General features: G+C 39.9%; 9 protein-coding genes across 10 annotated transcripts; 6 read left to right on the forward strand and 3 right to left on the reverse strand.

Annotated features, from left to right (window-relative positions):
- Nucleotides 1-10,207: 10,207 nt before the first annotated feature.
- On the reverse strand, nt 10,208-16,626 carry LOC310934492 (poly(rC)-binding protein 3; the record flags this gene model as incomplete). The annotated part of the gene is made up of 12 exons (XM_083898226.1): nt 10,208-10,562; nt 10,884-11,053; nt 11,924-11,976; nt 12,837-12,912; nt 13,330-13,371; nt 14,013-14,102; nt 15,179-15,307; nt 15,718-15,849; nt 16,003-16,119; nt 16,223-16,255; nt 16,355-16,378; nt 16,549-16,626. 12 exons carry the CDS (start codon nt 16,624-16,626, stop codon nt 10,208-10,210), a joined length of 1,299 nt encoding a protein of 432 aa, XP_083754352.1.
- Nucleotides 16,627-23,868: 7,242 nt separating this feature from the next.
- mocos (molybdenum cofactor sulfurase) lies at nt 23,869-31,686 on the forward strand (the record flags this gene model as incomplete). The annotated part of the gene is made up of 15 exons (XM_083898150.1): nt 23,869-23,980; nt 26,116-26,205; nt 26,311-26,377; nt 26,485-27,129; nt 27,240-27,316; nt 27,418-27,617; nt 27,718-27,834; nt 27,920-28,300; nt 28,378-28,540; nt 28,664-28,751; nt 29,128-29,252; nt 30,924-31,024; nt 31,158-31,295; nt 31,391-31,495; nt 31,585-31,686. 15 exons carry the CDS (start codon nt 23,869-23,871, stop codon nt 31,684-31,686), a joined length of 2,511 nt encoding a protein of 836 aa, XP_083754276.1.
- A 3,135-nt stretch (nt 31,687-34,821) lies between these two features.
- On the forward strand, nt 34,822-41,651 carry LOC310934267 (lysophosphatidylserine lipase ABHD12-like). 2 transcript variants are annotated; one of them, XM_083897960.1, is made up of 13 exons: nt 34,822-34,996; nt 37,634-37,749; nt 37,845-37,950; nt 38,065-38,184; nt 38,334-38,364; nt 38,468-38,513; nt 38,816-38,945; nt 39,311-39,348; nt 39,441-39,520; nt 39,634-39,716; nt 39,811-39,889; nt 39,990-40,111; nt 40,841-41,651. In XM_083897960.1, exons 1-13 carry the CDS (start codon nt 34,902-34,904, stop codon nt 40,878-40,880), a joined length of 1,086 nt encoding a protein of 361 aa, XP_083754086.1. In that variant the 5' UTR covers nt 34,822-34,901; the 3' UTR covers nt 40,881-41,651. The 2 variants fall into 2 exon arrangements, with proteins under 2 accessions (XP_083754086.1, XP_083754087.1); XM_083897961.1 differs by lacking the exon at nt 40,841-41,651 and having other exon boundaries at nt 39,811-39,910; nt 39,990-40,101.
- Nucleotides 41,652-43,125: 1,474 nt separating this feature from the next.
- Nucleotides 43,126-54,075, forward strand: tm9sf3 (transmembrane 9 superfamily member 3; the record flags this gene model as incomplete). Its single annotated transcript, XM_083897511.1, has 15 exons — nt 43,126-43,218; nt 44,367-44,562; nt 44,721-44,843; nt 46,017-46,177; nt 46,376-46,453; nt 46,795-46,926; nt 47,070-47,236; nt 47,375-47,469; nt 47,593-47,723; nt 48,335-48,474; nt 49,145-49,213; nt 49,303-49,449; nt 50,677-50,760; nt 51,491-51,567; nt 52,527-54,075. The coding sequence occupies 15 exons, from the start codon at nt 43,126-43,128 to the stop codon at nt 52,592-52,594; spliced, it is 1,761 nt and encodes a 586-aa protein (XP_083753637.1). The 3' UTR covers nt 52,595-54,075.
- Nucleotides 54,076-64,054: 9,979 nt separating this feature from the next.
- Nucleotides 64,055-68,503, reverse strand: prdx3 (peroxiredoxin 3). Its single transcript, XM_083898207.1, has 7 exons — nt 68,467-68,503; nt 66,635-66,728; nt 66,256-66,397; nt 65,999-66,134; nt 65,725-65,828; nt 64,691-64,856; nt 64,055-64,225 (listed from the first exon to the last, which is right to left on the reverse strand). Exons 1-7 carry the CDS (start codon nt 68,500-68,502, stop codon nt 64,175-64,177), a joined length of 729 nt encoding a protein of 242 aa, XP_083754333.1. The 5' UTR covers nt 68,503; the 3' UTR covers nt 64,055-64,174.
- Nucleotides 68,504-69,758: 1,255 nt separating this feature from the next.
- Nucleotides 69,759-72,714, forward strand: sfxn4 (sideroflexin 4). The gene is made up of 14 exons (XM_083897669.1): nt 69,759-69,893; nt 69,982-70,047; nt 70,137-70,190; nt 70,276-70,302; nt 70,636-70,690; nt 70,940-70,965; nt 71,061-71,114; nt 71,201-71,266; nt 71,373-71,441; nt 71,558-71,648; nt 71,729-71,844; nt 71,924-72,009; nt 72,096-72,210; nt 72,292-72,714. The coding sequence occupies exons 1-14, from the start codon at nt 69,855-69,857 to the stop codon at nt 72,367-72,369; spliced, it is 942 nt and encodes a 313-aa protein (XP_083753795.1). The 5' UTR covers nt 69,759-69,854; the 3' UTR covers nt 72,370-72,714.
- A 373-nt stretch (nt 72,715-73,087) lies between these two features.
- On the reverse strand, nt 73,088-77,129 carry dennd10 (DENN domain containing 10). Its single transcript, XM_083897262.1, has 10 exons — nt 76,993-77,129; nt 76,850-76,904; nt 75,378-75,574; nt 75,121-75,200; nt 74,878-75,026; nt 74,333-74,444; nt 74,143-74,243; nt 73,806-73,913; nt 73,624-73,718; nt 73,088-73,544 (listed from the first exon to the last, which is right to left on the reverse strand). The coding sequence occupies exons 2-10, from the start codon at nt 76,893-76,895 to the stop codon at nt 73,377-73,379; spliced, it is 1,056 nt and encodes a 351-aa protein (XP_083753388.1). The 5' UTR covers nt 76,896-76,904; nt 76,993-77,129; the 3' UTR covers nt 73,088-73,376.
- Nucleotides 77,130-79,309: 2,180 nt separating this feature from the next.
- eif3s10 (eukaryotic translation initiation factor 3, subunit 10 (theta)) lies at nt 79,310-87,676 on the forward strand. Its single transcript, XM_083898183.1, has 21 exons — nt 79,310-79,453; nt 79,876-80,066; nt 80,160-80,296; nt 80,652-80,815; nt 80,999-81,198; nt 81,356-81,564; nt 81,638-81,809; nt 81,972-82,076; nt 82,178-82,276; nt 82,368-82,484; nt 82,598-82,783; nt 83,127-83,474; nt 83,569-83,673; nt 83,762-83,875; nt 83,966-84,088; nt 84,266-84,419; nt 84,609-84,769; nt 85,031-85,146; nt 85,222-85,805; nt 86,245-86,583; nt 86,880-87,676. Exons 1-21 carry the CDS (start codon nt 79,405-79,407, stop codon nt 87,050-87,052), a joined length of 3,846 nt encoding a protein of 1,281 aa, XP_083754309.1. The 5' UTR covers nt 79,310-79,404; the 3' UTR covers nt 87,053-87,676.
- A 2,665-nt stretch (nt 87,677-90,341) lies between these two features.
- emx2 (empty spiracles homeobox 2) lies at nt 90,342-93,596 on the forward strand (the record flags this gene model as incomplete). The annotated part of the gene is made up of 3 exons (XM_083898225.1): nt 90,342-90,723; nt 91,851-92,035; nt 93,429-93,596. The coding sequence occupies 3 exons, from the start codon at nt 90,342-90,344 to the stop codon at nt 93,594-93,596; spliced, it is 735 nt and encodes a 244-aa protein (XP_083754351.1).
- Between the last annotated feature and the right edge of the window lie 50,583 nt (nt 93,597-144,179).

Below are 144,179 nucleotides of genomic sequence, written 5' to 3' on the forward strand. Positions count from 1 at the left end.
TTCGGTCGTTAAGTGAGGCACATAGGAGGAGACGAGAGGGGGAAGAAATCGATCCGAAAGGAAACACCCTCGCATGTTTTGACAGGCAAACTGAATTTCTAATCTGGACTTGAGTCAACAAAAACAAGAAATTTGCAGCTTTTCTACTTAAATTTAAAATCCTCCTTTCATGTTATAATTCTGGCTCTGTTTGGTCATCATGAACAGAAACATCCATCCACTACCGCTTTATCCTCAACATGAAGGTTGCGGGGGTGCTGTGGCAATCTCAGTTGACACCCTGGACAGTTCATGTCCAATTGACATATTGCATGTTTTTGCACTGTGGGAAGAAACTGGAGAACCCAGAGAAAACCCACACATTGGGAGAACATGCAAACTCCATGCAGAAACTGGGTCGTGAACCCCTCTGTCAAAGCTAAAACTATCAGACCAGACAGAGGGAGCGTTTGTTTGTATACAGCAGCAGTCAGGGGAGGACGGGGTCAACAAGAGGCATTTAATTCATCAAACTTCTGAACAAAGAGGATTTGATTTAACCTCCGAACCTTTCATGGATGTTTCTTCATGGTTTCAGTAGTGCTGGACATGTTAAAGGTGTTACCAGTGTTAACGTTAACAAATGCCGCTAATGCATTTTCATGGTGACTGACCAGAAAAAAGACATGCCTGAAGTCATGTTAACATGACTCCCGATTGTTAAAATGAGTCTCTAAAGTAACGCAGTTATTCATGCCGCGGCACTGGAGTCCAGGCACCGTTTACTAGTTAGCTCCGTTAGCTCCGTTAGCTCCTTTACCGCATCTACAGTCGAACTGGAGCGGTCTGTTTATTAAACAAAAGAGCAGCGCTACAAATAACCAGTGTACCTGTGTACTGCGTATGTGTGCCTCTGTTTTTAAAGTTTAGGGTTACTTTAGAGACTCATTTTAACAATCAGGAGTCACGTAAACATGGCGTCACACGCATCGTTTTCCGGTCAGTCGTCATGGAAACACGTTGTGCGTTAACGTTGCCGCGTTTAACGCCACTAGTTTTCAGATATACAGATATACAGTCTATACATAGAAATAACCACTTTCGAGCTGCAACGTACGATTATTTTCGTAATCGTTTAATCTGTCGATTATTTTCTCGATTCATTGATTAACCGTTTGGGCCATAAAATGTAAGAAAATATTAGAAAAAGCGTTGATCAGTGTTTGTCAAATCTAGTTATGTGTGTTATGTGGAGCAAAGACACAAGGAAAATATTCACATTTAAGAAACTAAAACAATCAGAAATCTTGTTTTAATAATCTTCTCAAGCTTTAAACCGATTAATCGATTCTCAAAGTAGTTGACGATTCATTTAGTAACCGATTAATAATCGATTCATTGTTTCGGCTCTAAACCATTTACTGTGTGCAGTAGTGTGTGGGGTTGAAAGGCTTTAATCAGCATCGTGTGAACTCACTACACTCCAAAAGTGTTCCTCTACAAGGGCTGAGGTTCTACCTGGAACCATTTGCTTGCATTCCCGAAGAAAGAGTTTTTCAAGGGTTCTTGGTAACACTAATGGTTCCACTAAGAACCATTTGATCCAGAGAACCCATTAAAACCCTTTTCCTGGATAAAGGGTTTTGAAAGGGTTCTCCTATTAGCACAAGCCGAAGAACCTTATATGGTTCTACTTAGCACTTTTATTTCTAAGAGTGTATGGTTTGAATGAAACATGTCTCTTTTTTTAATGTTTTAAAGTTACGCACTACAGCTTTAAATCATTCTGTTATGTGGAACGGATTGATTTTTTTGACTGGGAGGGCTGCATCAGGAGGGGCAGTGGGCATAAAAAAAAATCTCTGCAAAATCATACACGGATCACTGAAAGAGCAGGTGATCTGCTGCTGTGACCCCTAGAGAGAGGGAGAGGGGTGGGGAAGTGTTTATTTTTATTACAGTGATTTTTTATTTATTTTTTTACAACCCGCCCAGTTCAATTTGAAAACTGACCACACATTGTTACAGTATTAATGCATGTGAGTCAGACACACACATATATGTATATATGTATATAAATACACATTCTACTAATTGACAATTGGAATTTAATTGATCCTGTAAATGAACACAATGATCCTGCACCTAAAGAAAAAACCTGATTTAAAAGCCACAGCTATGAATTCTCAATGTGAATTTATTTAATGCTGTACACAGCATTATGTGCTGGACTGTCTCTTCTGTTAGTTGGGACTGACTGTTGCATCCTGAAGTCTTTGTGCAGCCACTAAAATCCCTCTGGTGCTTCCTGGAACACGTCCAATCCAAGGTAACAGAAGCAAAATAAAAACAGCTCGACACATACTGTGACTACCATGTAGCCTCTACAGGTTTCCCTGCAGGTTTCAACTCTCAATCATGAGTTTCCAACACATAAATATATCTCAGTGTTGTGGATGTGTTGAGATTTTTTTCAGCAGAAGGTTTGATGCCTGCACTGAAACCCCGAGTGAGTTTCATCTTCTCAAATCCAGAACAAGGAAGCATCGGCAGCTTTTACACAAAGTTGATGTGAAAACCAATATTTCAAACAATGCAATCAGGCAATTATGGATGTCTACGCGCGCGCACACACAGCAACAACAGTGATATGATAATAATAATAATAATAATAATAATTCACCTGTGATCGTGGGTCTGTGCGTATCCGTCGGTGCGCAGGATGAAACACAGCCTCGGGACTGTTGGAGAGCACAGGCAGCAACAAATGATCAGTGGCGAGGAGATGGGAACTGGCGCTCGTTGAGTCCGTCAAAAGCACAGTGTCCCCCGCAGGATGCTCGCTGCTCCTCCGTGCGTCGCGCTCAACTTGTGAATTGTGCGGGCGCCCCGCGTCCGACCGGCGTATACCCACGCTCGTGTGCCAGTGCCGCGCTGCTGCTGCTGCTACTGATGTCCCTGCTGCACACTGACACTTTGTTTCTCACGGTGCCAGAGAAGAAAATACTTTAATAAATGATGGAGCAAGAGGAGGAGAGATGGGGAGAGGCGTTCAGCCGAGCGGCCACTAGGTGGAGCAGTTCCAAACTGAGACTGAGGAATAGGGGACGTTTCACAGGTCTCCCTCTCTCCCTCTCTTTCTATCTCTCTCTCTCTCGCACACACACACACACACATGCTGGTATTGCATCATGTGTGTGGACACTCATAGACATAATGTATCCCCTAGCCCAGGGGTCTCAAACTTGAATGATCTGGGGGCCACTGAGCGTCTAGTTTGGTCAGTAAGTGGCCGGTGAAGTCAAAAAAGAGCCAACTGTTTGAGAAAAAGACATAGAAATGATAGTATTTATGATGATTTTTCACATAATATTATTTTTGACATGGACTGAAAAAAAAGTTGACAATATAAACATATTTATGATTTAACATGGTAATAAAAAAACACAGAAATAACTGATATAGAGCTGCAACTAATGATCATTTTCGTAATCGGTTAATCTGTCGATTATTTTCTCGATCAATCGATGAATCGTTTGGTTGGTTTGGTGTTTGTCAAACCTGGAAATGACGATGTTCTCGAATGTCTTGTTTTGTCCATAAACCAAAATGATTCAGTTTTAATGATTTCTTTGTTAAATGGAGCAAAGAAACAAAGAAAATGTTCACATTTAAGAAGCTAAAACAATCAGAAATCTTGTTTTAATCATGAAAAAAGTTTCAAACTGATTAATACATTATCAAAATAGTTGGCGATTAATTTAGTAATCGATTAATTGTTTCAGCCCTAAACTCATTATAAGCTGATATTAAGTGGTGAGTCACATGCAATTTATTTGGGGGCCATGGGCCACAAGTTTGAGACCACTGCCCTAGCCCCTTATCCTAACCTTAACCATCACAACTAAATGCTTAATCCTAACCCTTATCCTCACTCGAACCAAACCTAATTCTAAACTGAACCCTAAAACCAAGTCTTAACAAGCCCATTAAAGTTGATGGATGGATACACACACACAGGTTCATACAGCTATCCTTTTCAGAACACGCACTTTAACCATCCTAACCATAACCAGTGAATGACGAAACATAACCTAAACCTAACCACAATTTAAATCTTAGCCCTAAACTGAACCAGCTCCTCCGAATCAGAATTGATGTTCTGCCTCATTAGGACAAGGTTCTGGTCTCCGAGGACCACTGGACCTGACAAGTAGTTCAGTGTTTATGCCAGAAAATGTCCGGAAAAGGGTAACAAATACAAGTACACACATACACACACTTTCTCTGTATTTGTGAAAACGTCCATAAACTTTATGCATTCCCTATCCCTTTCCCTTACTCTAAGAACTACTTTTAAATCTCATAACGTTGTGAGGACCGGCTAAAATGACACACTCACCCTAATTCTAACACTAAGCCAATTCTTAAACCTGCAAAAAGAAGTTATTTGAAGTAATCGAGACCTGCTAAAATGTCCTCACAGTAATGTTTTAAAGGTGCATTATGTAATAAATCTAAAGCAACTGGCCATAAAATCCTCCTAATATGTCATGGAGTCTCAGGAATAATGTTCATATAACAAACTGAACTCACCTACAACAACAGTACAGCTAAAATATTTGCATTAAAAAAATCTTTTGCAGACTGCAAATCATGTTTATGTTTTGAAATCATGTTTTGGCATGTGGCGCCACCTACCGCCGTCTACCAATCATTTCAGTCAGTAGAGTCTCAACCATGGGTTGCCAGTTACGTCAAAAAACTAAACCTAAAAGACCACTGTATTTTGAATTTGAATGTAGTAACCATTTTTGGCCACATTCTTACATATGGCACATTTAAAGGGACACTGTGTAGTATTTATGGGTTTATATGACCCAAAATCCACGTTTTTATGCATATTATGTGCTCCTAGTTTTTGTTTCATTTTCGTAGTGTTTCAAAAAGTCATGTAAAATAACATGGTCGCGGGCCGCGGTTGCATAGCCACTGTTAGCAGCGAGACGCCATGTTTTTACCGGAGCCTGTAAGGACAAACGCGAGAGAACAAAACAAGCGTCTCTTTACTTGTAGCGGAAGTCCCGCCTCCTCTCTCTCCGCTTCGTCTGCTACGGCCGCGGTAGCTCGCCCTCTCCCTCACCTCACGAACCTCATCTGCTGACACGGAGAAAGACGACGAGGACGACATTTGACCGGCTGAGGATACCGTAGCGCTCAGGGAAGGGAGGGGGTGAGCAAAGCAGCAGTTCTTTGTTGTAAATTTCAGTCTCTCCTCTAGATGGCACTATAAACTACTTACTTCACCTTTAAGCAACTAAGTAAGTTTGTCCTCACAAGTAAACACACATGCACAAACACAAGACACTGCATTTAATAACCCTAACACTGACTCTAACATTAACCTTGCTACAGAAGTGAGACTTCATTAGAGCCAGAGCCTGGTCCTAATGAAGACTATTAGTCCTTAAATGGGCAGTGTTTATCCTGAAAAATGTCCTAAAGAGGTAACAAAAACACGTAAACGATCTCTCTCTCTATCTCTATCTCTTGTCGTTTAGTCAGGCTTCCTTCTTCTTCAGAACTACAAGTGATGAGATGATGATGATGCAGAATGAGACTCCGTGACACAAGACTTTTCACCAAACGAAGAGCTCTTTATTCTGTTACAAGTCAAGTGTCAATTCCGAGCGCTGCATTTCGCTCGGGAGAGCTCCAGCCAAATTCCCCAAAAGCTCTCACCCTCAGCGAGCAAGACCCCACTTCTTAAAGGTTACCTGCTCCTCCTCCTATACATCACCTTATGCCCTTATTTAGTTATTCTACCTTCAGTCTCCCCTAGTGAGCACATCACTGACCACACAAGACAAATGCTTAACCTATGCATCCACTTTATGGTCAACCGACGATCAAAGAACTCAATGCTTCAGGTAAAGCCTGCAGGCTTCCGTTGTTAACTTAATTATAGGGCATTGTGTACCTAGTGACAGTGTATGTGGACACATATTTGCTGTATTAATGTGTGTGTCTAAGATATTTCACTCTTTCACTCTATCTCTCTCACACACACATACACACACACGGTGATCAACAACTTTACTTCATTATATGGAATCAGAGAGTGGTTTCTGTGTTACAATTTTGTCTTTGCTTAATTGTCTCTGGTTAATTTGTTACAGAATGAGAAAAGACGACGGCGCATTATAACCAGGAGGTAATAGAGCATGTGGTTAACTGCTACTGTTAACAACTGGGATTAAAAAAGGTACATGGAGAATGACATAGTGAGGTTATGTTTGGGGATTCATTTCTTGGGGACGTACCATGACCGTTTTTTTTGTTTTTTTGTCATAAATTGTTCCTATTTGGAAAAGTCATCCATCCAATTACTGACATTCTGTTTTATATTTACTAAAATGAAGGTCCCATTCCAAACCTCCCAGCTGACACATCATTTTTTGTATTGTTATTTTTCTGGCATAAAGTTGTTAATAATGTTTAATGAAATAAATCAGAGTAGTATGCAGTAAAATGCACTGGTGAACGCCTTTATGGATACACAACACTTGGAGGAGTTCAATTCTTCGTAATTAAGTAATAAAATCTTCTGTTAAAGGTGCAACAGATACATTTTATGTGTCCCTGTAGGTCTTTTTTCCACATCTAGCTATCCAAAAAAAAAATGGAAAATACGAATTGCTGTTCTTTTTTCAGTTGAAAGAAACTTCATCCCTAAATGCCACTTGATCTCCACAGTCATTACACCGAATATCAATGGAATCCACTGAAGACTGAAGTGGACATACCGTCCATTGCACAACTCAAACTTTATTATGTGAGAAATTAGTTACTTTAAGTTATTAACAGTGTTGGGGGTAATGAGTTTCAAAGCTATAGAGTACAGTAACTATATTACTTTTTTGGGTAACAAAGTAAAGTAACGCATTACACTAAAAATATCGTTAACTACACTACTTTACTATAGTAACGCGTGTGCAAGCCTGGGCACTGTTGTCATGGAGATCTTATTGTGTGACATAGCTGCTGGTGGCAGTTTATGGAGACGCCGGAGAACAGGCTTTTAGCCAGCAAGGTGTCCGGGCGTCCTGGAGACTGAAAATAATAAGAAATTAGACGCCCTACTTTTAGGCAGGACGTCCTGAAGACGCCCTATGATTTCCTCCCGTTTCCCCCGGTAACCACCGAAACGATGTTGCGATGACGCATGCAAAAACTGCGGCCAGCACGCGCCTGTCTATACCTGCTTAGAGTCTGTCCAAGATCAATTTGGAACACCAATAAAACAATTCCAACAAGATGTGAGTTCACTGTGGAACAGCACCTATTAAATGCTGGAAAGTCTCTTTGCGCAAAATGCGAAACTTGGCTGCAAACAGCGCAGATTATGAACTCCCCGCGACAGAACTCTCTTCTCTCTCTCTCTTTGAGCAGTTAACAAAAGAAATTAGCTAATTTGATGCATCTGTTATTCCCTCGATTACAGCGCTAAAGCGTCTTCTACACAAAGATTGAGATCACAGAGTCAAAACAATGAAAAGAGAATCTGTCAACACGTTTTACTAAGATCTACACGGATCCCCTGCATTTCATCGCGATAGTACTCGAACCTCGTCATAAAGATCATTATGTATGTGTCATATACTGATGTGGGGATAATACTGCACATAGAGAAATGATCCAGTCTGCGTTGGATCATATGGTTTTACATGCCCTTTTGTATAGATTATACAATAAACACTATGTGGGCAGGATGAGTGATGTTTGTCCATATATCTGCACGGTAAGTAGTGAAGTTACTTTTCAAATCCTGTAACTAGTAAAGTAATCTCATTACAATTTACAGAAGTAACTAATTACTTTTTTTGAGTAACTACCCCAACACTGGTTATTAAGCTTTATAACAGTAAATAAATGCAGGCATCACAGTGTCACAGTAGTTTTGCATCTGCGACTGATTGATCTTCAGGTGGTTATGTTACAAAAAAAAAGTTTATTTGCCCCCAAATTGCCTTTCAAAACTGCATGATGGCAGCGGGCTCCAAAAAAAACGGGCCCTTCTCCCCTGCCAGTGTCAGGGGAGAGAAAAAAAGTCATTAATATAGCATTAGAAGCTGGCTGTGAACCCATAACTGCCCTGGGCACACACCAATGTACATGCAGCAGTGTTCTCTGCTGCTGCACCTTCCCCTAGGTTGAAATGTCATCCTTCACTGTCATTACATTTCTGCCCCATTAACTATTGATTATCTCCACTTCAGCATTTCCTGGCCTGCCTTGGAAATGGCCCACATGGCTCGCAAACCCACACTTCACACATTAGGTAGAACAGAAGAGCCCACGTCCTCCCGCAGTGAGGTGTGGGCGGAGTCAGATTCACAGAGGGGCAACAGGCAAAGCTGGAACACACACACACACACACAAAGAGTTTCCTAGTTGTTCTTCTGCATGTTTTTCAGGAGCTAGAAGGGAGGAAATAGTTGTTTCGGTAGGGATTTTGTAACCTCTGCTATATCAGCAAATTGCATGAAACTTGAATAATTTGTTTTCACACATCTGCACCTGTGTGCTGCAAACTGCTGACAGCCATTGATTTTGGTGTCTATTATGTTGTATATTTCAGTATCAGTGCCGTTTAATGTACTAAATGTGCAGGCAGTGGAGGAAACAAATTCTTTAGACTTTATATCAAAGTTTTATGTGGCTCAGACAAAGACTGACGATCACTCCATAGTTTCTCTCTGAGACAAAATACTGTAAATCAAAGAGCACCACTTTGGTACTGACATGGGGATTGATTGACATGAAGGTTATGGTCATTCACAAGTAAACACACATAAATCCTCAGCGTTGATGTTTAAATGAAAATTAGAACAATACAACATCTGCATTCAAAGAAAGTCGCATTTATTTCAGTCATCAGCAGGTAAACACCCACACATGCATAATACATTTATTACAGTAACTGCTCAGCATTTATTTCAGGTGCTGAAAGTTAAAGCATTCCACTCGTTTACAGCGGAGAATAAACAAGACATTCGCTAGAATATAGAAACCAAAAAATGAGTGGAGTTAGACCAGTCCCCCTCTACAGGATTACCGTGTAGAGTAAAATCCACTGGAATCCAATGTGGCTTTAAGGATAATCCCATCAGAATTGCAACAGAGCAGCGCTACTACAGAACACCCAAGTTTGTTTGCACTGATGTGAGCCTATAGTGAAGGAAAGGGGAAGGAACATGACACAAAAGTGGAGCAATCCTTATTATAAAAAATAATAACAATAAACACACTAATTTCTATTGTATACACGACAAATGTCTTAACAGCCTGCTGCCAACAAAGCACCACGTCTTATGGTATTTGAATGCATTTTCTAACAAAAACTGTTTGTAAACTACTTACACAGATAGAAAACTAAGTCAGTATTTGCATCATGGAAAACATCTCCTGGTTTAAGTCCTTATATAAAGCTCTGTTACATAAATCCATTTGACCAACAACAACAAAATCCTATGAATCTAATATAAGCCTGAGTTATCCAAAGTAATTCTTACGCATGTCCGTGACATAATACTGAGTTTATAATGCAGTTCCATTCTTCTATCTTTTCAGTGTCTGTTAATTACCCTCCTGATTTATGGAAAACAAGCGCTACAACCTGTATTCTCTGGAATGGCCATCAAGGGGTGACCACTGATCCCAAAAGAAGTCCCTTTTTATTAACGTCTATGAAAATAGGTCCAGAATTCTCTGATTTACAATGTTTTATAACATTTTCCTGAGGAGTTCGTGGTCTCGATGCTTTTCTTCAATACAACACGATGGACAGTTTTTAAATTAGGGTCCAATTTAGAGTAAAAGAATAAAGGTGGGTATGCCTTAGGGCATGGCTATGGTGGGATTGACAGTGGATATCATGCATGGTAACCTGTCAGTCTTCAGGCTCTCAGTGAGAGCTACTCTTCACGTCTCTCCCAGCTCCTGCAGAGTTTCATCCAAATGTGATCTTAAGATGGCTTTGGCCAAACTGCCAATCTCAAGGCTTTTAAACAGCAGTTCACAAACCAATGAGTGGTTTCGTACAACCACACTGCTGTAAGGTATTTTTACACCGGTTGTATGTTGTTGATGTTAAATAATTTGTCATCCCGTATTTTGATCATGTCTTACTCGTCCGCCACATTGATGAGACTTTGAAAAGCAGAGATCAATAAGGTGCAAACTTCTGGCGGTCAGATTTTTTGACGCCAGTCATTTTTGTGGTGAAAGGAGATAAACCCTGTGTTAGGCTGGAAGCAGCGGCTGGATGCACAGCCAGGACAGGGAGAGTTTTCATGCCAAGAAGGCTGGAAATGGGTACGGCATAGTGTGGGTTTTGGATGGTTGGTAAGGTGGAAGGAGAGTGGACGTTAAGGGTGGTTGGGGCTGGGGTTGCGGCCGCCAGCATAGCCATAGAGGTAGCAGCGGTGGAGGCAGCAGGAAGAGACTGAGCGAAGCTCATGTTGAGGTCAGCTTGGGTCGTTGAGGAAGCGGCCTGCATGGTGTATTTAGCCATCTCTAGGCTGCGAGTTGTGACAATCGGAGGAGAGGTGGGGTGGGATGAAACGGTGAGGGTTAGAAGAAGAGAGTGAAACATGAATGGGTGAGACAAAGGAGAAGGGAGGTGAGAGAAAGGAGAAAACATAAGAATTGAAGAAGGAATGTGTTAAAAAGCAGAGACAATAAGGAATTTTAATGCAGTCAAGAGAACAGAGCAGTGAGCTGGAACAAATCCAGCCTCACCCTGAGCACAATAACTCTGCCCGCAAACAATAGCATGGTGTTTGGCTGTCTTATCATCAGACTGTGATGTAAAGCCCTGCTGGACCTATGTTATGTCCTACCTGGCATTGATGAGGTAGTGGGCCACGCTGATGCTGGCCAGTGAGCCTGTGATCGTGACTTGGCGCATGGCTGAGCCATCAGTGGCGCTGGCAATTTTGATGTGCGCTCCAGAGACCTGGCGAATCTCATTGATCTTGCTGCCTTGTCTTCCAATTATGCAGCCAATAAACTAGAAGGGGACAAATGTGAATAACAAAACAGCTCAAGTTTCCATGAATTTCCGGGCCTGGCTTTCAAAACAACATTTTTGAAGCAACCAACAGCAACAAAGTGTCCTGGTAGAATTACAGAGAAAATCCACATCGCGCGCTTTGTTACTCTGTCAGCACAAAACATCTCCATAATGCTTTAATACCCATTTTGCTAAAACACTGCATTATATTCTGCTATAAGATGAAAGGGACTGCAAGCTGGTGATAATGTGAATATTGTCACTGGGTCCGCGGCTTTGCTCTATTATTGTGAATGAGCTGTTATTTTGACATTATATGATGCATCACTGATGTCTATAAGCTGCCACCTGCAGCCAGTTAGCGACATTAAGCCCAAATACTAGAAAAAAAGAAGGGGAAACAGCAAGTCTGGCTTCATCCAAAAGCAACAAATCCACCTGCCTACATCATCTCTCTTTGGTTTAATCTGCTTAGTTTTGAATGAACGTAACTAACAAAACAACTTTCTGCTTCCCACCTTCACCTTTCTTGTAGCTGATCTAATAGCTTCTGGATCCACTTCCATATTTACCACCTAAATATTAGAGCTGTGTCACTTTATGACAATAGTTTTTTTTACTATAAAGCCTTAAAACAGTGATGTATACTTTCAGCAAATACTAATAATATTACCAGCCCAATAATGTCTGCTCTGAACACGTCACAACAATGCATACGTTTCTTTATAAACACAAGACGGTGAACCACGTTAGTGGCCAGATATTCCTTATTAAATGTTGTAAAAGAAAAGTGTTAGTGACGTCAGTGCATGATGATTACCATTGTGAGGATTAGAGTCAGAGGAACAGAAACAAGGTAGCACTTACATCATTGGGTATTGCCAGCTCTTGTGAACTTGTGGCGGCAGATGCATCCAACCCTGCAAAGTAGGACAAGGGACGCTAACAACAGCATGGCACTAATGGCTTCCTCTTTCAATGCACGACAACGTGCCCTACTTCCTCTAGCTCATAAATGCTACGCTGCTAAATTAGGAGCATACAAATTGCGTGTGGCACAAATAAATTCTAGTTACATGGATACATATTCAACACAAATTCTAATCACATGTTTTTTTTTACAGTTCTACAATAAGATAAGCTAAGCTTAGAATAAGCTGTATTCTAACATTACAAGTGTGTTGTTTCATAGGTTTTGGCAAAATTATGAGTACATGGGGTGGCAGAGGTCAAGGATGGTCTGGCCAAGACAGTGTTAGATTTGGAGAAGAAATGTTGTTGAGGTGAAGGATGGGGTCAAGAGATTGGGATATGTTTGTTATGTTTTTTTGTTTTATTCTGGAGAGGTTATCAGGGCAAATGGACCCATACATTTAGGGAATACGAGAGAAAATGAAAAATGAAATATTTTCTGCCATTCTTTCCATGATTGCCTCTAAGAAAATTCTTCCTTTCTATCATCATCCTTCATTTTTATTCAGTGTTTTCAGCCTCTACGTATTACACATAATTCAGTCACTAACTTTCAGGATTGTTGGAAGTAAAAAGTTGATTTAATCTGGTACAAATAGATGTAAATACCAACAGGTACATTTAAATACCTTTTGTTCTCTTAAGCCACCCTCTACAGAGGGGAAAATGTGGGAAAAGGCTGTACACTCTGAAAGAATGGCGAAGTACTTGATTCTCTGAGGTGACGGGGTCATTTTGATGGTGTGATTTGAAAAGGAGTGAAGACAGAGGGATAGATTGACTTCCCTGGGGAGCCATGGGTACGTACCAGGGAAGGTAGGGTTGCTCTGCCCAAGGGAAGGGAGGGGGATATGCTGCATAGCCAACTGGTGAAGCTTGGTCAACTGCAGGGTAGGAAGGAAGTTAGAGCTAACCAATCAAACTGGATTATTTCAGAGGAGCTGACAACTACAACACAGAGCCTATCTGAAGTTCACAAACATCACAGATGGTGTCAGTATGAAAAAAAACTCATTTCCTGCAGAAGGTACGCTGACTTATCTGAGTCGTCATCTGAAAATGCAGTCACATCTCAGGCTACAAAGGTACAACTGATCATAGACTCTGAATATCCTCAATTTCATTTTATTCAGTGCATGCTGCGACTGGGGGTTAGAGTTAGTACTGTCAACAGATCAGGGTTACTTAAGGTTTTCTTCTTTGCATAATAGGGCACACAGAGGGCGTAGTGGTGGCTTAGAAGGAGTGGGCAGGAGTAAGTCATCAGGGTAAGTGTCAGTCACTCAAATGAGCATACTTACATCTTGATGTGCAAACGCATACTGCCCTGGAATTGCAAAGGCCTGAACACAAAGAGAAGAAGAGATGTGGTTATGTGACTGAGAGATGCAGACATGTTTAAACATGTCACTTGAAATGGAAATTTGCCACAGCGTATGACGAGTCTAATGATTGCAGTGGCTGCGTTTTTGAAAATCCATCTCTGACCTCTTTCCCATAGCTGTAATGTGTATAGATTTGATGGAATTTCATCTAAATGTCATCTGTTGTGTCCCCCCCTCACCACCACCACCCCTTTGACCGTGGCCAGAAATCCAATAGCATAAACAGATGTCTGATAGGTCAGAAGAGACTGTGCCAAATTCAGGACAGCGGGCGAGTAGCTCTCGGAAAACATGTGCTTTAGTCACGACATCTTACAGATTTCACTTGGCAGGGAAATTGTCAGCGTAAACGGCTGTTATTCATATCACTGACACTTTTCATCCTGACTGAATACTCTTTAAAATAAGATCATTATCACATCTTTGTGCATGCAACAGTACAATATCAAGGGCTCATTGTTCTATAATTACACCAATGAGTCCTTCTCATGATGAAAACACGTTTAATGATCAGTGTCATACTGAGATATAAAGGGGCCCATTCATGTCTTATTCTGTGGCTAAACCCACAGCGAAATAGCACACAGAATGGTACTTACTTGTGCAGTGTGCTGCGGTGCTAATACTGCATGGGCTCCTGTAGGCATGACCTTAGGACGGTAGGGAATAGTCGCTCCCTTTGGTGGAGACTAGAAACAAAGTCATGCAAAAGAGAGAAAGATTTATACACTGCCACGGCTGAGCAAAGAATGGCATTGATGCATTTTATATCTCTTTTCATAAAATGTCAAATATCCCCCTTATATCTCTGAATCTGTGTGAATCTATTCATCCAGACACTGGTTGGACATGACTTGAATCCTTGGGCCAAAGGACCCGCTTTGAATAGAGCTGTGTTGGTGTCACTGCAACATTCATCATTCTTTTTCTATTCTATTAACAATAAAAAAAGAGCAATTTCACAGACATTTTAATGTAAATAATGATAAATAGGTGATTCTACGGAGGCCCTAAGGTGCAAAACACAAACGCAAGTCACGAAACACAAACTTAGTTAGTTTTTGTTTTCTGCTTTTGTTTGTTTTTTGATTTGCGTTTGTGTTTTTACATTTGTATTTTGTGATTTGTATTTGTGTTTTTTGTTTTGCTTTTGTGTTTAATGATTTGCATTTGTGTTTTTTGCATTTTTGTTTTGCGTTTTTTTGTTTTCCGTTTGTGTTTTGGGATTTTCGTTTGTGTTTTTTGTTTTGATTTTGTGTTAATTGTTTTGCGATTTGTGTTTTGTGAATTGCGTTTCTTCTTTGTTTTGCGTTTCTTGATTTATGTTTGTGTTTTGTTTGTGATTTGAGTTTTGTGATTTGCGTTTTTTGTTTGCGTTTGTGATTTGCATTTTTTTTATTGCGTTTTGTGATTTGTGTCTTTTGTTTTGTGATTTGCGTTTGTGTTTTGCACCTCAGGGCCGTATGATTATGTTAGTGATAAGTATTTCTTTCTTCACTCAACCAAACCCATGTTAACAAAGGGAATCGAAATTCAAATAATGCACAATGTGTTAAAGAGGAAAATATATAACCAGACAAATGTGCCTGCAAAATGATATTGAATTAAACCTATGGATAAACACATTACTTCCCCATTGCTCACCCTGAAAATGTCCTAATGTGCTCCTGAATATTCTTCACCACAGCTCAAACAAATGTGACACACTCGACACCTAAGTGGAGCTGTTGGAATTGAAGATCATCTGCTGTGTGACTGCGCTTACCTCCAGCATGACAGAGCAGATGTGTCTTACACACTGAGTGATGGCCTGCGGAGTGCCGGAGATTGTGACAGCCCTCTCTGTGGAGTCTGGCAGCATGTCTCCTGCCACCTGAACCTGAGCGCCTGTGGTCTTGATGCCGCCAGACAACAGAAGAAACAAAGTCTATTTATTGCTGAAAAGAGCACAACCATCTCCCACATTGAAATTCTGTTTCAAGCACCCGTAAATTACACCAAGCTCATTTTGACATGCAGGGAGCAGCTGCAAGCCAAATAGCAAAGTGTGCTCCAATATTTGGAGGGAGGCGTGCACAAATATTGTCCATTCAGAACGAGTATTCAACCTCCACTGATTTTTTTAGATGCATAATCAGTGGGATTTTCATGTGCAGGACCAAAAATTGCTCAAAAGTTAAGTTTTACTGGAGTGTTTGATACTTGAGGTGCCAGAGTCCTGAAGGAAGGGTGTTGAGTGGTATTAATGTTGATGGTGGAAAAACAATGTCCCGGTAGAAAGTGCAGAATGAAAATGGCGCCTACCTCTCTGATCTCTTTGATCTTTGAGCCTCCTTTGCCAATCAGTGAGCCACACTGGCTCCCTGGGAAAACCAGGCGCAGGGTCACAGGTGGTTTGCTCGTCACGGTGCTGTTAGTCATTGCTGTAGTGATGTCCTGAGGTAGAATTCAAAAGCATGCTTTATTCAACAAGTGTGTCTGAGGGATAGGAGCGTTCATGGTCTTTCAGACAGGCATCTCCCTTAATATCAGTGTGACTGTGCTGATGATATTTGCAGTGGATATTGTTGCGTAGTAATTTGGCGGCACCTCTTCAAACTTCTCTGCGATCATGGCGAAAGCTCTGAAGATGCCTTCTGTGGGTCCTGTGATGGTAACTATCCTCTCAGGAGATGACCCCTCTGATATGTTGATACGAGCACCACTCTGGAAACACACACCAACGATCATTCCACTGCCAATTAGCTCTAATTAACGTTAAGGAATTTGCATAAGTATTCACAGTATCGCTGTTGAGGTTAATTCTCACCTCCTCCCTCATTTTCTTCACTGTTTCTCCTTTCTGAAACCGAAAAAAGAGAAGTCTTGGTGAGACAACAAGAAAGAGAGAGGCAAAGCAGTAGAATCAATAAATGCTGATAGATAGTGAAAACAAATCTACCTTCCCAATTATGCTGCCAACTTCCTGTGAAGGGAAAGATAGCATTGTGTGAAGACAAGATTTTCTCTTCACACCCTTTTCACCTTTTAAAGCAGGATGTAATAACAGCAATGACGTGCTATTGACAAACCATTCGGACTTTTCTACAAAAAATACACTCAACTACTTTAACTATGACCATGTCTATCTATTACCTTTCCATGCATCAGCAGTCTCAGCGTCAGTGTCACATTCAGACTCCCATCTAAAGCCATTTCTTCCTTGTCAGACATCCTCTGTGTTGTCCACGCTTTAACGTAAACACTCTGGGGAAAGAACAAGAACGAAGACATAGACTGAGACAGTTCCAGTGAATATCAATTTCAGGGCAATATATCTATTAGGGTAAAGCTGTATAAGCTCAGCAAGATCAATGTGCTGTTTAATTAATTTTAATCAATTAACATCAGTGCTCACGCCAGTGGCAGACAATGTCGGGTGGACAGACCAGTGTGAGGCAGAAATAATGCAGAACAGTGTGAAGGCAGCGGTGCTGAGTCAATAAGAGATTGCATTGTTATCATAGTTATGTTTGAGAGCAGCGCATAGCAGTTGTTGACTGTGGAACAAAATATGTGCGAGTTGTTCTGTTATCTAGGACACCAGTGATGGTAGAGGAATCTGTGACGCTTGAGTTGTAGCTATAGAGATGGACATTAGGAAGCAGACCATCATTAAAGCTCCTGTGTTTAACATTTTGTAAGATTTATTACGTATAATTGCTTTAAGATCATAATCCTTTGGTTATAACAGACCAAGCAGTTGAAGAAGTGTTTATGCCAATTTACCATTTAAGGTACGCACCAAGAAAAAAAACAAAGGAAAAATTTTCTTTGCATTTTTTATTATTTTATTTTATTTACTTATGATAACAAAAACAACATTCATTATTTTTATTTATTTTATTTTATTTATTTTTATTAATTATACCCTACAGTATTTCAGATTCAGGCCTCTACCAAACGGTTGAGATGTCTGTTCATAATAAACCCGGTTTGCATAATTCATAAAGTACAACATTAAGAACAAGTCACACAGTAAATTCAGCTCGATGCGTTTTTCAATGAGATATAGTGACTTAAAGTGTGGTCGACCAAATGGTTGAGTAGTACCTTAAAGGGTTAAGAACAACATTCATTTTCCATCAACATTTTTTTTTACAATCGACTGTCTCACCATTAGATGTCACTAATCCTTACTGGCTCTTTATCAGACCAGATTCATTTTGATTGATTAAATAAATAATATTGGTACTATCTGAGCATAGTATGATATGTACTAGTTTAAAAAAATAAAAATAAAATGCTTTTATTTGTAATGTCAAGTAGAAGCACCACACTTCCCACACACTCCTCGTCCAGTGCAAAGTGTCAACTCAAAGTCAAGTGTGCAGCTCGCTCCAGCCAATCTCCTTGGACACATCCATGCCAGTCATAATCCATCAGCCAGCCCAGGTTTGCTAGTCAATCCACATGTGCTACATTACACAACAAGTTGTTTTGCTTGACGAATGCCCTTTAACAGCAGGACACCTCCAAAAATGACAGGAACATTATAGGCAATGACTGGAAGGCAATTTTGTTTCCATATAGTTGCCCACTGCTGCCACTAGCCTTGACCTGTCCAAATGTCTGCCATTACAAAAAAAAGGCCCATGCTTGTCCTGACAGCACCCCCTCACCCTGCTCTTGAAATGTGACATGTACTATTTCCTGTGCTTAACAAGGCTTTCTGGGCCGGAGCTACCACACACCGATATGTAAGAAGCTTTCACGAACCTGCTTTAGGTTGCATCATTGGTGTTCCCTCTGCAGATCAAAGCAAATATTTGAGGAAAAATACAATCTAAATAAGTTCAAAACAGAGAATTTAAAGTAACTCGAAGAGGCTTTGAAGTTGGAATAGAAGTTGGAATGGAAGCTTTTATGCTGCTAAGTCTGAAACGATTTTTATTTATCAGGGGACTAATGCTCTCCGAAGGGCCGTGAACCATTTGTTTGTCTCCTGATCATGTCTGTGTGAGCTGGGGAAGATAAGCCTATCAGTAAGTACAATCGTCACATGGGACCGTGTCTTTAGTTCCGGCTAAATACAAGTTGTGTGACTCCCTCTGATTAGATAAGACACAAAAGGAAGCCTCCTCTGCCGTGGAAGCCCGAGCATCAATTAAAGCATGTATCACTGTCTCTTAATATCACGTCAAGTGATATTGTGGCCGCACATGCACATTTGTTGTATTTGCCAAACAAATGTGAGATGCCTTCATGCAGTGTCCGCAGTGTGTGTGGCATGATATCACATTTATTCATTATTGACTGTTAAGTTTGTGTGAGAAAGTTGCCTCAGTGTTGGACTGACTGGTGAAGACTCGAATGGGAAACAAAAATATGTTGCGTCATGCAAACGGTTGATTAAGACCTTGGTGATGTCATGGGGGAGGAGGGGGCACGGTGGCACGCTATTGGTGAGTGTTTATGAGGTGCTAACAGTTAATCCTGAGCTTAATCCATGGTTTTATCCCTATGACATACTAAAGAAGTAGTTTATGAATATAAAATCAATGAATCTTTTTTAGACAACTGGTTTTCTTATTGTACCAAGGCTAAAAACAAACAAAGGCTAGTGCAATATTTGCTCTGTCCAATCACCAGATAGAAGACCAGACTCTTTCCCCTCATCTAACTAACAACATTTTGATCCCTTGCAAAGATCCAGGCTTAGATACTCGCACAAACCAACAAATACAGAATTCCCTGTCGCCATTATACACCTAAGAAAACAAACAAACAAAAAAATGAGTGACTCTGGTGTGATGGCTCTAATGACAACTATTGAAATGTGGCAGTGTCATCGTGATAATGGGCAAATACAGCTTTCCCTCAGAGTTTACAGAGAGATGCTGTAACCTTTTAGTGTTGATAGAACCTAATCCAGTGTAATCATGAGTAAGAGAGGGAGCACTGTTGTGTTTCCACAAACAAGAAGACTCGCACTCTGAGCATCATTATAAAGTTACAGTGACTACATCAAATAAACAGCCACGTATCTGTCTAATCCTATAGGCCGGGATTTGTTTAGTTAATGCTAAGACCCTTTTGACCCACTTCTGTCACCTCCAGCACGTCAGCGCCCACTCAAGACTTTCAAACAAAACACTGATGCACAACAGCACCCACAGCGTATACATGATAAAGCAGATCATCTGAAGGAAGCAGCACACAGAAACTCAGACAATACAAATAAAATATAAACAAACGGGCATTAATCCTTCAGGGAACTGGAGAACAACGCCTAAGTGGATTACCCGAATGAATTACATTTGAAAATAAAGCACAAAGGTTTTCTAATTTATAATAATTGTCATGAAAAAAAAATATATTATAAGATAGAGGTTTAGTCCATAAAACTAGAAACTGCAAATCTCTACCAAGGACACTCGGTTTCCCACCATGTCAATACACTCCCCTATCTCACAAGGTTAACAATCGATTTAAAAAATAATCCTGAATCTGGATCCACATTTTAAAATCTAATCATTTCTGCCTTGGGTCAGAAAATATAATCAAAATGTGTTCTTTGCTCTTTGAGTTATGCTGCTCACAAATAGAAAATCCGACAAAGACAGAAACTCCTTAGCTATATAATGCTTCGGGAACAAAGCCCTTAAAAAGTCCACGCATTTTGAAACAAAACGTATGGAATATGTTATCTTTATCGTAATGAAAGATTCCTACTATCATAACGGCGCTTATCTTAGTATCTAACACAATGTTCTTTTTTTTATGACTGCTTGTGAGCCTCCACATATTCGATTAAGAGCATGAGGCCTTTACAGCATGACATTCCTCTCTCAACATAACGGTTACAGTGCTGAAGATTCATCACATGAGTGGTTTAGTGTGATATTAATTACGGGCCCGAACCGTCTCTGAATCTAGATTTCAACAAAATGCACTTGCACAACAAAGGAGAGTGGAGGATCAGATTATCCCAGCCCTATAATAGGAGTCAGGAGTGGTGTATTAAAGCATAACCTCGTGTTTTGTAGTTGTTTTTGAAAACACTGAACCAGAAAAGAAGGTTAAACTCAAACCAAAACTTCAACTTCCTGGTTAAAGCCCAAAATGAGTGAAGTCCACAGTAAACAGAGCTACGTCCAGTCTGACCCTTCTGTCTGTGGCTGCAGGGAAAAGGCCTGTAATGCAACAACATTGATTAGCATAAAGCACTTACCTTACAGTATCCGCTCCTCGTCTGGGTTTCTTTTATGTCCAAATATGAATGTTCATTTACTTTGTAGTCCCTTTTCTGTGTTTGCCCCCAGTGCTGGTGATCCACAGAGTGCACAGATGGCTCCCTGTGCCCTCACACCGGCTGGAGCGGAGGCTGGCTTTGCTATTAGTCCCTCAGCTTAGCCCAAGATAAGCCCCTACACAGGGCAAGTGAACCCGCATCTCTTGTCTAATTCTCCCTGTCACAGACACAGAAGAGGCGTTCCTCTGCACGGAGATCCACGAGCAGAAGAGGCCTAAGGGCAGGGCAAAGAGGCTCTATGCCTGGACACTGTCCAGCATTTATAGAACAAGCTACAGTTAAAGCCACCACTATAACAAAAAAAAAAAAAAAAAAACAGGGAAGGTTTAGCCTTTTGCAGTCATCAGAAACACACACAGCAGCAGCAAAGAGAAGCTTTGTGAATCAAGGTTGCTCTGTGACTAACAACTCTGCGTGACTGCTGTGTCCTTCATTAGATTTGCAGAGAGATTCCTGCCTGCACAGGGGTAGGTTTGCCTCTAAAAAAAATAAATCTCACCGTATGAAATTGTTACTTTGTACAAGTAACACAACTAATTGAGGGCTGGAAAGGACAATGCGGCGCTTGAGTTATTTAGTGATGTTAAGCACAATGTCTTAGTGGGGTGCTTCTCCAATCCTCACTGCCTCGGCCCTCCCCCAGCACCAAGCCCCTCTGCCCCAGTAATGAGGCCATACTGGATACAATGCAGCCCTTCTGCGCAGAAAAAAAAATGTATTCAGCTGAGCTTCAAAATGTGAAGGAAATGAATCAGTGAAGCATAAGTGGCATATTTAATTACTATTCAGCGTGTTGCACAGAAACAATGGCGGCTGCTGTGAGCCTCATGGTCTTCTATCAGACATCTAAGCATGGCCATATTATATTCACTGCTCAACTAGGGTTTAATTCAAGTTATTTCTTTGATTAAAAGGGCTGAATGTCTTCATGGAAACAGAAAGATGGAGATAATGCAGTCCTTTAAACTGTGTTTGTTCAGCCATTCTTCATTTCTAAGTTGTTGTATGTGTGTGTGTGTTTTTTTTCTCCAGGGTTAAGACAAGGTTGTGTTTTATGGATCCGAGGTCATGGAACAAAAGGTCAATGAAGAGCACACACTTACACACACACATCTAGGCAGATATGTGTTTATCCAAACGGCAAGAAATATAAACGGGAGCAGAAACACAACGAAGCAATGCATACTGACAAGGAGCTGTCATCTGATGTCTGCAGTTATTCTGTTGAGCATGTGATGATCACAGATTTCATGCCTATTACTTGTGACTAATTTTGTCTCCTTGTGTGTCAACGAGATTAAAGAGTCATGGATAACATGTAATGGGATTACTTAGAGGTGATTACTGAGGAGGGTTGGTGTAATAAGTGACTGTTACAGCATGTTGGGAGCATTTTAACTTGGCAGTAGCCTCATGAAAAAAAAAAAAGAAAATGGGATATAATTGCTCCCATTTCACCTAAATTCAAAGAACGGTAGAAGGCAAAGTGAACGTGCTTGTTTCATCATGAATTGACCCTGTGGTTAAAAACTAGCTATAATGGTCTGACATAAAGTAAGGATTAAAATAAATGAATCAATATTTTTAATAGGATTTACAATACCAACTAATTTGCTTCTTTTTGCAGCCTGTGTGTTGCGGACAGCAGTTGGGGATTATATTACTGTGATGTAATCACTCAGATCTGTTGATGTAATCAGTTACAGTTTCTCTACAAATGTGTTGGACGGGACAGCTTGAAATAAATAAGGTGGAGCAGAAACAGTTGCAATTATAGTAAATAACTATCCATCCATTTTCTATACAGCTTTATCCTCCACACGAGGGTCGTGGGTCACTGGAGCCAATCCCAGCTGCCACACTGGGAGAAAGATGGGGCACACAGGTCAGCGGTGTTAAACTATAAATGATAAATATAATGTTCTCTATCTGAGCTTACTCTCAATGACATTTAAACACATTATGTTTACTTCTCCGATGCTGTACTTGAGTAAGTGTGACCCACATTTGACTTAATGAAAAATGAAAGTCTGGTTTTTGCCTGAAGTTGAAGGATGAAGATCAATAAACAATGAAAAACTGAAATGTTCTCATAAATACTTACAGCAAGTTAAAGCAGTTCATGTGTACTTTTCTTGAAATTAATATACTTAAATAATAGAGGAAGGTGTGTATATTGAATATATTATTTAAGAATGTGAACATATTGACATGGTTCTTTTCTAGTGCAATACAACTTTTCAGGTTGAAATAATAACGCATACTTTGTAGTGTATGTAAGCTTCCTGTTTACATCAGCATGAGCATGCACGGCATATCTGAATAGAGTGTTAAAATACAGATCACTTATATGAAGCAGAAATGCTTGTCTGCTCGCGGATCGTTTATCTATAAAATGTCATTTTAAAATGAAAATGTGAGGTATGCATGCAGCCTCGGTCCATGGCTGTTTCAAGTCTCCACCTGTAATCCTTGGGCAGTAAAATAGAGAGTGAAATCTCTGTAAAGATGAGTATATATATATATTTCTGTGTGTGTGTTGTGTGTGTGTGTGTGTGTGTGTGCGTGTGTGTGTGTGCGTGTGTGTAGTTTATATATATTTAATATACAGGGTTTTTTGACCGGTAGTGTGTATATATACATATATATGTGCATATGTATATGTATATATATATGTATATGTATATATGGATATATATATATGGATATATGTTTATGTATATATATATATATATATATATATATATATATTCAAAGTGAAGCACTAAGTGTGGTGACACTGAGCTTGAATTAAACCAGTTTAATGACTTTAATTGGTGCAGTTTAGTGAAGAGAAGAAGAAGACGTGTAACTGAAAGAGTTAATCATTGTAACTTGTGTGATGTCAGTCGTGTACTTGTGTAAACTGTATCGCTGTCACGTGATTGCCTGTCACGTGGTTTTTCAAAGAACCTGGAAATAACAAACTGTAACTGCTACAATCTGACCTGAGGTGCAGCCGCCCCACGGGCACGACACAGGACTGACTGTGTGTTTACGGACCGAGGATCCCGAATGGGAGGGTGTGAATGAATGCTGCTGCAGAAGAAAAGAAAGAAGAAGAAGAAGAAGAAGAAATGTGTTTTATTCTCTCTCCGTGATTCGCTGAAGCAGCACGAGCGATGGATTTCCAAGAACTTTGTACTTTTGAAAGTTTCCAGCAGACCTGGACACACTACGGTTATGAGGGGAACTTTGAGGACGTGCTCGAGCACGAGTTCACGCGCTTGAAAGGTGAGGAGGACGCGATCAGGTGAAGTGAGAGAGCGCGAGATTATGAAAAAAATAGACAAACTAATAATAATATTAATAATAAAAATGCACAATCAAATCATTAAATAAGTCAGTCCTCCATGTCCACGATTACATTAAAGTCCAATAAAAAAGTATATTGTTGCTTTACATGTGTTATAAAAGTGCGTTTAGAAGGAAAGCAGCTCAAAGTCACATGACCTGGGGGCTCCTGGTGTAGTTTACTCAGTAGGGGGCTGTGTGAAAAAAGAGATAATATTTATAATCATGATTTCATCATCGTTTCAAAACAAAAGTTTTTGTTTTGCAATGGAAACGATAAATATTTCAGGATAGAGATGTATTTCTAATGCAAAATTAATCTTAATACAGAAATAAGTGATTATAACTTGAGAGTTTGACACCGCTGCTGTAGAGTCTGTTGATCTCAATACACAGAGTTTTAAAAAATATATGAGGTTCACATCCAAAACACTCAGAGAGTGTCCACTTCAGACAATTGGCAGCACTAAGTAGACTAGCAGACTGTCTAGGGCAGGGGTCTCAAACTCAAATGACCTGGGGGCCAATGCACATCTATTGTGGTCAAGAGGGGGCCGGCCTAGAGAACAAAAAGTTAAACTGTTCACAATATTCCATCATGATATCACACGTACACTTAATAATACTATTTATGATGCAAAATTAATGTATTAATATCAAAAACAGACATTTATTTTAAATTACATAAATAATAGTGTGGACAACTGTAATTAAAATTCGTACCAGGAGCCGTTTTGGCCACTGCCATTCGTGGCTCGGGCCCTAACAAACGTGTTTATATATGTAATTGAATGTTGTATATGATACATTTAATAATTGGATAATTATGACCAAATTTCTTATTATTACTGTTATAAAAAAAAAACATTATATTCTATCACCTCGCTGGCAGCTGTGCCTCAGCTACATACTGTGTTTAAAAGACAGTGAGGTCGTGGGCCATGTTTTCATTATCACATGATATTAAGTGGGGGGGCCGCATGTAATCGATTGGGGGGCCGTATGTGGCCCCCAGGCTGCCAGTTTGGGACCCCTGTTCTAGGGCAACAAAGAAAAGGTCCACAATAATACAATAACAAAAAAAAACTAGGGCACCATCAGGCCCTGACACTCCCCCCATGCATGTTGAGGTGTGGAGCAAACACAATGGTTATTGCGTGGCCTTAGAAAGAGGTCACCAATTATTCTTATGTCAAGAGTATGTCGATCACTTCCTGAACACTTCAATAATGTTTGTTATTGAACTTGTTATTCCTGTAGCTGTCACAGAGACTGGCTTTGTTGGTTACCATCGTGATCCGATTTTATGGAATTAGGTTTTTTGTCAATATTTACAAACAACACTTTTTAAGAAGCAAAAAAAAAAATCGATTTAACACTTGTTCTTGCAGTTGTCACTCCGAAACTCCAGCCAATCAAGCAGACAGCTTCCTAAGGCCCGCCCACAAACAAAAAAAACATGTCCTAAGAAGTTCTTAGTCACAGTTCTGAGCTCCCCATTGCAGTTCAAAGTTATTTGTCTGCAAACATAAAACCGGTCATTAGCACAGTTGTCGTGGTAACCCACAGGGTCTGGGCAGAAGCCTGCTGCATCGCTATAGGGGGAACACACAATGTGAAACAATATGTGAAACTAAATTCATCAGATGCAGATTTTTTTATAGGTCCTGACATGCACATCATTTTTGGTGTGTTTCCATGTGTGGAAACTGCACACTCAAAGGTGCACTCAAATAGTAAGTGAAAGGGAAAAAAAAAGAATAATCACAGCAGTTTCTGGAAATAAACTTATTTTGCTCGAGCTATGAAAAGCATTTCGTTGTGCCACCTCTTGAAACCTGGTAAAGATGAAGAATTCTATTTCAGTAATCTTCATTATATAGCTGCAACCGTGAATTGAGAGCCTGCTTTTGATAAGACAGGAAGGCCTTTGTCTTGTCAGAGCATTAAAATACTGCCACGTTGATGTCTGGTTAAATATTAATTCCATATTGCTTTGCACGACCATGTAAATATCACACCAGACGTTGCTTAGAACAGGACAAAGCCAGAATAAACATGATTTTTGTGAACAGGAATCACTTACCTGGATCATGCAGCAACCACTCTGTACCCTGAGTCTCTGGTCAGGGATTACGTCCTGGACATTTCAAGGAACGTATACGGTGAGAGAACGTTTCACATTTAGAGAGTGTTGTTTGCATATGGTCATTTCTTTTCATTCAAACATGGTGTGTTAATGTTGTTGTTGTTGTTTTTCCCCCCAACAGGAAACCCTCACAGCCATAACCCCAGTAGCAGATTGACACATGACACCGTGGATAGGGTCAGATATAGGTGAAGCCAAATAACATCTTCAGAAATCTGTGTGACAGATGCTTGTGAGAGCTTTGAAATGCACTTTGCTGGTTTAAATCTGTTAAAAATAGAACTATTTCTTACAGGATATTGCAGCATTTTAACACCACTCCAGAGGAATACACTGTAATTTTCACTTCTGGTTGTACATCCGCGCTCAAATTAGTGGCAGAGAGCTTTCCCTGGAGGCCGCAGACGGAGAGCGAAGCAGGGAGTTGTTTCAGCTACCTGACTGACAGCCATACCTCTGTGGTTGGCATAAGAGGGGTGACTTCTGCCCGGGGGGTAGTTTCCCTGCCTGTCTCCCCACAGGAGTTGCAAAACAGGGAGAAGGGTGAGTCTGAGGGTGAAGATGCTGTTTCCACAACACCACACCTGTTCTGCTACCCAGCACAGAGCAACTTCTCTGGGAGAAAGTACCCCCTCAGTCACGTGAAAGGTATCCAGGCAAGACGCCTTTACCCGGCATGTGACCACCGAGGCCGCTGGTTTGTGCTCCTCGACGCTGCCTCTCATGTCAGCTGCTCCCCTCTAAACCTACAGGACTACCCTGCTGATTTCATTCCCATCTCCTTCTACAAGATGTTTGGCTTTCCCACAGGGCTGGGGGCCCTCCTTGTCCGTAACAACGCAGCAGGCATACTAAAAAAGACTTATTTTGGAGGAGGCACAGCAGCAGCTTACCTTTCTGGGGAAGATTATTATGTGCATTCAGCAAACATCTCTGACAGGTAAAGTACTGCACAAGCCTGCCAAATCCTAGATACTCTCTGCGCTCTCACTTGCTCTGTAGCTCCTGCTGCATCCTTATTCTAAAGTGTTTTCTTCCTCCCTCATTCAGATTTGAAGACGGGACTGTCTCTTTCTTGGACATTATTGCACTAAATCACGGTTTTGACACTCTTTACAAGATAACAGGTACAACGCCTCATTAAAAGCAAACGTATGCAATTGATTCCCAATGCCAATCTCCTTCACATCAACATTAATATGAACTCTATGCCTGTTTTTGCCTTCAGGGGGCATGCACAACATCCAGCTGCACACGTTTGGTTTGGCACGCTACACTTACATACTGCTGTCAAGTCTTTGCCATGGCAACAAGCAACCAGTGGCGAGGATATACACTCAAGGCCAGTTTGAGAGCCCAAGCACACAGGGCGCAATCCTTAACTTTAACCTTATGGATTCTCATGGAGAGATAATTGGTTATTCTCAGGTACCTAATAGAAATAGGGCTAATTTATTTGTCTCATGACCTCATATTTATGCAAAGTCACTGCGTAAGAATATTCAAACTACTCCTCTGTCGTCCTCAGGTGGACAGAATGGCGAGCTTGTACAATATTCACCTGCGCACAGGCTGCTTCTGCAACTCTGGAGCTTGTCAGTCCTTCCTCGAGATCACCAATCAGCAGATAAAGAGAAATTTGCAGGTGAGATCTGAGCACGAGGACAATGTTAAATGTTAAGGGAGTTGTTTCGTCTCATAAAATATTGACAAGCCTTTTTTTCTTCAAGGCTGGGCATGTCTGTGGAGACAGCATCGACCTGGTGGACGGCCGGCCCACCGGATCTATCCGCGTGTCCTTCGGTTTCATGTCAACATTTGAAGACTGTCAAAGGTTCCTGAAATTTGTTACCGAGTGCTTCGTAGAGAAACCGATCAAAGTGGACCAAGAGAGGCTGGAAAAGCTCAAAACAACCACTGCAGAACCTCTGGGCTCAAATGAAACTCCACCTGTCAAAATTACTAATGGGAAAAAATATGAAGAAGATGAGGAAAAGCCCACAGACGCATCACAGAAGGGATTTGAATACAGAGATTCAAAAAGCCACAGAGAGGCTTATAGTCTCACCAACATCTACATATATCCCATCAAATCGTGTGGAGCATATGAGGTTTGAGCACATCAGTTTTTCTCTGTCACTCCTATCACCCCATGTTTATATCTGACTATATTCTGCTCTTTATGAAGGTCCATGATTGGCCAGTGGGACCGCAGGGTTTACTTTATGACCGAAGCTGGATGGTGGTAAACACAAACGGTGTGTGCCTGAATCAGAAGAGGGAGACACGTTTGTGCCTAATTCACCCGAAAGTCCACTTGCCCTCCAACAAATTGCTCCTGCAGGCATCAGGTCAAACAGTTTGTCAGTTGCTCACTGAAAAGAAAAAAAAACGTCACTTAGCCAAAGGATATTTAACCTGCAGGTGAATAAGCAAATTTTCTCTTTTTGTTTTCTTTTCCATTGCCCCTGCAGGTATGGACACCAATTCTGTTCCCTTGGAAAACAATGTTCAAAGGAGCAAAAGCTATTGGATGTGTCAGAGTAAAGTTTGTGGTGACAGGTGAGCAATGTTAAAGTATCTGAAACAGCAGCTGCAGGGAATTCTGTCACATATATGATTTGTTTCATATCGCTCTCTCATATCACTGCCTCTTAAGTTTATTGTTCTTGACGGTGCCTCTCCTCTCTACAGTGGGTGACATTATATAGGCCTCCACATTCACATTCGTGTGAAATTCCTTTTTTTTGGTAATTTTTAATGTGAAAACACACAATGAGTTAACATAGCTGATAGAAACCTGCATGACAAGACACAGGATTAAAAAAAAAAAAAAAAAAAATGTGGATCTTGGATTAAGTGCAGCAAAAGTAACCAGCCTCAACTAGATTTCCCCCAGGACCTCCTGAATATAATCATCTTCCGTCTTCCCTCGCAGGGTGGAGACTGTTGACTGTGGGGATGAGGCTGCGTCGTGGCTTTCAGACTTCCTCGGACAGCCATGTCGCCTGATCAGACAAAGTCCAGATTTCACCAGAAACACGAAGAAGGGGATGAGTGGAGGTAGAGTACAAATGAGCGTTTTTTACCTGCATTGCTTGGCTCTTCTGGTTCATTCTGTTACACTTTACAAGAGCAATGCAAGGTCTTATTTCTGCCAAGTACCTGGTCGTAGCTGTGACCTTGCATTCCCTCTTGTTTGGATTGAGAAATGTCATCATTTTTCTGCTTTTGCAAGTTACTCTGTTAAAGAGCATCCGTTTATTATGTGAAAGAAAATGAATGAAATAAATTTTGTCCACACCAGTGGACCTGGTTTTACTGCACCGGGCTGCTGCAATGTACGAGAAGAAAATTGCATCAGACGATATTTGTGATAAACAGATGATTCTAAATGGTCTAGTCATATACTGTAGTTGATCGAGGTCTAGCCAACTTTTAGTGATGAAATGTAAATGCAACAGTATATATTTGACCATTTGTTCTGCTGTAACAGCTGAACACAAACCATTGTGACTAAAAGTGCATAACTGCATAATTGATATTAAGAATGCATAGACATTCAATAGTTTAAAGCTGTAGTTTGTAACTTTCAGTATTTTTTGTTCATTTCAATGTTATAATGCCTCTTTGTAGGCTTCGTGAACAGAAACAATGTAGCATTATTGTTACTTTGAAAATGGGCTCTTTTAATCAATACTATCAGACACAAACACTCCGTCAGTGCAGAGGCAGGTGGGGACAAGACAAACTGCTAAATGACGGGGAATTCACTTCTAAAACTTTTCATTGGTGCTTCTTTTGACGCTTTTCCACTACGCAGTTCCAGCATGACTTGGCTCGGCACGGCTCAATTCTACTTGTTTGTTTGTTTTTGTTGCTTTATTTTCACAATAGTACCTGGGACTTGGTACTGTTTTAGTATCTGCTCTGGCGAAGTTCCAAGCGAGCTGAGCTGATACTAAATGTGACGTCAACAGACTGCTGGCCACTGATTGGCAGAATGTCAATGCACTGGAAGTGTGTGTCACAGGAATCAAAGCCAACAATGCTGAACTGTAGATCAGTTAAAAAGACTTAAAAATCCTGAAAACATGCGTTAATCTCCAACATTTTCCAAGGACACGTCTAAAATCTAACATTTAACAGAGGAGTCTGGAGTATTTAGCGACTGCACTGCTGAAAGCCGGCGATGGCGAGCGGTGAGCCGCATTACAAACCCCCTGCTGCTGTATTTCAGTTCAGTTCTGACTGTGTCAGACGGAGTCTGTGCTCCGGTCATGCAATAAAGTACTGAACGATTCTGTGCACTAATCTATTTAATTAACTGATTCTAATGATTCAGTTACACCGAAAACAACTGCTTTACAAGTCACTAGTTTGTTTGTGTCACGTGTAAAATGACGTCACGGCAGTTTCATGCAGTCATGCTTTGATGACTCCGCCCACGTTGAGGAGGTACTATAGTAATGGAAAACGATACCAAACCGAGTAGAGTTGAGCCATGCTTAATCAGACATTTATATATGTGTATAGTTATGCACTACAATTTTAACACAAGAACTAAATAGGGCATGCAATTAAAAGAAATGTAATAACATTTCCAAACTATGCTGAACAGTGGAACCTCATTTTATCATCTCTTTAAGGATGCGCATTGTTCAAGCCAGAGATCGGAATGTTTTGCTGAAATCTAATAAATCACTGGGGTAATATAAAGTCTTTGTTTTCTAGCTACCACCTCCACATCCCTCTCCCTGGTGAATAAAGCTCAGTATCTCATGATCAACCGTGCCAGCGTGGAGCTCATTCAGAAACAAATGAGCAGCAGGTTTGTGCACAGAATGTGATATCACTGTAAAAGTCAGCAATGCAGTGAAAAACATCAATACATTTGCATGGCAGTGGATTATGTTACAAAGGGGTGGCAAAATAACATGCACTTTGCACATCCGCTTACTCAGGCAGCACTATTCTGAGGGGGATCCGCTCCTTGACACACAGAATGCCATTAGCCGCTTTCGAGCCAATTTAGTCATCGCTGGAGTAGAACCATTTGAGGAAGATAATTGGTCGCACTTGATTATTGGCAACACTCGATTCATGGTGAGCTGACACTTTGAAATGAATGCTGCAATCTTTTATGTGCATCAAAAGCAGATTTGTCTTAGCCGAATGTGCTCTGTGTGATCGACCCAAAGGTTGCAGGTCCGTGTGGAAGGTGCCAGATGGTTGGAATAGACCAGGAAACTGGGACCAAAACAAAAGAGCCACTCTTGTCACTGTCTGCTTACCGCAGTGGAAAGGTCAGTCAAAAACTATTCTTTTATGCGTACTTTTATGTGAATGGAAAATATAATCACTTTGTCTTTGCTTGTTATTTGTACATTTCTAGGTGACTTTTGGTGTGTACCTGGCCCATCACCGACCAGAGTGTTCCAATGTCAGCTTCCTCTCTGTCGGCTCCCTCATTCAGCCAGAACCACACAGTTCTTAAAGTGATCAACTTCCTTTTTTTATTCACTTTGGTGTCATCCTAGGTCCTAACCAATCATTTTTGCACTGCACGTTCAGATATCACCTGTCTGACACTGTGAGGACTTTCTATAAACTCTGTTCTTTTCTGTCTCTGGAGCCTCCGTGGCTTTTGTGTCCTGTTCTGATTTTATTCGACTGGAGTCTGTTTCGATGGGAAATGTAATGACATTTTTGGGATATTTAGGAGAAAAACGTGTGCCATAACGTCGATTGTGAAGTAGTCATCGCATGACAAAAACATAATTTGAGTTAAGTTACTGTTATGTTTTGTCAAAACATGGCAGGGCTGATGCTTCCATTTCTGTTCATGTTAACCTTCCAGCCAGTTCTCGCACTGTTTTTCCTCACGGAGGTTTATATTGCTCTTCATTCCAAACACAACACCACTGTTAGTGCTGCCAGAATCTGAATGATATTGCCCCCTTAATGAAAAAAACCTACCAGACACTCAGTGCTCAGTATTTGCTCCCAGGTGGGGTGAATTGGACGTGTAATGTAGCACTGAGGTTAGATATCATGACCAGCAGAGAATACATGCTGCGAATGACACGCTTATACATTAACTATGTATGCGCTCAAGTGATCTGTCAGTACCACAGATCTACTCTTGCTCACATGCGGCAGTTTTTGAAAACGCTGCATGATGAGGCTGCTGTTGTGTGTCACATGCAGTATGTGTTCCCATTTTTTTAAAAGGCTTCTCAAACACAAGCTGGATTTAAAAATGGACGGAGAACGAATGCAATCAAGTGCTAATGTAACATATAATAGTCATAGACGCATTACAATATCATGTAAGAGGCAATGCCTCACATTCCCTTCATAAAAGTGTGGACGAGCTTCAGTTGCACCTGCAGTAACAGACTCATGAAACCTTCTTTTGTTAAGGAGCGACACAGTAGGTCTTTCCTGCCCACTGCAATAAAACTCTGTAACTGCTCTGTCTCTGCCAAGCTGCAGCCTGCTGTCCCCATCTAAATCTGGACTTGTGGTTTGAATATTGAACAGCACATATATATATATATATATATAATCATTATTATTATTCATTCAATATCATGTAATATATTTTATTATAGTATTCGATTGGATATTATTACTGTAATTTAAGATCCTGTCATATAATTTGTTGTCACATTTTATACTATATTATTATTATAATAATATTTTAGACTATATTTTATTGTGGATGTGCCAATTCAGTGCTCCCACTAATATCACTGCTATTTAAACGTAAATATTTCAGTCCTGTCTAATGGTTTGTTTGTTTGTTTCTACCTCATGTCCAAGCTTTTATGACAACTTAATGTCTTTCTTTCTTTCTTTCTATCTATTTGTTGTGAACCAGTTTGTGTGTGCTCATTACTGCTGTGTAAAAAATTATGGATTAAATGCAGTCACTGTCACTAATTGGTGCGTGTGCAAAAAATAAAAACAAATTCATATTCTACCTGTATTTATTTGGTATTTGGTGAAGGGCAGCACTGTGCTGCATGATAAAAGCCCAAATCACAGTTTGGCTCATCTTTGACTTCATAGGCCACTGCTTATGATTCACATTATTTCCACATGCATCAGTGACCGTTTTTGCTAATTCTTCCTTCAGCTTAGGAATCAGAGCAGTCAATGGCCAAAATATGATGCAGGTTTTTTTGTGTGTCCATGTTTTTGCTTTTCTTTTTCCCTTCATCCAATAAAATAATGAATTTAACAGAAACGCATGATACATAGAATTGGTGTACATTTATTGAACAACACTTGTGTTCTTTTTAATCACTATAAAGTATTAAATACATGAAAGAGGTAATCAAAATGTTAATTTGTTTGAAATCAATTTTAATGCACTTATTTTGAGGACTGTTTTTCACAGGGAGATAAAGCTGAATCTTACTTAAAGGCACAGTATGTAAAATGTTTGTGCAAGCCACTGGTATCATCATACTTAGTGCTTCACTTTGAATACAAACATGCAAGTTAATACTAGACCGTTTGTTTGATTTTACTGCCTTCTATAGTTAAAAAAACAAGTGTTTTGTGTAACTAACACCAGGGGCGGACGGTGTATAGGGACAATTTGGGCGACGCCCGGCCAACGAGGAGGAGAAAGATCATTTTTTCCAATCCAAAATTCGAAAAATCCTTAGTACTGATATTCCTTTCAGCCGTCTGTGCCAGCAAAAGTAGTTATTATCAGTGTTCTAGACATATTATCTGTCATTGTCCAATCAGAATCCTCATATTCAAGTCATGTTTTTGGTCCCGCCTCTTTTGCGGTGATTTGATTGACGTGGAGTATCGCCCCAGCATTCTCCCACTGACTCTCATCTAAAAAAAAAAAATTCCGGAAAACATACTCTCCAATGCATTTATGGGCAGGTACAAACATACTTGCATCATACGTAAACTGAGCAAAAAGAAGAGGGGATATTATCCTCTCTTCACAGCTGAATAACACAACTATAATTAATGCAATTAAGAGTTTTACATTTCAATCAATTTAGCCAAGCACGGGCTACTCCGAGACGGTGGGAGGGGGGCCCCCCAAATCAGATTCAGCTTAGGGCCCCATAAAGGCTTGGGTCAAAACTGCTTGCCAGTACATTCGCTGACAAAGACCTAAGCATTAAACATCAGCAACATCTCTGTGCGTGTGCATGTAAAGGTGTGTGAAATGAAGACGCGAGTGAATGCTCTGACCTTCAATCTTAGCAGGCCTGAATATTAAAATGAGATAATAGCAAAATGTATTTTAATAAATGACAAAAGAACAACCACTCACTCAGTGTTTGAGATATTGACAAATGTTGTCAATTGTCTACCTCTGACCAGTTTGCTGCTACAACAAGTGAATTCTCCCACCGAGGCATCAATAAAACCAAATCTAATCTAATCAGTCAGACCTCACTAATACAATGAGGGAGGAATGGACTAAAGTGCTGTTACAGTTCCTGTTTTAAGGTGGCGTTAAATATCACATGTATTACACTCAGTAATACACTCATCTAAAGCAGTGAGACCTTAACAGATCAAAGCACCTCCCCTTCCAGACTGGACTTTACTCTGTAAACTTGTCAAACTTGTTAGCAGCTAACAAGTGACAGCTAAACTACGTGACCGTGCTCAGACGTGTTAATGTATTGATTGTTTGTTTGTTGAACTTATGTTATTAACGTGATGAAGAGGAGGGTCGTTAAACGCACAGGAGCCTCCTCTGGATCCGATGCAGCTCAGAGGAGCAGAGTCCAGCGGGAGGAGGAGGAGGCGACACCGTGAGTCAGCACTATTTACTCACCGTAGACAACAGCACAAGCTTTCGTGCAATGCAGATGTCAGTAATGTGTAACAGTAGCTGCAAGTTAACTAACATGACATGATACACTCTTAGAAATAAAAGTGCTAAGTAGAACCATATACGGTTCTTCGGCTTGTCCTCATAGGAGAACTCTTTTATTCCACCAAGAACCCTTTTAAAACCCTTTATTCAAGAAAGGGGTTTTAAAGGGTTCTCTGGGTCAAAATGGTTCTTACTGGACTCATTAGTGTTACCAAGAACCCTTGAAAAAGCCTTTCTTCGGGAAAAGGTTTTTTCAGAAGCAAATGGTTCCAGGTAGAACCTCAGCCCTTGTAGAAGTCATTCTCATTCATTTCACACATCTGAAACTTTGAACTTGGTGCCGTCACGACAATTAAATAGCTAAACTGTGTTATGCATTACAGTTCTAGAAATTAATAACTTTTAATGTGAAATGTTTGATATCTGCAACTAAATTCCAGTAGGAAATAGAAACAAATGAATGCTGCGCTCACACTGGGCGCCGCAGGATTCCATTTTGCATTTTGACCTAAAGGCAGAAGTAACGGGCATTTCTTTTCACCAACGACCATGGCTAAGCATTGTTGCACTCTCTGTTGTGGAAACATCTGCAGAGAGGAAAATATGTGATGTCATCCTGAGAATGTCAACGCTGATGAACGGGTGAACAGTTGGAGAATGGACCTCGAGTCACCTTTACAGGCTCACCTGAGGAGTGCACAAAGTCTGAGACTATTGCCCACCTCCATGTCTGAAAATGCCAAGAAGAGCCCATGAAAATGTTCCTTTAAATCCTAATAGCTCTGACTTGTGCAGACAGCTTTAGATGGTATCCACTGAGAAACTATCAGAAAAATACCTTGAGTGTCTTTGATCCGCTGCTCTGTTTGTGTGCTCCTCATTTTTTAGTTAATAAAGTATTTCTGATTCTGATTGAGATAGAAGAGATAGCAATGCTGCCAGTGTTTTAGTGACTGAATTAACATACTGTTGCCTAAAGCGTAATATATCACTATTCCAGGGTAAATAAAGATGTCTGAAACTGAAACCATGACTCGTCTGTAATGTCTACAGTGACATTCTTCCGAAACGCAATTTTTATTTCAGATATGCACAACTAATTCAATTTAGACTTTTCATAATTCCTGGGGAATTGAGAATATCTTAAACTGACAAACTCAAACTGAAAGTATGAATAGTCATTCTCTAGTTCTGAATGAAAGATATCATTAGTGACATGCCCCTGTACATCAATGGGAAAAGTGACATCATTTGTCCTTGTGAATTTCTGAAAAGACTATTGTGGATAGCAGGGATATCATTGTGGATACATTTTGAGTTAGGTAGAATTGAATTAAAGTTTGTCCGTAGTGCAGACTACAGCCTAGCTAAGTGGGATAGTAAGAGTGCAGGACATAAACTGCCAGAATCAGGTCCAGTAAGTTCAGTAAGGTCAGGAGTGATGCTGAACTGAGGGTCAGTTAAAAAGACCTTTCGAGGTCATCGGAAATCTGCTTTCATTGTGGTGAGTTTGCTGCAGTCTGTGTAGAAACTCCAGAGTAATGTTCTAATACTTTCTAAAGCCACTGAGTTTGGTCAAAGTACAGAACTCAGAGGTTGCACTGCCATCATGCCTTCAATTCAAATCTAATATGAGCTTTTGGAAGAATGTAAGTGAACATCATCACAGTGTTAACTCTGGACACGTGAGCAACCATCTGGAATAAACGCCCTCCTTTATGTCCCCCTTTTAGCAGTGTGAAGAAAATCAGTCTTGGAATTAAAGGGTTTCCTCTGGCTGATTAGAGTGTTATTAGAGGGAGTGGAGGCATTGCCCATTAATTGGCAATATTCTGAATAGCATCCTTTTCCGCTATTGCCTACAGGGAGTTGAAACCTGACTCCAGTAACTGCCTGCCCTGTTTAAGAAATTATTCAATTCCTCTCTTCCATATTCATGTTTTCACATTAATCCTGCAACCACAGACTGGTGGGGAGAGCAGCTCTGTTCACGCCTGAGTGCACATTCCAATGTATTGCACCGACTTAATAGTCCTGTCAATGGCAGTTGCGATGTAATAATCAGATGTGCACCGACAGGTGGTTCCTTTCTAAACCTCGAAAAACTCTCCCTTTTCCTTATGCCCCTCATAATGAGGAGTCATCATGAACCCTCTGCGGCTGAAATGAATGTAAAGTGGTTGAAGAGGAGAAGTGGGAATGAAACTGTCCCAACGTGGCCAAGGGTTGTGACACCCGTTCTATTTGGACAGCTGCTGATACGGGAGTTTTGAGTGCAGTAAAGAAGACATTTAAAGTCCAGCAATAATCAAAAATAACTGTTATTTAATGAACAAATAAATGGCGATGTCTTGCTGTTGTTAAACAGTCCATAGCAGTGTATTCTTGGTCCGTTTAGTTTAATTATTTAATTAGAACAGCAGACCTGAATGTGGTCTGAGTCATTGAATGTACTCACATCTGTACTTCACTGTTCACTTATGATTACTCAGAGAGTTCGGAATGAACCTCAATGACCACAGATTGTTTAAATTCCCCTTCTTTTGCTGACATGTTAAATGTCTGTGTTTAGGTCCAGATGGTGGTGGAAAAGATGCTTATTGGCCCTGGTTGGTGTCCTCATGTTGGTGCCTCACTCACTGAGTGTATTCCCAGGATTAATTCAGCATTTTGTGTACACTTACAGAGGTAAGTTTAAAAACCCTGCCAACTCTGTCCACGTACTGTAAGCCCTCAGGCTACTCGGAGAAAAGGATCCATCTCTGTTCTTTTCCTGTTTGTAGTGAGGGTGCCGTTCTTTCTTGACCTCACCCAGCCTGCTGATTTCTCCCTTAATCACACCATCAACATGTACTTTACATCAGAGGAAGGAATCTCTCTTGGGGTATGGTGAGTATTGGGTTCTTTTCCCCAGCATATAAGGCTAAGGTAAAGGAATAATACATGTTTTTTAATGATCTAATTAACTAGTCTGAGCTGGTGTGCTGTTTTCAACTCTTAAAGGCACACTGTCCCTGAAAGTCAGTGGAAGGAAGCACAAGGGAAGGACTTGGCATGGTACCAGAACACTTTAAGCAATGGCAAACCGGTTTTCATATATCTTCATGGAAACACGGGGAATAGGTATTATGAATAATGCATTTGAGTCTTTTTTTTGTTGGCTCCTGAGAAAGCACAGAGTAACATTTCCACACGACTAGACAAATGTGTTTTTTTTTCCTCCCCTGAAAAACACCATTATTTGTTTTGTTGTTTGTGAATCATTCCATCAGGGCAGCCACTCATCGGGTGGGAGTGGCAAAAGTGAGTGACCAGCAACACAAGAATATTCATTTGTGGCAGTATAATAAATATATTAAAGTTTCAGCGGCCATTATGATGACAAATAGGCCTTTTGTGTCAACAGGTATTGAGTGCACTTGGTTACCATGTGCTGGTGCCTGACTACAGAGGTTGGTGCTAATGAAGTTTTATAATTCTTGTTTTAAACAGGTTTTTCTTCTCTGTGCTTCTTTCCCTTGTTGAAGGAATACACAGCCTTCTCACATCAATTTCATATATGTCATGATCACTGTACAGCAGTGATGTGGTGCTTGATGAGTGGAGAGTTGCAAGGCAGTTACATGACAGCAGTTCAACCCTAGGTCAATAGCCCAGTGCAGCTTTCCCTCTTAGTGACTGCCACCTTGTGGCAGAAGGAAGCACCTGCGTGATATGTCAGTGAGTAGCACCTGATGATGTTAAACTCTGGCAGGGTTTGGAGATTCCTCTGGGGAGCCAACTGAGGCCGGACTGACCACTGATGCCCTCTTTGTGTACAACTGGGTCAAAAGACACTGTGGAGACAGCCTGGTTGTCATATGGGGACACTCTCTTGGCACTGGGTGAGTAAGAAACCACTTCCACTCTCCTCACTGTAGTCAATTTGTGCGCTGTATACTTCTGTTTTTGTAAAGGTCATCTCGGAGCTTTGCAGTTAATGATTGCTGCCCAGTTGATTTAATCTTTGGCAGTAAGTGTCAGCGTAGATGATTGATGAGCTGGAAAAATAGTCCCATGCAGAATCGCAAAGCCTCAGAAAACATGAATTTTACTCGACAAAAGGACACTCAATAACCACAGGTTTTAGATGGCATACTAAAACATCTACAGATAATAGTAAAATGTAATATTATGATTGTTGTAATTTATTTGTAGTTATAGACAAAATGAAGATGCTGATTCGCTTGTTCTTGACATCTCTGTGCAGTGTGTCCACTAACATTGCAGTAAAACTGCTTGAGCAAGGTAAGATTTTGCTACAAGTGAACTTTGAGTAATAGAAATTAGAAAGAAAATGACTTTCATGATCTTACAATGACAGCTGTTCTTGTTTCCAGATGTGGTTCTTGATGGTGTGATCCTTGAGGGTACATTTAACAGTGCTAGACAGGAAATTACAGAGCATTGTTTTACATGGGTAGGCTCATGGACAGTAACTACTTTTGATATTGGATTTGTTAATTTCCCAAAGCTGCTACTACATAACACACACATGTTTGAAATGTTTGTTGTTTTTCTTCCTGTTTGAAGTATTACTGGAAATTTCCAGGCACTGGGTACTTTTTCCCAGAGCCATGGGCGGAAAACAAGATTGTCTTTCCCAGTGAAGAAAAGTAAGATACTGGTTGCACCCGATTTCAAATATATATAAATAATATCAAACATTGACTTGAATATCGGGGGTTTAATGTGGTTTTTGTTTTGCAGTTTGAAGAAAATGAAAAGTCCAATACTTTTTCTTCATTCAAAGGACGATCACATGGTTCCCATTCGGGTAGTTGAGAAGGTTTGACTAATCTAACACAATGTAAACAAGTTCAAAGCTGATACGTTCTTCAGTAAAATGTTTAGTCGAGGACTGAACTTACCTTGACTTTCTCTCCCAGATGTACGAGGTAGCAGTGAAACACCAAAATGCAGAGCGAGTCAAAATGGTGTCATTTGACGGTTCACTGGGGTATCTGCACAACGGGCTGTACAGAGACCCTCATCTACCTGACATCTTACAGTAAGAAAACACATCAGTCACAAAGAAAACACAAAGTCTCAGGAAGGTCTAGAATTTAATAGTTATAAAGTGTGTTAAATTATTATATCCTAGATCATAAACAGGTAGGTCTTCATTATGTTAACATAAACTAAATGCCGTTTTCTCACACAAATCAATGTGTTTTTGTTTTTGAGGAAAATGCTTTGACAGTAATTTGTAATGTTTCCAGATCTGTCTTAATGTTTCTTCACGAGATATTACACCACTGTTTTAAAACTGCAAACAAGACCATTGTAGGACTGATTACTACTTCTGGTCCGAATTTATCGCAGTCCACTCAGCCTGTCAGTGGGAAGGAAAAATACATGTTTTATTGTATTTTTTTGTCGGTTAATTTGCGAGATAAAGTGGCATTGTGTGGGTTATTCTCTACAAGGCTACTTCACGTTGTCGTCATTTATGGCACAGAGGAAATTTAATGTGTCTGGGTTTAAAAAGATGTGTGGCTGGTTAAAACTGGTGCACGATAGTCAATAAGAAGCAGAGTGCACATTGTACAAGTATGACACTCGTGTTTCTTTCATTTTGAATTTATATAAACAGTTATTATAAGAACAACCAAAATAACAACATGTAATATACACATTATACACATGGGTTTTAATTATATTCTGACTGAGTACCTGTCTGTAAGTCGAATGGGATGCTTTATTTCTGTATCTCATCGTCACTATTTTTCCTCTGCAGGAAGTTTGTGTTGTCATTGCAACGTGGGAAAGAAGAGTGAAACAGAAAAGCCATGTTTCAGATGCACACCACTGATTTATTTTCATCATTCCAAAGCTTTATCATTACTACTGCATTTGAGTTGCATACTTTTATTTTAAAATCAAGAATGTCTATTAAAGGGGAATTCTGGTATTTTTCTGACCTGGGCCCTATGTTTATGAATGTGGGTATATGTGAATGGTACTTGTATAGTAAGTTTCATAAATGGTCCAGTAGATCGCTCATTTACTCTTGCTCTCCTGTCACAGCATCCATGCATATGTACTGTACACCTTGCCCTGACAATCAGGTTTTCTCCAAATATTGTCCTTGTGTATATGTATGCGTGAATTTTTATTATTATTATTATTATTATTTTACGAGTATCAGTGAAGCATCACAGCCGAGCAGAAACATAGCTGTGAGTCACAGAGGAGAGGGGAGAGCTGTGCTGTTACCCCCCTGGTAATGTTTCCAGACTCTTAAAATAACTATCTGAGCCACTTATTGGCGAAAACAAACACTTTTTATGGAGGTATAACTATAAATAATAGTGATTCCCCCGTAAAATTATACTGCAGCCACTACTGGACACTGCAGTCCAGTAGATCGCCTTATGAAACTTTTTGTAAGTCCTATTCACGTACACACACATTTAGAAACATAGGGCCCAGGTCGAAAACCCCTTTAATTTAATACAGCATGTTTCATTGTCAGCATTTGTTAGTTATTTAATTTTCTGCTGATTTAATTGTCTTATGTGAATCACATTGAACCACACAAACCTCTATGAAAGGTGGAATAGAAGTAAGGTTTGATCATTGAATGAATGGAAACATTGTTCACTTGCAAATGCTTGTTTTAATAAACATGTGTACACAGTTATTAACAACTATTTACATAATTATATATTTAGATTTAGATAAACGTATTAAGCGCCGATGCTTTGCGAACTTAGTTAGCAGTGACATGATATTCTATAGAGTATTCATATAGTATATTTCAGTTTCAGACTATATAGTGCATTTTATAAAAAATACATTTTTGACATTCTGTCACCAAGGTTCAACATTTACATGAAAACATAGTGACTACAGAGTAGCTACATGCACATTTAGTTCCTGTATACATATTCATATTTATCTGATAATTTAATTACTTTTAATTATATTAAAACTCACACTTCCATGCACTTTTAAAGCTCAGAACTCGGAGAGTAAAATAATATGATCACTGTCCCTTTGGAGATGTTTTCATTCCTTTTTGATATATGATCACAGGGGATTTGGTAACAGAATGACCTATTCACATACACTCAGTGATGCCTCTATGAAAATGTAATTGTTTTAAAGGTATTTACCAAGTGCTGGTAAACAGAGCAAATATGTTTTAACACAGCTTTTTCAAACATCCTAGTTTTACCTCCATTATTTGACTTTGCTCACATAAATTATTCCACACAAAAAAACCCAGAAACTGCCAGGGTCACAATTATTAGCCCCCTTAAGACCTGACATTTTGTTGAGCCTTTTGCACAAAACACTGCTGTGCTTGTGCAATTGTGTGCCTAACTTTGTAATGCTCAACACCAGGTTAAAACTGAGGATTCTCTCCAAATTTACACAGTATACAATATTCAGCAAGGGTTTGACAGTTGTCACCTGAGAAAGTTTCATGCCAAAAACAAAATCAATCAGTCTAGACTTTAGAAAAGGGATTGTTGATCGCAAAGCAGGAGAAGGGATATACAAAGACATCAAAGTGCTTCCAAGTGTCAAGAACTAAAGTGAGAAGCATCATCGAGAAATTCAAAGAGATCCTGACAATACAGAACAAGCCTGACAGAGGAAAGATTTCAAACACTCTGTTTGATAACTTTGTGTCCACTCTTAGGCCTCATCGAATAGTGAATAGAGCCATTTGTGTTGTGTGATCGGGTTTCATGCACCAGCTCTGTCAGGACTCTGAGCTGAAGCCTGTCTTAGCAGTCAGATGACGTGGCTGAAGGTTGCGGATGAAGCGTCGACAGAGTTTCTTTATTAACCGCTCAGTTAATCGCGTTCCGCGCTGGTTGGGCAGCTTGCGTCACGTGACTCGTATTAGCCAATAAGGCGTGCGCGCGGTGAGCGGACATGAAAGCGCTTACGCCATATGCGTACGAAGCGCATCCCTAAAATTCGACTCTGTCATACAACCAGGAAGAAGGTGGAATAGCCCCGCAAAGCTAACATCCCCAGTCTTTCTGCACACTTTCTCCGAAAATAATGGGATCCTGCAGGTGGAAGGTGGTAGCGGCGGCGTTCCTCGCTATACTGGGCTCTTTATTACCTGTTGACGCAGATGAACACGAACACACGGTAAGACAGCGCCGGAGAGACCGACTGGAAAAAGGGGGAGCCTTGAAAATAATGGACGTTTGTGCTCAGTACAACCAGCTAACAGTAGCCGCAGCGGCTAGCTGTACACGGGAAAATACATTAGAGACATGACACGGTGACAGCATAGACCCGTCGGACTGTTTAATGATAACTGGCGAGCTTTCAAACATGGAGATATTCATTTGGATAGATAACATGTCACCTCTTATCGGCCTTAAGTGTGCTAATGGGCAACGGTTGCCTGTTAGCTTGTTAGCACGTCTTCCACACTGGTTCTCTTAAGCATTCCTTCAAGCACCGGCGGAAAGTGCACTCAAGTTAAGCTCCATAGCCGCAGTCACGTCATAAACCAACACATGATCACAAACACAATGAGTGCCTCAACAATATAGCGGTGTGGGATTCGTGAAACACGATTGCGCTAACGTCAAGACTGCATCGTATGTTTTATTAGCTTTTGAAACACCGGTTAAACCATGTCAGGGCCTCTCGGTGTCTTTTTCTTCTCAACTCGATGCTGAAGCCTCAGTTACAACCAATTAACGTGTTTATTAACTGTGTTATACTGTGTTCTTCGCACAGCTCTACTGTTAAATTGTCTGAAAATGATATCGATGAAGAAATTTGCGACATCCGTTCACGAACCTTACAAAAACTACAAGTACTACAATAATATTGTCAATACATAATTGTGTTCAAGATAATAGGACGTGTATGAATGTTCTCATCGTCCCATGTTTACCAGTGATAACAGTATAGTTGCGCTCCATTCCATTTGGCATGCAATACTTGAATTAGAGTTACGCTGACTAAGACCTCAGATGGTTAAGTTTCCTCATGTTTGCATAGATTTTAATGGACTACCGTTTCCTCCCGGATTCAGCTTTAGAGGCAAAGTTACTCGTCACTATGACGAGTCATTAAAGTGTAGACCCACTGATCAAGTCAAATGTTGCTATGTGTGCCTTGTAAACAATGAATAAAGTGTCATAAGTGGTTAAAGTTGGCTAAAGCCAAGCCATTTTCTTGTAGAAAGTAAAGTAACCACTATGAAACCAGCACGACAAGCAGAACTGGTGTGACATTCCTGGGCTACCTATTAAGAAGAGTCTTTTGACTCTTTACAGTACAAAGATAAGGAGGAGGTTGTGCTATGGATGAACACAGTGGGGCCTTACCACAATCGTCAGGAGACGTACAAGTACTTCTCTTTGCCGTTCTGCGTGGGATCCAAGAAAACCATCAGTCATTACCATGAAACACTGGGAGAAGCTCTGCAGGGAGTGGAGCTGGAATTCAGCGGCCTAGACATCAAGTTCAAAGGTACTTTCTACTGTCACACTGACCTCCATCTGTGGAGCACCCATGAACTCTTGGCTGGGCTGTTTTTCAGCTGTCACTGAGTATCTGTATCTATACGTATTCTATTCCGCGACACTGTTTTGTCATATCTTATGATGTCCTGTTTTTGATCCACGTAGATGAAGTGATGCAGACGACATACTGTGAAATTGACCTGGATAAAGCCAAGCGGGATGCCTTTGTCTATGCTATAAAGAACCACTACTGGTACCAAATGTACATAGATGACCTGCCCATCTGGGGTAAGAGATGCTTAATTTCCATTTAAAATATTTTTAAGAAATGTGTAAATTGTAAAAGATGTTTGTGCTGTTATTTGGAGTTTTACTCGTATATACCCTGGCTTTGTCTGTATGTTGCAGTTAATCGTTTGACTGTGAAGTGCCCTCTACACTAAGAGGGATATATATATGAGTCATTGTAATTTAGCTCGTATCAAGCTGTCGGTGTTACCTCTCTCATATGGTCGTAGTTTGGACAGTAGTGCCACTCCTACCTTTGCACAAACATTACTCTGTAAGCTGGTGTTGGCTGTGGGTGGATCACTGACATTTGCTCAGATGGTAACACTCCCTTTATATATTCTATACTTGCCTATTATTGACAATAAATAAATATGGACTTTAACCTCACATCCGGGTTGTAAGCCTGGTAGCTGAACCAGTGCATGTAATGTATGAGACATGGAGCTCAGTAACAGCAGATCTGTAGTTTTTCCAATTTCTTACAGTAATCACACTATTTCAGTGTCTTAATTGTGTTTTATATCATCTGAGGTGAGTTTGATAAACTGAAAGGAACCCTTACATGCCAAGATATTTTACATTTTCTATTTGTTACAGTCCTATAGCACTATTCAACACTAGAAATTTCATCCTAATGGTAACATAGTTGAAACAAGAGCTCTCCAAAACTAATTCAGTAATAATGAAAAATTGTGACCTTCATGAATGTGGGATTTTGCACGGTTGCTGTCTTACACTGTGATAGTTCAAATGAGTTCTAGCTAATACATGGCCAACTGAGAGTATTTCACCCCAGATAATTTGTACTGGTATTTTCGTTGTGCTATAATACAGTGTTTTAGTGTTGTATTCAGTAGCAGAAGGAAAGAAGGGATTTATGCTGTACATTTTCACAAATTGTTGTTTTAATGTCGATTTGACTATTTCGTATTGAACTGATTTTCTCAGTGAGATATTGTTAATAATGGATGTCAGGAACAGTGGTGGACAACAGCTGAAACCTTAATCTGACAACAACAGACGAATACAAATGATGCTGTCTGAAAGTTAACATGCTGTGTAGCAAGTGACCTTTGTTGGCATTTTCACATCCTGATTATTTGATTGATATAATTGGAGGCTCAGTGTTTACATATGTCCAAATGAAGCCTTCTGTTCAATTTGTTTTAGGTATTGTTGGTGAGGCCGATGAAAATGGAGAAGATCATTACCTGTGGACGTACAAGAAACTGGAGATTGGTTACAATGGCAACAGAATTGTTGACGTAAATCTGACCAGTGAGGGGAAAGTCAGACTTGTGCCAAACACCAGAATTCAAATGTCCTATTCTGTAAGTACTGCACGACCTCCTTTGTGCCTTTTCTTTTATAAAGTTTTAAATTGTATTCTTGATAAAACACTGTAATTTTTCTCATTGCAGGACTAATAAAGGAACATTTTATAGTGTTATTATTTGATCTGTAACATGGTCTTTTTTTGAATAGAAGAATGAGGAAATGTCAATCTAAATACATCTTTACCATCACAGGTGAAGTGGAAGAAGTCGGATGTGAAATTTGAAGACAGATTTGACAAGTACCTCGACCCATCCTTCTTCCAGCACCGGGTGAGTTGAATATTATGGGTTTGGTTTTTCAGCTATTTGTGGTTCATCATAGCAGCCAATTTTATAATGAGCCCCAGGCATTTTGCAACAGAACACTTGTGTATGACCTTTCACGTGTTTCTTGTTGAGCCTTGTTCCACAATAGATTCGTAACAGTAACTTTTGGCTGATTGTTTAACTGTTGTTGCTAACATGGCAGGAATACAGCTGATCCGCAAAGAGGAAGATTCCCTTACTTTTAGAGTGTGAATTTTGCAGCTACAGATGGAACGAAAACGTTTTTCCTGCCCTGACTTGTACACGTAGTCATTCATATTTTATTCTCTTTATTACTGTTTCAGATTCATTGGTTCTCCATCTTTAACTCCTTCATGATGGTCATTTTCCTGGTGGGTCTGGTGTCCATGATTCTAATGAGGACACTCAGAAAGGATTATGCCAGATACAGCAAAGAGGAGGAAATGGATGACATGGTAAGTCAGTAACTTGCTCATTTGCTTGTGACTAAATGAGAAAAAGTTAATTGCTCAATGCAGATTTTTGAACTGGTGTGTTTTTTTATATGATTCACCGTCTCATTGTCTCACTGTCTCATTCTGTCACTGTGTACCAACAGGACAGAGACCTGGGAGATGAATATGGGTGGAAGCAAGTGCATGGCGATGTGTTTCGGCCATCAAGCCACCCACTGATCTTCTCTTCACTTATTGGCTCTGGCTGCCAGATCTTCTCCGTCTCCCTCATCGTCATCATTGTCGCTATGGTAGAGGATCTGTACACAGAGTGAGTAATGGGGAGCATATTGCCTGGTTCTAGTTTAATTTTACAATTATGAGGTGGGGTCAGATTTTTTGCCAAGTGAAGCTCAAATATATGGCTTAATGTGGCTAATGCTGTTTCTCTCTCTATCCCCCTCTCCAGGAGAGGATCCATGCTGAGCACAGCCATATTTGTTTACGCTGGCACCTCCCCTGTCAATGGCTACTTTGGTGGAAGCTTGTATGCAAAACAAGGAGGTAATAAAAGAAAACAGTCATACCTAAATTTTTTTCTTGAACTGCTTTCCTGTATATGTGCCGTTGCTTTGATGTAGACTTACTTCCTCACATTATGCTATGTGCTTTGTTTCAATGACACAGGCAGAAGATGGATTAAACAAATGTTCATCGGAGCCTTCATGATCCCAGCCATGGTGTGCGGGACTGCCTTCTTCATCAACTTCATTGCTATCTACTACCACGCCTCCAGAGCCATCCCATTTGGCACCATGGTGCGTTTGACACAGCAGTTCCTCCCTAAAAGAAAAAAAACACAATTATGAACAACAACTTCTGAGACGAGTCAAGTTTATATGTGTGACACTGCTGCACTGTGGCCGAAGCACTTGATTAATCAGTCATGGAGCTGATGAATAACTGAGGCAATGATAAATGGAGGGTGCTAAATCATAAATATTAAAACTCAAGTGCAAACGTGTACATATTTATGGTTCAGGAATTTGAAAACAAAAATATAAAAAGACATAAATGCATACCACTGGAATCCAGTCAGTGCACTTCTACATTTCTGAAATATAGCTACAGTACCCCCCCCCCCCCCAAACTGGCTCTAAAACAGTTAACTTTCTTAATGACAAACAGCTGTTCGAAAGTATCAAGTGTTGAAATCATACCACAAAGAAGCCCTTTTCCAACCGTATCAGCCTGAGCTGGAATACATAAGTTGTTCTGTCCAAATCTGACAATAGAATTTGTCTCTAATTTAGTGAGTATTTGTGTTTTTGGCTACAAGCAACAGAAATCTGGGTATGAAGAGATCCAGCACCACACTGAACAGTTTCAACAATTAAGGACAATTATTTTTTTGGGTATTTTCCCACAGGTTGCAGTTTGCTGTATCTGCTTCTTTGTCATCCTGCCGTTAAACCTCGTGGGAACAATTTTGGGAAGGAATCTGTCAGGCCAGCCAAACTTCCCCTGCCGAGTTAATGCTGTGCCGAGACCCATCCCAGAGAAGAAATGGTAGGTGTGGCCCAAAGCAGACGGGGTCAGTTCAGTCTCTGATTACAGTAATCTGTTAGTAATGTGTCTTGATGGCACGAGAGCAGACCTGGAAACTGAAATACTGAAATACCCTCAGCCTGCCATTACTCACAGACCATGTTAAGTAAAACTTCAATGTTTTCAATGTACAATGATAACAAACATAAAGAAAACAATCAGCGGATTGAAATGTTAACACCGTGCTTTTAAACGCTGTTTTATACTCTGTATTTATTGTTGCAGAGGGAAGTGTAATGAGTGATCAGTGGGCATTGTGGTTTTTGCTCTTAATGTATGAAGTTAATGCAAAGTGTTTTTCGGACCCTGTGTTCAAGTGTTTGATGTCAGGTCTGGTGCACAAAGTGGCTCTGCTGTCTGCACAAACTCTTTGGATAATGAAAAATAACAAAGCAATAAGCTACAAGTAGATTAACATTTACAACCTCCTGCCAAGCTCCGTGGCCAGCTGCCAGCAGGACATGGTAGATGTGACTCAGCTCTGCTCCCAGACTTTGCTTGAATTTCCAGTCTATATTTCCTTTTTTTTGTGCTCAAAGCATAATAAGTCATGTATCTCCTGCCCTGAAGGGGACAGTGGCTGTGTGACATAAAAGCTCATATTCATTTGCCGAATCTCATGTTTGCACAGGTTCATGGAGCCTGCTGTCATTGTCTGCCTGGGAGGAATCCTTCCATTCGGCTCCATATTCATTGAGATGTAAGTCTGCGCAGTGATATTGATGGATTCGTACAACATTAACTGGAGATGGCAGCCATGGTGATATGTTTACTGTCTTCATTCTTCAGGTATTTCATCTTCACATCTTTTTGGGCCTACAAAATCTACTATGTGTACGGCTTCATGATGCTGGTCCTGGTTATTCTGTGCATCGTGACAGTGTGTGTCACCATCGTGTGTACGTACTTCCTGCTCAACGCTGAGGATTACAGATGGTGAGTGTGTCTGTATTTATTTGCCCAAATATCAGCCGTGATGTTTGTGTATCATTATCACGCCAACATTTCTACACAAAAATATGTTTATTATTGTGGGGGGAAAACGGTTTTTATTCCATTGGATATTCTTTTTAAGCATAAGCATTGGCGAGGTGTGCAGTTGGTGTGACGGGATGGGCTCAAGGTGGAGGTGAGGTTACGTCAGGGATCATCTCAGAGCCCCTTCTTGTTTGCAATGGTGATGGAAGGGTTGACAGGTGAGGTCAGGCAGGAGTCTCTGTGGACCATGTTGTTTGCAGATGATATTGTAATCTGTAGTGAGAGTACGAGGCAGGTGGAAGAGTGGAGAGGTGGAGGTCTGCACTGGAGAGAAGAGGAATGAAGGTGTGTGAATGACAGTCAGACAGGTGGTGCGGTGAAGATGCAAGGAGTAGACGGTGCAAAGCAATTGATGGTGCACAAGAGAGGTAGAAGAAGAGAGTGCAGGCAGGAGACGAGTGTCAGAGGTGATGTGTGAAGAGAAGGTCTAGAAGATGTTAGATAGACCTGCTATGATGTATGGTTTGGAGATGGTGGCACTGTCTAAAAGACAGGAGGTGGAGCTGGAGATGCTGAGATTTTTGTTGGGGGTGATGTACACATTTGAAGGACAGCTCAGGTTGAATGGTTTGGAAATAAAGTAAGAGAGTCAAGGTTGCGATGGTTTGGTCACGTGCAGAGAGAGGCAGGATGTTGAAGATGGAGCTGCCAGGCAGGTGGAAAAGAGCAAGACCACAGAGAAGGTTCATGGATGTTGTGAAGGAGGACATGAGGACAGTTGGTGTAACAGATGAGGAGACAAGGGAGAGGACAAGATGAAGGCAGATTATCCGCTGTGGCGACCCCTAAAAGGAGAAGCCCGAAGAAGCGTATTTTTATCATTCCCAGTTAAATCCTGCATCATGAGTTAAGAGAATACATTTAAAATAATGTGTGAAATCATACAGCAGATGGATAGAATATATTTTCATTCAGTTTCACTGGCTCATCATGTAAAACAAAACAATAAATAAAATGTATAAATGAAGTGTGTATCTGTATAACACATAATTAGCATAGCATACTTACTGATAGTCGTCAGTGGCGCCGCTGTCGTCATTGACCACAAATGCAATAAAAGTGCATTAAGTTGCTGATTGAGCCTTGAACTGTGACTCACCTTTGTTTTATTTTTGTCTCTTTCAGGCAATGGACAAGCTTCCTCTCTGCAGCATCCACTGCTGTCTACGTTTACATGTACTCCTTTTACTACTATTTCTTCAAAACAAAGTGAGTTTCAGTCTTCTTTAAACACACACTCGCATTAACCCACATGCAACCTCGGGGTGTTTTTATGGCTTTTCATCTTTTATTTTTTGATCATTTCTCTGTGTTATGCATATGGCATGAAATGTGCCTCAGGTTTGCATTGTTGTTATATTTCTGTTCCCATTAATAATGTACTATGTAAAACAAATAATTACATTCTTTACCTTATGTTAAGCATCATCACTGCTACCCATTACAGACTCTATTTTTTTCTTCCCCCATCATTAGGGCATTAAATCATATTCACCATGTTATTATTATGCTTTCATTCTGATGTACTGGGCTCTGATTTATAACTTGTCTTCATCATTTTGACCCATTTTCTTCCACTTGGCATGGATGCTAGTTTCCTGGTAATCCAGCAGGTGGCGGTATTGTATAATAAATGTGATGTGATGATGAATGGATGGTAAACTTCTGACACTACACAAATTATATTATTAATACACATCAAAAAACACAGTGTTGTACGTAAACAATAACATTATATTATTACGTAGTACATGGAAAATATTTAATATTTTCTGTTTTGTATGTCAAAAATTATAATTGCATTTGGAAAACTTTGCATTTGCAGGGTAAAGAAAATGTTATGTTTTTGATGATCTTTTTTAACCCATTGAAAGTGGAAAAAATCAATTTCTGAAGAATCAAAACTGATTTGTCACCTGTTGTTTATGATGTATTACAGGATGTACGGCCTGTTCCAGACGTCCTTCTACTTTGGGTACATGGCCGTGTTCAGCACTGCTCTAGGAATCATGTGTGGTGAGTCCTGCGTCTGATATGAAGTGTCACTTCACCGTCTTATATTGTTGTGACAAACATTTACTTCTCATGTATGTACCCGTTTGTAGCCCAAGTCGCAGCCTAGAAAGTCAAATGTGTTAGAAAGTCATATATATATGTATGTATATATATATATGTGTATGTATATATATACGTGTATGCATGTATGTATATATATATATACATATGTGTGTATATATATATATGTGTGTATATATATATATATATATATATATGTGTGTGTATATATATGTGTATATATATATATATATGTGTATATATGTGTATATATGTATACGTGGGTGTGTATATGTGTGTATATATATTTATATGTATATGTGTATAGTCTGAACAATAATAATAATATATTTATATGTGTATATATATCACGTTCTAACACATTTGACTTTTTTTTAAATATATTTATAGATATTTGTATATAATATATACGCATATATATCTATATGTATGTCTATATCTGTATGCATTTAGACACTGTGGATGGATCTAACAAATTGCCGTGTCATCAAATGTACAGGACATTCCCCTGAATGATTTACATATATGTATGTTTGATATGTGGTTTCTATTTCACTCTCATAATCTCAAGTCTGTACATTTTGTCACACACACACACACACACAGATCTTTGCTCATTAACTCCATTCATACTGATTCTCCGTCTCCCACGTACTTGAAAGCATGTGGAGCTTTCTACTCTCTGCACTTGCTTCCACATGCAGCCAAGTGGATCTGTTTATTATCTGGCTGCTTATTCTGTAAAACTGTGCTATTCTCTGCTTAGCTTTAGTGTCTAACTAGTGTGATAACTTTAGTGATAACTCTTCTCTCCTGTGACGGATTTACCTGCAGAGTGAGAGGTCTGTGATTTCCCAGTTCCCCTGTAAAGAAACTCACTGAGCACATTTGTTTTCCAGGTGCCGTTGGATACATGGGAACAAGTGCCTTTGTGAGGAAGATCTACACAAATGTGAAAATTGACTAAGACGCAGAATGCAGAAACACAGGGATAAATAATGGATTTGCCAATGACGGCGGGCACAAGTCATACTTTATTACTTTTCTTTCTTGCAAAGAGATTGTGAGAATCTCACTTTGTACAATGTAGTTTTTCCATTTTTCTGAATGAAATTTTAACGCCGCAACTCGAAAGAGAGCAAGAGTTTAATCCGCGGCGGAGCTATCAAACACAAGGTTCTGTTTTTATCTATTGCTTTCAAACAAATGTTGGGGCGAGTGTTAAAGGCTGACATGGCTTCTCCTTAAAAACCCAATCTCACCGGAAACCAGAGAGAATAAATGTTCATTGATGGAATTGTGTAGCTCTCTTCAGTGAAGAGGCCTAAGTGTATGGAAAAGCCTTTGTTCTATTGCGTCAGAATAATGAGAGAGTTGGGTTTGTGCCCTTAGGTTTGTTCTGACTTGATTTCTATTTTGTATTTGCAACCGCGTTCAAAATACTGCATCACTGTTGGGTATTTTGGTTCAGATCCACCTTCACTGCAGAAGTAAATCACGTGAGAATCATTCCCCCATTTTGACGATTCTTAATCCCCCGTTACAGTAGCAGTCCATCCAGTTTTATTTTAGTCCTGCTGTAGTTTACTGTACAGACGAGAACAGAGGGACTGATCGATGGTTGAGGTACAGTAATTAAGACCCCAATTTTGTTTTTTGTTCTTTTTTTAAATGGATGTTTGATGTGATCCCATTTCCCTGTTAAGTCTTCTGTTTCTTAATGTTTGGGTTTGAATGAAGTCTACTTGTAAAGATAATATATGGATTGGGGGGAGTGTATATAACCTTAATGTACCTTTAGATGTAGATCCCAAATGTATTTTCGTTGTACAGATTTACTACAGGGTTTTTTTTAATGAATCATTCTTGGGTTGGTTTTTTTTCCGTTCGGTGCTTGGAGTGGGGCTGGTGGCGCTGTTACATCTTGCCTGAAATTGCATGAACTTTTCACCAAAAAAAAAAAAACATCTTGATCAAACGTCCACTGCAGTCAGTGTTGTTTTTTTTGTTTAGCGTCCTCTCGTCTCAGAATGTCACGGAGCATTTTTTGACGACCCCGTACTCGTACTTGTGGACACTCTTCATACTTTGATTTCCTGTTTTTATTTAAAGCTTGAAAAAGGCTCAACATCTTAGGTAAGCCACCCCCCCCCCCCCCCCCATGTTCATTCTGTTGCCTAACCTAAAACATCGTTTGTGAATGTCCAAAAGGGAATGAGGCGTTGGCTTTGTTTCCGCAAAACTGTACAAAGTGAAGATTATGTACAATTAAAACTAGATGTTTTCATGACCACACACACACACACACACACACACACACACAGTGCTGCGGAGTGTTTCCAATGCTTTTCCATTTTGTGTAAATACAGTACGTTCCCTACTTGTACGAGAAGTGGCAATGCCTTTTCTTTTTCTAACTTCCAGTTTTCCCCCACTGAAGTTGATTTTGGCACCTCATGTTGTGTACCAATGTCTGATTAGACATTTTGAACCTGCATATTAACTTGCTGTAAAAAGAGAAAATAAACATGTTTATGTACAGGGGTTATTAAGTGTGGTTTGGACTTTGAGGGTAAATATTAACTGATTTATTAAGAGAGGCGCTTGCATACAGTGACCTACTGTACATGTGTATCACAGTCACACAAACACACAGTAGTGCAGTTCAGTGTCTGTAATGGAGCAGCTGAGGTGATTACATTAATCAGCCATGAATAACACTCAAGTGTTTGTTACCACAAACCTGCGCATGAATCAAAACAGAGCTGTCCTTTATAAAGAATAGATTTATTAGAGTATTCAGCCGAGTGTGATTAAATACAAATTGAAGAGTAAATTTAAAGAGTTTCATTTATCTGTACATTGATCGTTTTGTCGGTTTACTTTGTTCAAAGTACTCCTTGGATCCCTGCGGTGTTGGTTTGATCTGAAAAACAGATAAAGCAACATTAAGTTCAATGAATTATCAGGTTTCCACTGCATCTGACTCCTAGAAGGAAGACGTATCTCCAAATTAAGTTTTCTGTAAACTACATCCACACTAATGCATTTTAGTTTTAAAAAAAACATGGTTTTGCATGTGTTGCTGGAGTCATGTGACCAGAAGATATAACCCTGATATAGCCTCCCATTTTTATTATATATTAATAAATGGGAGACCGCAGCATTTCCAAAGTTCTTTGGCTTTAGTGGCTTGAAGTGTAGTGTGAAAGTAGCATTAGTTCTTCCTCTTTAAACTAAACTGTGCTGTGGATGGATGTGGCCTCAAACCACTTGTAAATAAATAATGTGAAAACTGCACAGTGAAAGTGTGAAATACATAATTCAACAACAGGTGCCAATGGGAACATTGATATCTTTGAAGAAGGACACATTGAAATGCTATTAGTGTGTGGCAGACGAGTGAACTCACTGTTGGGGACTTGGGGGTCCAGCTGGCCGGACACACTTCACCGTGAGTCTCCACGAACTGGAACGCCTTCACCAGACGAAGGGTCTCTTCTACACTGCGGCCCACGGGCAGGTCATTCACACTCATGTGTCTCACCACTCCAACTGGATCAATGATGAAAAGGCCCCTAAAGGACAAGAATAACCAAAAATGAAACCATCACCTTTCATTCATTTCCAACCACTTTATCCTTAATCCTCTTGAGGACAGCAGGGAGAGCTGAAGCCATTTCCAGCTGACATAGGGTGAAAAGTCAGGACAGGGAACAGATCGTCAATCCATCAAAGGACCAAAACTCTGCAAGTTTGGTTCTAATCTAAAGTCATCTATAATCAAGCGACAAAAATGTCATGAACTTCCACTGTACACATAAATGAGCATAAAAAAGATTTTATGTTACTTATATTTATGTTAACCCCTTGAAAATATAAATAAAAGATTTAAAGATGACGAGTATTACTGTATGATTATTATACTGTGCTGTTGGTGACAAAAATCACACAGAACAAACAAATAACCTCAATGGACAAAAACATTTTTTTAAGCCACCAGCAACACTGATTAAGAGACAAAATTGAAATAATAAAAAACAAAATGTCTGATGGTCTCATGTTAGATAAACACGACCGACAGTGGCAGAGGATATTTCTCACAACTCCAAAAATGCTTCTAATAATGTTATATTACAAACAAATATACCAGTGAATTGTGATGTGAAGTTATGTTGAAATCCATGTAAAGTCCAAAATGTGACAAAAATCAATTGGTCAAATTTTGGACGACATACTATACTATGACTATTTGGTCAAAATTTGGACGAAATACTATACGATGACTTTTTGGTCACATTTTGGACGAAATACTATATTAAGACTTTTTGGTCAAATTTTGGACAACATACTATACTATGACTTTTTTGTCAAATTTTGGACAACATACTATACTATGACTTTTTGGTCAAATTTTGGACGACATACTATAGTATGTCATTTTTGTCAAATTTTGGACGACATACTATACTATGACTTTTTTGTCAAATTTTGGACGACATACTATACTATGACTTTTTGGTCAAAATTTGGACAACATACTTTAGTGTGACTTTTTGGTCAAATTTTGGACGACATACTATAGTATGTCATTTTTGTCAAATTTTGGACGACATACTATACTATGACTTTTTGGTCAAATTTTGGAGGACAAACTATACTGTGACTTTTTTGTCAAATTTTGGACGACATACTATAATATGACTTTTTTGTCAAAATTTGGACGACATACTTTAGTATGTCATTTTTGTCAAATTCTGGACGACATACTATAGTATGACTTTTTGGTCAAATTTTGGACGACATACTATAGTATGTCATTTTTGTCAAATTTTTGACGACATACTATACTATGACTTTTTGGTCAAAATTTGGACGACATACTAAAGTATGTCATTTTTGTCAAATTTTGGACGACATACTATAGTATGTAATTTTTGTCAAATTTTGGACGACATACTATACTGTGACTTTATGGTCAAAATTTGGACGACATACTATAGTATGTCATTTTTGTCAAATTTTTGACGACATACTATACTATGACTTTTTGGTCAAATTTTGGACGACATACTATAATATGACTTTTTTGTCAAATTTTGGACGACATACTATAGTGTGACTTTTTGGTCAAATTTTGGACGACATACTATACTATGACTTTTTTGTCAAAATTTGGACGACATACTTTAGTATGTCATTTTTGTCAAATTTTGGACGACATACTATACTGTGACTTTTTTGTCAAAATTTGGACGACATACTTTAGTATGTCATTTTTGTCAAATTTTGGACTACATACTATACTATGACTTTTTTGTCAAAATTTGGACGACATACTTTAGTATGTCATTTTTGTCAAATTTTGGACTACATACTATAGTATGTCATTTTTGTCAAATTTTGGACGACATACTATACTATGACTTTTTGGTCAAATTTTGGACGACATACTATAATATGACTTTTTTGTCAAAATTTGGACAACATACTTTAGTATGACTTTTTGGTCACATTTTGGACGAAATACTATATTAAGACTTTTTGGTCAAATTTTGGACAACATTCTATATCACGACTTTTTGGTCAAATTTTGGACAACATTCTATATTACGACTTTTTGGTCAAATTTTGGACGACATTCTATACTATGACTTTTTTGTCAAATTTTGGACAACATACTATACTGTGACTTTTTGGTCAAATTTTGGACGACATACTATACTATGACTTTTTGGTCAAAATTTGGACAACATACTATAGTGTGACTTTTTGGTCAAATTTTGGACGACATACTATATTAAGACTTTTTGGTCAAATTTTGGACAACATTCTATATCACGACTTTTTGGTCAAATTTTGGACAACATTCTATATTACGACTTTTTGGTCAAATTTTGGACGACATTCTATACTATGACTTTTTTGTCAAATTTTGGACAACATACTATACTGTGACTTTTTGGTCAAATTTTGGACGACATACTATACTATGACTTTTTGGTCAAAATTTGGACAACATACTATAGTGTGACTTTTTGGTCAAAATTTGGACAACATACTTTAGTGTGACTTTTTGGTCAAATTTTGGACGACATACTATAGTATGTCATTTTTGTCAAATTTTGGACGACATACTATACTATGACTTTTTGGTCAAATTTTGGAGGACAAACTATACTGTGACTTTTTCGTCAAATTTTGGACGACATACTATAATATGACTTTTTTGTCAAAATTTGGACGACATACTTTAGTATGTCATTTTTGTCAAATTCTGGACGACATACTATAGTATGACTTTTTGGTCAAATTTTGGACGACATACTATAGTATGTCATTTTTGTCAAATTTTTGACGACATACTATACTATGACTTTTTGGTCAAAATTTGGACGACATACTAAAGTATGTCATTTTTGTCAAATTTTGGACGACATACTATAGTATGTAATTTTTGTCAAATTTTGGACGACATACTATACTGTGACTTTATGGTCAAAATTTGGACGACATACTATAGTATGTCATTTTTGTCAAATTTTTGACGACATACTATACTATGACTTTTTGGTCAAATTTTGGACGACATACTATAATATGACTTTTTTGTCAAATTTTGGACGACATACTATAGTGTGACTTTTTGGTCAAATTTTGGACGACATACTATACTATGACTTTTTTGTCAAAATTTGGACGACATACTTTAGTATGTCATTTTTGTCAAATTTTGGACGACATACTATACTGTGACTTTTTTGTCAAAATTTGGACGACATACTTTAGTATGTCATTTTTGTCAAATTTTGGACTACATACTATACTATGACTTTTTTGTCAAAATTTGGACGACATACTTTAGTATGTCATTTTTGTCAAATTTTGGACTACATACTATAGTATGTCATTTTTGTCAAATTTTGGACGACATACTATACTATGACTTTTTGGTCAAATTTTGGACGACATACTATAATATGACTTTTTTGTCAAAATTTGGACAACATACTTTAGTATGACTTTTTGGTCACATTTTGGACGAAATACTATATTAAGACTTTTTGGTCAAATTTTGGACAACATTCTATATCACGACTTTTTGGTCAAATTTTGGACAACATTCTATATTACGACTTTTTGGTCAAATTTTGGACGACATTCTATACTATGACTTTTTTGTCAAATTTTGGACAACATACTATACTGTGACTTTTTGGTCAAATTTTGGACGACATACTATACTATGACTTTTTGGTCAAAATTTGGACAACATACTATAGTGTGACTTTTTGGTCAAATTTTGGACGACATACTATACTATGTCTTTTTGGTCAAATTTTGGACGACATACTATAATATGACTTTTTGGTCAAAATTTGGACAACATACTTTAGTATGACTTTTTGGTCACATTTTGGACGAAATACTATATTAAGACTTTTTGGTCAAATTTTGGACAACATTCTATATCACGACTTTTTGGTCAAATTTTGGACAACATTCTATATTACGACTTTTTGGTCAAATTTTGGACGACATTCTATACTATGACTTTTTTGTCAAATTTTGGACAACATACTATACTGTGACTTTTGGTCAAATTTTGGACGACATACTATACTATGACTTTTTGGTCAAAATTTGGACAACATACTATAGTGTGACTTTTTGGTCAAATTTTGGACGACATACTATAGTATATCATTTTTGTCAAATTTTGGACGACATACTATACTATGACTTTTTGGTCAAAATTTGGACAACATACTATAGTGTGACTTTTTGGTCAAATTTTGGACGACATACTATCCTATGACTTTTTGGTCAAATTTTGGACAACATTCTATATCACGACTTTTTGGTCAAATTTTGGACAACATTCTATATTACGACTTTTTGGTCAAATTTTGGACGACATTCTATACTATGACTTTTTTGTCAAATTTTGGACAACATACTATACTGTGACTTTTGGTCAAATTTTGGACGACATACTATACTATGTCTTTTTGGTCAAATTTTGGACGACATACTATAATATGACTTTTTGGTCAAAATTTGGACGACATACTATAGTATATCATTTTTGTCAAATTTTGGACGACATACTATACTATGACTTTTTGGTCAAATTTTGGATGACATACTATACTATGACTTTTTGGTCAAAATTTGGACAACATACTATACTGTGACTTTTTGGTCAAATTTTGGACGACATACTATCCTGACTTTTTGGTCAAATTTTGGACGACATACTATAATATGTCATTTTTGTCAAATTTTGGACTACATACTATACTATGACTTTTTTGTCAAATTTTGGACAACATACTATACTGTGACTTTTTGGTCAAAATTTGGACGACATACTATATAGTATGTCATTTTTGTCAAATTTTGGACGACATACTATACTATGACTTTTTGGTCAAATTTTGGACGACATACTATACTATGACTTTTTGGTCAAAATTTGGACAACCTACTATAGTGTGACTTTTTGGTCAAATTTTGGACGACATACTATACTATGACTTTTTGGTCAAATTTTGGACGACATACTATAATATGACTTTTTGGTCAAAATTTGGACGACATACTATAGTATGTCATTTTTGTCAAATTTTGGACGACATACTATACTATGACTTTTTGGTCAAAATTTGGACAACATACTATAGTGTGACTTTTTGGTCAAATTTTGGACGACATACTATCCTATGACTTTTTGGTCAAATTTTGGACGACATACTATAATATGTCATTTTTGTCAAATTTTGGACGACATACTATAGTATGTCATTTTTGTCAAATTTTGGACGACATACTATACTTTGACTTTTTGGTCAAATTTTGGACGACATACTTTAATATGACTTTTTGGTCAAAATTTGGACGACCTACTATAGTATGTCATTTTTGTCAAATTTTGGACAACATACTATACTATGACTTTTTGGTCAAATTTTGGACGACATACTTTAATATGACTTTTTGGTCAAAATTTGGACGACATACTATAGTATGTCATTTTTGTCAAATTTTGGACGACATACTATCCTGACTTTTTGGTCAAATTTTGGACGACATACTATAATATGTCATTTTTGTCAAATTTTGGACTACATACTATACTATGACTTTTTTGTCAAATTTTGGACAACATACTATACTGTGACTTTTTGGTCAAAATTTGGACGACATACTATATAGTATGTCATTTTTGTCAAATTTTGGACGACATACTATACTATGACTTTTTGGTCAAATTTTGGACGACATACTATACTATGACTTTTTGGTCAAAATTTGGACAACCTACTATAGTGTGACTTTTTGGTCAAATTTTGGACGACATACTATACTATGACTTTTTGGTCAAATTTTGGACGACATACTATAATATGACTTTTTGGTCAAAATTTGGACGACATACTATAGTATGTCATTTTTGTCAAATTTTGGACGACATACTATACTATGACTTTTTGGTCAAAATTTGGACAACATACTATAGTGTGACTTTTTGGTCAAATTTTGGACGACATACTATCCTATGACTTTTTGGTCAAATTTTGGACGACATACTATAATATGTCATTTTTGTCAAATTTTGGACGACATACTATAGTATGTCATTTTTGTCAAATTTTGGACGACATACTATACTATGACTTTTTGGTCAAATTTTGGACGACATACTATACTATGACTTTTTGGTCAAAATTTGGACAACATACTATAGTGTGACTTTTTGGTCAAATTTTGGACGACATACTATACTATGACTTTTTGGTCAAATTTTGGACGACATAATATACTATGACTTTTTGGTCAAAATTTGGACGACATACTATCCTATGACTTTTTGGTCAAATTTTGGACGACATACTATAATATGTCATTTTTGTCAAATTTTGGACGACATACTATAGTATGTAATTTTTGTCAAATTTTGGACGACATACTATTCTGTGACTTTTTGGTCAAAATTTGGACGACATACTATAGTATGTCATTTTTGTCAAATTTTTGACGACATACTATACTATGACTTTTTGGTCAAATTTTGGACGACATACTATACTATGACTTTTTGGTCAAATTTTGGACAACATACTATACTATGACTTTTTGGTCAAATTTTGGACGACATACTATACTATGACTATTTGGTCAAAATTTGGACGACATACTATAATATGACTTTTTTGTCAAATTTTGGACGACATACTATACTATGACTTTTTGGTCAAAATTTGGATAACATACCATAGTGTGACTTTTTGGTCAAATTTTGGACGACATACTATACTATGACTTTTTTGTCAAATTTTGGACGACATACTTTAATATGACTTTTTTGTCAAAATTTGGACGACATACTATAGTATGTCATTTTTGTCAAATTTTGGACGACATACTATACTGTGACTTTTTGGTCAAAATTTGGACGACATACTATAGTATGACTTTTTGGTCAAAATTTGGACGACATACTATAGTAAGTCATTTTTGTCAAATTTTGGACGACATACTATACTATGACTTTTTGGTCAAATTTTGGACGACATACTATACTATGACTATTTGGTCAAAATTTGGACGACATACTATAATATGACTTTTTTTGTCAAATTTTGGACGACATACTATAGTAAGTCATTTTTGTCAACTTTTGGACGACATACTATACTATGACTTTTTGGTCAAATTTTGGACGACATACTATACTATGACTTTTTGGTCAAATTTTGGACGACACTATATATACTATGACTATTTGGTCAAAATTTGGACGACATACTATAATATGACTTTTTTTGTCAAATTTTGGACGACATACTATAGTATGTCATTTTTGTCAAATTTTGGACGACATACTATACTGTGACTTTTTGGTCAAAATTTGGACGACATACTATAATATGACTTTTTTGTCAAATTTTGGACGACATACTGTACTATGACTATTTGGTCAAAATTTGGACGACATACTATAATATGACTTTTTGGTCAAATTTTGGACGACATACTATACTACGACTTTTTGGTCAAATTTTGGACAACATACTATAGTATGTCTTTTTTGTGTGATTTTGGACGACATACTATATATACGCTTAGACATTTAACATACAAATTCTTTCCTTTTATTTACATAAAAGTAATGGCTATACTTCCAGCTTAGCTAGCGGATTTCATGAATACCAATGGCACGTTTGCTTCTGGCTTTAAACCTTGGATTTGTATATAAATGGCATAACCAAAGATCGTGAATACAGTAAGCTAAAAAGTATAATGACGTAATTAAAGGTGAAAATTATCATTTTGATGGTTTATTTAATTGACCGTGGCTATTAGTTTATATGTGTTGTTACAGGAATCATGTTGTTTTCTTGGACTTTTTTGCTTGATTTTCCATTCACTGATATACTGCTAATAATCATACATGTAAAATACAACATTTTGCTGTCACAGAACTGGGACATTTTATATATTATTGTCCAAGAAAATAAGGACAACATTAAGTACTTGATTAAAAGAAATAAATTCCATTGAATATTTATAATATATATGGTCTAATTGCTTTGCTTTGTATTTAGTTTGTATAATTTTTTGTAGAGGTGGTTTACAAATCAAGCTAACTTATCATTATAATTACAATTTATGGTTAATATAATAATCATAAAATCAGACTCTAACATGATCATATTATTAGGAACAATAACAATGTGTTAAAAGTGTATTTATAACTCCAGAGGATTTCACTCAGCATGTTTATCTTATCAAATCTCAATTCACACGTTCATCACATTTATCACTAACTTTATGAACAGATAGTGACGATAAGACAAACAGCCTCCCCAGGAATCAGTGATGAAGAGAGCGCAGGTCTCCGTGCATCACACGGTCGCAGCTCCGCAGTCCAAACCATCATCAGTGTCATGATGTCAGTCTCCTCTCCTCAATGAATCCTCACAGGAGCTTGTTAATACATGGATAATAAGTTTGAAAATAAATGCTAATGAGCGATGAGTTAATAACTAAAACCTGCTTTGTCGTAATATTTAAAAAAAATTGGTATGACAATAAATGTTGTATAACTTTGTTTTGGTTCCGTTTGAGTTGCGCTGAACTACCTATATGGTTGCGGGCTTTCAGCATAATCTTTACTGACGGTATTGAGGAAACATTACGATTAATATAATATAGCGTTTAATACCTCAATTAATGTGAATAATTGTGAAATCAAGTAATCGTGACAGCCCTATAATGTGTATCACAGTCACATGAAAACACAGTAGTGCAGTTCAGTGTTTGTAATGGAGCAGTTGAGGTGATTACATTAATCAGCCATGAATAACACTCAAGTGTTTGTTACCACAAACCCTCGCATGAATCAAAACAAAGAGCTGTTCTTTATAAAGAATAGATTTATTAGAGCATTCAGCTGAGTGCGATTAAATACAACTTTCATTCAAAAAGTTTCATGTATCTGTACCAACTTCTGGTTTAGCTGAAAACATTTAACCTTTTGTCAGTTTACTTTTTCAAAGTACTCCTTGGATCCTTGCGGCGTTGGTTTGATCTGAAAAACAGATAAAACAAGATTAAGGTCAATTAATTACCAGGTTTCCGCTGCATCTAAAAATTTGAAAAACACATTCTCCAAATTTAGTTTTCTGTAAACTACATCCTCACTAATACATTTTATAAAAAAAATAAAAAAAAGGTTTTGAATGTGCTGCTAGAGTCGTCTGACGTAGCCCTGGAGTTCATATTTATATATAAATAAAATGAGAGAGCATTTTCAAAGTTCTTTGGCTTTAGTGGCTTGAAGTGTAGTGTGAAAGTAGCATTAGTTATTCCTCTTTAAACTAAACCATGCAGTGGATGGATGTGGCCTCAAACCACTTGTAAATAAATAATGTGAAAACTGCACAGTAAAAGTGTGAAATACATAATTCAACAACAGGTGCCAATGGGAACATTGATATCTTTGAAGAAGGACACATTGAAATGCTATTAGTGTGTGGCAGACGAGTGAACTCACTGTTGGGGACTTGGGGGTCCAGCTGGCCGGACACACTTCACCGTGAGTCTCCACGAACTGGAACGCCTTCACCAGACGAAGGGTCTCTTCTACACTGCGGCCCACGGGCAGGTCATTCACACTCATGTGTCTCACCACTCCAACTGGATCAATGATGAAAAGGCCCCTAAAGGACAAGAATAACCAAAACTGAAATCATCACCTTTCATTCAATTATACATTTATTCATTCATTCATTCATTCATTCATTTTCAACAACTCTACTCTTGAGGACAGCAGGGAGAGCTGAAGCCATTTCCAGCTGACATAGGGTGAAAAGGCAGGACAGGGAACAGGTCGTCAATCCATCACAGGACCAACATACAGAGACAAACACCCATTCACTCTCACATTAACACCTACAGTCGGAGAGAACAACTCCACACAGAAAGACTTCGTGAAAAACACCAACACAAGTGGTATAGGTTTGATATGATGTAGATTTCAATTTCAGTTTTTTGGTCTAACCAGGATCCAAACCAGTTTGGACCTTTTTACTGAGACAACAATGCTGGCACTGCAAACCAAATCAAGTCAACAGAACATTTTGTGAATTCTATGATGTAGTTTTAAGTAAAACAAAGTCATGAGCACTTTGGTCACCTGAGGTTGTTTTTAAATGTGCTACATAAATAAACTTTACTTGTTTGGTTCAATTAAAATGAAAGTCATCTATAATTATACTGTTGAAAAATAATGGCTTTTATGTGAACCCCTTAAAAAATACAAATAAAAGATTTAAAGATGACGTGCGAGTATTACTGTATGATTATTATACTGTGCTGTTTGTGACAAACATGTCACACAGAGCAAACAAATTACCTCCTTCATGTTGAGATTTGAACTTGAAGGCGAGTACATTTCAATAAAAGACTGGACAATGAATGGACATTTAAAAAAGCCACCAGCAACACTGATTAAAAGACTGATGGTCTCATGTTAGATAAACAAAAACGGACAGTGGCAAAGGATATTTCTCACAACTCCAAAAATACCTGAGGGCGATGCCTGGACCCTCCAGCAGAACACCATAGTCTCTAGAGACCTGCTTAGTGAGGTCTGACAGCAGGGGGATGTGGATGTTTCCCAGACCTCCAGTCTGAAGAAAAACAATTTACATTACGTTTTATTTGAAAGTTTATGTCAACAACACACACAGTGGATCAATCATTTACTAAAGGTTAATTCAAAGACTGGATGAAAACTGGGCACTGAGTTGAACCTTGCACCATTTGTCTGTTACTGGGTGATGATGCTGATCAAGTGTACCTTGCGTGGAGTGTTGATCCATGCCAGGTGGGAGAAGTGCGAGTCCACAGATACACCCAGCACCTCACAGTTGATGTCATGAAACTCGTTGGCCTTGTCACTGAATGAGATGATCTCTGTTGGGCAAACAAAGGTGCTGCAAAGTAACACAGACACTAGTTAGAAGGTGCTGCGAGTGAAATACTTCCTGGTCACAAAAAAGTAGGTTTTAGTTTCAATGGACGACTACACGTGTGAATGTCACTAATGGTACTCACAAATCCAGTGGGTAGAATAAAAGGACCAGGTATTTGCCCTTGAAATCAGCGAGGCTCATCTCCTTAAACTCCCCGTTGAAAACAGCTGTGGCCTTAAAATCAGGAGCAGGCTGAGTGACAGCAGGGGTCCATCTGCATGTGCCTGGTGCAAAAAAAAAGTCCAGTACTATTTATTTGTTATTCATTTGCTGAGTAAAACCAAGGCACAATTCTTGCAGATTTGAGTGCAGACATCAGTATGAACATACAGTATAGTATAATAACACTCCAAATCCAGTCTAATGGGTAAGGGTTATTTCTAAATAAGGTTGTATCATCTCACAGCTTTAATTCAAGGATCTGAGGCTACAACTTGACCACAAGAGGGTTTTGTACATACTGGTAGAGAGACAGGCTCTCTGAAGTGCAGGAGCAGTGAGGACTCCATGTTGACATGCTGCTGTGAGCTTCAGCCCTCCTGCTGCAACCCTCGCCTGAGAAAATGAGTAATACAGAGCGTTAACTTTTTCAAATTCAAAGTAAAACCATAGAAATAAGGATAGTTAATCCCTCATGCTTGAGCCAAGTGAGTAAATGTCTTCTTTCTTTACCAGCAACAAGTTGGAAGTTGTAATTTTAGCCAAAAATATATAGTCCAGTGAGCAAAAGTCATATACAAGGTTCATGAGGAAAGTCATTTACAAATGAAGTCACTGCAGTTGACACTGAGGCAGAAGCTGGAACAGTTTTCATATCAGGAAAGGTACAATTACAATGCTGTACAAATAATTTATTTTGACGAAGTTATAGTTGTTTCTGCACTCACTGTGATATTTGAAATGTAATAAAACTATAAAAAAGGTGGAAAAGAGCATCTTGTAGGTGACGGCCATTAAGTTTATACTCTAAATATTAGGGATGGGAATCGCCAGAGACACCACAATACCGTATTATCACTATATTTAAGTCACAATATGATATTATCATGACACAAAATATTGAGTATTTGTGAAATCATATATTGCAATATAGTCATGCAACAAGGCTAGTCAGAGTGAGCTATGGCACCATCTAGTGGACTGAAACATCAATTGATTTTTTTTTTAAAAAACGCTATTCCACAAACATGTGGAAAACAAAAAAAATCAGATGCTACAGAAATTGTTACTTGGTTGTCTCAAAAGCACCACGCAAAATATTGCGATATTTCACTGCATCAACATCATGCATAAGATTATAAGTGTTATACACATATAATAAGAAATACCAGTTGTGTATCCTGCATTTTAGGGTTTGGTCTAAAATATGTCATAAAAATGCGTATTTCCAAGTCCTTGAAATAATGTTTTTTTTTTAAGATTTCGTTGTTCTACACTCTTAGAGATAAAAGTGCCAAGTATCATATAAGGTTCTTCGGCTTGTCCTCATAAGAGAACACTTTTAGGCTCCAGGTAAAACCCTTTATTCTGAAAGGGGTTTTAAAGGGTTCTCTGGATCAAAATGGTTCTTACTGGAACCATTAGTGTTACCAAGAACCCTTGAAAAACCTTTGTTTTTCAGAAGCAAATGGTTCCAGGTAGAACCTCAGCCCTTGTAGAACGACCCTTTTGGAACCCTTATTTCTAAGAGTGTATGGAGCAAAGAAATCAGAGAATATGTCATTATAGTTATGTCATTATGCAATGCCATTCTTTCTAATAAAAACTACAGTTACAGATATCTACAATTCTGGATTTACAAGTCAAAATGACATCAGTTTCATCATAATTTAAGCTGAAGATATCTTTTATTATCCTGGGTTGAAGACATCTACATCGTCCCTTTTAGATATCTTGAAGTAAGTTTCAGATAGTCACCAGACGTCTACAATTACTAGTTACTGACATCTGCAACTGAATTCTAGAGATCTAAAATAAAGCACTATACACTTGTGGGGCCAAAGTGACGTCATTTTTTACTAGTAATGGTAATTCCATACAGGCAAACTTGGTGAATAATATTAAAAAGACTTTTGGACCACCATTGGACCACAGGCCACATATTGGGAAACCCTGTTCAAATGTGCGTCACATTCAAAATGACAGAGCCTCCGCGATGACACGTGACTATTATTAATCAATAACTGCCACGGACACTCGTCGCTTATTGATTCGTAGTTTAGCACCGATTATAAACAGTCAGGAGTTAACATTTGACTGTGGTGAAAGAGTTTGTGACATCGTTTGTACTCACAGAGGTCCGGAGGAGTCGTGCCATGGTGGCGGCCATCTTGAATGTGTCAGCGGAAGACGTTAATGCGTCATATACGACGTTTCAGCGACGCGAACTAAACTAAAATAAGGGGTGTGACAAAAAACAAAAGGACAATATACAGTGCACCTAACATGACGCGACGGCATTGTATTGTTTCAAAAAGTAAAATAAAGTGCAGTAGCCTACATGGAAGAGAGTTAAACCATGTGAACTACTGCTCACAGACACTTTCATCTTGGCAGAGATGGCCTCAGTGCCACAATTTCCATCTTGAAGTGAAAGTGGTTGTCAAAGAAACACTGCAAGAGATGTCTTTTCAGTGTTTAATGAAATATACTGTTTAGTTTTAGAATTATTTTCTTGATTAATCGAATATTTTTTTGTCCATAAAATACAGTTAAAATGTTGATCAGTGTTTATCAAACCTGTAACCTAGTTTTAATGATTTTATTGTCAAATGGAGCAAAGAAACCAGACAATATTCACTTTTAAGAAGCTAAAAAAAATCACAAAGCTTGTATTAATTGTTAAAAAAATAATAAAATATCTAAAATCGATTCATTCATCATTGCAGCCCTACTGATTACCTAAATGTTTCACGAATATTACATGATTTAAAATATATAGTTCTGGGCACTCAAAGTAAATGTATAATGTATTTAATTATAAATGTATTAATCCTGTTGGCAAATTTCCATATCACAAATGCAAATTCAATGGTTAAAAAACCCAAAAACTATTTGTGTCCCTGTTATCCATGAAGTTGTGCACTATATATTACTTTGATTTCTGGCCCCAATAACAAAAAGGCAATTAAGACTGTAAATATATTGTCCTCCTTTTCTTTTTCTCTTTAATAACATATGAGCTTCCCCTGGCAAAGTCTTATTTCCCCTGTTTGTATTGTATATGTTCACTAATGCAATATGTTTCTCTTAATTACATCTGTACTGTAAACCCCCTTTAGTAATAAAGATGCTCCACGGTGTCTTTTATTCTGGAAATCACTGTTTTTTTAAACATAAAGGAACAGGTACTTTTATTTTGAAATTTCCCCCATATATACCGACTGAAAAAAAGCACATACCAAGTCTTCCAGGCCGGCGAGAAATGTTTAAAAAATATTATGATTAAAACGTTTTTATTCTTGTTAGATGTTTTTTCTTATCGTCGACCTTTCTGTACAAAATAAATACTCGAAAGTGCGCCTACGTGCTCAATTGAGAGAGAACTACGTCATCAACATGCGCAGTCTTTCACTCAAGCAGCACTCTGCCTCAAAGGCATGACAGTGAACTGTAACAGTGCTCTATAGACTGTAGTAAAACAAGTGAGATAGTGATATTTACATGTAAGTTGTTGCTCAAATGGATCCTAATCTGTTGTACTGGAGAAGTCACGGTCAGGTAACTAACTGCTGTGTTTGTATATGCAGAGCATTATTATCATCAGTGATGAACAACTGTGTTTACATCTGAACACCTTCTCTTTCAGTCTTTCCTCAGCCGAGTACAAATCTGGTTTAATGTCCTCGATCCAACCGTCTTAATCGCCTCTAATGTAAGCAGCAGCCACTGCAGTAATCTGTCACTGTGAAATAAGTCATTAGTACATGTATAAAAGACAACTAATGATGCTGTTCTCTTTAGTCTGAAATAGAGAAAGCTCACTCTCTGCTTGGAAGTGAAGAGAAAAGTGAAAAGGTCAGGTTGATTTTCTTGCTTGATGGAGATTCGTCTGTCATGTGACCACGTATTGATTTAAACCTCTTTGCTCTTCTTTCTACAGGATGCAACTGCTCTGACTCTTGCTCTTGTGAGTAGAAGAAACACAAAGACAAACAGTGGTTTTAATATTTGCTAAATTGAAAATAATTTACTGAAATGTACAGTTGTTTACCGTATTTAAAATAGCACTGTGCTATAATATCATCAAATACTTGAACAAACAGAACTAAAATTATTAGGGTCCAACGACCTATTGGAATTCCTGGATTATTCTTTTTAGCCACTAAATGTCGGTGAAAATCAGAACTGGCACATTTTTCATGAAATAAGGGAATATACGTAAAAATGGTGACCATTTATTTTTTAATCGAAGGGTGTATGTGTTTAAAAACGTCTACGTGTTTATGCTCTGTGTTTGCAGTCATCTGTCCATGCTGATTCTGGAGCTGTTCTTCCTCTAGTTTTCCGCCCTGCAGGTACATAATCACCATAATCATTCTGTGGGCAAGAGTAACATTTAAAACAATCAAACTTTATATCAAGGGGTGTTTGTAGTGCTCTTACAGGAACCGTATTGGTATTACATGATAGCATGGTTAGCAAGAGACTAAAATGTCTTAACATCAAATATGATGAGACAATGATCACCTGTTATTAGCTGAGTTCAGAACTTGTGCATACTGGTCATTCACATCTTGCCCTCATTTATTTTATTTTCCTTTCAGCATTATTTCCACTATCAGCCCCTTTGGTACGTGTGTGTGATCCAACAAATATTTAATGACGGTTTATCCATAATACTGTAATATATTAAAATATTATCTTTTCGTGTTTTATTCATTTCAGGTTGTTGCCACATTTTTTCCTCACGCCACTGTCAAACCAGCTCTGTTTTGGCAGGTAAAGAAGCCCATTTGTCATTTAACACTATGTACGTAAAAAAATAAAATATATATATATATATATTAATACAACTATTCTCTTAGTTTATGCTGCAGAGCTACATGGTTGGGTTCAACTATGCAAATAGAAATTCTTCATCAGAGCAGCAGGTAAATGTCCTGATTTCTTGAGATCTCCAAGTGTGTTCACCTAACAGAACCACCCAAACAAAGACTTCCTTTGTTAATCTTCACTCTCTTTATCTCTCTCCACCAGGGGAAGGCGACGCATTTGAAGCACCTCATTTTGACCGTTGCAACAGTGTCCTATGCCACATGTGCAGGGGTGTGTATGTCTGTGTGTGAGCCGATAGTGTTGCTGGCTGTTCTTCAGTGTTAACTAGTACGTTTTTCATTTAAGTGAACGTTTAAGAAAAAAAAAGTTCCCATCTTCTGTTTCAGGCCCTTCCTCAAATTATCATTAACCGACTCCGTATAAAAAGTCCACCAGTCCAGACTTTCTTCAGGTCACTGTTACCGGTGCCACTCTCCGGTAAGGCATACATGATTGTATGTCATATATATTCTGTCATGACAGATAAGACCTTTTACACTGTTATTTAAACTCTCCAGCTGCTCTGGCCCTATTCAGCGTCTTCACTATCAGGAGTGAGGAGTCAGAAACAGGGATCCAAGTGTTTGATTCCATTGGAAATCCAGTTGGCGTCTCTAAAGCAGCAGGAGAGAAGGTTTTGTTGTTTTAAAAAGGGAGCTTAAACTGCCTCCTTAAAATCTTGCAGTATTAAATATGTTTTTCTTTTGTTTCAGGCTGTGAGGGAAACAGCGTTGTCCAGAGCAGCACTGTTTGGTACAACTGGTGCTGTTCCTAGTCTAATGTTTTTCCTTTTGCGAAAGTGAGTTACGTTTGAATTGAAATTTTGGTCAAAGGTGTGTGGACAAAGGTACCACAGCTAAGCACTAAATGACTTTTCTTTAACAGGACAAGACTTCAGAGGAAGTCTCTGCTGGCCGCTCCTCTACATAACATGAGCATTGCGTTTGTTCTGGGCCTGATGATCCCTATATCGTTTAGTCTCTTTCCACAACTAGGAACGGTGAGATTCACGAGTCCTTCACTCGACTGTCGTTGTTTGCCTGTGACGACCTCAGCTGACACACTGACCTTTTTCTTACAGATAAAGAGGGAAACGTTAGAGGAGGAGCTACAAGCTGCAGCAGTGGACGGACAGTTATTCTATCACAGAGGAGTCTGAGTCAAACACAGTAACAGCTGAATATTAAATCCATGCACATTCTGATCAGGAATGTATTTACTTTTAATATTATCTGTTTTCACAGATAGGAAATGTTATCATCAATTCATGAAAATACATCAAGCACTTGTGTGTGTATTGCACTCTAAGTCTTAGTTGGCACAAAACCATCGTCTTGGCAATGTGGCTGAAAATTTCCTCGACAATATTGCATTCATTAAAAAAAGAAAAGAGAGAGAGAAACTGGACAGAAGACACATGTTATGTTATTTAAATCAAGGTGACATGGAATCATCATGACGCGATTAGCTGTAGATTCACAAAAAATGATGATTAGATCATTTGTAAAATACAAAATATGACATTGTGTCTGTGAGTTTGGGAAGCATCTGAAATGTTCTATCTGATGTACCGGCTTAAAAAAAAACAAAAAACATTTGTTATTTAGTTTATGTAGTCCACAATTACTAATAGATTTATCCAGTCATCAACAAATACCATAAAAAGTCCAAAATCAACAGTCTGTCTTTTACCTACAAGATTCCCTCTGGAAAAAATAATTACAAATAGTTTTTTTTGTTTCCTTAAACATCTGGGTACTGTAGTTTTAAGAAAAGCTTCTCAAAAGCATCCACCAGTAACTTTGCCCTCATTAAAATATAGTAAAACCAATAATACCTAATCAGATATTGATGACACAGTCATTTGGTTTTGGTCTTATCATGGGATTTGTTGGCTGAAAGAAATATATAAAACACTGTCAAACATAAACGTTATTTTGATGGTAGTCTCGTATAAGTCTCGTCTCATATTAGCATAAAAGTGCGAGCTAAAATGTAATACTGGTGACACTTTCCTACTCGACACAAAATGTTACTGTGAGAGTCTGCACATGCCTTTTAGAAAAGTAGTAAATAGCCAGACATTTACAAAAGAGCAGAGCCAGAATCCGATCAGAGCCAGGATGGCGGTGTCGTCATCCTCAGCAGGAGCATCTGAAAACAGGTCTATATCCTTAAGAGTTGCTCAGCAGCTGCAAGATGAAACAGGAAGTTCTCTGTCGCAGCAGGGAAATTATGCTGCTTCAAACCTTCCAGTGTGATTTTAGAGTCTTCACACTTGTCAGCCAGGGCGAGCAGGTTGGTGAGGATTTCTTTGGTCTTAACAGAGATGTCCTGTGAATTAAAGAGTGGTCGTCATGCTAGTTTTTCCTGGAAAAACGTGAGTGTGGCTTGTAAACAGAAGTGTCCTCACCTTAATCACCTGACTGTCTGACCTCTCTGGGTCCTCGGCCGACTGGACGATGAGGTGACCGACCTCCTTGTGCAACTTCCCCATGGCCATGGCCTCTGTGGTGGGATAAGAGCGTGTAACTCTGAGGTTAATGTTGTCCTACACTCAGGAATCAACATGCTTTCTCCTTCATTATACTGTACCTTTAGCACTCTGGGACACTGTGATGAAACTGTCAGGGAGGTTCACATACACATCAAACAAGTCCGATCTGTTACTCACTTCTGGATCTACAAATCCTGCTATATAACCTGTGAAGTACAAACATGTGGGTGGATAAAAGAAGAACACACTTGTGCACCATACAGTTAACAAAGATGTCATCTCTGTTGTAAGGTTCCCATTTAGAGGAAAATAGACGATACAGTATTGTAGTCCAGTGTGATTGACAGCTAGTGTTATCCAATAGGTGGCTGGTTGCAGATGGCGTGTGAAGTGTCAGACAAATCACAAATCAAATAAACCAGGAAGCAGCCTCACCTGGACAATTTTGTAAATCCTCCAGTTCAGTATCACTGAGGTGCACGTACGGGTGCAGGATGGACCAGTCTTTCCTGTGCCAAGTCAGTGCCGGCAGAACTCTTGAAGGGAAACAGGAGAGTGATCTCTAACACCAAGATTACACTTAACATTTGAACCCACGTGTGAACGTCAGAAGTCGCAAGTTTACCTCGTAAACTCTAACAGCGCTTCAATTCGAGGGTGATGAACAACGATCCTCTTCTTCAGCATTAGCGCAGTGTACAAGATGATGGTCTCCATACCGAACTGAGACACCACATCTGAGGAAGAGCGAGTAAACTGGATGAATCGCTTGAGGAAGAAGAAAGAACAATTTTCTTTCTTAGAGGAAATCCGGGTTGTTTTCCGAGTTAAACTTCTTGATTGCCTTTTGTATTTAGTATTACAAAATAAAATGTCAAATCAATTAAATCAGTCTGAGTAGAATAATGATAATAACAAAAATATCTGTTAGTTTAACACACACCTAAACTTACATGACGTGCTCCTTTACATTGGACGCAACTAACAAATATTCTGTAGTTCATCAGCTAATTATTTGTTGATTGGTCAACTAATAATTAAATCTATGAATTATGAAATTCATCAGCCAACTTCTGATTCTCTATTTAATCTAAACCCCAGTACAAATCCCAAAGAAAAATGTTTGCATTTAAGAAACATTTGAAAATGATCAAGTTGTCTCAGACTTGCCTTTAATTGAACCGGCCAAGTACGCTTTCCGAACATCATAGTCCTTAATGAGAAACGATCCGTTTTCATCACTCTGACAAATCCCCTTAATGAGAACAGTGAGGTAAGCCTCCATCATCTTCACTGGTGTGCCGTGTTTGATGTACATCCTGAAAATCAATGAACATTTAAACACACCGCACTAGTGTTGGCAGCGTGACCCAGGAAATAACCTAGAGCTTATGTTTTTACAAACACATTTACCTGCAGAGTAACCTGCTGAGGGCAGCATACTTCTCTGGGTTGAAGTCTTTTGCTGTGACGACTGTTGAAAAATGAGTGACCTTGAAGAACGAAAAAAAATAAAAAGACAACAAAACATACATTTGTAATACAGTTCTTATTTTATTTATTAAAGAAGAAACAGCTGTTTGTTTTAGCTTCTTTAACATGGGAGTCTTAATGAGTGTTTTGTTCGTCATTCAAGGTAAATTACTGGCAGTACATTGTTGACGCTGTACCTTTTTTAGTGCTGTAGGCTCCTGCACCTCCACTGTGGTGATGTAGTACCAGGTTCGACAGAACTGACCAAACACAAACGTGTGGAAGTCCCGGCCCTGCTGCGTCAGACAACACTTACCGAGCAGGACTTGTCTCAGGCGTGAGTCCACAGAGGGATAGCACCACACCCACAGTGTGTCTCCATTCACATCTTTCTCTGGGAACAGCAACAAGGAAACACAGAGAGTGAACATCATATATTTACTTTACGGTGCTAAAAGATGGACAGAGAATCGTGGACAGATGCTCAGGAGGATCCTACGATCAAACTCATGAGTTGTGCATTTAACCAAGAAACTCTTTCAGTGGCAATGCTCAGCTGACAAACATGGTGAAAACAACTGTTAGCATAAAAAAGATTAGCTCCCCATTAAGACACAAAAGTCTAAATATTAAAATAATGCTATATAATAATACTGAATATAAACATGTGTCAACTTTGGAACAAGGTCCTTTCTGCAAGGAGTTTGCATGTTCTCCCTGTGTGTGCGATATGGGGATTAGGTGAATTGGTGAGTGTAAGAGTGTGAGTGAGTGAATGGTTGTTTGTCTCTATATGTGGCCCTGTGATGGACTGGCGAGCTGTCCAGGGTGTACCCCACCTATTGCCCAATGTCAGCTGAGATAGGCCCAGCACCCCCCGTGACCCTCCGGTGAAGGATAAAGTGGTAGATAATGGATAGATGGATGGATAAACATGTGTCAACATATGTTCACTGAATATGATCTGGCAAATGTTACAGACGAGTGTAAAACAACTTCTCATTCATCCCAATGTCGGTTCCACTACTCAGCAAGATTCTGACATTTGATTCTATGTTTAAGTCTGGAGATTTACTCTCACCTGCTACTTTATTAGGTACAAAGACCTCTTGCTTAAGTGGCAGGAGTGACACCTGGTTAGCTCCTCCGCATTGTAACCCATCTGCTTCAGTGTGTTGTATTTTCACAGACAGTTTTCTGCACACCTTGATTTTGTTTATTTGAGTTACTGTTGTCTTTCTATCATCGTGAACCAGTCAGACCATGCCACATTTAACATCACTTTAATTTCCTTTCATTCTGATGATCAGTTTGAACCTGTGCAGGTCGTTTTGAACAGGTGTGCCTAATAAAGTGGCCGAGGAGTGTATTATTTTTCACTTTGAGTTGCACATTTTTAATACATTGTTTTACAGATATACGTGCTTTAATGTCATAGCTGCAGATAACTCCAAGTGAAGGCAGCTAGTTTGGAACTTTTTCACCGAGGAAAAAAAAAGGCCTTGTGGGGAACAATACCTCATTGCACACATGACATGTATGAGCAGAGGGTGATGGGACACTTTTGGGTCACACTGGGATCATGTGACTCTCCTGCCGGGTAAAGTCCCTGCGACACCAGCTTCGCTTCTTCCAAGAAGCGATAAATTACCCGTGAATGTAAACTTACCGATTAAACCGACGCTTGACATAAGCTGCGTTTCAGTTGTTGCCATATTCCATATCTGAAAGAGTTCATAATAACCACGAGTTAACAGGAGAGAAACCCCTCAACCACGTTCCTTTGTGGACACAAGTGTAGCTGTGAAGTACCTTGGTGGTTCTCGCTGCGTCGAAATATCAAAATGTAATCCAGAACAAATTAACAGAGACAAAAACCAATGTTTAAACTCTGTCGATTATCCCGCTGCTGTCAACAGACTCCCCTCTCTATACTTCCTTCTTCCGGGATTAGAGGTTTGAGCGTGAGGAGGACACAACCAATCACATCTCGCGATCTACAGGAGTGATGGTGCATTCATGGACTAAGGTATGTCAGAATTATTGAAAAACAGACTCAAAATATGTTAAATGCTAATAAATCCGGGTATTTATTTTTGTTTTAAGACCACTAAACACACGAAACACATTTCAATTATGTGTTTTTAGTTTGTTGTTTTAGAGAGAATGCTTAAATTATTATCGCTAATCTGCAGTTAAGCATGAGATCAGCGCCGAATAGACATTTTACGGGGGTTACGTGAACGCACCGCCGGAGACAGCATACGGGAACTTTATACAGCCGGAGCTGCCAGGTTTGTTGAAAATCCGATTTTGTGTAAAGGTTTTGAGGAGCTATTGTCAGAACTTCATTCATTTAATACAGTTTATACTCTCTACATGATCACATATGAATACGTTTATTCTCCAGGACACATTAATATTAATTGGTCTAATTCAACAAGCACATAAACTCAGTGGCCACTTTATTAGGTAAGAACATAGAGCAAGTCATTATTTTGTAGTAGTGGCATGTGATGTGGTCCTTTTTTTTTTGTTCTTTCCGAGTTGCTGTTCACAGTTACTGTTGCCTTTCTATCATCTCTAACCAGTCTCACATTTGCCTCTGACCTTTGGCAATCAACCTGGTAATTCTGCCCTGAGGAACTGCTGCTCAAAATAGATATTTTCATATTCAAACTATTAAGTGTATATATATAAGTGTAATCCCTTGAGATTAAAGAAAGAAATTCCAGTAGATTACCAGTTTCTGAGATACTCAAACCAGCCTATCTGGCACTAACACTCCTGCCACAATCTAAGTCACCCTTCTATCCCATTTCAATGCTCAGTTTAAACTTCAGCAGCTCTTCTTGATCATGTATATATGCCTAAATGTATTGAGTTGTTGCCATGACACTGGAAAAGCAGTTGAACTGGTCGTTGAGGAGTGTACATTGAGAGACAAATTCAGGCTTCTCCTGAATACAGTTGTTAACAGTTATCACTGGCTGTCATTTGTATCTCAAGCTAATACCTAAAACAAACGATTGTTCTCCTGTTCTTAATTTTATTTATTTTTTTATGTCAACCTTTCTGGTGGCCAAGTGTTTTTAGACTCCCTTCATGCAAAATATAACATCACAGATGAAAGGAGAGTAATGTCACCCATCTATTAATTCAAGGAATGGTTATCTGTCTGTCCATCTGTTAATTGCTCTACTTGACAGGCTTCAAACTTGGTAGGTCACTTACTACAGGCTCCAGAGTGTGTAGTACAGTAGAAATACGACAGCTATAGCTGTAAGCTATAAGACAGTCAAGCCAGAAGAGAGAGGATATGCAAGGCAATGCGAGTCACTTAGTTTAGTAGTAGTAGAAGCAGTTAATTTTGAACATGCAAACAATATAATATATAAATGAGATCACCACCAACAACAACAAAATTACAATACAAAAGTGGATAATCAAAGACAACAACACAATGATTTCATGTACATATCTTGTTTCTATATGTTGAACTGTGCTTTCAAACATTATAAATAAATAAATGAATGAAAAAGAGAAAATCATCGACAATAGTGAACAGCTGGTGATAGTCAAAAAAACCTTATCTTGTGAAAATATATGTTTTTATACGTGTTTTTGAATTGTTTTATGTTAGAACATTCCTTGTGCTCCTCCGTCAGACTGTTCCACAGTTCCACTTTTCCGTGTAGTGCACACCCTCAGAAATGTGAAATGTAATCTTTTATGTAAAAACTGGATACATAAGACAGAGGACGTTGAAAGAATATGACAGTGTTTGGAGACTATGCTGTGAATTTAAGTATTTTGCCATCAAATAATACTAAGCAATGTTATAACATTTAAACCTTTAAAAGCTGTTTGCTGAGGCTATTCAAACATACTGGGCATCAAAAAGACAATTAATCATCCAAACCTCGAACGACTCCTAATAAGATGAAAACTTTGTTGGTTTTATTGTTTTTTCTTCTTACTGTCTTATTAAAATACACAATAACTAGGAAGACGAAGAAGGTGGACCTACATCTGCTTGGTATGTAGATAGGAGGATACTGCGGCGTGACGGATTTGGCAACCCTACCGTGGCTGTTCACGAGGTTCTTCCTTTCTCAGCCAGCACCGCGTCGGCGAGTGAGTGCGTGGCTTTGATGGACTGGTGAAATCGGTGAAAATTCACTCTAGTCAGCCAAGTTTGAGTTTCACTAGAACACCGCCAACATGCCGGCGTATTTTCAACGTCCAGAAAATGCTCTTAAACGAGCAAACGGTGAGTAGAGACACGACGTCGCCCTTTTTCACGTACCTTTCACACATGCTAACTAGCCGAGCCACCGCTAGCTCGCTCCACCATTGAAAAATACCTCGTTGCTTCAATGCCGATGCTTCGCTAAGCCAAGCTAACGGCTAATGCTAGCTACAATGGCGGGTCACCCCATCTGGTTCTAGCCAAGTGCTAGCGTTCATCCAGCTGGCAGTAGTGCCGAGTTAACCGGTTAGGTGATATATATGGTACTGACCATATTACCAAGTTTTACTTGAATTACAAAGTTATGTGTTATTTTAAATATTTGTTGGTTAGTGTAGCGTGTGGGCCTAACTGCATCATGTATATTAAGCTAACATGGTTCTCGATGGTATACTTGGGATTTTGTACTGTCAGCGGTTCTTTAATTAAGTCATTTTTTACAGAGTTTCTTGAGGTTGGTAAGAAACAGCCTGCATTGGATGTTTTGTACGATGTCATCAAGAGCAAGAAACATCGAACATGGCAGAAGATTCACGAGCCCATCATGCTCAAGTACCTGGAGCTCTGCGTGGATCTGCGCAAGAGCCACCTGGCTAAGGAGGGTCTCTACCAGTACAAGAACATTTGCCAGCAGGTATGAGATGAGAAAACCGATTTCTGCTAATCAAGGCTGTTGAATGAACCACACCTTTTGTATTTGACGTGAAACCATCGTCTCTGCTTTCAGGTGAACATCAAATCTCTGGAGGATGTGGTCCGGGCTTACCTGAAGCTGGCAGAGGAGAAGACGGAGACTGCAAAGGGGGAGTCCCAGCAGATGGTCCTGGACATTGAAGATCTTGACAACATCCAGACTCCAGAAAGGTGAGGTTCCTCTCTGTTTTTCATTAAGAAATTGGGCCACTGCTGGACTGTACCTGTAATCAGAAATTGAATTGTAACTTTTTATGTTGGGCAACGTAAGGACAGCTTACATTGGATTGCTGTTTATAGTATTTAATAGTGTGGTTGCAAATTATGTGCAGTTTAGCGAATAAGTGAATTGGCTTAAAAGTGACAGTCGCATATTCATGTACAGTAAAAGTTTCCTGAATTAAAATAAAATAATAAAAAATGAAATTGGTCCTATATCAGTACTGCATGGAAAATTATTTCTCTGCATTTAATCCATTATCATATAATCTGGGTTGTGTTAATAAATACTGTGCTGTGACTTCAGTGTGCTCCTGAGTGCTGTGAGTGGAGAGGACACCCAGGATCGTACTGATCGTTTGCTGCTCACTCCCTGGGTGAAGTTCCTTTGGGAGTCTTACCGCCAGTGCCTGGACCTGCTCAGAAACAACTCCAAGGTGGAGCGTCTGTACCATGATATCGCCCAGCAAGGTATAGTAACATAAACTTAATATCTCTCAAAGCATGTTTTGCTTTTTATTAATTTACTTGTGACAAGTTTACATCATTTTATTGTGTTATTGAATTAATGACAGGCATAAAATTAATTTAATAAATCAGTGTTGAATGTTACATAGAAATTCTGGTAATAATACATATTAATGTATTTTGCAGCATTTAAGTTCTGCCTTCAGTACACCCGTAAAGCTGAGTTTCGCAAGCTGTGTGACAACCTGCGTATGCACCTGGGACAGATTCAACGTCACCACAATCAGAGCACTGCCATCAACCTCAACAATCCTGAAAGTCAGTCCATGCACCTGGAGACACGCCTGGTGCAGCTGGACAGTGCTATAAGCATGGAGCTGTGGCAGGTTGGTCCACCAAACACAAGACTTTGACATTATTGTTGATGCATACATGTATAGTTTGACCTATTGAATAGCTAAAAATGTGTGATCACTATAATTAGGTGATTGATTTGTAAACAAAGAGCTATGTTTACTGATGTGGTGTTGTTTCTATTTCCAGGAAGCATTTAAGGCTGTTGAAGACATCCATGGCCTGTTTGCTCTTTCCAAGAAGCCTCCCAAGCCCCAACTGATGGCCAACTACTACAACAAGGTGTCCACTGTGTTCTGGAAATCTGGAAATGCTCTTTTCCATGCAAGCACACTCCATCGTCTCTATAACCTGTCCAGGGAGATGCGTAAGAATCTGACCCAAGACGAGATGCAGAGGTATGTAATTTCTAGAAACGAGAACAAGTTCATCTTTGACCATCAAGTAATTAATAATGCTTTCCATTCTCAGGATGGCCACCAGAGTCCTTCTGGCCACACTGTCCATTCCTATCACCCCCGAACGTACTGACATAGCTCGGCTGCTGGACATGGATGGCATCATTGTGGAGAAACACCGTAGACTGGCAACACTTTTGACCCTTCAGTCGCCACCAAATCGCCAGAGTCTTATCAATGACATGGTATGTTTTGTGCAAAAGGAAATGGTTACAGGCGTTTTTTCAGAATGCCTCTTTTTATTTTACTTCAATGTAAATGCTCCTGAAATTTTACCCTTACTATCAAAACTAAATATTGTGTTATATCTCCTGTATTTAATGTTGTCTGTTTTCATGTTTGTCTAGGTGAGGTTTAACTTGATGCAGTATATTGTACCTGAAGTGAAAGAACTTTACAACTGGCTGGAAGTAGAGTTTCATCCTCTGAAACTATGTGGAAGAGTGACCAAGGTAAACAGTAAAGGGCTGCCTGTGAGAAGTGCATTTCACTTATTTTAGAGTAGTGACTCCTTTCTTATTTTAGTGTACTTAAACTCTCAATCTTCAACTAGGTGTTGAACTGGGTGAGGGACCAGGCTGAAAAGGAGCCCGATCTGCAGCAATATGTTCCCCACCTGCAGAGCAATACCATCTTGAGGCTCCTGCAACAGGTGTGTCTTCATTTTTTTCCTTTCCTCTGGAAAGTAAATCTTCACTTCCTTGATGGTAATTACTGTCATTATACCACATCTATTATTTTAGGTGGCACAGGTCTATCAAAGCATTGATTTCAGCCGTCTGGCCTCCCTGGTTCCATTTGTGGATGCCTTCCAGCTGGAGCGCTCCATTGTGGATGCTGCCCGCCATTGTGATCTTCAGGTAAGATCAAGTTTTGGAGCAATGGTTTTTGATTTCACTATCAATAAAATTATATGACAAAATGTATTGATGCCATTTCATTAGTTTTCTAACAGTGCATTTTTGTCTTGCAGGTCAGAATAGACCACTCCTCTCGAACTCTGAGCTTTGGCTCTGACTTGAACTACTCGACCAAAGAAGATGCTCCTGTTGGACCTTTCCTGCAGAACATGCCCTCGGAGCAGATAAGGAACCAGCTGACTGCCATGTCTTCTTCTTTGGCTAAAGCCATCCAGGTCATCAAACCTCCCTCCACCCTGGTGAGTTACATCAGTCTGTAAATGCAGTTTTTTTTTAAGAACACAAAGAAATTCCTCATTTCCAATCACAAGTTTAAGTTTTTCTTTCTGTATTTTTGCAAATGTTGAGTGTCACAAATATAGTATTAAATGGGGTTATCAAATAGTAACACAATAATCATGTGACTGTTTTGACAAGAATGATATAGAATACTTTCTTCCACTGAAGAGACTTCACTGAGCTCTTATTTTGCACGTTTCTGTGCATCTGCATGTGCTAACGTAATATCACATATACCAACTGACGCATACATGTCCATTTCATACATGTACAAACTGCATTTTTATGTTTTTGTCCTCTCAGCAAGAGCGTGATGAGCATAGCCAGCAGGCCATAGTGGCCTACCAGAAAAACGGCCGCAAAGAACACCAGCGCATTTTGGCTCGTAGGCAGACAATTGAGGAGCGTAAGGAGCGCCTGGAGAGCCTGAACATCCAGCGTGAGAAGGAAGAGCTGGAGCAACGGGAAGCTGAGATGCAGAAAGTGCGCAAGGCTGAAGAGGAGCGTTTGCGTCAGGAAGCCAAAGAGAGGGAGAAGGAGCGTATCATGCAGGAACATGAGCAGATTAAGAAGAAGACAGTCCGGGAACGGCTAGAGCAGATTAAGAAGACTGAACTCGGAGCCAAGGCCTTCAAGGATATTGATATTGAGGTAAAATTATGATAGTTTCTATAATGAATCAACTGATCATGATGATATTAAGTTTCAGACACAAGATCAACACATCTTTCATTGCTTTGCACAGGACTTGGAGGAGCTGGATCCTGATTTCATCATGGCCAAACAGGTGGAGCAGCTGGAGAAGGAGAAGAAGGAACTTCAGGAGCGTCTAAAGAATCAGGAGAAGAAGGTAACTGAGCAAGATGTTGGTGCTGACTATATTCTTACCTATGAATGAATGAATGAGATGAATTCGACACTGATGTTTTTCTCACCAGATTGACTACTTTGAGAGGGCCAAACGCCTCGAGGAAATTCCTCTCATCACACAGGCTTATGAGGAGCAGCGAATCAAAGACATGGAACTCTGGGAGCTCCAGGAGGAGGAAAGGGTACGTTTTTTAAAATGGAATAAAACATTTGCAAAAAATATTCAACAAACTTAAGAATTCAAGACTTGAACTTGTTCTTCCTCATTGTAGATCAGTAACATGCAAGTGGAGCGGGAGAAGGCTCTGGAGCACAAGCAGCGCATGTCCAGGATGATGGAGGACAAAGAGAACTTTTTGTCCAAGATAACTGCTGCTCGAAGCTTTATTTATGAGGTTAGTCAAATGTTTTATCAAATCCTGCTGAATTAGAACATACACATTTTCAAATTATTAATCTTTATAGTGAAGGTGAAGACCTTTCAATGTCATAGTGATAAAGCTAACCCATAATATTTAGTTCTTCTTTCAACATAAGCGGAGTTATTCATGTACACTTTTCTGTCTGTCAAGGAAAAACTGAACGCTTTCCAGGAGCGTTTAGTAGAGGTGAGGAAGAAGCGCCTGGAAGAGAGGAAGAGGCAGCGCAAAGAGGACAGGCGTAATTCTTATTACCAACAGAAAGAGGAAGAGGCACAGCGTATCCATGAGGAGCAGCTCAAGAAAGGTAATGTCTGTTTACCACAAAATCGACACATATGACCAGGAAGGAAAGGGAGCTGATGTTCCCTACAGAAATCTGTTAAATCCTTGGTATCATTTTCTAAATGTGGTAGCATTTATAGTGAGGTATTGTTTACTCATAAGTTAATGAAATTTGAAAATGCCTCACATTCTTTTCCATCTTTTGTTGCAGAACGTGAAGAGCGTGAACGTTTAGAACAAGAGCAGCGAGACGCAGAAGACAGGGTGTACCAGGAGCGTTATCTCAAGCTTGAAGAGCAGGGGCGTAAGCAGCGTGCTCGTCAGCAGGAGATTGAGGAGAGAGAGCGCCGCCGTGAGGAGGAGGAAGCTAAGGTACTAAAGAGCTACTTTTATTTAACTGATGGCCAGAATCGCAGATTTCTTTTAAATATGAAGTAGGAGTGGAAATTAGGTATTTGATATACATATACACATAAGTTTTCAAAGTATTTAAACGTTTCAAATGTTTAAAAGATACACCTAAATTGTTTGATTAACTTTACTCTAAGTGCACAGTATTTTGTAAGTTGTATGTTACTTTGAGCGATCTTGATGTTATGACAAGACATCTCTCTTTATGTTTTGTTTACACAGGAGCCGGTTGAAAAGGAGGAGGGAGGTGGAGGAGGAGGAGGAGGAGGAGGAGGAGGAGGATGGAGGAAGCGTGTGGAGGGAGGCGACTCAGAGTGGCGTCGTTCAGTGCCTGACAGGTGCGTGTTGACAACTCCAACCTGTTCTGACTTGCTGTAACTTCCTTAACTCACTCAAACTGTACCTTTGTCTAGTCAACCCGCTAGGGAGTGGAGACAGGAAGGCGCTGATGATGACAAAGAGGACAAGGAGTCTTCCTTCAGGCGAGGTGACGGTCCCCGTCGGGGCGGTGATGACAGAGGACCCCGTCGTGGCTTTGATGAGGATCGAGGTCCACGACGTGCGGGAGATGATGATCGTCCCCCACGTAGAGGGATGGATGATGATCGCGGTCCTCGCAGAGGTTTTGATGACCAAGGACCAAGAAGGGGAGGAGATGACGATCGTGCCCCAAGGCGTGGCTTTGACGAAGATCGTGGTCCCAGACGCGGCTTAGACGAAGATCGCGGCCCCAGGCGTGGCTTTGATGAAGATCGCGGTCCCAGGCGTGGCTTTGATGAAGATCGCGGCCCCAGGCGGGGCTTTGATGAGGACAGAGGTCCTCGTAGAGGCATGGATGACTCCAGAGGTTCCAGGCGTGGGGCTGATGATGACTGGGGCCCCCGAAGAGGAGGAGATGATGAGAGAGGTGGCAGGAGAGGCACGGATGATGGGGGACGTCGTGGTGGTGATGATGATGATGATCCCAACCCATGGAGACCCCTGGGAAAACCTGGTGGTAAGCCTGTAGTCATTCAGCTATTAAGAACATAGCCAAATATTTGCCACCAGGGGGCGACCCAGCTGGTTGCAAAATAACTCGTCAAACAGTTAATGGTTTGATTTTTCCTCTCTAGCTCATGATGTTGATTTAGTGGTTTAGATCTTCCATGCTCCATACAGGAAATTATTATTTTGTTTATATTTATATTTATATCAAATGGATATTGGAGGCATCAGCAATGCCTGCAAACAGGTTGGAGTATGACTAAAGGTGAGCAGCCACAAAGTGTCAAATGAATTTAACTGAGCAGTCTGACTGGGCTGACTTGACAGAGCCCATTTTCAAGACACAGCATGCAAATAATCTTACATTGTTTGTGTTCACAAAACTGAAGACAGGCAGAATAATAACTGCAGCATTAAACAGGGTTCATGGGGAAATGCTTGTTTTCCAGTTGGCTGGCGTGAGCGAGAGAAGGCCAGAGAAGAGAGCTGGGGACCCCCCCGTGGTGGTGGTGGTGGTGGTGGTCAAAACGATGACGGAAATGAAGATGAAGGAGAGGAAAGATCTGGTGTCCGTCGTCCACCAAGAGAAGAGGGCGTCTGGAGAAGACCAGGTGGAGATGAGGGAAGCAGCTGGAGAGAATCTCGCAAAGAAGACCCTGACCGTGATGACCGCCGTGAGCGTGATGACCGCCGTGAGCGTGATGACCGCCGTGAGCGTGTTGACCGCCGTGATAGAGACAGCCGGGATGACCGTGAACAGAGAGCCCCACCCACAGATCGTGAAGAAGGTAAGCAGAGCAGGTTTTAAGGATGAATGTATCATGTATCATTTCCTCAGTCACTCAGAATTGATGTGCGTCTTTACTACGCCTGCTTATTGAGTTATTAATTAACCTTTTTTGGACTCTTGTCCAACAAAACAACTGAGTTGGTTTTGTATTTAGCCAGCAGATGTCAATATTTGTCTATTTACTCACAGCAAGTGTCTTACTCTACAATGAGGAATGTGTCGTCTCATTAACTGAATGTAACCTGTGTATTGTAAAATCTACATGACACCATGTGCATCTTTGATTTTTCGCAGGAAGCTCCTGGCGTCGTGCGGGTGAAGAGAGAAAGGAAGAGCGGCCAAGAGAGCGAGAGAAGGAGCGTGAACAAGATACTGAAGGAGACAAGGCTTGGCGTTTGGATAAAGAAATCCCTCGTCGCACCAAGAACGAGACGGATGATGATGGCTGGACAACTGTCCGCCGCTGAGCAACAGCCACTGCATTTAATGGGCCCAGATAATAATTAATTCATTTTGAGTAAAAAAAAAACATCAGTACCCACTTCAGTTGCTCGCGTGTGTTACTCCTTTTGAAAAAAAATCTTTGTAGATGATAGTTTTCCTGGGAATAGTTTCCTTTTATTTGAACTTAAACTTCCAGCAGTTTTGAACCAGAGGCTCTTAAAACACCTCAAACACTCAGCCAATGGACTTGTCCGCACTTAACCCTCATCATGCAAACAACTTCTTAGAAACATGACTGGTCCCAGTTGTAGGAGAGAGATTGCCTAAAATGATAAAACTGAAAACCAGTGTACCTGCACCATTTTCAATACAAACTCAGTCTATCACCAGATGCCTCTTTTGAACAATACACCTTTGCATAAATGTGTGGCACAAATCTGCAACTCTTGTATTAGTCATATTCTTCAGTGATAACTGCTCTCCATTTAATTGTTTCAGATGCTTCTTAAATTACTTAACAAAATGTGTGCTTCAATATCCATTTGGTCTCGCTTGATATCCATCGTGTGCTTCTATCTTGGTGCAAACAGCATAACCAAACCAGGTTGCATGTGTACAGATGAAGCCTTTATTAATAAAGATGTTTGCTCACCATCTTCATGTTTGTGTTCTTGATAAATGCTGCATCACCGCTAAAGACAGCAGGTCAGTGGTTTCCATGCTGGACAAGTCTGACACCTAAAGAATTCACAGCCATCAATTGTTGATTTTGGCCTCTCTTTTAAAGTTAAATGTGGATCTTGGCTACATTTACTGGTTAAGTTGCAGTTGAATATCTTACTTCTCACCCTTTCCTTCCACGTGAATTGTTGTCAAAACCCAAAACAACGGTGATCTAAAATGGCAGCCTCTGTAGAGGTGACCTAGGTCTTGACAAAAAAGGCTCATTGTGGGGTAATTTAAATACAACAATCTGAATAATTTGATTGGTTATATTGGAATAGAAAAGTAGCAATACTGTAAATATTTTATCTTTAGTCTTTGCCAAATGAAAATAAGACCCAAAAATATGCTGACCTTTAAGCTCAAAACAGCCATCTAAAAAGATCAAGATCAAAATGATTTGCTATCAATGTCAAGTATGTGTTGTCTGTTCCTACACTGACCTGTTGATTTCAATGGAAAATCCTCCATACATTTAAACATTTATTGCTCTGCTATTTTTCAGTTATTTTGTCAGTATCACATTTAATCTTCAAAAGTGTCGAGAGCTGACGATGCTTCACTTCTTCTCATAGAGGTTTCTTCAGTATCAGGTGACCACACTCCAATGAAGATCCAATGACCAGCATGACTCACCGACAACCTTCATGTTACACACTATTCTACTCCTGTCGATGTGCATTTAACTCTGAGACACCAGTCCAGTGTTATTACTCAGCCTTTCTGTCTAAATAATTCAATTTTATTGCCCTTCGTTACAGTTTTGCACCACTAGAGGTCCCTGAAGCACCGTTATGAGCGAGAGACCTTGAACGCCTCACGGAGCTGAGGAAGCAAAGCGTGTCCGTGTTTCTTCTTCACTGAAAAAGGTGACCGTGATCTGACTAGTATCATACTGTGTGATTTAAGTTATTATAAAATTACTTCAATAAAAGCAATACATAAATACAATAAAAAAACAAATAATTTTAGTTTAAAATCATCTAGTACTAATTATAGCTGAAAAACACAACGATAATAAGTATTATTAGAATAACGATAATATAAAGCTCCTGATTAGGACATTGGTATTTCCAAAATAAAAGGCTACACCACTTTAACAAAGCTAAATCCCCCATGTCTCAGTGTTTTTATTTACAGAACAGTTGTTCAGCTGCAGACGCTCTGACATAAACCATTTCACTGCTTACTTTCTATTTGATTCCAAAGCGCCCATAATAAATAATAGCTGATGTGGGTTTAGGTTCACAAGCGAACAGCAATAATAATAATAATAATAATAATAACAAGAATAATAATCAATATAATGGCAAATAAAGGGCAGCATTAATCCCATAATTTCCGGTCAGGAAAAAATAAATAAATAATAAATAATAATAATAATAATTTAAATCAAATGTCAGGTGGATGAACCAGTGTCAGGGCGCGTCACCTCATTTGTTAGATGTCAGTGTGTGTTATAGTGTGTGTGCAGGCCCACGGTGCGCGGCCACGGCTGCAGCTCTCTACTCACTGATCCACGCACTGTGGTGACAGATCCACTGAACACTTGAGCGCATTTAGTCGTGAGCGACTGTGACACGCAGCGACTCACCGGTGTGAAGGTGTCAGTGGACCCTGAAGCCTCTGTCAGGTCTGCGTCCTTTTCACACTGGTTAAAAAAAAAAAAAAAAGAAGAAGAAAAAAACAGGTTTTATATTTTGCCTCGAGCTTGTTTGTGTCTCCCATGCAGACACACGGTTACGCGTGACCGTGCAGAGTCAACCTCATCCTCAAATAAAAAAACACAACGAAACAAGAATGTGTTTTTTCCCCACACAAATCCACAGAGAAGAACAAAAGTGATGGATAAAACAAATGAATGTCGCCTGATAAAGCGCACTTAAAGATGGTGATCAACATTAGCGTGCGTGGGAAAACAGACTTAAGTGCTGATTTGATGTTTGTGCAACATTGTTGTGCTTCATTAAAACAATCGCTCGATAATAAAAGCACCCTCCTCCCTTGTTTAAAATCACTTTGAACCTGTCGCGGGCCTTAAATAGAAATAAACAGGCCTCCTTGAGCTGCTCTGCTGCTTCACTTCACTCTGTTAAATGTCCTGGAGGTATGTGCGCGAGCACGCGCGCGTGCGTCCGGATGAATGTTGCGCGCCTGAGTCCGCCTCTCCGCGCCCCTGCTTCCCATTGACGCACTTTTTAAGCGTCTTCCCCTTCTCCACCTTTAGGCGAGCAGCAGCAGCAGCAGCAGCAGCGGCAGCAGCAGCAGCAGCAGCAGCACCAGCGACCAATCACCATGCCCGTGCAGCCTTCGGAGGAAGCTGTTTATGGGACTGCAGCGCTAATTAGGCTCATGAACTAACAAATGTGTCTGCGCGAACCCGGCGAGGACAACGATCACATCCATGGATTAGTCTGGAAGTAGCCGAGCACTTTTTCCATTTTTTGGCTTCCACGGCGCTGTCGCTCTTTTCCCACAACTTATTTCACTGCGCAGAAACTTTCCCTATTTTCTTGGGTGTGGAGTATTCTTAAAGCCAGAGCGCCTCGACGACTTCAACTGAAACTGGGGAACCTGGACTATCAGACAATGTTTCAACCAACACCCAAGAGGTGTTTCACTATAGAGTCTTTGGTGGCGAAGGATAATCCGATATCGGTGTCCCGCTCCGAGGAGCCGATCAGGCCAGCGGCTCTGAGCTATGCAAACTCCGGACAGATGCATCCTTTCCTGAACGGCTTTCACTCCGGCGGCAGGAGCGTCTACTCTAACCCGGACTTGGTGTTTGCCGAGGCGGTCTCTCATCAGCCCAGCCCCGTGCATCCCGTGGCCCCGCCGCACGCTCTGGCCGCTCACCCGCTCTCCTCCTCACACAGTCCGCACCCTCTTTTCGCCAGCCAGCAAAGGGACCCGTCAACTTTCTACCCCTGGTTATTACACAGATATAGATACTTGGGCCACAGGTTTCAAGGTAAGTGATCGAGCAGCTTTGGTTTGGTTCACTTTTTTCGGCTCGGATCACAGCACAGATGTGACTCTCCATCAGCACAGAGAGAGAGAGAGAGAGAGAACGAGAGAGAAAGGGAGCGAGAGAGAGGGAGAGAGCGCGTGAGGAGTAGAAAGAGGAATATAAACGTGTCAAAGTGAAGATGACCTCTTTTTAAAGCCGTAAATCATCTCCAATCCGCAGCACATTTAAAGGATTATCCCCCCTTAAAGTGACCGTGCAATCAATTTCAACAAAACACTAGAAATCATTTGTTGAGAGTTGAGGAATAATAGTTTCTCGTGTTTCTGCTGTTTGGTGTTTTTCTGTTCGTGGCTTTGAAGAAAAAGAGCAGTGGCATATTTGACATGTTTATACACTGTTAGTCTGCAGGTTATTTATAGCATATGATCCACATCCACGTTTCACTACCAACGAAAAATACCTCACTGCTCCGTGGTTTGGTTTAATTAAAATTGTTTGACATATTAAACGCACTTTTACCTTTAAGATAAGAATTAAATAATAACACCGGTGGTTATTCTAAGTAGTCGACGTCAATGATTTTATTATTATTATAATCATAATTACTATAATAACAATATAATTAGGATTATTTCGCTTTGCACACTATTGTATTTCATATTATTTCCTACACGGGAAATCAAATGTATCATAAATTGAATTCAAATTAATTTCGAAGTGTTTTAATTTAATTATTTTTCCTGCTGCTGTAAATTTCTAGATTTTCCACGTGTTCGTTTTACCTGCGATATTTGTAAACAAAGACTGTTTTCGAGCTAATTTAATTATGGGCCCAGGATTAAACACCCGCTTTGTTTTGTTTCTCTCTGTGCTCTGACAAACGTCAGATGAAACAAATCGACAAGGTTAAATAATAATTAAAAGCTCACGCTTCCAAATAACAATTTATACTTTTGTTATTTACATTATCATCACGCCGTATTTGCAGACTCGGTGTGTTTCTGTGCCACATTTGTCTGCAGGCCTCGTAACTCTGTTCAAATAATAATAATAATACTTATATTATAATAACAATAAATACAAAAGAAGAACATGTCAGAACCTCGTTTTTTTCTGCTCGTTTCCAGGAAATGAAACGAGTCCAGAGAGCTTCCTTTTGCACAACGCGCTGGCCAGAAAGCCCAAAAGAATCCGGACAGCGTTTTCTCCTTCACAACTCCTACGGCTCGAACACGCGTTCGAGAAAAACCATTACGTGGTGGGAGCAGAGAGGAAGCAGCTCGCCCACAGCCTTAGCCTCACAGAAACTCAGGTAAGACACAACTTTACTCTCTATATTTTGTTTTATTTTGTTTGCCTTCAAACAGTGCTCTTATTGTATTTTATTTTTTATTTGTTTGACCATTTTTAAAAAAATGCATTGTGGCCATAAAACCATATTTCTGATGTAGTGTGTGATATCTAATAAGTGTTTTTCTCTGGCACCGTGCGTCACGAGTATTTTAAAACCAGGCCATAATAATAAAAAAAATAAAATAATGACCAGATATTGACGTAAAAATAAAGAGCAGTTGTGACATTAGAGAAACAGTTATTTTACAATAATACAAATAATAATAAATTGCACATCGTGTGCATAAACGCATGTGTTGTTAACGGAGGACAGAGGCTTTTCTGTTGGATGAAATCCACCGTCATTGTAGAGGCCTAACCTCGTTTCAGGAGGGGTTGGATTACTTTGTTTTGAGGGGGGGGAGAGAATGTTGCCTTTCAAAATGGAGGGCAAATTAACCAGTTAACCATTTTATGGCATAGGCGATACAAAGAGCGAGGCGGGCGCACTGGATTCCCCCCCTGCCATATTTAAGATGCCGTTTGAGCCGCTGTCTTTTGTCCGCCGCCTCTGTCCTCCTGCACCGCGCGGCCTTTGGAGGAGCTGAAGGGAGAAGTGAACCATCACCTCCTTCAATTAGTCCACTGAAGGCTTATTAAACGCACCTCAGATGCCGTTTAAGGGCTAAAGGGGCCGCGGAGTGACAAAGCAGGACCAGACAATTTATCGATTTAGATGTCGTTAATCCCCCCCACGGTACCTTTCATTATCAGCCGAGTCGATTTAGAGGAGTGTGTGAAAATGTATGTTAAGTATGTGACATGGATGTTATTCTTTTGTTTGGTTTACATGCAGCCTGTAGGCTGCACGCATGCAACTCGTATTATTATTGCTGTGAGGGGGGAAAAAAATACTCAATGACCTATTTTTATGTTTTTCCTCACACATATATTTGAAATGTGTGGCTGTCGTTGCTTTTACTTTATTTATTCGTCCTTTTAATCGACCTTGTCATGTGTGATAAATTGCACTGTTATAAAATGATCAGAGGCAATTTATGGCTCACATAGGATGAGCCATACATTTCTATTTATATATCAAGAGTAACAGTTAATTTGATTGGATTAATTAATTAATTGCTTTCCTGAAGTGTATTTGTTCAGGTTGTATTTTTGCTTGCAGGTCATTCTATCTCTAGTTTTTATTTAATTTTATTTAAATTCCACTGCCGTCTGCTCGTACTTAGGTCTGCTGTCCAAACAATGCTTCCCTTTTACGCGTGGTTTTACGCACCGGCCATTAGCGGTTTATCTCCTGATACTGATCCAGTTTCTCCTCTTCTTTTCTTTTCCTATCTTTCCTCCCTCCTCAGGTAAAAGTCTGGTTTCAGAACCGGAGGACGAAGTTCAAGCGACAGAAGTTGGAGGAGGAGGGCTCGGAGTCTCAGCAGAAGAAGAAAGGATCGCATCACATAAACCGGTGGAGACTTGCGACCAAACAGGGGAGTCCAGAGGAGATCGATGTCACTTCGGACGATTAAAAAAAACAAAACAAACAAGACTATATTATGTGATCGTCTGTGTGAAGGAGGACATGGATAAAGGATGCCGTGTAGAGACAATGAGAGAGAGGGTAAACAAAAAAAAGCCAATGTCACATTTCACATCTCCGGAGATCGGCAGCTGAGGGTGAGAGAATCTGACTGGTGGACACTGATGTCACCAGTGGGTCTGTCAGTCCAAATGACCCGGGGAAACGTGACTGACAGTGTCTCAGTGCACCCACCTGCACCCTTCCACCACTACAACCCCCATCTACCACCTCCAAATACTTTCTTCTCCAATTCATATTGGACGTTTGCACTTCAGAAGTTTCTTTTTTTTTTTAAAAACAACAAAAAAAAAAATCAAAAACCGTTTCCACTCAAGATACCAAAACACCAACATTGCTTTTGTAAAACTTGAAATGCATGGTACAGTTTTTTTCCTCCTGGTAGTTGTTCTAATTTTTAATTTGACAAGTTTTCTCAAACCAAGAAGAAAAAAAAGTGTTTTTAACTCTATTTTCAAACAGAGATGTCGTGCTTCTTCCTTTTTACAAAGTGTGCAGTCTTTCATTAATGATTCTCGTGTAAAAGTGATTGTGAAAAAAAAATGAAGTAGCGGTGCTGCGTTATAGTGTTTTTTTTTTTTTTAGGAAAAGAGAACAAAAAGTCAATTTCGATTTAACAAAAAAAAACTCTTTTTAAAAATGTGAATCAGACCACAGATAAAGTACTTAAAGGGAGGCTATCAGCACATTCCTTTAACCTAAAGCTTTACCAACGTGTCGCTGCAGTGGCCCCACGCCACGCAGCTTCTGTCAGGACTCGACCCTCCAGTGAAAGTTGCCACGAAGGACTAAATGCAAGAATTGAGAGGAGAAAAAAAAAGAAAAGGAAAAAAAAAACTTCAAGCACTGAGCGTATTCCATGTACAGAAATGCTAAAATTTAATGTTTCTGTTAAACCCTCTTTTACAGAATGTAAATAATTTTTGTGATTGTGTTAAGTTTGCTACAATTTTAACACAAAGTATACTTCCAAGAAGTATGTAATTGTCAATATTTTGTCAATAAAGTTTTATCAATATGTTGCGCGCAGTAAAAGTAGAGAGTTTTTTTTTTTGGATTATGCGGAGCAGCTGAGTGAGCCGCAGCAGGAGGCCGCTGACAGGACAAGACAGTGGAGGATCTTTATTATTGTTGCTGTTCTGTTCCATCACCACACACAATATGACGTGGAGATGATTTAAAAAAAAAAAAAAAAAACCTCACAGGAAAAAGTCTAGTCTGTAATCTGCCCTCTGTGTGCGTGTGTGCTCGCACTGGACAGCGTTAGTTTTATTTTTAGAGCAGCAGCTCCTGCTACAAAGAGTCTCCACGAGCTTTTGTGTAGGTGCAAATCAGTTTGGGCAATTATCATGCAAGTAATATGTGGGGGGGAAAGGGAGTGCATTGCCCAGTGGTCCACTTTAATCTCTTAATCCACGGATCCAATGGGGCTTGGTTGGACATAATTTAGTACAATCTGACTGGCCCTCGCGACGCGATAAGGGAAGGTTGCAGTGTGCCGCAAAATAGGATCTTTGTTTAAAATCTTGTCTTGTAGGCTCCATCGTGCTGCAAGCTGCTGCTGCTCGGGACTGAACGGGATCATTATACAGGACTTCTTTACAGAAGCCTTGAGGCTAAAGCAGGAAATTATGCCCTTTTTACGCACAAACAAACAATTCAAGAGCAAAACAATAGTCGTTTGCAGCTCAGTTTAAAATCAGACAAATTTATACTGGATTATGATTCTTTTTTTTCCTGGTGTTTTCTGGTGCAAGGTGCATGTTTTGTTTTACTGTTTCATAAACCAAAAAAAATGTATTGCACTGGTGGCATATAGGGAGTTCTTAATCAACCCATAGATTATAACAGCAATAAAATCTTTAGAGAATACCATTAGCTTTGAAAAAAAAAACAACCAAAAAAAAACCCCCTAAAAGCTTTATTACAAACCCAGCTTTGAAATAGGGGGGATTAGAGGACTGAAAGGGTCCCACAATAGTTAGAAGAAAAGGTTTCATGCTAATGAGGTTAATGCCCTTTGTATCTCCGGACTCCACAACTTCATTACTCCTATCTCGGGCAACACCGAGCGGCTCAGAGCTTCACAATCCACTCGAGCTTTTCCCTTCCCTGCCTATAAAGAAGGATTTGATAGCAGTCCTGTTCAAACTAGATAATTATATCTTTTCAAGTTGGAATTAAGATAAAGAAAGTGCAGTGGAGGCGGTGAGCCTTGATCCGCCGCAAACAAATTTGGCGCATTCTCTCTCTCTCCCTCTCCCCCCACCCCACCCTGTGTGCGCCTGTATGGACACAGAGGACGAGAAGCTTCTCATTAGAGTCTGGAACCGCTTGATAAATTCAAACGCCTAAGATTTTAACCTGTAAATATCTCTTTCTTTTCTGTACAAAAAATGGTTGCAACTCTGTTTAAAGAATACAAAATAAGGACATAATAATTTACCAGTTAGATAAAATAAATGTATTTATACTTATACAATTTAAAACCCCAGTCTCTTTATATCTCAGAAAAATGTTAATATTTATTCTGAAATGGTGTAGATTATTCTACTTGTTTATAAAGCAGACTGTAGTTTATATTAGGCCGTATTTAAAAGATCGGGGGGAAAAAACCTCACATTGCATATGCAGGCACATATTTCGTATTATTTTGCGTCTTAAATATTCAGCGCGCCGTTTTGGTCACATCCTATTAAAGAGCGATCAAGCGCAATTTAAGACGAAGTTCGCGTGAATTTAATTGGTTTGGACAGAATTCAAACAGAGCGTGTGTGTGTGTGTGTGTGTGTGTAGAAGCAGGCCTACTATATACATACACCACACATTCTTCCTGTTCCACACTCGTGCTGTGCGTAAAGGGCCGTGGCTGTGGGACCTTTGTTGACCCGCTTATCTAAACTGAAGCTGCTCCTTCATCCAGGAGCCAAACTCTCCATAAAACTCTGTGATTATTGCCTAAAATGCTCATTTACCATCATCATCATCAGCAGCAGCAAATACAGCAGCAGAACCGGCCCAGTTCTGGACCTGGTGGAGCCCCCCACCTGCATTAAACATTTAGCCTGCAACGTGAAATGATTATCCGTCATTGAACAGAGTAGTCGCTCCTATCAAGTGACCCTACTGACCCAAAACCTCTAATCTGCAATTAGTAGCTATAATTACGTCCGCTGACAGCACTAATGTGAATAGTGGATGAGGGAGGGAACAGGACGCGCATTAGCGCCGGGAGTCAATAATTGATCGGGAGAAGTGGCTCCTGAAAGAACATGGCTTTGGAGAGTTTGTCAACAAGCTGCTGGTGTTACTGCATCAGAGCATGTTCTCGTCAGGCTGCTGGGCTGAGGTGAGGAGGCGGTGGCACCTGTAAGGCCGCTGCCATCAGCCGCTGCCACGCCGCACTAACTTGATCTGTCCCGTTTCACCTGAAACTGATCCCTGAAACGGGAGAACGGAGTCCACACAATTCCCTCGGCCTTGACATAAGGTGCAGCGACAAATATACAAGACTAATGAGCAATTACCATACAATCAGCCCTCAAATGGCTTACAAAATAATAAATTAAACATCCGAGCTCCGGGATTTTGTTTCTTTCTTTATTATTAATAACGAAGGGAGGAGCGTGTGCGGCCATGATGAGCTTCTCTGATCATTTTTGTGTTATAAATGCAGCAATTTACAATTTGCTGTGACCCCGAAAATTGCGCAAACACAAATGCGCAGGCGCGGAAACAACAAATTGCGTGTTCATTTTGTTGTTGTTATGCATCTGAATCGTTTTTTTTTTTAAATGTAGTTTTTTCAATTATGTGCACACACAAACACACACGGGCCTGCTGTATTTAATAACACGCGTCGTTTAATATTTATCTCTTAACTGAATTGTTCTAGACAATATAATCTAATCTATATATTGTCAGAAAATACACCACATGTGATGTTATTAATATAAAATGTCAAAAAAAAAGTAAAGTTACATCTGGAGACAATTATTTATTTTTGCTGTCTTTCCACTCTGTTAAGTGTCCCATTTTCTTTTCTTTTTTTTTTAACTTTAAATGTTTTTATTCTCCATCATAACAGATTTTTTTTATGATCAGTTATTTTATTGTTCACATAAAGGCACCATTACAGTCACACAAGTGACATGAAGAAGATGGGAAACAGCAGCAGCAGAAGGGTTTTTGGTTTCTTTCTTCTCCCCCCCCTCCTCCCCTCATGTCCTCGCCTTCACTCCTTCATCGTCACTAAAAACCTAAAAAACACATGATGAGTCGAGGAGAGCAGACAGAGCAGCAACAACAAAAATAAACTAACTGAAAAATGATCCATCACAACAGACGAATTGAGAGCAGAGTTTACGGCTCGTTGACACACACACTTTGAGAGCCTGGCACCGACGCGTGATTGTTAATAGATGAACAAAGCATGAGAGCCACATTACACACTGCTGTGACACACCCGTGCACAGCTTCAGCCACTGCTCACATCCACCGAGGTCAGACGACAAATGTCACACAGCCGCACGTGACAAGCAGCCATTTCATACAGTGAAATATCAGAAACAGCAAACTTTTCTTTTCTTTTTTTCAGCCTGCACATGCAGACAGACGCCTCTTTCTCCATGTGTGTCAGGCTTCTCTCTGGCCTGGCTCCCATAATGCCCTGCACACAGTCCACAGACACCTCCAGCATCTGCCTGAACTTGGCCTGCTCCGTGCTCCAACCACACACTGCACAGACACAGCTCAGTTTAGGGAAGCCGCAGAAAGTTTTACTACCTTTAATAGCCTGTTTTTTCCTCTTATTATTTCCAGCGGCCTGTGCAGTAAATATCTATTTGCAGTCATTAATATTCTTCACAATCTGCTGACAAGCCCAAGTCCAAACGTCCGTTTTCCTTGATGATATGGGGGGAAGTTGGCCTGCAATGTAGTGCAGTTTCATTTGCATATAAGTGTTTCCCACTCGCCCACCAGCTATGAAGGGAGCACATTTTCAACCCTTGTCCTCTGAAGTTGCAAACTGCAAACATTTTATAGGTTGTATCTGCAACCAGCAATATGCTCAGCTCACTAATGTGTAACATATGGCGGACTGTACACCTGATAAAATACCTCAGGGGCCCTGCAGTTTGGAAAATCCTCAATTCGTTCCCTAAATAAAACAAACAATGGCCTCACTAAATATATCACATGTGCCTGCTGAACTATTTCGTGTCCCCTCCCACAACCACCAGCAGGCCGGAGCCGTGGCACAACCAGAGGGTACTTTTCAAAATAATAGCACAGATTTTTTTTTTATACACTCCTGCTTTTATTTGCTAACTCCACTGCTCTGGTGTTAAATCCGTACTAACTCCACTGTCTGTGTCTTCCCATGAAATCAGCTCTAAAACTGGGGTCTTGGTCCACTTTTCGTCTCCGGTTTCATCTCTGTGCTGCAAAATGTGGCTACAATTAGAGCTGAAATGGAATATAGCTGCTGGTGTGTTGGTGTGCTTGTGTTTGAGCAGACAGGTGAAATTGTGGGCACCTGTTCTTCTGTCCTTGCTCTGCTCCCCACTGAACTCTGCTATGTCTCCCCCTCTTGGTGGCTGGGAGGGAGAAAAATCTGCCCCCAAAAAACATGAAATATCAAGTTTCCATTGGCTGTGTCTGACAGCAGTTGAGTGCTCAGTGTCTGGAACGTGAGGCGATATAAAATACTAGCGGTGGACTTTTTGGACAGCTGTCTGTGTGCACTTGGGTAATGGATGGTCCATCGCTTTTTCAGCTTGAGTGTAAACTGAACTTATGGCACATTTATAAAAGTAATTTTAGGTCTTTGGATTTTTCATGAGAATAAATTGGCTAAAAAAAACACCTCCCCAAGTAAATAATACTGATCTAATAACCTCATTATAACCTTATCCTTATTACTGTTTCCATTTGTTTAAATAATGCAATACAAACCGATCATTAATAGAGCTCGTTTTAGAAAAACATTTTCAAATTAACACCAGCTTTTGTTTATTATTTAATGAATAAAAGTGTTTACAAAAACAAGTACAGACCTCATTTATAAGTCTAAGGTCTTTGCTGTAGGAGTTGGCCTTTAAAATAGAATAAAATACAATCGGGAAATAAAAAGGTAAAACTTCATTACTTCATTAACAATATGAGTATAGTATAGTAATTACCATCTTATTTCTATAGTGATAAACAAGCAATGGCTTGGTCGTATAATAATGGAGAATGTGAGTCATTAATGAGGATGGATTTTAAATTTCTGACAAACATGTTCATGTTATTATGTTGTTCCTGTACTGTAATGGAAAGTGTTAGAAAGCCAAATACACTCTTGCAACACACCCTAGTAAAAAAAAAAGATCACTATGTGGGGCTGTTATCTATTTATAACACAATTTAATATGATTATAAAACAATAACAACAATCCACAGAGGACCAATAGGTTTAAAAGATAATAACGTTTCCTAATCGGCGTTAAAAACTATGACACTCAAACAAATGATGAAATGGAAAAAATATGTGAGCTTACTGAGTTAAAAGGATAACAGCTTACACAGGGTTTAAGTACTTTTTTTTCTCTAATTTGGGGGCGTGGAATATTTCCCTCAACTAATTTCTCAATGACGCCAAACTCTACAACAGTCAACACCCACAGCACACCAGCGAGGACTTCATGAAACCTGCTGCACCGCTTCATGTGTGTGTCTCTTTGTGAATCCCGACCAAAAACGCGTATATGCCAGCTCTCATTAGCTTTTCACGTAACACCAAAGTTATTTGTGGCATCAGGGCAAAACTGTGCCAATTCCTTGGTCAGTGCTGTCATAATACCCTCATCGCTGCTGCACAGCAGACACTCTGTGTTGGTTTTAACATGACTAACATGCGCAAACAATCATTTCTGTGGGGGTTGTGTGTGTGTGTGCGTGCCTCTAGTATTTCTGCATATGTAGGTATAGCTAGTGGGTTTCTGTGTAATGTCTGTTTATTTTTTGGTGGGAGAATGCTACGGCTTCAATGTTTTCACACAAACACCTAAACAAGTAGTTGGGACTGAGGACTAAAACCGCAGCTGAGATGAAGCATAAGTTGGATACAAAAAAATATAATAATAATACATAGAACATGAAGCGGAAAAGGTAAGAGAACATCTACACTTAATACTTAACCCTTAGAACACAGAGCATTTTGGCTGCTTTTCCATTACCATGTGAAAACGTACAGTATATACAGACGCTATATAAGAATGTGCACTAAAGAGTGTCTTATATCCTTTTTTCCAAGGCAATCTGATGGATTTCTTTTTCATTTTCACCAACTATATAAACACTCCTGAGCAAAAAGTACTCAAAATGTTTAAAATCAGATTGAATTTGTGAAATTTGGAAATACATGAAAGTTCACTTGGCTCGTTTTTATGAAAAAAAACAAAAGACAAACGGTCTGTTTTGTGACTTCTGCACAATTATTGCTACGTTATATCACGACTAAAAATGCAATACAATGAATCATAACTTTGACTCAACAACAACATAAAAAGACGGAAAAAAAAAACATTGTTTAAAGCCTGAATATGTGACCTTTAAACACACACCCCCAGGATATCCATATAAGGAGTTGTGTACTAGTCCCACAGCAATTTACCAGTCGTGCACCTGTGGCACAGAGCTGTGCCACGTGAGCACTAAGGGTTAATACTTGTAATGAATGTGTTTCAGTGGAAAATACAGAGATTGACATCTAAATATAAGCTGGTTTCCATGAAAATGCATTACAATGAATTAACCAAATTTTCATGCATTCAATTAAAAAAAGAAGCTCAGTTGTCTCTCTATTAGTAACCAGTTGACACTTATTGAACTGATAAGTGACATACAATTAACTAACTGCCACTATAATCTGTCGTCTCTAACCCTAACCCTGTACAAAAGTGCCTGTTGACTATAAATACTATTTTTGCATAACTTAACGACGACTTCTAACGACACATGATCACAACTATGGCACATTCTTAGTTGATTATCTGTTGACAATATGTTAATTGTCAAGTCAACATCAAATCATATGTTAGATGACAATTAATTGCCGATCCAAAGACAACCAACAGTCTATTAGTGGGGCTCCTACACGTGCATCTGCAAATGTGTGTCAGGATCATCTAATTAGAGAGAAAAATGGTGGAGAACAGCAGATACAAACAAGTGTCTGTTGACATGATACTGAATACCTGCTGATTACTGGTATAAATGAAGTCATGTGAGTTCTAAACCACATCCTTTTTATGCTGAAAACTGTACTCGCATTTCATTTTTATTGCACCAACTTTTCCACCTTCCTCAAGTGCAAAGACTTTTATGATGTTTTTTTTTTTAAAGACTGTTTTAAACAGGCTGAAGAGAAACACACTCACAGACGTGTTGCAGTTCCTGTATGTAGACAGGGCGGAAAAAAAAAAGGTGTTTGGTTGTTTGTTCTGTGCATAAAAGCAGCGTTTCTGTACCACTGCTCAGAGAGGTGAAGCACTGTCTTGACAGATGGTGTCAATGATTGGTCATAGTAATTCAGGTTGTGACATCCATTACGTGCCAATGAACACCTTAGCACCTCTGCAGAGAGAGAAATCGCAATTATACATGCTAATCATTCACCAACATAATGTTCTTCCAGCACGTTGCAGAGCTTAGCCATTGAAGGAGAGGGATGCTAACGTTGTCTAACGATTTCAAGTGGACTTTCTGAGAGCTTATAATTAATAACAAGAATAACTTCTTGGGCTTATGCAAGCTTAAGGTGAAACGGTTACAATATAGCTGCAGTGGCAGCTACGATATAATTGCAGGTCGTGTGAACGCCTGCGATGCGAATGCACGTAACGCGCAGAAATGAGTGACACGTGACTGTGGAGTCATGACACGTGTGATGATCTACGTGGCTGACGTGATTCTGGACTATTAAACAGCAGTGAGGAGAAACAGGTGCAACAGTAGAATATATAAACAAGGTAATGGCAATATGTGTCTTTTCAGGTCCAATTACTGCATAAGTCAGTGGACATGGTCTCCTGTGGGCCGTCCTATGTGTTTATACGCAGGATGTAAGAGTAGCAGCTAGCAGGGTGCGTAAGAGCTGCGGGTTATTTTGTATTTGAAAGTGAGGACATGGCAAATCAGGCCACTTCACACATGAAAGGCAGTGTAGGTCCATTTAATTCTCAGTGCCTCTCTTACACTGGATCTCAATGTCCTTTTAGGGGGACTCCAGAGGCTAGTTAAAAGGTGTCTGATTCTCACCATGAATCTAATTAGATCTCTGACTGAGGTCTTAACATCTCCTTTGAAAAAAACAGAAGAAGAAATGCATGGAGGAATAAGGTGCTAAAGCACCTACGCCTCGCCTCCACTGCACCTTGGCCCGAGCTGTCCCCTGCTCCCTCCTTTTCTGGAGAAAAACAAAGTCCTGCAGGCTAATGAAGTTTGTAATTAAGGAGATTCTGTCAGGCTGAATGAGTAATTAGGACATGGTTCCTCGGATGTGTTAATGGCGGTCAGGCTCAGCGGAGCACAGACTGCACGTATGGCCAAAGAGAGCAGTAAATGAAAGGAGAGAGAGAGAGAGAAGAGTGTTCTTGATTCAGATCAGTTTTCTTTCACAGAGGAGGTTCATCGTGTTTGCTGCAATTAAAAGTAACGCAGCATCGTTTGAGAAAGACACAAGGGACATAAAAATTGTCTGCCTTGATTATTGTTTCCATGTGTCGACATAGAAACATTACTGCATTCATTCGCCTGCTAGTTCCCTATATATTTCTGATGTGTTGTGAAATCAGATATAATTCGAGGGAAATGGCTGTGGGACAGGACCACGCTCTGTTCCCGGTGAAGACATCTCCTTTCTAATTATCTCATTTACTCCAGATTGGTTGACTGTGCCGCTGATAAAGAAAGTTCACCTGGCCTCAATTAACTATATTTATCTCAGATTATCCCTCCATGAGATTTCTGCTCGAGCAAAAGATTAGCTTTATTAAGAGTTGCATATGCAGGATGAATAAATTTCCAGACAAAGTGACATCTCTTAAGAATGAGAAATTAAATCAATGAAATGAGAATCAAAAGGAAAGAAGGAGCTGCGCGGTTCTCTGGCTGTGCTCGTTTTATTTTACTTGCTGTGGGAAAAAAAAATCACAGTTTACATCTAATGACACTAATGGAAAAATCATATAATAATATTGTCTTCTCAGTAAGGTTGCACGATATTGGAATTTTTGCCAATATCCAGTATGCCATTATATCAGTGCTTGGGCTGATAACTTATATCCATATATATGTTTTCATTGACTCTCTTCTCTGGTAAAATAGACATATTTTTCGTTCTCATGTCGCCACAGATGTAGATATACAGTATCGTCATTGAGTAAAATAAATCAACATAAAAAATAACAATTGTACAGGGTGCCGGCACATAAGTCAAGGAGGTGACAGCTTATCTAACTCACTGTTGTACACTATTAGACATAAAAGTGCTAAGTAGAACCATATAAGGTTCTTCGACTTGTCCTCATAGGAGAACCCTTTTTGGCTCCAGGTAGAACCTTTATAAAGAGGTTCTACCTGGAACCCTTTTGGAGGGTTCCACCAAGAACCCTTCTAAAACCCTTTATTCAGGAAAGGGTTTTAAAGGGTTCTCTGGATCAAAATGGTTCTCACTGCAGCCATTAGTGTAACCAAGAACCCTTGAAAAACTCTTTCTTCGGGAAAGGGTTTTTCAGAAGCAAATGGTTCCAGGTAGAACCTCAGCCCTTGTAGAAGGACACTTTTGGAACCCTTATTTCTAAGAGTGTAGTCATTATACATATCGGTAGATCTAGGTGTGTTTGCCAATAGCCTATAATATAATTTTAAAGCCAATATCTGCTGATATTGTGCCAATAATATCGTGCATCCCTTTTTCTCAGTTGGTGACATTCCCTCGCTGCGCAACACAGTGCTAGTAAAGCGAGACGGCTAGAAACAGGTTTGAGTTTGACTATAAACACAATGAAGCGTCCGCAAAAAGTTTAACAAGTGAATCCGACTGCTCAAAAAACCTGCTCGTTCAGCAGGTTGACGGGGATAAAAGCTTCTTAGCTCTGCCTGCTCCTGCACTGCTGATGTATACACAAACATACCCTCAGTACAAAAATAATCACATCACCAACAACAAAAATCAACAAAAATGAACCTAACTCTGATCGCTAATAAAAAAAAAAGAAAAGCAGAACAATGGTGAAAAGTGTGCACATGTGGATTTGCACTGATCTGGCACAAATGTGTGATCATAAAATAAATCCTGAAGTGAGGACACCTGATAGCCATGCATGCGCACCAGAAAAGAACAGATGAGAGTGTTTACAAACTGATGTCCTTCACAGATACAGTAGAGTGATTCTCCTCCAAGGTGTCTACCTTTGATCTCAGGTTAACCTCTACATTCTCTAAAACCATTTACACTGTTTAGACTGGGAAGTGTCCCGCTGCGAGGCACAACACCTGGGCTTTGAACCTATGACCTCACATCTGAGTGCTCAGGCTGAAGCCTCCCGCTGCCTCCCGGTTAGCTGAAGGATCAACGTGGACAGACAAGCCCAAAACTCTTCATTTCCTGTTTCACCTGCAACCAACCTTTCCCAAACTGAAAGACATAATAATAATAACAATGCCACCTGTGTTTCAGGTAATTTAATCAACAGAACTGCGGACAAGTCATGTTTCACAGCCATTTTGTGAGTAAAACCCAGAGGGAATATTGCAAACGAGGAGGTCTTTTGTTTCAACTTGTGACATGTTCATAACCAATATGTTTTATACACACACAACAGACAGGTTTTAAAACAAATTTTGCTCAAAATGTTTCCATTTCGTCTCCACTTTTGTTTTCTTTGCATGGTGCAAACAGATAAACACAGAGAAGAGACAAGAGAGATCTGAGTTGCAGACTCATTACAGGTTAAGTAGAACAGGTGTTTGTCAGCTCCAGGCAGACCTACGTCGATGAGACCTTTTCATGTCGGCTACTTCCTCACACATTAGTCTTCAGCCAAATTGCTCTGAGTGGAGGCATCACCCCGCCCATCCCCCCTCGTCCATCATGACCTCTCTCCCCTCTGCACTGCAGGCAGGGTTGGAGATAAAAAAAAAAAAAGCTGAAAAACGGCTCTAGGAATCCTAAATATTAGTGGTTGTAAATCAGCCCCCAGTGGCCTATGAATAGCAATTATCTTTTTTTGCACTAATAAATCCCCCCAGTCAAAGATAAGATGGTTTCCCTTCCTAAGCTGCAGTAAAAACAGCTAAGTACTGAGCAAGCAAAAATGGGAGGGGTGCAGCAAATAAATGAGCACTCTTTAGCTGTGGATTACACTTAGTCATAAGAGAAAATACGTCGTTTTTTTGTGCTGGTGGTTGAGCTGTGTGTCAAGTATTAACCGACACAATCACAGGACTTTAGAGAATTTAGATGATATTGAGACACAAATGGCAAACTGAAGCTCTTATCAGCCTCATCAGTACCTGCTAACATGATTCACTTTGGTGCTCAGTGATTTTTGAGGCCGATACAAGTGCTGAGATTTCTCAAAATGTCACCACAGTCGGGGGAACAGTGGTTTTATTGATCCAGTAGCAACGGTCTCTGATTTTCACTTTAAACAGATCAGCATGGACCAGGTTTAGCCGGCATACCTAACTGACCATGCTAACTGAGTTGCCGTCTCCTGTGCTCAGTGTTACCACTGAGAATGTTCATTATACCTCTGCACTCCACTGGGATTCGCAAGACTTTATGTGTATACAGTATAGGAGGAAAAGAATACAATCAGCAGCAATGAGGCTTTTCATTTCTCCTATAAGGTGAGTGAACTCTTATACCATGTAAAGACTTGAGTTAACCTCATTAAGCTCGCTCACACACAAGATACATAATTATCCCTGAGAGGATAGCCAGTGCTAATACAAATTAGAAAGATAATTAAGCCACTGAGACTGGCCATTGCATCTCCCAGTGCACTGGACCCATAGAGCCATTATGGTGAATTAGAGCCTTTGTTTATAGTCACAACAAGAGCCTTTTACCACTGGTCATGTTTGTCAGAAGTGCCATATAACCTGATTCCAAATTGACTGCGGTTCATTTACATACAATACTTTGGGAATGGAGAGCACACCAGGTGTCAGAGTTATAAACGCGGAGGAGAGGCAAGATAATGTGAATTCTTTTCTTGCCAGTGTCAGATGTGACGACTTCACGACGCCTCTCCTCCTCACTACAAGCAAAGAACACTGAGTCTGCTGGCAAGAAAGCGCCTTTGGGTGCTCATAAAAAATCAATCTCAGTGACAATTCACCTCTGCAGTATGCATTGTATCTGGCCGCCTCTGTAACGAGGCACTTTAGTGCCCTGCCCTGCTGACAGCTACTTCAAAGATGCCTCCTCAAGCAATATTTTCTCTCTTCCTCTTTGCAAACGCTCAGTCAAACAGGAACAATAAATCTGGACGATCTTGACATTCCTCTTTAGATCATATGATACCTGAATATCAGCAGAGTAAAAACTCAAAACTGCTCCAGTCTGTGCACAACAAACACATATGGTGAGCTGCACGGTCAGGTCTCTCTCTGCAGCATCATGATTAGATCAGGGCTGGACTTTTTTTGGTGAAAATATGTCTTGAGAAAAGGATAAGTACACACAGCTGGATGCATTTTAGAGAGCAATTCCCTTTTGTCATAGGAAGAGCACACACTGCGAAAATGCTGCTGCGTTTTAGTGCACCATAACAATTGTGGGGGAAATTATTGCACTTTAAAAATGCAACAATACAGCCTGTAATGTTGAAATGTTTTTGGCTGTGCACAGATTTCTTTTTTTCCCCCCTCAGCTTGCATGGTGAGGAGCACACTGCTGCTGGTTGTGTGCCAGCTCTGCCTCCTGTGGTTTCACGCATAACAACCTTGCATGTGCACAGCTCTAAGTAAAGCATTGATTTAAGAGGGCACTTCTTCTTTCCACAGCTTTAGCAAAACAAGCCCCTATGTTTGGATAGACCCGGTAAGCAGCTCACTGACCTGAGCAGTGGGTCAGATTAAGCTAGACCCCTCCTTCACCTCTGCCTCCCTCCCTCCCTTCTTCCTTGCCGGCCTAAACGTAGAATGAGGAAAAAGGGAAAGTGCTCTTCAGGGCATGAGGGTCTGCCAGCCAGGTCAGGGGAGTTGCTCAAGAAAACAGGAAACTGACAAGAGAGACAAATGATAGAGCTCACCAAACCACAGGCGTTTAAGCACTTTGCCACATCCATAATTGCTGCAAGAGTACTACTTAGAAAGGTTTTTGAAAATAATACACACCTTGTGGGGTTTCATTTTTTAAAAATTAACAGTTTTTCACAAAAGTCATGTCTATGCCACAGTGACTATTGTGTGACCACAGTGATCTCATTCCAGGTAACCGCTGAAGCCTGCCTGAGATGAACTGAGGATAATAACCGGTAAAGGAGCTCTTACAGTTTGTCATAAACCATCTGCTTCAATCCGCAATTAAAAGAAACATTAACTTTGTGTGTGTTATTTTTCTGGAAAACCGCAAAGCAAACATTGTGACACGGCAACAGTCTGAACAGATATTATCGACTGACCCCGCTGAGACTGTTCACAATAAGTTAGCTATATATTTTCTCTGGACAAGCTGGAGGGAGGATTCTGTGTGTGTGTGTGAGGGGAGGTGGGTTCAGAGCAGAGAAGCTGCTTTTGGCCAAAGGCAAAGATAAGCTCAGGGGAGTGGAGGTGGTGGCGGAGCACTATGGATTGAGCCAAGCAATCAGTGACCTATCTAGGGCGGTGTTTAGTGGTGCTGTAAGATCTGCTAAACAAGCCCTAATTTCCCCTGTTGTAGGAGATGTGTGAGTTGAGGTGGAAAGGGGCAGGAGGAGGGGAGGCCTTTGGTCTGTCAAAGTGGAGTTAATCTGAACCTGAGGCATCACGTTCACTTTTGATGGAGGCCAGAGATAGGACGTCGAGGCGGAGGAGGAGGAGGGCTGGAAGGATGAAAGATCACCCACACCTGCGAGGGGCTGCTGAAAGTTACAACTCACTCAAAGAGGCCTTTCTATCACTGCACCATTTGTCAAAGATGATGGGGCAGCAGCAGCAGCAGCAACGGCAAGAGCTTCACTCTATTTCTGTTTCCAATGGTGGCTCATCATGTGGCCTCACTGCTATGGGATAAAGATAACACTGATTTGTCTGTTCAACAATAAATCTTTTCCAAATGCAGATTAATTGCATATTTTCAGGATGCGAACTAATTTCAAGACATAACGTAATATTGTTCCCTTCCTTTTTTTTGTTAGGCAACTCCTCTATCACAACAAAGTGGACGTTAGAGTTTAGAGATGTGTGAATGAATGAATTCCATCCTTTATTAGGAGATCAATATGACGCACCACCTCCTGAGGTTAACCGTCTTCCTTTAATGCACTATTATAGAGCTGCTTTCAGACCAGAGGAATGGTACGTGTGAACGTAAATGTCCACAGAAGTCACTCTGGAGATTATCCTATCAAATCTCCACACAATGTCCTACTGACTAACCCTAACCGTCGCTCACGTGAGAACGCAGCAGGAGAAACTCCATGTTTCCATGATCCATAGCTTAGCGAATGTGCAGGCCAGATGCCACCCCCTCGTCTGGATCTTCTGCAATATCTTCCTTTCATGGTACACAATCTCACCCAGACAACATCCCGCTACGTTTGACATATGTCAGTGGCAAATTCTTAAGAACATCCGGACCCAAATCTCCAGACATTTATCCAGATTTCATGTCTAAAAGTGGCCTAGGTTTCATCAAGGCTATTTAGATCCCGCTGTCTGTACACCACAAATTCCAGAAATCAGTCAGTTTCCTGACACATTATTTACTTGCTAAAAATAAATAATATAATGATAAACTGCTAATTGTGTAAAAGTTTGAGAAAACAATTTCATAATGCAGGAGTGAGATCATTTTCTATGTAGTAGGTAGTAGTAATAAGTCAATGCATCATAATTTTAAACACAATAGTAATATTGTTTTTCTGTTGTATTTGTTGCATTTTCTATTCTCCAATTCTTTTATACATACCTTTACTTTGTGTCTTTGAGTGGATTGAAAGGTGCTTTAAAAAAAGGATCATTATTATAAATTTTTATGAATGGGTCAGTTACACTGTATGTGGTGAGGGCCCAAATTAATACTTTTGGAGAGCATTAATCCTCCTTTGTCTGTTTTATCTGCACATTTTTGCTCTTTGCCGAGACAATGCTCTTCATGGCAGCTCAGACCATGCACATCTGTATCAGAGGGATTGTGTGTGTGTGTGTGTGTGATGTCCATTGGTGGAGAGATGATGTACGTGTGTTTGGCAGGTGGGTAGCATCACATGCACGGGCATATCTTCACAAGTGCCCCCTTTGTCCCAACATGACAGGCTGAAATCCCTGGCAGACGCTGCCGCTCATAAACAAAAACATATGGAGGCAGAGAATCATAAAGATTTTGTTTCCACTGCCCTGGAGTCCCACTGAGACTAAAGTATCAACTTAAGTCAAAGAACGAGTGTATACTGTGAGACAGCAAATCTGCAAATTATTATCCAGACAAGGGGAATAAGCATCTCCCCTCCAGAAAACAAGGCGAGCTCCCAGCTGGGAATGAAACTGATTTTATTCTACATGTGTATATTTTAAATGGGTCGTGTTAATTGTGCACTCATGTTAACATATTGAGATGTTTTACAAGGGAAACATGTTTGCTTTGACATTGCTGTTAGACACATTACCTTTCGGGATCTGTGATGGTTGCAAATGTTCTCGCTCTTCACCACCATGAAATCTCATATGGGGGAATGTTTTTTTGTGGAGTGTGGTTTGGATTTTCATGCTTTCGACTTTCACTTGCAATTCAATTTCCATATGTTCGCCCGGGCTGTGCAAGACTTTGGGTGTGATATGGATTGTACGTATATCTAAGTATGTACTGTACATACATATGTGTGGTGAGCAGGAGAATACATGCAACCTTTTTCTCTCAGCTTTTCTCATGATAATCTTTAAAGGGACACTGTGTAGTATTTATGGGTTTATATTACCCAAAATCCACTTTAGTATACATATTATGTGCTCCTGCATTGTCTAGTAGCTGTATAGTATTCTTTGTTTCATTTTCGTAGTGTTTCAAAAAGTCATGTGTAATAACATGGTCGCGGGGCCGCTACTGCATTTCCAAGACGCCATGTTTCTACTGGAGCCTGTATAGACAAACGCAAGAGGCTGTAGAGCCTGCTGACACGGAGAAAGACGACGAGGACGACATTTGACCGACTGAGGATACCGTATCACTCAGGGAAGGGAGGGGGTGAGCAGAGGAGCAGTTCTTTGTTGTAAATTTCAGCCTCTCCTCTAGATGTCACTATAAACTACTTACTTCACCTTTAAATGTTTAAATGTTGACAGGGCAATTGCTTGTGCCATTTATAAACAAAGCAAAACCACTACAATGAGTGAACTAACAGATACACAATCAACAGCCAGGTACACCTATTTACCTGCTTACTGACACACACATCTAATCAGCCAATCACATGGCACCAACTCAATTCATTGACATGTAGACATGGTCAAGACGACCTGCTGAAGTTCAAACTGAGCATCAGGATGCGGAAGAAAGGAGATTTAAGTGAGTTTGAATGTCACCAATCAAAGTCACTTTAATCACCTGTCTTCCCCATTCTGAAAATGCCTTGTTGATGCCAGCGGTCAGAGGAGAACATCCAGGCTTATTCAAAATTAAACCAAGTAACTCAAATAAGCACAGATGCAATCTCTGAACACACAGAGCCTTGAAGGAGGTGGACTGCAGCAGCAGAAGACCACACCAGGTGCCACTCTATTAGAAGTCATGTGTGCCGTTATAATGTGGCCGATAAGCGTATGTATGTGCACATTGCCAGTGTTAGCGGCAGATTGAGGCTTGTGTGGAATAAACGCGAGAGAAAATGCATCCAAGGCAGGATTTCTGGAAAAGCTGATAAGTCAGGAACTATCCATATTATAATGATATAGTGTTGTGAAAAACAAGTGAACCAGCAGCTCACAGATCCCATTTCACACTCAAGGCCAATTAAGATGTTTTAAAGAAAACCAAGACCATTTGAACATGACCAAAGCTTAGTAATGGCTCTGTCTACACCCTTAACACTACCACAGTGTAGGCAGGAGGACTCATTACCCTGCAGTAGGAAAATCTCACAGTGGAAAAAATAATAGGTAAATTTTAACACCAGTGAGCCACATCTTCAGTTACAAACTGGATGGAGTAGCAGTGTTGACTGGAAATAACAATCAATAGACCATGTCACGGAGCGACTCATTTGTAAGAGCCAGCTCACCCCTTTCATTTGCCAGTGTTTTTTGAAAGAGGCACCATATCATAATGACTGTGAACAGCTAACTGGTGATGTTGGGTGTGAGAAAGTGTTGCTGGAATATTTCGCCACATGGAGGGCAGACCAATTGTGTGTACAGCACCGTCTCTGCAGGGATTAGTGGTGCCATTAAGTGGCGATGAGCTGCGGTGGGGGGGCCACATCCCCTGCTCCCTCATTAAATCGCTGGCAGCTGCCCTTTATAACAGCTCTGCTTTGCCACTATACTGTACCATCAGCGCCCTTGCAGCACCCATGGTGCCAGTTTAGGACCCTTGACCTTGCTGCAGTCTTCCTTGACAGCCCGAAGAAACTTTAATTGCAGGCTATTACGAGGAAAGAACAGATGGTTTGCATGCATACACACATATTTTATTTTTTTAAAAGATAGGTAAAGAAAGGTAAGATGTTTTAACAATTTCCTTCACACAGCATATCAGTGGTAAAATGCACATCTTTTTGGTTAATTTAATTTATTTAAAGGTACAGTGTGTGAAGATTTATAGGTGAAGTTGCATTATGCAGCAGCACCTTAGCCTGCTGTTGTTTGTCCATTGTGAGCTATTGTAACATGGTGATCCAAAATGGTGGCCTCTAAATATGAGAGGCTCATTCAATTAATGCAATCAGGCGACTGTATACTTCGAAATTAAAATAATTTCACCTACATTTTACAAACTGGACCTTCACCCTTGGATATTACCTCGTGGTTGATTGTGAATAAAGCCTAATTTATACTCCTGCGTAAAGTGCTCTATGTAGGTTATGGGGACCCCTCTACGTCGCCGCAGAGCCTGTCGGAGAGCCTCTGCGTCATCTCCATCAATCTGTCAAGGGACAACAGAGACTGCAAGGGCTGCGATTAGTCCTCAGGACAGGCCGAGATAACGCTGCTTGCCTCAAATGATCTTAAAACTGCGTTCCGGGACAGAAACATATCAGGTGAGAAACGGCCACTGTCAACAGTTTCTCTCTCGGAAGCCATTGCTCACTGTAGCCAGAAGCACAACAACCTTGCGCAGCGACCCCTACTGATCAGACGGGAAATTGCAGTGCGTATCCGGCACCATGACGGAAAGCTAGGCTCGAGGGATCTCCGTGGTTACGCAGTTGGATAACGCATTACGCAGTCGGAGAAATAATAATGTGGCCTTAACTGCTCAGCAGGGGATTTGATTTGCTCTACTGGTCAACTTTTTCTCTTATAGACACATAACTCTCATAGCTCTACAGTCCATTACAAAAAGTTTCAAAAAAAGGTCCAAGAACGCTCAAATTTAATTTGATTTAATGTTACTCAGTCGTAATCGGCACAAAAAACCCTTGAATACCGCTAGGTTCTTTAAAGGTTCAGCTAAACACCTTTCTGACTGCATCCTAAATAGGCTTCTCCCTTTTGAATGAGCGGTGGAACATATTCAAGAACCCCAAGCAGGTCCAGTTGCTCTCGAATAGCATGTAGAGACACAAAAGCACTTTAAAATGTCCACTGTAATTCTTAATAAGAAGCGTAATAAAGAGACAAGAAGCGAATCCGAGGCCGTTTAGTTTCAGTGGTTTCCGTGTTAGCAGTCCAGCTCCAGTCTTGGCCCCTGAGGCAACGAAGCTGAGGTGAGGTCTCAGAAATACAATCATACACACATGGATTTGGAGAAATTAGACTTTCACGTAAATGTAAGCATTTACAGGTGGTAAATATCCTGTTGGATTTCACAAATGTAAAAGCTTAAGCATGACACCCAGAGGCTACTGCATACACAACACACATACATTTATGTAGGAAATGTATAGTATCCAATGTTAAACAATTCTGTGGTATGTATTTCACACCTCACCAGTAAGAACATTTACCACCCAAATACAATTTCACTGACATGTGTATGAAAACACAAACTGTAATATGCTATCTATGGCAATCACAACTCCACTGGTGGATAAACAAGTGAAATCTCTAACCTATGTCAATCTCTGATATCAGTACCATGGAATATGAGTGTAATTTCAAGGTAATTAAGATGATCTCCTTCCTATTTATTTTTTCAATTTATGTCCCTTTTCAGTAATATCATACCATACATCACCCCTGGATGTAGTTAAATCAAATTTGCATCCCTTGCATTGAGTATATCACAACCCTGATTGCATCTGCAAATCCACCTGCTTTCCAGGGTTTGACTTTAGTCATGCTTTGTGTAATTACATCGCTGAGGAACGGCGGCACTCGCGATTGACTGAGCTACATCGATACTGAATGAAGTAAACACTCATTCCAGTTTCTACTCCTGCCTGACGTTTGCGACTCTTTCACTGTAGAGGAACAGAGATTGTAAAGATGATTGCTGCCACTCCGGCCCTACAATTTGTTACTGAGTGTGTTGTCATTACCTGGAGAGCCACTGCAGTTAAAAGAGAATAACAGCCATAATGGAGATCTCTATCCAAGGTTACATATCTGATCGAGGGGCTTTAAAGATCAAACAGCTAGCCAGCCAAACATTTGGAATTCCTCACAGAGTTTCTTTTGATGTTGTGGACCGCCTCCCTTCAAAGGTGTTGTCTTCATATCACCATGAAGATGTAAACATTTTTACTGTTAATCCATTTCATCATTTTGTGTTTGCTTTCAGGGTTGAGCCATATGTGCGTTATGCACAACAGCCCAAAGATCTCTAACCATTTCCTAGCATTGTTTAAAAAGCAGGAACACATAAAATAAGAAAGAAATGTTTGTTTGCCTTACTGAAGTTTTGTATTTGCTCACTTGTCCTCGTCCATTCCAGCTGAAGAAAATCTTGCAGAAATCTGATAAAAACGTAATTTTATTTGTATTTATTTTGACCGAGATAACTTTGATTTAGCACGCATCACCTAGATTATGTTTCGAGGGGAGGGGGCCATTATCTGGAAAATGTCTGCAAAGTAAAGAATATTAATGACAAGTGTAACGTGAGCCCAATCACTTCCCCAAGAAATAAAATTATAGCGGATTATTTCTGAAAGGCAGAAAAACATGCCGCTTATTAAATCATTTCTCTTCCACCCTTCTTCATGCTTTTCATGGGTGGTCAACAGTAATCAGTTTACCGTCTGGCTCTTTCAGGGTGTTAAGACATCCACTTTTCATGCGTACACACAGTATGATAGTTTCAAGCACCCATTTATATTAATCCCTGTTAAAGTTTTGTGCAGTCCCTCTAAAAAAGCCCAACACCAAACCTCCCACTTTTAATCTGAAACCTATGTTTTTTCTTCTTTTTTGTGAAAAAGGATTTACCTATAATTCTCGTTGCCTGCTACCCTTCCCCCACATGCAGGAAATGCATTTGCAGTCTTTTTCCACACACACACACACACATGCAAGAACACACACTGTATAATTTATAAAGCCTAAGCTCTTTCAATACTCCAAAATGCCAGATAAACTTTTCTCATTTGCTCCTAATTTGGTCACGCAAGATAATGCCAACATCTGAAGGCTTTTTAAACTGCTTTAAAAAAAAAATTCCCTGAAAGGAGCTGGCAGTGGCACCTCTGCACCTTGTCAGCTCCAATAATTATTTCCAATCCGGAGCTAGCCCTTAATGTGCTGATTAATCCAGCCCTCTCCTTGCTGTGAGATGCATTCAGCTCCATTAATTTTTCAAAAAGGCCTCACTCTTTTTGCTAGGAGCCCTGCAGATGTCAGGGCTGTGGCAGAGAGAGCCATTAGAAGTTAACACCTCCCACTCCCATGAGACTGGCATGGACTTCACCCTCCCTCATTCTAATGCCAAGCAGCCACATTAAGGATGTCAGCTGCCAAGCCTGGCATTCTCAGAATTTGTACAACACCATCTAAGCAACCCCCCCCCCCAACCTACTTCACCTCAAAATAAGAAGAACAAAACAGCCTTAATGGGAGTGGTTTCAAGAAACCAACATGATGCAAAACAAAGCGAAGGCATGCTCTCAAGCAGCGTCAACATCTCCGCTTTCGTTTCCTGGGAACATTCAGGACTCGTGGAGATTCTCATGTCGTGTGTCACTCTTCGCCAAACGCTCAAAGACTCCCAGCCAGGTCTGAGATCAGCCTCTGTGTTGTTCAGAACAACTCACTGGCCAGTGTGTTCGAATTCAAAATGATTTGAAATCTGTGCTCCAACCTCCTCTCACTCCAGAGCTTTGTGCTGCTCCCCCCTCACACAGACTGGTTACAAGCTGTCTCAATTGAGGAAATCCCCCCCTTCAACCAGCTTTTATCTGCCGATAGGTAGGTGAATGGTGGAAATTAGGATTCCTGGAGAGACTTGGGATGCAGAGAATAGAAACAAAGACTTCCCCATGTCGGGAACCGATGTCTCTTTTTCCACTGCTTTTCCCTTTCATCCCGAGGGCTCCTGTCAGACAGAGAGAAGGAGAAGGAGAGCACATATAATACCTTTTAAGAGGCTGCCAGTTCTCTCCCATGCGATAAGCTCTGCTCGAATCACAATGGAGTTTCAGGACCCTGCAGTCACCCCACTGTAGGCCTGAGAACACACTCCAGCATACACATCAACATCGATATGCAAACTGCATTGAAATATAGCACTGTAGCTAATTGCATGCTGGATCCATTTCATACCAACAGCTTTTTCTTTGTGATTGACAAAATTGTCTTCAGAGTTTTAGTGGCAATTTATCTCTTAAGTTGTGGTACAGTGAGGCACTTAAAGCTGTAGTGCATAACTTAATGTCCATTACATTCAAGATATTGTGAAATAAGTTGACACTATGTTGATTAAGTCTATCAGGTCTACACGGCGTGTTCTTGCGTGTTTTGTTTCAGACAGACCGAGGCAACAGCAACATTGTGCTAGTAAAATGTAATGACCACAAACATAAAGAAGTGTGCACAAAAGGTTTTGGAAGTGAATTCTACTGCTCACAACACTGTCATTTACCAGTTTGATGGGATAAATACTTGTACCCACCTGCTCTCATGCTGCTACTGTATACATACAAATGCTCCCTCAGTCAGGTCTGATAGTATTGCTTGGCAGAAGGCTGTAGCATACAAGTAAAGTTACATTGTTTCTGTTTACAAAGCCCAAACAGAGGCAGAATAATAACATTAACAAAAAAAATACCACAAATGATTCACTGCTTGCGTTTAACACAAAATCATCTGTTTGTACCACAATGTTCAGGTTGCCAATATGTAAATGACTTAATGCAACACCGCAACCATGCATACACTTTTTTGTACACAATCCCCCACTGCAAAGTATTCAAAAATCTGTATAAACATAGGCAGTGTCAAAATCCCAGCCCTTTTGAATGCTAATGAAACAGAGGTGCTAGGATGTCAGAAATCTGTCCAGTAATGATAACAGTACAACTCCTGTTTACACTGAGCACGCTTCAGCTCCCAAAACCCAAAGTGCAGCCTCATTTACGTGCTAATGTGCGGAGGCAGATAAAGGACGGAGGAGCGATCACATGCCCTGTCAGAGAGTCACCCTTTGAACCATCCCTCACGCTGGTGAAGAGGGGGGAAATTAAAGAGCCTCTGCTGGTTTACCACTTTTCAAACACAACTCATACTCCACTCGAGTCGTCACATTTGTGACAGAGAGGAAAATAACTGCATTATTGCCGTAATGCACACACAACCAAGCTTTCAGTGCAGGAGTTCACTCTTCATGCTCATGTATGGGAGATTTTCTTTGACAATAAATCCTTGTGATTGCGTGAATGAAGCAGAATCAAGTTGAGCCTGATGTAATGTACATGGCAGCGCCAAACACAGCCATATATTTGTGGAATTAAGTGCACAGTAGTATATTAAACGCTTCAGAGGCAGAGGGCTCCCAGTGTTTCAGACCAGACCAGGCTGTCGCTCAGAGTTATTATCCCACAGAGAATTATTACTTGTCTCCACATTTCTCCTTAATTTTTGACAAGTGTTTTAGCTACCTGCGGCTCATTGTTTTGGTTTGGTTTTTATGTTTTGATTCACTCAGCAGGGAGATTTTTTTTTCCAGTGAAAAAGATCCATGCATCACTTACTTACAAAGCAGCCACACAAAGTTAGAAACCAGCTGCTGACTGTGTAGTGGAGCAATGACAGCCTGACATTTTGTTCAGAGGTTAGAAGAGACAGAAAAAGAACAAAGAGGAGAATTAATTTGGAATTTACATTCATCGTGTACCAGAAACCCTGATCTACATAGATGCTAATGTTTACTTAACCTACTTTACTTTAATGTAAATAGGCCACAAAGAGTTCAATTATGTCAATAACTCTATATGTTTTCAACTATTGTTTCACATCTTATTTTTCTGCCACAAATAGACAGGCCATGCACATTCTAAATTAATGAAGCAAAAAATGAACTTCATCAAGAGTTGATTCTGCAAAATGTTTCCAAATTTATCCACCAGAGGAAAAAAAACAATTAATGTTGAGGCAGCAACAACACGCACAATCCCACAGCGTTCTTAGTTGTGGTGCCGTCAGAGGCTTAAAATTAAAAACACGACTGCGCCAGACTTCTGTCTACTGTCATTGTTTAATCTCCTTGATGACTTCTGCCTCGTCCTGAGGTCAGGGAGATTAAACATTAACAAAGTAATACCAAAATGTTTTGACACATCTTGCAGGAAAGAACTGTGAATCAAACACTTGTGTTTGTCTGGATTGTTCCAGTTGAGTAAACCCCACCCATCTCCATGGCCCAAGATGGCTAAAACAAAAGAACTATACTTGCTAACACTTCATGACCGCAATCTGTTCAGGGTTAAAATGAGGTAACAGAGGACTGATGGAGCGTGGACGTGATCCCAGCAAGATTTTTCTTGTCTTTGGAGGAGTGACTCAGAGGAGGAAGTGAATCCTCATGTTGCATTTACGTGCAGGTTTTGAACAAATAGGCCTGGATGTCCTCCATCACCCTGTGCCCCAGTCGTCCTACTAATGAGAGCGGCCAGCTCGGCCACATTAGTGGTGCTGCATTAACAGTTTCCATATGCTCCTAACATCTCCAGTAATGCACCTGTAATCTTTCCTCTGTTGGTTAATATTTTACACGTAGGTTTATGGTCAATGTTACTGAGTGTGAAAGATTTGGGTGGGCCTGTGGTCACAGTTTGATACTTCTGTTCACCCTTCATTCACACCTGCTTACACTTTTACAGACACTGTCAGCTATAACTTATTGGTGGTTGTGTAATGTGTTCACATAAGTCATAATAATGCCCACATAAAAGCAACTCAGAGGTCACTACGTGGTGTAATAATTTTCCACCTGTTCACGTAAAATGAATATACTTGAAATATACCGTTGACTGTCTGCACTGTCTTTTATGGTTACGATTTTCTGTCTTTGCCCAGCTATGAATTAGTTGCATGTTTGCAAGTGATTACTTTAATATGAGACAATGTGGTTTTGGGGAAACACACTTACTTTCCACAGAAGAAAAACACCCACATGTCAAGACGAAGGGCTGATGAAGGCCTGACGTGTAAGACGCTGGTTCCTTTGTAATTCCTGGAAAAGGATCATTCTCTAAGAAGCATCAATTTTGAATAATATTTCAGTGCAATTATTCAGAGGGAGATTTGGAACAGTGGAACATTTAGGCCTTTATCCCGTGTATTATGCAGGGAATTAACAGCTTGAGAGCTATCTGCATTTGGCAAGAGGAACTAAGTAAATACTCCAGATGGATGAACCAGACAACCTAGACTTACACTAGCAGTCACTCACAGTCATGAAACTTATCTGCATCTAACTGTTGGGAGCCATGTTATTGTCTAGAGTAATCTGCAAGTGGTGAAATTCTACTAAACTGACATTCAATTTTATTAGTGCAATTTTTATTAGTTATAAGTGCACCTAATCACAACATATGTTGCAACAAGGCAAACATATTTTCCCCTCAATATTATGCATAAAAACAACCAAACAGCTCCAACAATGAGCACGGACTTGGCAAAAGTAGAAAATAAAAAAATCCCTTTCAACAGGAGGAAACCTCCAATAGCTGAAGAATCAGCTTTCATGGTATGACGCATAAAATAACAACAATATTGTGAGAAAAGGTCTTTGTTTAATTTGGGGATATTTTGGCGGCGGCAAAATATAAAATGAACCCCCAACGGCTAGAGTTCAGAGAAGGGGCAGCCCAGATTGCAAAAGAATTGCTCTGAGTGGTGGATCGGCATTGCAGGAATTTTTTAATTTCCTGTTACTCAATAATTCTGCTCTAGTTAGGTCCTTGGACAACATCCTGCACTGTACCTTGTCTGATCAGTTCAATCCATTGGACAGATGCAGGGGAAACATGCTTTAATACTTTATCATTGGTCCATAACTTGGTGGCCTTGTGTGACTGGCCCGTCAGGGAGGAGACTGGGGTGGGTATAGTGATTTGGGAAGTAGTTGGACAATGTGGTCAGGCTCTGTGATGTCACACACAGGGGACAAACCCCTGACACCCCCCTCTCTAGGCGCACAAGTGATAATTTTATCCTTCGGGCTTTTTATGAGCACATGGTGATAAACGAGAACAGTTTTGCCGTCTTTTACAGGGGAAATAAAGAAAACAGTCAGATGAAAAGCAGAACGAAGCAAGCGGTAAGTGCTTTACAGTGGGGGCGTTGACTTCCATGCCTCTGGGGGCGGTGGAACTGGTTTTCTCCTGAGGATCTTCCCCTCCTCAGCCCCCAGTCCGCTGCCCTCCCCTCTGTGCACTCGTCGTGGCTGTTCAGGGTCAAATAAATCACCTGCCATTGCAGGTGCTGACCTGTTGTTTATTAGTAAATGTCTAAAGGACAAGCTCTGAGAGGGGGAGGAGCTGAGGAGAGGTAGTCGAGGGGTTAAAGCGCTAGTCTTAGGTCTTAAGGTTGATTTAGCAGCCCCTCTGGGAGGCTGCTGTACTACCCTGAAGAAATGAATGCCAATAAAGTCTGCAGTGACTGATGTTTGAAAGAGTCTTAATTGTCTTGTTAAAAAGAAAGATGATGGTATGCAGGAAGAAAATGTTCTCTTGGTGTTTTTGAGTGTTTAATATATTAACAGCATTCTAAAAGTTGAGAAATAGTTTAAGACAAAGGACCTGACAGTTAAGAGCAGGGCTGGGTTTGGATTAGAAAAAAAAAAAAAGTTTGATAAGGCATATACTGTATATCGATATCTGAACTTTGATATTGGGTCCTTAAAGGAACATATTTCACTACATTATGATACAATTATTTAGTTTTAGTTGACTCAGTTTTCTTCTTGCGCTCAAAAACAGAGCAGTTTTCTGCTCTCGTATTTATTCCATGCACTTTAGATCTTCTCAACATACCTTCATCCATTCAATGTGCTAAGCCCCGTCTTCCACTTCTCCTTGTCTGTTCACAACTTATCCTGCATGCCTCGTGACAGCCAATCACAAGCACTGTTTGATCTTGGACAAACAGCATGCTGTGTGCCTATTGGCTCACTGACACTGCTGCACAACTACTTAGGGCCCACAATTTGATACAAAATGACAACACATTTTCAATATTATGTGATACATAGGGAGTTTGATACCCAATCAATACCACATAAGTAGTGAAGGTCCTAGTTTGTGGTTTACATCCACACTCCAAACTATTTAACTCCATTTAATCATGTGTTTAAAAGTTGGAGGATTAAAAAGGGATCATTTGATGAGAATGCTGATTGTCAGAAATGACACACAGAATTACTGCCATCATTGCTTCATGAGTGAGACATAATAACCGCCAAGACAAGCCAGGGCTGACAACCAAGCCTGATCTTCAGCTATGTCATAAATTACACTGTCACTCCACTCTTGACTTTGTCTCCTGAAGCATGTGAGTTGAACAAAGACCAAAGCCCTGGAAGCCTATAACACTACTGCCACCATCCAAGAGCGAGTGTCACCTTCCACCAAAGATAAGTCAACCTTAAAAATTTTAAATTAAAATAATGATTGTCTAAACATTTGTACACTCAGTTCCCGTGTACACACTCTTTTGTCTAGACCGTGCACTGCCATAAAGCTGGCAAAACAACATTAGCCTGAGAAAGCGATGCACAATATCAGTATCAAATGATGTCATCTGCCCATGTAATGTAAAGCTAAGATTGAGCTCGATCAATTAGGATTTGCAGTGGAGCAGAAAATAGCTTGCAGAGCCAAGGTGCAGGAAAGTATGAGGGAAAAATAAACTTTTCCTCAGACACACACTCAGATTCAGTATTTACAGTACATTCATGCACGATGGAAAACATGAAACAATCATGCATTAATGCAATAATAACACGTTTAATGGAGTGACAGTTGCACATATTAACTTTGCAATAATGCTCACAGTTCTGTATTATTTTATACCAGGAGAAAAAAAAAAAAAACATTGACTCAACTATCAACCTCCCTGGGGCCATTGAAGTACCTTGAGAAAAATCCCATTTTGCTTGTCATACAATGAAGCAATGTGATTACATCACTGTTACACAATATAGCCACATAACTGCCTGTTCAGTTTGTCTTTATTTCATAATTTCTGGTTTCTGGTAAAGGTGCTCTCTCCTTTCTGGTCACACCTGATCTGCTTGACATGCTACCTTAACAGGTTCAGAAACTCTAAAGAGGAAGTCTTAAAACAACACCAGCAGAGCTGCAAATATGGTCAATTCTCAATTGTTTTTAGTTAGAACCAAATTGAAGTAAAACTAAACCAGGACTAAAAACCCAGTGCCTGTTCTCTCAGCATCAAAATCTAAGTCAGTCCATATGTATGTGAGCAGGTGTGTTGTTGCACTGGATTTGCTGATGCACTATTCTTATACGCACATAAATATTGACATTGATTTAATCTTGTTTTTCGCATTAATATGTTGTGCAGCACACTGAGATTACTTTGTATGACAAACAAGTCCCTTTACAAATTCAATTTGATTTGAATTAACAGGTTTTCCTTTTCAAAACCAAAGCTGCTATGCAGTGCAGGAAACGTTAAATCTATTAATTCCTTAATACCTGCAAGCTCCTCGTTTGAATCTTGGTGTTTTTTCTCTCTCTCTGCGATACCTGTCACAATCATTAAATATAAAAATGGACATAATTATTACTTAAAAAATATTGTCCTGTCACATCAGTGAACCTGTAGAGTTCACCTCTGCAGAGTCTATAATTTGCAGCAGATACTATCAGAATGCATCTCAGCATGTCAAAGTGAGTTAACTCATGTATCAGTTAAAATGACTTATCACTCGCTCAATCTGACGCATCACCTTGATCTGCTTTCAAACACGCCTTCTTTAACAGAATGCTTCCTGTCAGTGAGCAAGTCTGTACAGCTGGGTCATTGGCAGTGACAGCTCAGATCATGTTCATTGCTGAGCAAGCGGTTGGGAGCCAAGGTTTGACGGGCACGTGTAATAAACCAGAGAGTTGAGATGTCACCCATGGGTGCAGCCTGGGGCAAATAAGGCCGAGTGAGTGTCAGAAGATTCCTCCGCCATAATGTATCCCTTTGTTTAAGTTGTAGAGCAAAAATGGGAAATATGTTCACGCTTGACGTGTTCTTGTAATACCGGGGTAATGAGTGTCAAGAACCAATCACCACTCCAAACACCTTTGGGCATCTTGTGTCACTTTGGTGTCAAAACCACAATCCAAAGGCAGGTGTAGCTGTAATTGTTTCATTTAAGAATATGTGATTTATATCAACAGAGCGCTTTGAAGTGAAAGCAACATCATTCTTAACTGATTAGTCGTCAGCCTTTTTCTTAACCAAGATCATGTTCATCGTGTTCTATTGGCAAATAAACTGAATAAACTTTATATCAAACCCATGCACATTTTCACAATACTTATTAACTACGACAGTTAATGACATCATAGTTTCCTCATGTCACAAACACACACACAGTGTGAACGATCAATTAGCTGACTTATTTTTCAACAATGACAAAACATGTCAAACAGCATTTTTTTTACAGTTTATCACCATGACACAAACACATCTCTCCATGTGTTTTTGTTTTTTTTATCTACCCTATTTGAACGAGACGTGGTACACTATACAATGCTAAATGCTGTTAATCCCAGCCCCAGGCCTCAGACAAGAGAAATACAAATTTTCAGCTGCCTTAATTACCGGATTTCAAAAACAAACAATAAGTCTGCCTTAGGTAGAGATGCTGGTGGAAAACAAACAACCTCTGGGCTTATAGATTGTTATCACCATCTTCTGATGTCTTAAGGAGATTAGTACAAAGGCACCTTATACTGTGGATGTGGCCTTGGCAGAGGTTGTGACACTTAAAAGTGTGTGGCCCATAGTTTCCTAAACTTAATTAATTCCTGTTCTTTGGAGCAGAGGGCACTAACTTACAGGGTAGTTGTTTTCCGAGTTAATTTACATGACTGCTATACATCTCAGCCCATTGGAACAAGGTGTGCCTGTTTCACGCATGAGTAAAACCCTTTGAAGCACAAAGATGTGCTCTGTTCTCCCCTGACCACCCGAGTATTGCTGCCCAGCTTTTGAGCTTTTGATTATTTTTATGAGTCCTAATTGTGACTGACCTGGACTGTTGGTGGCTTTATTTCAAGTGAGGGGAGAAGGCTCCTTCCTACTGATTTGGGGAATCTTGGCTGTCTGCTGACCTCCACCTTCACAGGACGGTGAAGGACACTTCTCAAGTTCATCCTCCCCTTGGGTGGTATGGCTCTCAGCTTACCTCCACCTGTCCGCTGGGGCCAGCTTCTCCCTTCACCCCTCGCCCTCCAGCCTCTCTGTGAGACTACTTAACATACCCAGCTCAGCTCCATTTACAGCTCTTAAACAAAACTCTGCCATTGTTTACTGACACTAGTAAAGGGAAAACACTGCTTTCAAGTGTAGGTAAAGCCTCATTTTATCATTTCATGCTTGATATTTTATAACAGAAGCCTACTTTAAATTAACTTTAATAGTATATTCTAATATTTGGCCAGAAAAAAGTAAAAACCACTGCTTTTTATTTTACTCTGAAGTCCAGTGGCTGTGGCTCCCTTTAGGTAGTAACATAAGAATGTGAAGCTAGCCCTTTATTATGGCAGATTCCTCTGTGTTTGTATAACCCCAAAGTGACTCCTGAGTCACATTTGTTCTCTGGGCCTCCATACAGCGGAAAATGGCCGCTGCATGACCAGATCCTCTTTGATGCAATAATGAAAACAAATGAGTGTAACATGATAATATATCGAGGAGTGCAGCAGTTTCAAAGCTGACATCGCAGGGAATTGAGGTGCAACCAGGGAAAGACTAAGCTATGTTTGTCATCACTCTCGACATTGTCTCTCACACAAATTATTTCCTCCAGTTCACTTCAGAGTATTAGTCTTCTTAGGGCTTCAATTAATCAAAGGAAGCACCGTTTCACATGCCTGTGCAGGGTGACTGTGAATGACCCCACATCACTACAGACATATTTCATTATTCTCAGCTTCAAACTTTTTTTTTTAAAGTGATAAAAGTAGTGTGTAAGTAAATAGAAAAGAAAACTACAAATCATGTTGGAAAAACATTTTAGCAATCACAATTGTTGCTTAAACAGGACCTTGCAGAAGTTCTGACTATTATGGTGCTCTAAATAGTATTAGGTCATGACCCAATTTATCATGTGTGCATTTATGGAACCTTATCTGCTTTATTACCATAAACATTATTTAATCTTTATAGAGTAAGTATAACCTCCTATTGAGGTGGACTCCAAGTTATTTTCGACAAGCTCACCTGTTGTTCTCATGAGGAAATCAATGCGTCTCTCTGGTGGGATAATAACATCCCTGCTGGAGAGTAACAGCTTAATTCACTCTTATCACTTTTGGTTGTCTGGCTTCCAGTCAAGCTGGGGTCCAAGAGGTGAAATGAGTTTGGCAACCTCAACTCCAGGCACGACAAGAGAACACACATCATGGTACAGTTAGTGGAAAAAAGAGAGGAAAAATTGCCTGCATAAGCAGGAAGATAGAGTTTCATCGTCATCCCACTAAAAACGCACACTCGTCTTTGGCAGACTTCAAACACTTAATCGGCAATCATTTTTCAATGAGCCCCAGAGGAGCACATTTTAGTGCTCCACCAAACAGTCTGCTGCTTTGTGCTCTCTAATCCCTCACGGTTATGCATCATGGGGAGCCAGTGGTCGTTCTATAGGCAGAGGTTAACCCCACCTCCAGACGCACAGACAAGCAGAGAGACAGACGGACCCACAGCGCTGCTTCAGTCCTCTTCTCTCTCCCCTTATTGCCTCTCCTCTGGCTCAGCCGCAACATCTGTATCCATCAGAAAACACTCACTTTCTATTGGTGCAACCCCCCAAATTAAGATTGTCTTTTGATCTGGAGGCTGGACAAAATGCAAATGAAATGTGAACACTTAAATGCCTTGTTAGACTCTATGGGGAGGCTCCACCAGCCGCCAGAACTGAGTCCTGCATGTTCTCCTGGACATGTATCACACATGTGACTATAGCTCACTTCAGAGAAACGCTCACACACACAACTGCCTTCCCTTAACACCCCTTTACTTCCCTCTCCTCTCTTCCCTGTGTTCACAATCTGAGACATAGTGCTGAGGAAATATCATACGCTTGGAAGCCAATAATATAAACAACACTTAACCTGGCTGGTAGAGGAGTGTATTTGTGTGATGAGAAAATCTCCAGGCTCTGGCTCTGTCTCATTAATGAGAAAAGATGAGCATTCCCCACTGCAATTAAGAGTCAATCTCCTGCATTAACTCACCGCCCCGCGGCCACACACATAGCACAAAGACAACAGGCCATCCCCTGTCACTCATTTTCCTGGAGTGAGCAGTGCGGAGAGCTCTCCCGAGATGGATTAAATTGGATGCTCTGTCCTTCTGAGCTCACCTGCTGAAACTTAAACTTGGAGGCGGTAACGCTGCGAGGAAATGCATCTCCAGTTCATGTCACAAGCATAATGCGTGTGTAATGTCCTTATAACCGCATCAATGAGATGTTCTATACAATGATTTGCATTGAAAATAAGAAAATCAGAGAGATTTTTAACACATTTAATTATGCCTCTGTGCTCTTTGAGCGCTCAGTAACTGTGATACAACAAATACAACACCAGCACCCTGAAGCGGCAGCGATTATATGTAGGTCAGCCATCATTAATTACATTTTATTTCATTTGCGGAAGGCAGCATTAAGATAAATATTAGATTTAAAAGAACTTTCTTTCTTGTCAAGAAGGTTTACATCTCTTACTAAAATGCAGCAGGCTCATAAAGCATTTAAAAAAGCTGATTAAACATCTATTCATCCTGTTTTTATCCATGTTTGTTAACTAGCAGTCTGTAGGCACATTACTACACTTATTGCCATGGGACTGCTGTTGAGCAGCAAAATAGCACCAAAGTAAAATGTGAATTACATGTATCCACATGTCCTCATCATTGTGCAGTTAAAGGGAAAATACAGGACATGCACACACAGGATACAACCTACTAATGAAAAGATCGCTCTATCATGTCACAAGCAGCAAAAAGCACAGTACCTATAATTATCAAGTAAAAGTCAAAGATAATATTTGCATTCACAGGAACACCCTGCATTGTCGCCACTTCTTTAAGTTTGAACAAAGGTGTCGCACATCGCGAAGAACTGAGCCACAACAGTGTGGAGTGTGCAGTGCTCTCACTGGGAAAGCAGGTTTGGACAACAGCATTGTAATTTAGACAAACAAACAAACATCATTAGCTTCTCTAAGCGCAATATTCATCAAACAAAACTACTCATGCACTCGATGGGAGCGCAGTGCCAGGCGACAATAAACAGGCAGTCACGTCAAAGCAGAACACACTGTGGGTGTGGTAGGATAACATCTCAGCAGAAATAGTGAGGATAAACATGCCACTTCAAATCCACGCTTCTATTCATTATGTTATATCATCATGCCTTTGTAAGAGTGGAGGAGCAAACAGAGCCCATGGGTCTCTTGTGTGGCAGTGTCTGTGTGTCTGGATAAATGTTTGTGTGGCTGTGCGGTGGTCATGGGGGTTTTCAAGAGTCTTACAGAAAATAAGAGACAAATGCAGGGATAGGAGATGGAGTTGGGGTGGGCTGGCATAATGAGTGACATATTGTGAAATCTTTACCTACAAAGCAGTCTTCTTCCATGCAAATGAGACTCACTTGATAAGGATCTGTTTGATGGGACACATGCGGAATATGAGGCAGTTAATTCCCTCATTAGTATTCCACAGAGCTGATTGGCAAAGACCAGAGAGAGCCAGCCGGCGAGCATCTCTGCAAAACCCAATATTGATTTGTTTAATGGTGTCAGGAAGTCAAAAATCGCAAATCTCCTGTCAATTGTTTATGAGGCTGTTTAGTGGGCCAATAGATGCCCCTTGCTTAATTAATACCTCATTACTGAGATGTGATTATATGCTTGAACTGTTAATGGGGCCTCTGAATTTCAAAGAACACCATAAAAGGTGTTTTGACAAACAAAGCTGGGGAAAATGCGATATCTGATGAGTCCCAGTGTATTTGTTGACTGGGGATTCTTTGTTTGTTTTCCTCCCTTTTTATGCTTCCATTACTTGCAGGGCACCAATGCTCCAAGGCTCAATATTTCCATCCTTTTATGCATGATTTTGCTTCCCGATATTTGGCGGCACAACGTTAGTTAACTAGAGCCAACTGGGCTCTTTCATAGGATAGATGAAGAGAAAATGGCAGCTGTAATGATGAAGATCTTAATCTCAATTGGACTTTATCCTGATTTAGTGAAGATTAAATAAATAATAAAGAGTAAACTAAAGCAAACCTAATACAAGTTTACAAAAAAATATTATGTATACATACAAAAAACATGTATACATTTATGCAAAGTGCTGTACGCTGAGGCTGCAACTAAATCGATTATAATAAAAAAAAAGTAAAATATTGATCACTATTTATCAAACGTCAAAATTAAAATTTGCTAAAAAAAATTGTTTTTGTTTTGAGCAAAGAAACTTGAACATATTCACATTGAAGAGTCTGAAATAACAAGACAGAAAAAAAAAATATAATAACATATAATTACTCAATTATCAAAATAGAATAACATAATAAGAATAGTTGTTGATTCCTTGAGTAATTCCTTAATAATCAATAAATTGTGGAAGCCCCACTGTGCACAGCTCTTGCAAGAAAAAGAGGCCAATTCAATAAGTATTAAATGTCTTGTTACAAATGGCTGAAAGGTGAGGGAGCTGACATTCACCTAGCTCGAGCACACACATTGCTGATCTGAAGGACTCTCTATTTAAATGCCCATAAAGGGAGTGATAATGGCACAAGTTTATGAGGACTCAGCCCAGTGAGACAGGCTGTTACTGCTGTTGTTGTTATTCCCACTGTTCCTCGATGGCCACTAAAGCGGAAAAATGGATCCCCACTTTGGGTTGAAATATGAAGCTAGGCTTATTCTCCCTCTCTTTCTCTTTTTGTGTGAAAGGCGCCCAGGCATTTGCCTGCATGGTTATGGAGTTAAATGCTCAGCTCCATGGCCAAGCTTCTGCACAGTCCTCCTCCCTCTCCCCTCACCCCCTCACCCCCCCACCCCAATTTCATTCCTGCTGACAGGATTAGCAGGTCTCCAGTGTTAGAAATACACTAAGTGGACCTTTGCAGTCACTTATTATGCCTGATTATGCAGCTGGAATGGGGAAGGTAGGCTCTGTTTGTAGTTAAATAACTTCTCAGATGCTTTTTTTTTTTTTTTACAGCAGCAATCTTCAAAGCATGAACGGGTCAGTGGCTCAGGCACAAAGCTGAGATTGATTTCCACCCTCCTACTCTTTGTTCCCGTGGTTTAAAGAGGACAGGTTCTACTAAATTAGTTTGCCCATGTTATTAATGGAATAGCCAATTAAACTCCCATACAGTGGTCATGGCAAAACAATGCAGATGCACAGCCTCCCCATGCACAGCAGTGGTTACTACGGCAGGGTTAATGAAATGGTTAACTTATGTTGATGTAGAGATTAGGATTAGGCTCCATCTGGGTTGTGTAGCACTCTGTTAGAATAGGTCTATAACACTATACCACATAATCTCAGCAGCTGGCCGTCTAAGAGCAGTATAACAATCCACAGCTGAGTGATCCATCCTGGGATTTTCTCAGGTCAAGGCGATATACACATCACCTGAGTCTACAAATGTGTCAGATTCTGATGCCTCTTGTTTTGACAACTGGGATAAAACAAGAGTCTCTCTCTAAAATGAGACGACAATTCAGACGAGGCTGAGAAGTTTCCATGAAATCAGCAGAGGAAATGAGACTGACGGGGGAATAGGGAAACAGACCTTTCATGAAGACAGTTGCCAAAACAGTGAGAGGATGTGCGTGTAAGAAAGTGGAGGTACAGTATTTCGGTGGGTACAGACACTGGCTTACTGTCAACTGCGTCAGTGCTCACATTGTCCAAAATTAGTGAACATTCATTGTCGCAGCGACAACGAAACCCAATCCCGTGTTCTTCATGACTTATTTTCTGTAACGCCAGCAACATTTGCCGTTTTGTTATTCAGTCATTATCTCTGACAATGTAAATTAGTCATCACATTTAAAATGGGTCCCTAAGGTGAACAGACCCCAGGCATGATGTGAATGAAATCATGGGCATTTAGGTTACGGCTCAGTTCCCTTGGTCTGAAAATTCCAGTTAAGAGTATACAGCAGAGCAGAGGGAAAATTAGTCTTACTTGCTTGATGGCTGTTATACTTGGCCATTTCCTGACCCTCTGTGAATAAAGCTCCAATTTATGGCAATTATCCATGTTAAAGACGGCACCCATACAAATTAGTAATCATGCCAGAGGTGATGAGAATGTGCAAGCTGAAGCTGCTATTATCATATTGTGTAGCTGGAATACCTCACATGTACAGCTAAAAATGGCTTCACACATGTTATCTATAAAGCACGTTATGCTAAAGCTAAATTGCTAGTATTTCAATCGATGCGCTCCAGAGGCAGTGTATTTGTGGCAAGGAGGAGGGTAAGAATGCCCCCCCCCCCACCCTCCCCTTCCCCCCAGACCAGCTGACACAAGAGATCTGTTATTTCTTGGAGGGCAGGTCCAGCACATGGGGCCTCCACACATCACACACCTCAGGCCATGACCACTCAGCAACGCCCTCCCCATCCCAGGCCCGGCTGTGTCACATCTGGCCCAAAAGACCCGAGTTTTCTTTCTCCTGTTCAAAATGCACCAGTGGTTCCCATTTAACACCTGTTCGGCCTAATTTCCATTTTCGGGGACGCTGTGGATTTCAAATCATTTATCACTTCCCAAAGTGCTTCCACATGTGCGATGCCTTTCCCAGTGTGCAGGGTTCCTGCCTCCGGCCAACCTTTTCCAAATGTATTAAAATTCAGTTTGGTCCAAAGAAGTTCAGACACTGATGTTTCATTGTGGTGATGTCTGGTAATTATTAGTCTAAATTACGGCTCCGGCATGTGACTTGACAGGGTGGACTCCATGTTTAAAAGGAGAGATGGGGCGAGGAGGTAGGGCCAAGGTGGTCTGTCACGCTTTGTGCACTTTTAAAACTCTGGACCCCAACACTGGGATGTCAGTCAGACTGAAACAGTTTCGCCACCGTGGAAACACTTGTGTGGTTAGGGACCTGAAAGAGTCCACTGGGGCCCACTGTGGGGCAGCTGGGTGAAGGCTGTGTCAAAAGCACTCCACTGTGAGGGGAAGACTCCCACATCGAGCACTGATGAACATTAAATACAAACTCCAGTCCAGTTGATATTCATGGTCAGAGTTCATATTGTAAACTAGGATTAGATCTCAAGGTGGAAAATGATTTGAATGAAAGTGAAATCAGATTATGTCTTGGGGCTCCGTGGTCAACAGAGCCAAACCTCAGCAGCACACCAACAGCGTGCAATTGGCTTTGACAAAAATGGGACACATTCAACCTACGTGGGAAAGAAGTGACGTGATTACACTGTGTGCATATTACATCAAACTGTAATGGCCCCTCCCCATTATACTTCCTTTTCAAAGTTGAGTCAACATGCCAAGTCAGCAAATCAACCAATTTTGGGAAAATCACAAGCAATCATCATATTTCACCTAAATCTTAACATCTGAGCTTAAGCTGGGATGAAAAAGTTCCAAAAGTCAACAAGAAAAAAAGAAAGAAGCACAAGTGAAGGGAAAACTGAAGCCAATTAATTGTGTTGTCATCATATTAAATAATAACCAAAAATCATGGATCTTAGTGAGAGCCTTATCATGACCACATTTACCATGTTCAGAGGCATGTGCAGTGCTACAGAAGTGGGAAAAACATTTTTACAAACACTCACAAAAAAATAATGCAATCTAATTAAGAAAAGGAAACGGCAACATTTCTGTTTACAAAGTTGTTTTTTTTGACACACTGAGCTCCATCTTCAAGTGGGGACTGTTTGAAACTGTACTGTAAGTGTGCTTAATTAAAGTGGGCTGTGAAAATGTGCACTTATCAGATATGGTTGGTAAGAAAGTCCATGAAATTACTAATTAGAATTTCATTAAAAGGTACTGCGTTATCATCAGAGGAAATCGTAACCTTTAAAACGCTTTCAGGAAGGCAGCGTGCCTCTATAAACGGACTAAAATAGAGAAACGGCTGGCTTTTGATGTAATATCTCATTTAGGATTTGAGCTAAATTGGACCATTTAAACAAGTCATTGTTTTGGACGTAATTTATCAGACTAATTAATGACAGTTATTGCCTAAACTGGGTGGCTGACAGAACACCAGGCCCCTGCAGGAAGAGATCACAGAGACAGATGTTTAGCTTGGCTGAAAATACACCATCACGCAGCATTTGCCAAAAAACAGGAGCTACCTATTTTGATTCTGCATTCTTTATAACTGACTTCAAAGTGTTGTGGCAGACCAACAACACACATATTTGGGGCTTATTTTAAACCGCAAGTGTAATTTTATTATTTATTATTTCCCACTTTAAAGCACTAACTAGATTTATTATTCTTCAAATGTATCCAAAACATAATACTTTTTTTTTTTAAGTTTTCATCCTATGAGCAATATAGTGTGTGGCACATATGACTGCCTGCCTGATTTATATTCATCTCATCAGTTTGTCAGGTTGGGTTGTGTTAGTTAAAGGGATCATATGTCAGCACTCAGACCTGTTTATCTGAGGGACAGAGGAACTGGAAGAAAAGACAATCTGTTCTTCTACTAATGACTGTTTGATTTAAGTGCTGCAGAGTTCACCTTTTTCTTCACTGACTCGCAAGAGGGGAGAATAACAGGCAAACTGTCGGCGTCGGGTAGGATATGTGTAGCGAGCTGATTAGCTGACAGTTCACGGTGGTAATACCCATGAGTCAGAGGTGAGTACGGGTGAAAAGTGAAAAGTAATACTGTAGGTTTCCCTTGTGTCATGCCCTCAGCAGAGGTGCTGGCCTGCTGCAGATGTTGAGGAGGGAGAGCCTCTGGAGCAGAGAGGTGCATTTATGGGGATAAAATGATCTCTTTAAATGGATGGCAGTTTCAGGTCGACTTTACAGGAACCTGATGAGATGCAAATAAAAAGAGCACACTACTTCTAATGCAAGGTGGCCATTAAGTTAACTGCCAGTGTTTTGCAAAACAAGGCATGTTGGGAATGCAGCTGTTTAATTTGCCCTGCAGGCTTCATAAACCTTTGCCTTTGAAATACCAACCATGGTGGCAACATTCTGTGCTGCTGCTTACATGTGTACACATGTAACATAGCACCACGCACTTCTCCTGGGATGTAAACTCTCGTAAAAAAAAGGACAATGTTATGCAAATGTGAAACGCATATCTCTATGGAGCTGTCACATAATTATTAAAGTGATGGGGAAACTAATAAAATAATTTAGCACAGACAATTTTGCTGATTAAGTTTCACGTCTGATGCCAAATGATGTCGTTAGATTTGCGACACACCCTGACTATTCAAGTGGAAACTAATTTGCAGCTTTGTACGGGTGGCACTCAGGCATTAACTCGTGAGTGTTTCAGTACCTGTAATTAAAGCAGATGGTCAAATAACCCTGTCAGGACTGTTAACAAAGTAGGGCCTCTACACGTCCCTTATTCCCTGTGCCTTGGTCAATTCCCTCTGCACATTGTTACAGAAGAGTTGTTTTTGTTCACTTCATTTGGGCCCTATTAAAGCTGTGGTTACAATTAAGACGCACAGCAGTAAATAGACTTGGTTGAGGACAACAAAGCAGACGTTTAGGCGAGAGTGTCTGTGACATGCCAGATATGACCTCAAATGACTTGAAATGAAGCTGGTTAATACCAAGCTGCCTAATCTCTACAGCGCAGGTACTCATGTTTGAATGACCTTCAATCAGCCATGGAAAGGAAACAGTTATCTCCTTCATCTTTTCTTCTTTTTTTTAGAAGAAAGAAAGAAAGAAAGAACGAAAGAACGAAAGAAAGAAAGCACCATGGGAGGTCACTAAATTAAGGTTGTGACAGATCTGTATATTAGTGTGTGGTCAGGCTTATATTTTTAAGAAAAAGTGACATTCTTATTAGACCATTTTTACTAAACTGGTTCCAAATGTGTTTCTTCCCCCCTTTAACTATGAGATGTGTTTAAAAGCCCCACACTGAGATATGTGCTAAATACCAGCTGAGCAGATAAAACAAAGAAATAAAAAAAGAGAGAAATCCCCATATCTGTCATTAAAGGGATCATAGAGTATAATCATCATTTTACAATTGGAACACACGCTGTAATAGCACATTCAGCAGTCCTATGCAGTCACTACACTTTCCGACATGATACTACAGCCCATAATGCAGCCTGTAATTATTTGCTTCCTGAAGGTGGAGGGCTGTGTAAAACTGCCATGAGCTCCTGTGTGTGCCTTTCATAAAAACGCTTTTCTCCTCTTTGGCAGTCACTCTCAGATTGACTCACTGGGCTTCCTCGAGAAACTTAAGCAGGATCACACCAGGAGGGGCAGCAGTACAGCAGGGAGAACAAAAACGTAAAATATAGAGCACACACCTACACACAACTTGCTGTTTCTTAAATTAACACACAAAAGAGTGTGATTTATTTCAGTCCAGGTTTCTGTTTCAAGCCTTGACATGACTCTTCCTCCCCACAGACTACTGTGAACAGCCACGTTACCATGTTACCGGGATCTTCATATCTTTTTGTAGTGTGAGATTAAAGAATAAACACAATCAGCACAGGTGGTAGTGCTGTTTCCACTGCCTTATCTTTAAATACTCCTGTGAGACGTCATCATCCAGCTACTAGACTGACGGAGGTAAAGACTCTTTTTCTTAATGATATAACAAATGACGGCAGAGAGGGACTGTGTGCATTATGCAGGTGCTTGTGGTGTTAAAGGAAGAGCAGGAGGAGAGAAAGAGAGGGTAAAAACATTAATTATTAGCCCCAGTGGGATCTCTTATATTCAGTCTAGCCTGGACAACACCAATTAATACGGCAATTATTATCCTGGCCCGTAGCACAGGGTTGACTAAGCTGGCTTGCCTTCTGACGATTATGGCGTGAGGGGGAGCAGGAGAAGGGAGGCATGCTGAAGCGAGATTATTCATCTCATACTAAACCCCTGCTTTTATGATGCATGGGTGATGGGGGAGATAGAGCCAAAGAGTAATTTAGTCTGCAAATTTCAACTCAGCATTACTGCAACACAATCTCCCTATAGATTAATTTCTGTTGGGTGTCATCTTTAGGGGTATAGTGCAGCACCATTTCGATAAAGAAGGGAAGTGCACAGATATTTTCTCATATTCTTGCCCTCCTCTGGAGTAACAAGTAGGCCTAAAGCTGTACTTTAAGTCTAAGACCGTTTAGATCCTGCGTGACAGGTGCACAGTTCACAGGGCTTCTCCTTTTCTTATAACCCCGCAATCTTATTCTAAGCTGTGACCCAGCCCTGCATTCATTTCCTAAACATTGTCTCTTCCCCCTCCCCCTTAGCCCTGATTCCTCAGCAGTGGATGCAGATGTGAGCAATAGCTCCACCTAGTTTTTGTGGCGCCACTCTCGCCACTGCACTTCTTTTCAGAGCAGCACAGATGAATGAACGAGGCTCGAATGAGAGGAGATCTGCCGTTTCAAATAAAATTCTGTGCCCATATTATCCCCCTGCTCCAGTCAAATTATCCACTGTGGTCTATTCTTCCTTATCATCTTCTTGGACAGGAGAGCTCTCAGTCTCTCTTGTTCTATTTTTGCACCTCCCCATCCTTGCTCTCCTGCAGTGACAGCCCTTGCAGGAGGATCTTAAGCACATATGCCCCTTTTCCCTGCAGCCACTGTAAAATCTGTGCTGACAGCCAGTGAAAACAACACAGATGCTTGCATGTTATCTTGACATGGCCATGTTAAGCTTCGCTCCTATGATGCTAAATGGTCGTCATAAACCTTTTAAGAACGGCCTAATGTGGACTTTTATACAAACATTATGCTGTGTAATATGTTTAGGTTTAGCGAGGACATACAGTAGGCAGCCACTGCTCACTGTCACCGAGCTGAGAAGTCATGCTCTTCATCAGGACAATGTGCAGGCTGGATTCAAAAGGCAGCAGCAAGGTGTTCACAGAGATGCAGTCTCTCTGCTTCATGTGCTGTGTTTTCATGTTGAAGAAGACTTTCATTTGGAGTCATTTATATATTTAAACTAATATCAATTTATAACGTCCCACTGTTTCCTGGTTTCTAATCTATTGCTGCTGGGATCAATTGTCAAAACAATTACAGTCTGCAGGATCTTGTCTAACAAGCCCTTGGAGTACTAAGAATGATTAGATGGTGGGTATTACATGAGGAACCCATCTCTGGATTAGCGATGAACACAATAAATTCTGAAATAAGTGGAGGAATATGTACATCTCTTTCATGGAAGACGCTTAGGTGATTGCTGCCACGAGAGGATTTGTCAGCATAACACAGGATCTCAAACAATAATGTGTGTGATGATAGGACACCATGGAACACATTCACCCGCCGAATTCAGTGGCTGTTGTGTAAACGGATTTGTCCTCCATGAAAGCGAGTGAAGGGCCAGGAAGGATTCTGTCTGGTTTCATCATCATTTCACCGAATACACAAACCCAGCCACGCCATCTTCCTCATCATTATTAAAAATTCAAGAGGAATTTGTGACTTAAATAAATCTAAAAAATTATGCCGGAGACATCATACATGATAGATCATATGATTTAGTTATTAATTGGTAAGTGATGCAATTTCTTTTAGCAGGACTGTCACTTATGTACATGGGTGTTGTGCTGCGTCTCCGTACAAAAAGAACCGGTCAGGCCTCTAAGAGCAGGCGCTGTCATTGTCACTGTGAGGTGTAGGATAACAGCTCTTGAGCAGGTTGTAATTAGAGTGGCTGAGGTGTAATGAGGGTGCAAGATTCCGGCTCATGCAGCCCGTGCCAAACTGGACCGGGGTTACTGATGACACACCATGGAGTGGAATCCGAGCCAGAGCAGAGTTTCTACCGCTGGAAGCAGCATGTGAGAAAAGCCAGCATCGTATCAAAGTGGACTTGGACCGAAGTCGCTGAATATTTCCAGATACATTTCTCAGCTAGACTGGAGTGGCTCCAAACAGGTGGTAATGTAAATAATAATGATCCTGCGGAATAATAATAGATGCATTAAAGTAATTCTCGGTGCGTTGGCGCCAAACATCATGTGAGACGTGAAAGAATTTGCGGTTTGCTGATTGACTCGTAAACGAAAATACATGTTCATCCTGGGCGCTGTTTGAAAACATTTTCTGGTCAACTGCTGCTTTCCTATGGTCACGTTTTTAACTTGTGTTTGTACAACACACACATACACACACACACGCCTCTTTCTGCACTCTTGGCAAAATGAAAACTTCTGTCAGAGTCAAGATTGAAATTTATATCAGTTTGTCAGACGCAAGCCAAAAAAAAAAAAAAAAAAAGATCTTACTGCACATATTATTTTGATAAGTTCAGTGCCAGAGATAGAGAAGAAATGGAGGAAAGAGGGAGGAAAGTACCCCAAACTCTACACACCAGATAAGTGCACAACACAAGATTCCTCTTGCAGCTCCATCAGTGAGCGCTCAACCTGACCCTAAAAAAAACTACCTTTGCTAGAGATGTGTTTTTGCATAACATTTCACCACCAACACAACTCTCTTAGGAAAAAACACATCAATCACCCTAAAATTATAAGAACATTCTAACATTCATCCTAACTCAGTCATTAACTAAGTAATTGTATAACTGTGTGTGTGTTTCTGCTTGTGTTACACACTGCACTAACTGTGTGCCATGTGCAAACTGCTCCCAGCGCACGTGATTGAACTTTTAAATTAGTTTGTGAGCAGTTCTCCATCTAATACTTTGGTGACAACACAGCTGAGGAATCATAATGAGACGAGGGGAAGAGTGTTATGTCAATAATGTGTTGACATATCATTTTCTTCCTTTGTTGATTTATTTCTTTAATGAAGAGAAAGCCTTTATCTGTGGCTGAACCGCCACCATGAAATTCTTTTTTTGTGTGTGTGTGTGTGTTTGTCTGTGGAGTCAACCACAGAATAACACAGTTACACCATGTCAGAGCAGCACCACAGAGCAATATGATTAATAATTACTGCTCTGCTAGAGAACATAACCACAATAAAAAAACACACTTTTTTTTACCATCAGGGCAGGCAGTGGGTGCAGTGTGTACTTGTGTCCAGCTCTAAGGGTGAAAGAAGTGGGCGAGCTGTGGTGTTACTGTATGCATTAAATCAACAACAATGAAATACATAAAAATAACGATAGTTAAGCCTCATAACACGGTCATTGCTACTGTAATTCCTCACTGGGTGGTTTATTACAGCAGTGAGTATTTCTCTAGCGTCTATCTGGAGTCAGACGTGCGGATCCTGTCACAGACTGGCTTTTTCCTGAGGTCTGATGGTTGGGCCAGCGGAAGCAGACCCCCACAGGCCATAAACTCTGTAATGTAGGCCATCATAGCAGCTAGCCCATGTTAGGCTGACTTCTGAGGGGTTTCCAAAATACCATGGCAGTGCTTTCATTTCCCCCACCCCTCCTTCACCAGGCAGCTGCAAGAATGTCAATATGAAGAAATTAATGTCTTGGGAAAATGTCGAGAGGATTAATCAACACCTGTACTCCCTGGAAGTGGATTGACAAATGCTGTTAGATTAAGAGACAGCAAAGCACAAAGTCTTCATCATTCTTTGCATTCATCATATAGTGAGCAGAAGTCAAAGCAAAGCTTGAACTCACTTATGAATATGCTGGGATTTATTTAGAATCATTTGTTTGCATCAAAAGCAAGTAAATAAATAAATAAATACAACTGTTTTGTTAAAAATTATAATGGGAATTTAAAGAGTTCACATCTTTAAATAAATCCTGACTACAAATACACAGAGTGATATAAAAACTACAATAATGAGTAAAAGTATTTAATTTACATGTACAGACATTATGTATGTAAATGTATTTGGGAAAACTATATATCATAAAATGTGCAATCATCAGAGGCAAGTATGTCAACAGTGTTCTTAAATAGTGGCATCGCTTATGTCCTAAGTCACTTTGTACGACTGCAAATGTATTCAACTAAATGAACAGAATGACCAGTGATTATGTCTCGCCAATTGTTGAATAATTCTCTGTCTTTCAACTATCTCATGAAATAATGATATTGAGTCAATTGGATACATTATTATATTCTTTAAATGATTTATTGGAAGTAAATGCAGATTTAAATCTCTTTGCAAATGACCTGAAAATACTGTTTTCCTTTTCGAACTGCAGAACTGGTTTTGCTGAGAAGCATCTAAAAGTGTCAAATTCCATATAATAACCTCTATCATTATCTGTGCTTAAATTTAAGTTCCTCAAAAATCAAAGTTGGGTTTACTTTTTTCTATTTTGTGAGACTGTGTCCAAGTGTCTGCATCCAATCACGTGTGAGAATAATAGGTAACACAAATGTGCTTATCTGTGTTTACACCTATTACTCTCACACTTAATATAATGAACAATTTACACTACATTAGTGTTGCAGATTGGTTTTATGACCTAACACTGAGTAATATAAAGTGATGTTGTCTGTGCTGATGCGTGGAGAGCAGATGATGTTATGAGGTGATAATGACCACGCCGGGGTAATTGCTCTGCCAGTAGGAGACCTGTAATCACCGCGATGTGATTATGTAACTGACGTCGCTGATATGGAACAGGTGAACCGAGAGCGAGCTGATTGATTTGAACCATCAACAACAGGGAATTCATTTGCATGCGCCCAGTATTCTAGATTACACCGTCATTAAAACAGTAAAGGCTGTAAAACAGTACTTGCTGCATGTAAACACAATAGTCATTATGTCGCTGCTATTACACCCTTAATGTGTGATCACAGTGTTTTATCTGGAGCTGCTGGAGTGTTGTTTATGACTATCATCACAGATCATGCATTCAACTTAATCAATCTCATCAACATGTGGAAAACATGTTTAACTAGTGACAATTTACTGTTGTCGATCAGCAACAGATCACTGGGACTTCATTTGCATGCAGACACTAATCTAGATCATTAGGACAATAAAGGCTGTGTTAAAAATATGTTGTTTTTTTATGTGGTGACAATTTAGTAAATCATAGGTTGCTACTCCAACTTTAATAAGTCTTGTTAACCTTAATAATAACATTGTCTTAGACTAATGAACACATAATTGCTTGTCGTCAGAAACAAAAACAAACTGGTTTATCCAGCTCACAGGATGAGTTGTGTATAATCCACATTTTCACACTTTCAAATCCAATGAAAGAACCAAAACTAACAATATAAACAAGCCAGAATGTTACACGCTCCTCTGTGCCACTGATCTACTTTGCTGTTCAGGAAAATATTAGTGGACCACACCTGTGGACTAACTGAAATAGTTTATTATAATGAACACCTCTGAATCAGTCCGATTGCTGATGCCACTGAAAAAACACACACAACACACACATAATCTCCAGAAAATATGACTAGTTTACTGTCCTCTGAGTGAATATTGCTATCAACAAGTCCCAAGCTATTTTAGAAAACCAGCCTTTAAAAACTATATTTGTAGCCATTAATTATAACAAACAAAGTAATTTGAAATTCATTATATTGGATATGCTGCAAAGGTTTTAAATGATTATTAATTATATTTATTGAGCGGTACTCAATATAACATTGTGTATGCAAGTAAGTAAATCTTATCAAGCCAGGAAGAAGAAGGAAATGCCAAAGACACTTGAAGAACTATGTGAATGAAATGTGAATGGGCCTTGTGTTATTTTTACCCTGGACAATAAATGAGCTACATCACTTGCTCCCAATCACCTTTTCACCTGTGTGAGAGATGAAAGCCTATAAGTGATGAGAACGCTGAGCAGAGCTTGACCTCTTTCATGCTGCCAGACACTGGCCCTGTGTCACCCCCCCTCCCCTCCCCGTCCCACCCACCGACCGGTGTCTCACCACTCAGTGGTCAGTTACTATCTGTCCCACATAAGGGAGGAGGATCCTCGATTCCCAGGCAAGGTGTAGCACATCGCCGTCACTGCCCACCTCTTCATTGCTTGCACCTGCTAAAACATTTGAGGTATTTGAGCAGCAGGGCAACACATTTGCTTTTCATTTAACCTGCCTTTGGAGACCTTTGAAGCACATAATAGCAGAGCAGCATAGGTCCCCCTCCCACCCCCCTTAATCATTTACCTAGTAAAGGCACATTCTCTGCAGCTAACCCATCAAGCGGAAAACGAGTTTGGCCCGCTATTTCTCTCTCCTCCCTTTTACCCCCGCTCCCACCTTCCCTCCCTTGCTCTTTCATTCTTAGCCTGTTTTTTTTTCACTCTCTCTCTCGCTCTTTCTGTGTTACTCCCTCCCCTTCCCATTGTGAAACCTTCATGCAGTTGCTCACTGATTCCACTGTATATGAATGAGGGAGGCATGGAGCCAATTGTTGGCCACGTCTGGGCGTGAAAGGTTTCAAGAGATGGTGTGGCTGGCAGCCCATTGATACAAGACGGCTAATTATCTTTTGCGTCCAATCATGGAAGAATTTTTTTTGGCATGGGGAATATAGCCTTTGTATTTTGGGCAAGATAATGAGACTTATGTGCTTCAACAAGACACAACACAAAGATCTGGCTGTAAATTCAAGGCGGGAATGGAGCCAGATTTGGTCAAAATGTTTAATTATCGTGATAAGAGCATATGCTTTGATTTTTACTTGTGAATGTCATTATTAAACAGATGGGACTCTGTGTGTGTGTGTGTGTGGTGTGCGCGTATGATTTTCTCACAACTATGATTTGAATACTGTGTCAAGTATTAGATAAATCCAGGTCTGTGAACTCAGAGGGAGATATAAAAATATTTCTGACAAGTAAAACAGCTGTTTATGATTTACATTACTGCTTAATCACAACCACTGACGTGAATGTCTGCTTCAGACATTCACGTCAAATCAAATGGCAGCTCAGAAGTAACGGCCAAAATACATACTAAATAAACACTGATGTCATGATAATGGATGAATCCCTGGCAGTCGCACACTAACTATCCTCACCTGTGAATGCTCACCTGGTGCTGGGAACTTTTAACAGACAATAAAGACACAACCAAGCTGGAGAATGCACTTAGGAGATGCCAGAGGACTATTTGCCCCACCAGCTTATTTGTACATTGCAATCCCTGTGGCTGTTTGCAATAACAACAGCAGACTGGGAGAGAAGGAGACGTTACAGTTACAGACAGCTGGGCTAACAGCTGCAGGTCTGCTTCATGCTTACAGCACTCTTCTACAATCGATTTGTTGGAATGCTGTATACACCTTATTTGCTGTTGTGAATACAGTCATTAGAGTGGGTGCTAACTGTGAGTATTAAGGTCCAAAGGGAGGAGGAGCCTCCTCAAAGGGAATCTTTCCAAGATATGAAGTTGCAAATTTAAAAAAAAGTACATAAGCCTCTCACTACGATGCTAAAAACAGATGATGGTCGTCTTTTACATCTGGACATACAGAAAGTCTGCAGGTCATCTCCTGTTCTGTTTTTCATGGCTCAAAATGATGAATGCAGAGGTGCACTGTTCATGACCGGATGACTTGGTCCGACCAAACACAAGGTGCTTTCCAAACTAGCAACAGACTTTTGCATACACATGGTGAAAATGCATTATCTTTATGCATTAGTAAATAATCTAATAACCGTGTTATGTAAGAGTAAATAAAACAGTTTTCACTGCCCAGGCACCATTCTGTTCATCATTTAAATAAGCACATTACATGTCCCACAAAACTATAAAACATGTATAATAGCTCACACAAGAATAAAATGGTGTATAGATTTCACTTTGAAGTAATTTTTGAAAAAGGGGCGAACACGATCCAAGCTCCAAGCTACGTACAACAATGAAAAATCCACTTACCTTCCCTCTTTCTCTGTTTCTCAGTATTGCGGCGTTTCCATCTTGTGTCACCAGGTGACCAAGCCTGCACACAGGAAGTGAGTAGTTGTATGTTAAGACAGATGGAGGCAACAGTAACACTGCACTAGTGAAGCAAACAGGTTGGCGTGGAACTGGAAACATAAATACATTTTACAAGTATCTCTACTGCAATTCAGCAATTAGACAAGCTAAATGTATCTTTCCCTCACCCTCCCCTGCGCTGCGGCTGTATACCCACAAACACTCTCTCAGTTAGGTCTGATAGTTTTGCTTGACAGAGCCTATTTTCACATGAAAAACACAGCACACATATGATATTAGATTATTACTGTTCCCAGAGCCCAACCAGAGGCCAAATAATAACATCATTAACAACAAAAATTACCAAAAAGTTACACATTGCAACTCCAAATATTCAAATGTATCATTATAAAGGGTGCCGGCGCAGT

This window comes from Microchirus variegatus (assembly GCF_963457635.1).
Source record: "Microchirus variegatus genome assembly, chromosome: 11".
Taxonomy (NCBI): domain Eukaryota; kingdom Metazoa; phylum Chordata; class Actinopteri; order Pleuronectiformes; family Soleidae; genus Microchirus; species Microchirus variegatus.

Bases quoted from the DNA above. Each gene is read 5' to 3' on its own strand.
- sfxn4 (XM_083897669.1), top strand. From the start codon at position 69,855: ATGGATCCTAATCTGTTGTACTGGAGAAGTCACGGTCAG. The intron at 71,649-71,728 runs GTAAGGCATACA...TAAACTCTCCAG, and splicing joins GTTACCGGTGCCACTCTCCG to CTGCTCTGGCCCTATTCAGC. The intron at 72,211-72,291 runs GTGAGATTCACG...TTTTTCTTACAG, and splicing joins TCTTTCCACAACTAGGAACG to ATAAAGAGGGAAACGTTAGA.
- LOC310934267 (XM_083897960.1), top strand. From the start codon at position 34,902: ATGAAGAGGAGGGTCGTTAAACGCACAGGAGCCTCCTCTGGATCCGAT. The intron at 38,365-38,467 runs GTGAGTGACCAG...TTGTGTCAACAG, and splicing joins ATCGGGTGGGAGTGGCAAAA to GTATTGAGTGCACTTGGTTA. The intron at 39,521-39,633 runs GTAGGCTCATGG...TCCTGTTTGAAG, and splicing joins CAGAGCATTGTTTTACATGG to TATTACTGGAAATTTCCAGG.
- dennd10 (XM_083897262.1), bottom strand. From the start codon at position 76,895: ATGGCAACAACTGAAACGCAGCTTATGTCAAGCGTCGGTTTAATCG. The intron at 75,575-76,849 runs GTAAGTTTACAT...TGCTGTTCCCAG, and splicing joins GTCAAGCGTCGGTTTAATCG to AGAAAGATGTGAATGGAGAC. The intron at 74,244-74,332 runs GTAAACTTGCGA...TTTCCCTTCAAG, and splicing joins GCGCTGTTAGAGTTTACGAG to AGTTCTGCCGGCACTGACTT.
- eif3s10 (XM_083898183.1), top strand. From the start codon at position 79,405: ATGCCGGCGTATTTTCAACGTCCAGAAAATGCTCTTAAACGAGCAAAC. The intron at 81,199-81,355 runs GTTGGTCCACCA...TTCTATTTCCAG, and splicing joins TAAGCATGGAGCTGTGGCAG to GAAGCATTTAAGGCTGTTGA. The intron at 82,077-82,177 runs GTAAACAGTAAA...ATCTTCAACTAG, and splicing joins TATGTGGAAGAGTGACCAAG to GTGTTGAACTGGGTGAGGGA.
- prdx3 (XM_083898207.1), bottom strand. From the start codon at position 68,502: ATGGCCGCCACCATGGCACGACTCCTCCGGACCTCT. The intron at 66,729-68,466 runs GTGAGTACAAAC...TCATTTTCTCAG, and splicing joins CACGACTCCTCCGGACCTCT to GCGAGGGTTGCAGCAGGAGG. The intron at 66,398-66,634 runs GTATGTACAAAA...TTTTTGCACCAG, and splicing joins GAGAGCCTGTCTCTCTACCA to GCACATGCAGATGGACCCCT.